Source organism: Salvelinus namaycush, chromosome 15 (genome assembly GCF_016432855.1).
Source record: "Salvelinus namaycush isolate Seneca chromosome 15, SaNama_1.0, whole genome shotgun sequence".
Lineage (NCBI taxonomy): Eukaryota > Metazoa > Chordata > Actinopteri > Salmoniformes > Salmonidae > Salvelinus > Salvelinus namaycush.
The window spans coordinates 28359515-28484116 of NC_052321.1; the positions used below are offsets into that span (position 1 = coordinate 28359515).

At 42.4% G+C, this 124602-nt stretch overlaps 2 protein-coding genes across 2 annotated transcripts; both read left to right on the plus strand.

The window, feature by feature from the left end:
- The first annotated feature begins 18181 nt into the window (after positions 1-18181).
- spred1 (sprouty related EVH1 domain containing 1) lies at positions 18182-94877 on the plus strand. The gene is made up of 6 exons (XM_039009697.1): positions 18182-18813; positions 66413-66626; positions 77935-78103; positions 82132-82175; positions 90263-90427; positions 90642-94877. The coding sequence occupies exons 1-6, from the start codon at positions 18782-18784 to the stop codon at positions 91335-91337; spliced, it is 1320 nt and encodes a 439-aa protein (XP_038865625.1). The 5' UTR covers positions 18182-18781; the 3' UTR covers positions 91338-94877.
- A 10704-nt stretch (positions 94878-105581) lies between these two features.
- On the plus strand, positions 105582-116171 carry fam98b (family with sequence similarity 98 member B). The gene is made up of 8 exons (XM_039008994.1): positions 105582-105789; positions 106098-106246; positions 113730-113858; positions 114024-114190; positions 114375-114455; positions 114576-114692; positions 115074-115241; positions 115401-116171. Exons 1-8 carry the CDS (start codon positions 105752-105754, stop codon positions 115635-115637), a joined length of 1086 nt encoding a protein of 361 aa, XP_038864922.1. The 5' UTR covers positions 105582-105751; the 3' UTR covers positions 115638-116171.
- Positions 116172-124602: the final 8431 nt, after the last annotated feature.

The following is a 124602-nucleotide window of genomic DNA, read 5'->3' on the forward strand; positions in this document are numbered from 1 at the left end:
GCCGCCATCACCTCACCAGCATGATAATGCACGCCCCCATGTCGCAAGGATCTGTACACAATTCCTGGAAGCTGAAAATGTCCCGGTTCTTTCATGGCCTGCATACTCATCAGACATGTCACCCATTGAGCATGTTTGGGATGCTCTGGATCAACGTGTACGACAGCGCGTTCCAGTTCTGGCCAATATCCAGCAACTCCACACAGCCATTGAAGAGCAGAGGGACAACATTCCACAGGCCACAATCAACAGCCTGATCAACTATCTGCGAAGGAGATGTGTCACGCTACATGAGGCAAATGGTGGTCACACCAGATATTGACTGGTTTTCTGATCTACGCCCCTACCTTTTCTTTAAGGTATATGTGACCAACAGTATTCTGTATTCCAAGTCATGTGAAATCCATAGATTAGAGCATTATTTATTTATTTAAATTGACTGGTTTCCTTATATGAACTGTAACTCAGTAAAATCTTTCAAATGTTCCATGTTGCGTTTGTATTTCTATTCAGTGTACAAAGTACTTGTCACGCCCTGATCTTAGAGAGCCTTTTTATGTCTCTATTTGGTTTGGTCAGGGTGTGATTTGGGGTGGGCATTCTATGTTTTGTTTTCTATGTTTCTTTATTTCTATGTTTTGGCCGGGTATGGGTCTCAATCAGGGACAGCTGTCTATCGTTGTCTCTGATTGGGAACCATACTTAGGTAGCCCTTTTCCCTCCTTTCAGTGTGGGTAGTTAACTTTGTTTGTGGCACGAATGCACTGTAAGCTTCACGGTTGTTTCTTTCATTTGTTCTTTTGTTGGCGACATTTTAAATAAAAAGGAAAATGTACGCTCACCACCCTGCACTTTGGTCTTCTTCCAACGACGGCCGTGACAGTACTTGTATTTTGTAATGTATTTTATTAAAATACATCTGCTAAATGACCTAAATGAACATTGGGTATTATTATTGGCCTTGTTACGGGCCAGAGCTCAATTGTTAATTTTTATTTTAACGTTTGCTTGCTAGGTAAACAATGAACCATAATCACAACTCATGATGTTACTAACCTGATGAATTTGTAGCTAACCAACCAGGTTCAATGTTAGCTAGCTAACTTTAGGCTATAGCTAGCCAAGCAAATGGCTCTTTCTGTCAAAATAGAAACATGAAACATGTAATATTTGAAACTGTAGCTAGCTAGACTATCTTACATTATTGAATACATTGAATACATTATTCATGGTTGGACGCGTCTCCTGTCGGATGCCATGGTTGCCCTTAGTTTGAAGATGCAATCCGGAGACTGTTGTTTTCTTCATCTCCTTAGCTATCATACTCGAATTCCACTGATTTCAAAACTCAGTCCTCCAGAAAGTGGAGAGCAACACTTGTGCAGTTTTAATACACAATTTAAAAAAATTAAAGCTGCGTTAGACAGGATTACCCAGACATACTGATCAGTTCAAATAGACAGAAGCGTGCTATATGGCAGACCAATCCAAACTCATCTCTAGTCATGTCCAGCCCACTCATAATCTCAGCCAATCGTGGCTAGCAGGAAGGTTGCTGACTTTTCTTTGGCTAAACCAGCTAGGCTCGTAAAATAACAATTTTATTCATATTTACAGATGGCAAGCAAGTTTGTTAAGGCACATGAAAGTTCACATGTTCCAGAAAGCATTTCTGCCCAAAATGCATTTTGATTTTTGTTTGTTCAAAATGGCTCCCCTGTGAGGTAGTGACCTGCGACATACACCTAGTTTCCTGAAACTGGTCACATTTAAGTTTTAGTCTTATCCAGAGCGATTTAGACAGCGAGGTGAGACCAAAATATCACAATTGTATCAAGTACATTTTCCCATCAATAAAGTATCAACATTTTTACATATACAGTTGAAGTCGGAAGTATAAATACACTTAGGTTGGAGTCATTAAAACTCGTTTTTCAACCACTCCACAAATTTCTTGTAAACAAACAATAGTTTTGGCAAGTCGGTTAGTACATCTACTTTGTGCATGTCACAAGTAATTTTTCCAACAATTGTTTACAATTTTATTTCACTGTATCACAATTCCAGTGGGTCAGAAATTTACATGCACTAAATTGACTGTGCCTTCAAACAGCTTGGAAAATTCCAGAAAATGATGTCATGGCTTTAGAAGCTTCTGATAGGCTAATTGACATCATTTGAGTCAATTGCAGGTGTACCTGTGGATGTACACTGCTCAAAAAAATAAAGGGAACACTTAAACAACACAATGTAACTCCAAGTCAATCACACTTCTGTGAAATCAAACTGTCCACTTAGGAAGCAACACTGATTGACAATAAATTTCACATGCTGTTGTGCAAATGGAATAGACAAAAGGTGGAAATTATAGGCAATTAGCAAGACACCCCCAATAAAGGAGTGATTCTGCAGGTGGTGACCACAGACCACTTCTCAGTTCCTATGCTTCCTGGCTGATGTTTTGGTCACTTTTGAATGCTGGCGGTGCTCTCACTCTAGTGGTAGCATGAGACGGAGTCTACAACCCACACAAGTGGCTCAGGTAGTGCAGCTCATCCAGGATGGCACATCAATGCGAGCTGTGGCAAGAAGGTTTGCTGTGTCTGTCAGCGTAGTGTCCAGAGCATGGAGGCGCTACCAGGAGACAGGCCAGTACATCAGGAGACGTGGAGGATGCCGTAGGAGGGCAACAACCCAGCAGCAGGACCGCTACCTCCGCCTTTGAGCAGGAGGAGGACTGCCAGAGCCCTGCAAAATGACCTCCAGCAGGCCACAAATGTGCATCTATATCCACAGTAAAACAAGTCCTATATCGACATAACCTGAATGAACGCTATGCAAGGAAGAAGCCACTGGTCCAAAACCGCCAAAAAAAAGCCAGACTACAGTTTGCAACTGCACATGGGGACAAAGATCGTACTTTTTGGAGAAATGTCCTCTGGTCTGATGAAACAAAAATAGAACTGTTTGGCCATAAGGACCATCGTTATGTTTGGAGGAAAAATGGGGATGCTTGCAAGCCGAAGAACACCATCCCAACCGTGAAGCACGGGGGTAGCAGCATCATGTTGTGGGGGTGCTTTGCTGCAGGAGGGACTGGTGCTCTTCACAAAATAGATGGCATCATGAGGAATGACAATTATGTGGATATGTTGAAGCAACATCTCAAGACATCAGTCAGGAAGTTAAAGCTTGGTCGCAAATGGGTCTTCCAAATGGACAATGACCCCAAACATACTTCCAAAGTTGTGGCAAAATGGCTTAAGGACAACAAAGTCAGGGTATTGGATTGGCCATCACAAAGCCCTGACCTCAATCCAATAGGAAATTTGTGGGCAGAACTGAAAAAGCGTGAGCGAGCAAGGAGGCCTACAAACCTGATTCAGTTACACCAGCTCTGTCAGGAGGAATGGGCCAAAATTTACCCAACTTATTGTGGGAAGGTTGTGGAAGGCTACCCAAAATGTTTGACCCAAGTTTAAATTGTTTAAGGCAATGCTACCAAATACTAATTGAGTGTATGTAAACTTCTGACCCACTGGGAATGTGGTGAAAGAAATAAAAGCTGAAATAAATCATTCTCTCTACTATCATTCTGACATTTCACATTCATAAAATAAAGTGGTGATCCTAATTGACCTAAGAGAGGGAATATTTACTGTGATTAAATGTCAGGAATTGTGAAAAACTGAGTTTAAATGTATTTGTCTAAGGTGTATGTAAACTTCCGACTTCAACTGTACATTGATATTTAGTTAGTTTAGCAGACGACCTTATTACACCATAGTGCTATCAAACTTCTGATACCAATGCAGGGTGAAAAGGGGTGCCACAAAATGTGAACCACTATATAAAAAAATTAGGTATAGAAAAGTATTTAGAAAATAAAAAAATACAGTACAAAAATACTCAGACATAATTAAAATACGTATTTCAAATACTGCCCATGTCTGCCCGAGTGGAGATGGTAAATTATACGCTCTCTGCCTGAGTGGAGATGGTAAATTATACTCTACCATGGGTATGGTTAAAGTACAACAGGGACTAAAACACACATCCAGGACTTGAATAGATTTTACCATATGGTTGTAATGCTGGAATATGTTTACTAAGGTCATATGCTGTTGTAACGGGTGTCTAGTTCTTCCTCCTCCTCGGACGAGGAGAGGAGAGAAGGATTGGAGGACCAAAATGCAGCGGGTTGTGAATACATAATGAATTTATTGAAAGACGAAGACGAACACGAAAAACACTTGGAAAATTACAAAACAACAAAACGACGTAGACTGACCTAAAACATGAGAACTTACATATAACATGAAGAACGCACGAACAGGTACAGACTACAACTAACGAACGAACAAACAAACCGAAACAGTCCCGTGTGGTGCAACCTATACAGACACGGAAGACAATCACCCACCAACAAACAGTGTGAACAGCCAACCTATATATGGTTCTCAATCAGAGGAAAACGTCAAACACCTGTCCCTGATTGAGAACCATATAAGGCTAATTACAAGTGACCTAAACATAGAAACACAAAACATAGAATGCCCACCCCAACTCACGCCCTGACCAACTAAACACATACAAAAATAACATAAAACAGGTCAGGAACGTGACAGAACCCCCCCCTCAAGGTGCGAACTCCGGACGCACCACCAAAAGTCTAGGGGAGGGTCTGGGTGGGCATCTGTCCAAGGTGGCGGCTCAGGCTCTGGGCGTGGTTCCCATCCCACCATAATAAATCCCCGCTTCTTTATCCCCCTCACAATGACCACCCTCCAAATAACCCCACCTAAATTAAGGGGCATCACCAGGATAAGGAGCAGCACCGGAATGAGGGGCAACACCGGAATGAGGGGCAACACCGGAATGAGGGGCAACACCAGAATGAGGGGCAACACCAGAATGAGGGGCAACACCAGAATGAGGGGCAACACCAGAATGAGGGGCAACACCAGAATGACTGGCGGATCCTGGCTGGCTGGCTCTGGCGGATCCTGGCTGGCTGGCTCTGGCGGATCCTGGCTGGCTGGCTCTGGCGGATCCTGGCTGGCTGGCTCTGGCGGATCCTGGCTGGATGATGGCTTAATGCTGGATGACGGCTCTGGCTGGTCATGGCTGGATGACGGCTCTGGCTGGTCATGGCTGGATGACGGCTCTGGCTGGTCATGGCTGGATGACGGCTCTGGCTGGTCATGGCTGGATGACGGCTCTGGCTGGTCATGGCTGGATGACGGCTCTGGCTGGTCATGGCTCGCTGACGGCTCTGGCTGGTCATGGCCTGCTGACGGCTCTGGCTGGTCATGGCTCGCTGACGGCTCTGGCTGGTCATGGCTCGCTGACGGCTCTGGCTGGTCATGGCTCGCTGACGGCTCTGGCTGATCCTGTCTGGCGGAAGGCTCTGGCTGATCCTGTCTGGCGGAAGACTCTGGCTGATCCTGTCTGGCGGAAGGCTCTGGCTGATCCTGTCTGGCGGAAGGCTTTGGCTGCTCCTGTCTGGCGGAAGGCTCTAGCGGCTCCTGTCTGGCGGAAGGCTCTAGCGGCTCCTGTCTGGCGGACGGCTCTAGCGGCTCCTGTCTGGCGGACGGCTCTGTAGGCTCATGGCAGACGGGCGGCTTTGCAGGCTCAATACAGACGGGCAGTTCATGCGGCGCTTGGCAGACGGACAGTTCAGACGGCGTTGGGCAGACGGACAGTTCAGGCGCCGTTGGGCAGACGGGCAGTTCAGGCGCCGCTGGGCAGACGGCAGACTCTGGCCGGCTGAGACGCACTGTAGGCCTGGTGCGTGGTACCGGAACTGGAGGTACCGGGCTAAAGACACGCACCTTCAGGCTAGTGCGGGGAACAACAACAGGGCACACTGGACTCTCAAGGCGTACTATAGGCCTGGTGCGTGGTACCGGCACTGGTGGTACCGGGCTGAGGGCACGCACATCAGGGCGAGTACGGGGAGAAGGAACAGTGCGTACAGGGCTCTGGAGACGCACAGGAGGCTTGGTGCGTGGTGCCGGGACTGGTGGTACTGGGCTGGAGACACGCACCATAGGGCTAGTGCGTGGAGGAGGAACAGGGCTCTGGAGACGCACTGGAAGCCTGGTGCGTGGTGTAGGCACTGGCCTGGAGCGGGGAGGTGGCGCCGGAAATACCGGACCATGCAGGCGTACTGGCTCCCTTGAGCACTGAGCCTGCCCAACCTTACCTGGTTGTATGCTCCCCGTCGCCCGACCAGTGCGGGGAGGTGGAATAACCCGCACCGGGCTATGTAGGCGAACCGGGGACACCATGCGTAAGGCTGGTGCCATGTAAGCCGTCCCGAGGAGACGCACTGGTGGCCAGATGCGTTGGGCCGGCTTCATGACATCCGGCTCAACGCTCAATCTAGCCCGGCCGATACGTGGAGCTGGAATGTACCGAACCGGGCTATGCACACATACAGGAGACACCATGCGCTCTACTGCGTAACACGGTGTCTGCCCGTACTCTCGCTCTCCACGGTAAGTACAGGGAGTGGGCGCAGGTCTCCTACCTGACTTCGCCACTCTCCCTTTAAGCCCCCCCCCAAGAAATTTTTGGGGTTTACTCACAGGCTTTTCGGGTCTCCAGCCACGTCTCCTTGCTGCCTCCTCAAACCACCGCTCCTGGGCTTTAGCTGCCTCCCTCTCTTCAACAGAGCGGCGATATTCCCCGGTCTGAGCCCAGGGTCCTTTTCCGTCCAATATTTCCTCCCATGTCCACGAGTCCTGGTTACGCAGTTGCGCTCTCCCACGCCGCTTGGTCCTAGGTTGGTGGGTGATTCTGTCACGGGTGTCTAGTTCTTCCTCCTCCTCGGACGAGGAGAGGAGAGAAGGATCGGAGGACCAAAATGCAGCGGGTTGTGAATACATAATGAATTTATTGAAAGACGAAGACGAACACGAAAAACACTTGGAAAATTACAAAACAACAAAACGACGTAGACTGACCTAAAACATGAGAACTTACATATAACATGAAGAACGCACGAACAGGTACAGACTACAACTAACGAACGAACAAACAAACCGAAACAGTCCCGTGTGGTGCAACCTACACAGACACGGAAGACAATCACCCACCAACAAACAGTGTGAACAGCCAACCTATATATGGTTCTCAATCAGAGGAAAACGTCAAACACCTGTCCCTGATTGAGAACCATATAAGGCTAATTACAAGTGACCTAAACATAGAAACACAAAACATAGAATGCCCACCCCAACTCACGCCCTGACCAACTAAACACATACAAAAATAACATAAAACAGGTCAGGAACGTGACAGCTGTAGTACATTCACATATCAGTCACATTGAGTAGCCTATACACTAAGAAAAAAAGGGTTCTACGGCTAAGGGTTCGAAACTCAGCAAAAAAAGAAACTGTCAACTGCGTTTATTTTGAGCAAACTAAACATGTGTAATTATTTGTATGAACATAACGATATTCAACAACTGAGACCTAAACTGAACAGGTTCCACAGACATGTGACTAACAGAAATGGAATAATGTGTCCCTGAACAAAGGGGGGGGTCAAAATAATTAAAAGTAACAGTCAGTATGTGGTGTGGCCACCAGCTGCATTAAGTACTGCTGTGCATCTCCTCCTCATGGACTGCACCAGATTTGCGAGTTCTTGCTGTGAGATGTTACCCCACTCTTCCACCAAGGCACCTGCAAGTTGCCGGACATTTCTGGGGGTGGAATGGCCCTAGCCCTCACCCGCCAATCCAACAGGTCCCAGACATGCTCAATGGGATTGAGATCCGGGCTCTTTGCTGGCCATGGCAGAACAGTGACATTCCTGTCTTGCAGGAAATCACTCACGGAACGAGCAGTATGGCTGGTGGTATTGTCATGCTGGAGGGTCATGTCAGGATGAGCCTGCAGGAAGGGTACCACATGAGGGAGGAGGATGCCTTCCCTATAACACACAGTGTTGAGATTGCCTGCAATGACAACAAGCTCAGCCCGATGATGCTGTGACACATTGCCCCAGACCATGACAAAACCTCCACCTCCAAATTGATCCCACTCCAGAGTACAGGCCTCGGTGTAACGCTCATTCCTTCGACGATAAACGCGAATCCGACCATCACCCCTGGTGAGACAAAACCGTGACTCGTCAGTGAAGAACACTTTTTGCCAGTCCTGTCTGGTCCAGCGACAGTGGGTTTGTGCTCATAGGCGACGTTGTTGCCGGTGATGTCTGCTGAGGACCTGCCTTACAACAGGCCTACAAGCCCTCAGTCCAGCCTCTCTCAGCCTATTGCGGACAGTCTGAACACTGATGGAGGGATTGTGTGTTCCTGGTGTAAACTCAGGCAGTTGTTGTTGCCATCCTGTACTGATCCCGCAGGTGTGATGTTCGGAAGTACCGATCCTGTGCAGGTGTTGTTACACGTGGTCTGCCACTGCGAGGACAATCAGCTGTTCGTCCTGTCTCCCTGTAGCGCTGTCTTAGGCGTCTCACAGTACAAAGTTCGCAAATTATTGCCCTGGCCACATCTGCAGTCCTCATGCCTTCTTGCAACCAATAGGTTTCTAGCTGGAACCAAAAATGGTTCTCATATGGGGACAGCTGAAGAGCCCTTTTTGTGACATGGTAAGGTTGGACCCAGGTGCGGAGAAGAGACCAGACGAGGATTCAGTGGTTAAGGATAAACATAATACTTTACTGAGAAATGGTAGCCTCAGGATCACAGTACACTTGAAAAAACAACAAACACTAAGTCTCGAAAACTCATTCAGGAAACAAACGCACACGGTAAACAATTCAAGCTTCTGCAAAGGACCACAGAAAATACATCTCTTTTAACAGGGACACAATCATGAAATCATAAGACACCAGAGTCCAATAAAAGTCTCTAGGGCGGAGTCTGCCGCCCTCTGGTGCCAGGAGGAACCATGACAGAAAGGCTTGAATCTGGTGCTGACGGTTGTCCCAGTGGAGGGTTGCGGGTAGTAACAGATGGTGACTGGGTAGCTCGGAGGTAACTGCACAGCTCGTCAGGGTCTCCCTCTGTTGTGGCGAGCCCTGGCGTTTCCCGTCAGCTCTGGGTTGGTAGCACAGAGATGTCCGAGATCTCCGCCGTAGAGGCAGCAGCCTTCGTGCATTCGCCTGTCACGCTCCTGTGGGCTCAGACGTGTGCAACCGAGCTGCATGGGATCCTCCATGCTGGGCTTGGTGGGCTTTGGATGCTCAGGAAACCGGAATGCTGGAGTGGTGTCAAAAGGGTGCTTTCTCACCCGTTCCCGGATGCGGTTGTCAATCCTGATTGCCAGCGTTATCAGGGACTCAAGGTCCTCTCCCAGTTCCCGAGCGGCCACTTCATCTTTGATGGAGTTAGACAGACCCTGGTGGAAAGCTGTAACCAGTACCTCCGTATTCCACCCACTCTCGGCGGTGAGGGTGCGGAACTCAATGGCAAAGTCAGCCACTGGTCTGGCCCCTCGGAGGAGGTTGAACAGTCGACTGGCCGCTTCTCGTCCGCCGACTGGGTGGTTGAAGACTCGTCGCAGCGGCTACTATGGATCTGCAAGATGGTGGCTGCTGTTGCCACACCGCCATTGCCCACGCCAGGGCCTTGCCCGAGAGTAGAGATGATAGAGTACTGATTGGTGTGGAACGAGGAGCACTGTAGATCGAACACCAGAGAACACAGAGTGAGGAACCCTTTGCATCCTCCCGGGTGGCCATCATACCGCTCCCTGGAGGAACAACAACGATGTCTGTAGCACTGGGCGATGAGACCTGGGCATTGGCTCCTCCTGGGTTGGGGGTGTGCCGTGGTTGGAGGGACTCGTCAAGTGCCCGAAAGGTCCCGGAGATTTGGGAGAGATGCTACCACATTCCAGATCTGGGTGATCTCTGCTGGGTCCATGTTGTGGCAGAAGCTTGCTGTGACGTGGTAAGGTTGGACCCAGGTGCAGAGAAGAGACCAGACGAGGAATCAGTGGCTAAGGATAAACATAACTTTCCTGAGAAACGGTAGCCGCAGGATCACAGTACACGTGAAAAAACAACAAACACTAAGTTGCAAAAACTAACTCAGGAACCGACAGCACACGGTAAACAATTCAAGCTTCTGCAAAGGACCACAGAAAATACACTTTTTTTAACAGGGACACAATCATGAAATCATAAGACACCTGAGTCCAATAAAAGTCTCTAGGGCGGAGTCTGCCACCCTCTGGTGCCAGGAGGAACCATGACACTTTTAGGTTCTAGAAAGCACCTTTTATTCTAAGAATGTATATTCTGTTACACTTAGTGCGTGCACGCACACAGACACACACACACACAACCACCGGGTCTAGAAAGTAGAGGGTGAGGGTAAGTGGAGTGGGGATTGAGGTTGAAGGACCAGGGAGAGAGATCTGGCAGTTTCTAAGAGAAACTGTAAGCTCACTTTGTTGGTTGGAATTTGCAGCACCATGGAACGATTTAATAACAATGCGTGAAGCAATAAAAATTACACAGCTTCTGCTCCAAAGGAAAAATTCATTGCTCTCAGGTTGCACTCCAGATACATTTGTTCATCCGAGCAAACACACGCACAGGCAGGCACGCAGGCACATTCGATCAGACACACCCAGTTTCTTTCTCTCTCTCACACACACACACACACACACACACACACACACACACACACACACACACACACACACACACACACACACACACACACACACACACACACACACACACACACACACACACACACACACACACACACACACACACACACACACACACACACACACACACACACAGGTGCATGTAGAGCCCTTGGCTGCAGGCTGACCCTGGCCTAAGGACTATGAGATCTGATAGAAGTGAGTGCAACCGTGTTTGTGTGTGTGTGGGTGTGGGTGTGGGTGGGTGTACCTCAACCTGGAGCTCTGTTCAGTGTAGAGAAAGAGAGAGGGCCTTGGCCACATTCCAGCCTAGCCTCCCTGGGTGAGAGACGGGCCAGCAGCATTCCACCGCCTGCCTGTCAGGCCAGGTGCATTCTGCTCTGTGAGGAGGGGGCCAGAACACACACACACACATGCAAACACACATGCATGTATGCACAAGCACGCACTCACACACACACACACACACACACACACACACACACACACAGAATATCCCCCAAACAAACACACACACAGAGACCACCCCACAAACACACATGTTCATATTCATGCTTAATCACACATGAAACATGCACATACATGCTTATTCCCACCCCATGTGCAAACATCTATTGGTGAACATACACATATGACTCCAAATACAAAAACAAATAGTACATCCTTTAAAAATATATATATATATTATTGCACTTGGTCAGTATGACATTAGCCATGATCATTCAACTCTGTATCATACAGATACACACAATATACACACAATATCATGTAAAACACATTTAAGTACATCCATACATACATACATACATACATACATACATACATACATACATACATACATACATACATACATACATACATACATACATACATACATACATACATACATACATACATGATTAGTTGCACCCATACAGTCTGACTCATTCCCATGAATGAGTCATACACATATGGTATGTAGGCAAGGGAGAGACAAACTGCCATTGTCTGTGCAGCGCTCCTTTGAGAGCTGCGTGAAGAAATATATTTAATTAATGTATGGTTCAGTCATTTCGAATGCATGGATTTTTCTGTTCAGAGGAGGCACAGCTATTTAGAGCAGGGTTTGAATACACTGTGAATGTACAGCCAGCTTCACGTTCTCACGGTGCTGCTGCCGTTGCTCTGTGAGTCACACACGGACAGTGCGGATGGGGGTGGAGTGTATGTGTGTGTGTGTGTGTGGCACCATCATCCGGGTCCTTTTTTCATTTGCTCTCTCATCATCAGGTTTGCTCCCTCCATCTCTGAGCTCTGCAGGAATCATAAGGCAAAGGCCTGATATGTACTTCCTCTCCTCCATATTTTCACAAATCCCTCCTTCTTTTCTCACTGGACAAACACAGCCGCACTCTGAAGAGCCCAATGACACTAGCCTCTTCTCAAGGTTGAGGGGGACAGGTAGAAAGGGTGAATGGGAGAGAGGGGGGATGGAGGGAGGGTGTAGGAAGAGACCACGTTTTATTGCTCCTCTCATGCAAAGACAGTTGTATCTGCAGTCTCGGTCGAATGTAAAAAAACGCAACGACCCCGGAACAAAAGCGCCATTCAGCGTTAGCGAGCTGCTTCCCCTCCACACTACTCGACCATCACACACACACACACACACACACACACACACACACACACACACACACACACACACACACACACACACACACACACACACACACACACACACACACACACACACACACAGAGAAAGAAAAGCTGCTGGTTACATGCTATTTGACAGGCACGGGACTCCATGCTTAAAAAGCCCTAATCACACCCATTATTCCCTAGCATAGTGTACTATACCTTTCCCTTCGTGGTTCCGCTTACTTCCCCCTATTCCTGCATCACCCCATACCTTCCCCTCTACTTCCACCCCTCCCCTCCTTCCATCCCTCCATCCCTGTTCACATCTGCTGGTAGAGCGGGCCAACACCCACCAACCTCATCCCCAACCCTCACCTCTCACCCCTGCCTACTACTCATCCATTTCCATACGGCTACTTTTCATCCCTGAAGTGCCGCCCCCACCCAGCATCAAGCCTTTCTGAACGGATGTTGAAGAGAGCAGCCAGGAGGATTCCTTCCTTCGCTCTTCCCGTGCCACCCCTTTGGCTGCCTCGGCACTTGGTACGTTCCGAGCGAAGGGACTAGAAGAAGTTGTGTGAGAGCACATTGTGTGTAATCTTGCATCGCAGGGGTCACTTCCTGAGTCGTGTGTCCGCTCCCCTAGCCCGCCGCCGATCCCCCTGTGTCTCTCCATCCACCCCCACCACCCCCACCCCACCCACCCCTGGGGGCTAAGCAGCCCCGAGAGGCTTTTCTGGACAGGCCCCTGTTCTTCCTCTTTTGTGTAGTAAAAGCTCTGACATCTGAAAACAATCAAATAATCTGGGCACAATGCGCCTCTTTATGGAGGAGGTACTGGTGGTTCCCAGATGAAGCGGGAAGGATTAAGGGGAGGATGGGGGAGGAAGGGGGGTCACACAGCTGAAGTCGGGAGGGAGTGGGGACCATATTGTCACTGGTTGTGTGGGTGGGTGTCTGGGTGAGTGTTGGGGGATGCTCAACGGGAGAAAAAATATTCAAATATTCTTGCAAAGAGTAAGATGGGGAGTCATGTGTGACTCAGAGCTTTCCATCAGTGATTCCTCCTCCGGGTTTGAGGGAGACTGGAAAAGTCTCCGGGCCAGGTTAGGCAATGGGGGACTGAAATTTAAAACAGTTTTCACAGAAACACACCACATTCATAACTCATTTCAGATTCATCGCTGCAGTGTTAGTCAATTCATTTGTCATATTGGCTGTCTGACTGTGTGAAAACCACATACACAGTGAGAGTTGTGAGACAACAATGGGTCAATCCGCTGAGTACATTGTAGGAGTATATACACTGAATATTCACATAGATAATCAATAAGGGGGCCTTTATCAATACAATGAGGGTAACCTTTAAACCTCTATGTGCCTCTCTCTCTCTGTCTGTCTGTCGGTCTCTCTCTCTCTCCTTCTCGTTCTCTGCTCTTTGTAACATCCCCATGAGAATGGTAAACAGTCATCTGTAACTTCCTTTCCAACGTGTTCATTAATCCCTTTTATCCTGTGGGGTCGGATGATTACAGGGAAGCCAATTCAACTGACGCTGCCCAAATACACCACCCCCCCACCCCCACCCCCACCCCCAAGCAACAAAGGCCTGTCTACCTCACCCAAAACACAGTTCCCTGCTTTAACAGGATCAGGTTTAAATAACACTAACATACAACCACAGAAACTAGTCTGAAATTACTAGAAAAGGCCCATTGTAAGTTAAAATGAAAACAAATAGTCCAAGTATCAATTTTAAGCCCACAGTGCAGTATGTTATTGAACTAAACAGGGGCTATTTCAATCTGGTCAAGCACATCCCTCAACTCTCTGAGCATGACACACTTTACCCATCCATTTAGCCAGATTCTCTAACTGGCCAATTTCCTAGATAAGTACACTCTCCTTAGGTGGGTCAACAACAGGTCCAACACATGGACTCATAGTCACATGTCGCTACCTCAAAAGTACTTCAATATTACCATGCAGTGTTGTCTGTCTACTCTAAACCAGTTTTAGTCACGTTCTGGTGAAAAAGTCCCACAGGCAGTCATAGGTCCACATACATATGCAGTAGTCAAATATGCCTGAAGGCCCTAACACTTCCTCTCCTTGGAGCAGCTACACCTTTTCCGCTCGACACCCAGCAATTAGTGTGCCTGACAGCCACGAGCTTCCGAGGCTGGACCCGCACTAATCATAGGTATGCATTGTTGTGTTCAGCTGGCAGCCCTTTAAACAGTACCTCTTGTTCAAAGCCCCACCTCTGTTGAGTTGGGTCCCAGCCCGTAGACTAGGCTAGTACATTGTCTGGTTAGATGGCAAATTGAAGTCAACAGGAACATAAAGGGAAACCAACCCGTTGTGGTTTACACCAAAGAAAGAAGAGAGAGAGGGACACAATGTATATAAAAAAGGCACAGGATCCTTAGATTAGTGTCTTTAAGATTTGTGGTTTATCATCTTCTCTTTACGGGCTCCAGGAGGTCTCCACAGACTGAACGTCTGATGATGTACACACATCCAGTTCTCGCCATAATGTTCATACAAAGAGGGACTTTTGTGACCAGAGGATGTCTGTCTACTCTGCTGCTTATTATAGCGATCACCTGTGATCACCTGAGTTTGAGGTCGGCACCTAATTGTGGTCAAATATGAGAGCTAGAAACTGGTGCTGCTACTGCTTTGAATAGAACGCAGCTTTGGACATGTTTCGCCTTGAGCATCTTCCTTCAGTAGCCACGTTGTGTCCCTAGACTGTGTTTCATTGTGTGTCATAACTCACTTTCCTTGGAATGTTGAATTTTGGTGGGCATTTTTGCAGTGTGAGTGAATTATTTGTCTAACAGAGATCTACTGCATCTATAAAAAATGTGTTGTTACATCTATGAAATGCGTTGCCATGAGTTGTTACTCCCTTAACCCTATCAGCCCTGAGAAACAAGAAAAAATCGGCTTTTAGTTTATCTGATTTTCATTTATCTGCATGTCCAGCCTTTATATTTAGCCTCACAATGAAGTGTTTTACCATTTTCTTATCAGAACAACCAGGGCTACAAGTAGAACACAAAACTATTTGACATAAACAGTTTTATTCATGAGTTTATTGACAAATGTCAATAAGAAAAACAAGGTCCGCCAAAGCAAAAACCGGATAAAAATGTATTTATATGAATGCTGTACAGAAATCGTTTGCTCACTGGGAATTGTCAACTGTGTGGATTTTGACATCAACTACGTGAGCTTATTACAGTATTATAGACACTATGTCCTGGGATTTCCTATGATCTTCTATGTAGAAGAACACCTTACCTTCTAATTACTTGTGTGTAGCTTGTGAGTGTGAGAGTCTTAGCTTTCAATAGTTTGTAGCTCAAACCATTCAGACTCTGCAGACGTTTTTGGAAAAAGACCCGCCCCCTTGGGCACCTTCGGGATCCACCCTTGCCTCACAAACACCACTCTAGCTCAACCCCTGTTAAACATACAGACTAATGGTATCTACGGATGCAGAAGAAATAGACAAATCCAACGGTACAACCCAGAAGTCTGTAGCTCAAACACACAATGTTTAGAAAGACATTTCACTGTGATTGTGCATGTGACATTAAAACTTGAAACTTGTTTAAAAGGGGTTAGAATCCTAAAACGCACCGTTATGGTGGAACTCATTGGGTTAAGACTTGAGAAGCTAACCCTGTTATAGATCTAATCTTCAGGTACTGTAAGTAGGTCAACATCTTATTGATTCATTATGTTATATATCTCCTTCAACAGTTGACCCTTATTGCTCGTTGTGAGGGAAGTAGTGCACTAAGGCTTCTCTCTGTGAGCTAAACATCCTGTTGCCCTTTTGCTCAGTACACTGTGTTGAGTGAACAACACAGGAAATGCAATATAGGCAATTCATATTTGTGAGATGAGAAAACAAGCTGACTTCCTGAACTCTGAACACTCCAAAGGATAGAGGCATGCTAGTGGGAAAATTCAAAGATGGTCATTGGTTTTCTTCTCAAATGACACTTTATTTGGGCATGTGGACGTAAGCCTAAGCATGAGGATGCTTGATTCTATTTATGAACGGAGGGGTGAAAAGTGCACTACTGTAGCCGACTTTTTAAAATGAGTTTATGAATCCATTGCCACCAACATCTGTTTGATAACATCGACATGCGTATGAGACTGTACATAATTGGGCCATCGAGACTGCACCATATTGTTGGAAAATTAACCTGAACAAAAAAACTCAACCTTTGTTCTGAGAATATCAGCAGCTACCCACCAAATCAGACCATTGTGTTACACTGATAAGCTCCACCCCCCACTATCATGACAGATAGGACATATTTTCAAACACCTGAGAGCAGTTCAATATGCGTTAACTATGCATCTCATTAGATAGAGCAATGTACTGTATCTACTGATTGGGGCTGTTTTATACAGCTGCTACATAGGCCGTAGCACAAGCTGTATGGGAGCCAGTGAAATACAAAGAAACTTCTGACACAACATACTGTCACTATGACAACCGGGTAGAATCATTTAGCCTGATCTCTTGCCATTCCACACAGCACAGAAATCCAATAGCATAAAGACTTATATAACCACCCCATTGGTTGCATATCACAAATCTTCAACTAGTCTAGTGAATAAGATGAATTCATACCATATGGATTTGCAGTTAACTTGTCAATTGGTATTGCATTTGTTTTCTAGCTGTCTCTATCTCACAAAATACATGAATGAAATCCAACAAGGAGAGCTCAGAGATATTTCCATATTTCCAATGGTTGTCCGCGGAATGCCAATGTAATAGCACATTATGCTACATTCACACTATCTTTTGGAGAAACACGTAGCTAGAACAATACAATAATTATAATATAGTTAAAGATCTGTAAACATGCTGAGTGGAGTAGGTTTTGTCAAAGGCCTGCACTTGCTGGTTAATGGAATTTCATTCAAGAATCTATTATTTTCTAAAGCTATGGCTGTGAAGGGCTTAAATACCTGGCTAACATTATTACCTGTCTTCAAGTATAATTTAGATTAAAACATAATATTATTGTGTATTATTATGACCTTTTACATACAAGAAAAAAGGTAACAGTTTTGAGAAAATGATATTCTGGTCGCAGTAAATATACTCAGGATAATTTTCCATGAGGTCGCTGCAGATACAATGTTATTTGGGATTTCAACATGATACAATAATTGTATGCAATTCAAAGTCAAACAAATTACACGAATCACCAATCACATATCGGGCCTCAGACCTAAACTTAAGATCAAGCCTACAGCCAATAAATGAGAAGCAGATTGAAGAATACAACTATAGCCTTCCTTCTCTGCTATTTGAAATCATGAAGGGAATCTGATGTAATTCCACGTGCTGCACCATGTATTCGGCTCATACTGTATGTCTAAACTATCTCCTCCATTTTATAGCACTAGTCATCCAGTATGAAAATGTTTTTTTTATGTGATAATAATGCGCGAAATGCAACCCAAGTTAACAGAATCTACACTTGATATTAGCGGTGCTATTACACAGTCACACACACAATCCTTCCTACATATTATTTTCTATTTTGCGTGCTATCACACAGACGCTTCCCTTTTCTGTGTATCAATGCGTGATTGAAAGGAAACTTCGTTCGGGAAGTGCAGGGACTACTTTAGGTCAACTTTGGATATAAATAATCAATGTATATGCCAAATGACACAGGCATATTTGAACATGAAAACGAATTAAATATGTTTCGAGTAGATGTAAGTAATTGTATTAATAGTTGAGATTCCTTTGACATATATGTTTTTTGCGGCCACGCGGAAGGATTTCATTCTCGAGCTGGGTCGACGCTTCCGCCCAGTTTTCCGATGTTCATTGCCCGAGTTGAAAATGGAATTCGATTAAAGCAGATGTCCAACAACTTCTTCGAGAAAATTTTACTCACAGTTTTTGCCTAATGTACTTCAATTTCACCATTGAAATTAGTTTGTAGGCCTGTCTTTTCCCCCCAGTTGTGGAGGTTATAATTCAACGTACACCGACACATTGACGGATCAACGCTGCAGCGCTTTTCAAGTGTTGTCCTGGACCTGAAGTTGGCGAGGGAACGCTCGATAGCTAAACACGAATAACGTGCCAAATGTCGGGTTTATTTTGTAAAAAATGTAGCATCTGAACGCATTGGATTTCGTGTTGGCGATGAGGATGACGAAGCTGTGTATTTTATTCTGGTTGGATTTTACTTCCAGGGAAGATAAAATGAATCATCGGTTGTCATTCCTCCTGGCAATTTAGTTACAGCTAGCTAGGCTACTTGGTTTTCCGAAATAAAGCTCACTTATGCATACACCACTGTAAGACCATTTACTTTTATCCAATATCTGGGTGTTTTATGCAAAAGAAAATGGTGATATTTGCGGTTTATTTCCCCGCCGTCACTGCGTCCTCGATGCTATTGCCAGGATTTGGATCCCCTTGAGAAAAGATGAGCGAAGATTCGACAAATCCAAACAACGAGTGAGTACATTTTACCCCACATTCTAGAATGCAACGATGTCCTTCATGTGTCTAATCTTCACTGCAATGATTTGCAGGATTCTAAATGACTACTCTGTTCCACTAGGATCATTGCTTCTGCACATTGGTTCTACACACTTTCATATTTAAATTCGATTACTATTGAAGTAATACAAAAGACAAACATCTATTTTGTTTGTTGTGATAATATTAAATAAACCAATGTGTTTTGGGACTGGATTTAATAGAAATAGAGGCCTCTTATTATATTATGGCAACGAGAGATGCTAAATGTAATTTTGACAACTGTACAGAAAATGGTATACAGTCCACTTTATAACAATAGCCTCAATTAATGCAATACATGGTAGTTGTTTCATCAATATTGTCTTTGAAGAATACCTTTATGATTTGACTGCAATTGGATAATATCTGTTGCTATTTCAGACTGTAATAAATGACACGATGTAGTCACACATACAGTCACTGTGGCTAGATGATGTGTTTGTACATAGGATTTAAGACCCTATGCTTATCAGCTTTAAAATGATCTTGTCATAAGATTCAATATTATCTACGATAGTGTTTTCTTGGCATTTGATAACAGGTTCACGTTAACTCCTCTACATGAACTAAGAGAGTATCATAAAATAGTAATGTGGTTTAAAAAAATATTCCCTCAATATTATAATTATTCAATGTTAATGTGGCTGTAAACTGGTTGCTGCAATGTCAGAATCCAGAAGTAGAAGACGCCATATTTTTTCTCAATCACACTCATTTGCATATTACAATCTCATTCATATATATATTTTTTTAATGGACGCAATGCGTTCCAAATGTACTGGCCTGAACCCGGAAAGCAGTATTTATGTGATTGTGAACTTGAAATAAGGTCATTTGTGTACATTTAAATTATTTATCGCTGTAAATCCGTATTGTTTTAATGGACTGATCGCGTTCGTGCGCTTGTTGACAGTCAGTGAGAAATATCTGGTCGGGAGGTGGTGCGGTCATGTGACCACTTCCATTCATAAAGTACCTGGGTGCCCATTCACAGTACGATGTGCAGTACAGTGTCTTGCAACGCATTGGCGATTACACAAACATTTTATCTGCATTTGGGATCAACTTAATCCAGATGTAGACATGACATATAGCCATTAATTTAAAAACAAATAGATAATGCAAGGATGCTTCGCTCTTATTCCAGTCTTCCAATGCTCTCAAAAGAATGGCGTCCATATTTCTTATTCTAGACGGTTGAAATGCGTTCATACGCTGACATTTCAACAGTTTTGTGCCCCAAAACGCCGATGTTCTCCATTCAATCTATCTGCCTCGCACACATCGGGTTGATTGATATATTGCAGGGAGGCTTTGTCCTTGAACTTGGCATGTGTTGTTTCATATTCAATATATTACATAAGCAAGGACCATGATGTATGTGGTTCTGTGTGTTTGTTCTTCCTAGTGACAGCAGCAGCACAGAGCATAAGATGGCCAACATATGATCCAATGTATTTGGTAATTATTCATTGAAGGTAAAGGAAGATGGTGGGAACGGAACAGTAAGCCCCGCCTGATCCCTTTTTATATTCATGCTGGCTGGAATTAGCCATCAGTCGAGTCCAACAATGGACTAAAGGAAAGGGATAGGGGGATACCTAGTCAGTTGTACAACTGAATGCATTTAACTGAAATGTGTCTTCTGCATTTAACAAAACCCCTCAGAATCAGAGAGGTGTGTAGGGCTGCCTTAATCAACATCCACGTCTTCGGCGCCCGGCGAACAGTGGGTTAACTGCCTTGCTCAGGGGCAGAACGACAGATTTTTACCTTGTCAGGGATTCGATCCAGCAACCTTTTGGTTACTGGGCCAACGCTCCTACCCGCCAGGAGCCTAATGTTATTCCTTATAGTCCAAGGACCTTCCATGTTCTGTGTAGAGGCGAATTGGCTCTGGCAGCCAAAACGGCCAAATACTCCATTAAACCGTGTATCGATTTTCAATTGTGGTACTACTTTCATATATACAAAATAATAATAAGAAACACAAATGCTAAATCTACACTTACTGTAAACTGTTTAAACTGCTTTTAACACAGTTGCAGCCATCCGACAGTATTTTTCAGTGGCAACACGTTGTGGCGCCTGTCTTTTGTTTCCGCAGAGGTGTTCAGAGACACAGATAGCTAATTAGCATAGGTACACCTCTGTCTAATGTCTGTTTTCCGTGTGGGAACCCTAACCCTATATATTGTTTCCCATTAATGTGATCTGTTATGGATCTGATCAGTGTATTCACACATCTTCCCACAAACTGACAGTCCAATTTTGTTATTTGTCTGCATTTTCATATATTTTACAGTTTGTTTTCTATTAGTGGTGGTTTGTTTGAATTGAGAGGATGAGGAGAATTTTGGATGCAATCGCACCGTGAAAAGGAGTTGCACAACACGACCCTGTTTTTTTGTATCAGGATGGGTGGGTGGATTTTAGGTTATAAGCATGTATACCTTACTGTTTCTCCTCACAGTAGCATTATAGTAAACCATGTCAATGAGTCGGACATGGATCATCAGCTGCATTCAGCCTCGGGACGATACATTTTTTTCTTCTTAAAGGATGGTCAGGGGGCCGGAACATAATTTTCAAATAATTTGAATACTGCAAATTGACAGCAAGAAGCCCAAACAGATATAACATTTGACTGAAACATAGTAATTTCAAACATTGTTTGCATTTGTATACGATCACATATCTCTATTACGTGTGGGAATACTTAGAAATAATAGATTTACAATATGTAAATCACTTGGAGCTGTTTTGCTGGTGTTTTTAGTCTTTTATGTCCAACAACAAAATATATCTATATATTTTTTTTGCTGTGAAAAATTAGGGGGCCAAATAAAATCACTCGCAGGCCATTTTTGGCCCTAGAGCTGCCAGTTGGGGAACTGTGGAGTAGGACATTAAACCACAGATGTATTGTTGTGAGTCATATATGTATAAATACAATGGGATGCTCAATAGGTTACATTGTCATTTTGTTGGAAGTTTCTGGACCCTTCTCTGTTAGCATCATGGGTCAAGTGTGATGAATATGCTTTTATTTCGCATAGCAAATGTTTAAAGTTCCACAGCTTTTTCCTTCATCAAAATAGCACAAAGCTGTCTGACGAAAAACATGTGGTTGAATAGGAATATGTGCGCTGCTCACTGACACCTGCAAAGACTCACTCGTACAGGTTCTTAATCCCTAAAAGTCTAAACCGTTGGGGTTTAAGATGGTTATACCATGGATCCTTTTTTGTTATTTGATTTAGATTTTTTCAGGACCCTTGTAGGTATAAAAAATATATTTAACAAAATGTGGGGATAAAATATTGAGTTTGGCCTTTACTACTGTAGCCCATAGAAACGCATTGAATAACTCATTCAGAAATGGCAGAACAGACCGTCAAAAAATGTATCTTAAGTAATAAGGTTTTGAAGTGTCTGTCGTCTATCTAGAAGATATATAAGAACAGTCAGGAAATATATATACTGAACAAAAATATAAATGCAACAATTTCAAAGATGTTGCTGAGTTACAGTTCATAAAAGGAAATCAATCAATTGAAATAAATTCATTAGGCCCTAATCTATGGATTTCACATGACTGTCCACCCACTGGGGACCTAGGCCCATCCAATCAGAATGAGTTTTTCCCCAGAAAAGGGCTTTATTACAGAGAAATACTCCTCAGCATCAACCCTCCCCCCTCAGAAGATCCCGCAGGTGAAGAAGCTGGACATGGGGCTCCTTGACTGGCGTGGTCTGTGTTTGTGAGGCCGGTTGGACATACTGCCAAATTCTCTAAAACAATGTTGGAAGCTTATGGTAGACAAATTTAATTCTCTGGCAACCGCTCTGGTGTACATTCCGGCAGTCATCATGACAATTGCACGCACCCTCAACTTGTTGTGGCCTTTTATTGATCCCAGCACAAGGTGCGCCTGTGTAATGATCATGCTGTTTACTCAGCTTCTTGATATGTCACATCTGTCAGGTGGATGGATTATCTTGACAAAGGAGAAATGCTCACTAACAGGGAGGTAAACAAAGTTGTGAGAAATAAGCTTTTTGTGCATACAGAACATACAGCTCATGGAACATGGGACCAACACTTTACATGTTACATTTATATTTTTGTTCAGTGTATATATGTTTTAGACACATTTAACCCCCTTTTTTTGGGTACAAAACTACTTCCATACTTCTAAAAAAAAAAAAAGTTAAATGGTACTGGGCTACCTTCAGTCCCGTGGGGTAGTGGGGATCGTAGAGCAACATGAAAAACGCCATTGTGTTCGTGAGAGTCTCATCTTTTACACCAAACCGTTCAGATGCTTTTTGTGAGAAGACTGATTTTTGTGATGTCTCCTTGGTCTGACAAACAGCGCTATAACTGGGGTGCGTCAATCGACTCTTAAGGATTAATAGCTTTTTTTTCTGAGAATGTGAAATACATACCACCGTGTTAAATATCCGGTCTGCATGTTGCACTGAAAAGAGGAAGGACTTGTTATAACGTGTGGTTGAAGAAGGTAGCCTAGTTATCCAAAAACGTAAAATGTAATCAAACAAAGGGAAGGACATGAATCAGGGTGTGTCTAGCTATCTTGGACTTGATTATATTTCTTTGATTTTATTAGGATCCCATTAGCCGATGCAATGGCGACAGCTAGTCTTACTGGAGTCCAAGACATTAGAGACAAGACTTTACAATTTACGTACATTTAAAAACCTTAACATGTAGTGTGTGTTTGCTTTTATCAGTTGCACAGACTTGTCAGTACATACACACTAAAAGTAGGTCACCTGTATGCCGTTGTGTCTCCTATAGAAGTAGACACAACAGCGTTCATTCATATCCTTATGAGGGAGCATCTAGGTCTGTGTACTACTGTGCTGAACATTCATTCACTAAGTTATTTTCCTTTTTTAAACAATTGTAACTCAACAAATAGGCCTACATGCTATACACCTACAAACTGTACATTTACTGTTTAGTTAGCCAAAATATTTTGCTAAGTTTAGCCATTTGATGCTATTTGTTTTATGTCATTGTCATTTGTTTTAAGTCATTGAATGATTAGGGTTAGTCTAATATTTTGATTGTTTAGTGTAGTTGTTTGGCAGTCAAGTGATTCCTCAGTCTTCTTTCTATCAGGGTGATTTATTTGACAGCTCAGCGTTTGTCTGTCAATTTGGGTTGTTGTGATCTTATCACCTGGGGGTCTGTTCTGCCCCTCACTCTATTCCTCTTTCAGACTTTCCAAAACACATTTGACCCAAACAACCACTGATTTGAATGTGAGCATCCTGCCTTGACAACAGCGCATAGCTACTTCAACTGTTTGGCAAGTTGTTTATGGTTGTGTTAATTGCTCTGTGAAATAATGCTTATCTTTTTAAGCTAGTATTTAAGTTGCCGATACAATATGTATTGCGATTATCACAATTCTATATGTATTGCGATTCGATACTGCAATTTTAATGCTATTTGATGTTGCAAACACATTTCTCACTAGAGAGCATGAGAACGAGTTTAGATCAGTCAGGGAAATAAAAGTCCTGAAAATATGTTTTCTCACTATTTAGAAAGAGCATGGAGAATTAAGCTATAGGATGAAAAAAACAGACGTTTTGGCGCAGCCGACTAGTGCCAGCTAACGCTACCTGCAGTAGCAAAAACAATATAATATCGTCACAAAATTATATTGCGATATGTAATGAGATAGCCTACATAACACCACCTTTAGTTCTATAGCCATGGTGTAGCTAGGCCTAATACCCATTGGTGTGTAGTGGTCAGGCTCAGTAGAGGTTCTCAGTGGTTTTGCTTCTGTAATCTTTTGGGGAAGTAGCCTTTAGAATGCTTCTGGCCACTGCCCTGTATTGACTGAATTGGAACTTATCTGTGCAAACAATGTCGAAAGGAAGTTTTGGTCTTGCGTAACGACTTGACTTTGGATTCAGTCAGAGCTAATTGTTCTTTTGTAACTATATCAGCTGGCTGTACTAGTAGATCGTCAAACGATCACTGATACTAGCTAGGGCTGCACAATATGAGCAAAAAAAATCGAATTGTGATTTTTGTACCATATATTGCGTTTTTACTTGTGATTTATAGATCGGAACACTTAGGTAAACTGATGGAATCATAAATAAAATGATCATTCTAATTTTATGGTTAGAATACAGTGGACACTTGGATTGTAGTTTAGTTTGGCGTGACAACGAATGGAAAAGTAAGGGAGGAGATGTTTGTGACAGTATGAATCAAAGTGTTGGTCAGTGTTTCCCATGGGACCCTAATTAGGTTTAAATCAATTATTTAAATACATTTTAAATAGTACGTTCATATTTTCCTCTCTGATTAAGAACAAGCTGTTGCACAAACAGTGCTGATATACTTCCACTGGTACCGGCCTGTATTAAAGCAAAGGTTTGCTAGCAATATTTGCCCTAGCTCAGTGGATTTAGATAGCGTGTTAGCTCCTAATGCTAATTGCTAGCTAACACACTTTTTAGGCACATTTAGAGCTTAAGAGCGACTAACTAGCATTTTGCAGAGAGGAAGTTACACAAACTAATCGTATAATATAGAAAACGTGGATTTGTATTAACAAGCAAAGTGGAAAGCTGCGTCGTTCTGTTGACTGCATGCTGTTTGGTCCATGCATGCGGTCATCCCCCTCTTCAAAGGGGGAGACACTCTAGATCCAAACTGTTAGATTTATAACCATCCTGCCCTGCCTTTCTAAAGTCTTCGAAAGCCAAGTTAACAAACAGATCATCGACCATCTCGAATCCCACCATACCTTCTCCGCTATGCAATCTGGTTTCCCAGCTGGTCATGCGTGCATCGCAGCCACGCTCAAGATCTTAAACGATATCATAACTACTATTGATAAAAAACAGTACTGTGCAGCCGTCTTCATCAACCTGGCCAAGGCTTTCGACTCTGTCAATCACTGTATTCTTATCGGCAGACTCAACAGCCTTGGTTTCTCTAATGACTGCCTCACCTGGTTCACTAACTACTTCTCAGATTTCAGTGTGTCAAATCGGAGGGCCTATTGTCCGGACCTCTGGCAGTCTCTATGGGGGTGCCACAGGGTTCAATTCTTGGGCCAACTCTTTTCTCTGTATATATCAATAATGTCCCTCTTGCTGTGGGTGATTCGTTGATCCACCTCTACGCAGGCGACACCATTCTGTATACATCTGGCCCTTCTTTGGACGCTGTGCTAACAAACCTCCAAACGGGCTTCAACTCCATACAACACTCCTTCCATGGCCTCCAACTGCTCTTAAACGCTAGTTAAACTAAGTGCATTCTCTTCAACCTATCGCTGCCTGCACCCGCCCACCTAGCATCACAACTCTGGACGGTTTTGACTAAGAATATGTGGACAACGATAAATACCTAGGTGTCTGGCTAGACTGTAAACTCTCCTTCCAGACTCACATTAAGCATCCTCCAATCCAAAGTTAAATCTAGAATCGGCTTTCTATTTCGCAACAAAGCCTCCTTCACTCATGCTGCCAAACATACCCTCGTAAAACTGACTATCCTGCCGATCCTTGACTTCGTCGATGTAATTTACAAAATAGCCTCCAACACTCTACTCAGTAAATTGGTTGCAGTCTATCACAGTGCCATCCGTTTTGTCACCAAAGCCCCATATACTACCCACCATTGCGACCTGTATGCGACATATTCGTCGCCAAACCCACTGGCTCCAGATCATCTATAAGTCTTTGCTAGGTAAAGCTCCGCCTTATCTCAGCTCACTGGTCACCATAGCAACGCCCACCCGTAGCACGCGCTCCAGCAGGTATATTTCACTGGTCATCCCCAAAGGCAACACCTGCTTTGGCCTCCTTTCCTTCCAGTTCTCTGCTGCCAATGACTGGAACGAATTGCAATAGTCACTGAAGTTGGAGACTTATATCTCCCTCACTAACTTCAAGCGTCGGCTGTCAGAGCAGCTTACCGATCGCTGCAGTTGTACACAGCCCATCTGTAAATATCCCATCCAACCAACTACCTACCATATCCCTATATAGATTTTTTTCTGCTCTTTTGCTCACCAGTATTTATACCAGTATTTGTACTTACACATCCTCATCTGCACATCTATCACTCCAGTGTTAATTGCTAAAATGTAATTACTTCGCCACTATGGCCTATTTATTGCCTTACCGCCTTACTTCATTTGCACACACTGTATACAGATTTTCTATTGTGTTATTGACTGTACGTTTGTTTATTCCATGTGTAACTCCGTGTTGTTTTTGTCGCACTGCTTTGCTTTATCTTGACCAGGTCGCAGTTGTAAATGATTACTTGTTCTCAACTGGCCTACCTGGTTAAATAAAGGTGAAATAAAATAAAAATGCAAAGAGAATGTTGAGCACTAGGAACTGTCTGCAGGACTGGGAAGCGGACAAAAAGAAGACGGACTGAGAGAGAACTCTGTCAACTCGAGGAATAAATCAATAGTTAAAAACAAACAAAAAATAGGCTTTACAGACGGCCTAGTGGCGTTTGAAAATGTCACTGCCTCTTGCGATATGGATATTGCGCATGTCAATATCGCAATTTAGATACAAATTTGATTAACCGTGCAGCCGTAAAACTAGCTCACACTTACAGTTGAAGTCGGAAGTATACATACACTTAGGTTGGAGTCATTAAAACTCGTTTTTCAACCACTCCACAAATTTCTTGTTAACAAACTATAGTTTTGGCAAGTAGATTAGGACATCTACTGTGCATGACACAAGTAATTTTTCCAACAATTGTTTACGGACAGATTATTTCACTTATAATTCACTGTATCACAATTCCAGTGGGTCAGAAGTGTACATACACTAAGTTAACTGTGCCGTTAAACAGCTTGGAAAATTCCAGAAAATGATGTCAAGGCTTTAGAAGCTTCTGATAGGCTAATTGACATAATTTTAGTCAATTGGAGGTGTACCTGTGGATGTATTCCAAGGCCTACCTTCAAACTCAGTGCCTCTTTGCTTGACATTATGGAGAAACAAAAGAAATCAGCCAAGACGAAGAAGCCACCACTGCTCCAAAACCGCCATAAAATAAACAGACTACGGTTTGTAACTGCACATGGGGACAAAGATTGTGCTTTTTGGAGATATATTCTCTGGTCTGATGAAACGAAAATAGAGCTGTTTGGCAATAATAACCATCATTATGTTTGGGGGAAAAAGGGGGAGGCTTGCAAGCCAAAAAACACCATCCCAACCGTGAAGCACGGGGGTGGCAGCATCATGTTGTGGGGGTGGTGCACTTCACAAAATAGATGGCATCATGAGGAAGGTAATTATTATGTGGATATATTGAAGCAACATCTCAAGACATCAGTCAGGAAGTTAAAGCTTGGTCGCAAATGGGTCTTCCAAGTGGAAATATGCTTGGGGTCATTTTCCAAAGTTGTCAAAATAGCTTAAGGACAACAAAGTCATGTATTGGAGTGGCCATCACTAAGCCCTAACCTCAGTCCTATAGAACATTTGTGGGCAGAACTGAAAAGCGTGTGCGAGCAAGGAGACCTACAAACCTGACTCAGTTACACCAGCTCTGTCAGGAGGAATGGGCCAAAATTTACCCAACTTATTGTGGGAAGGTTGTGGAAGGCTACCCAAAACGTTTGACCCAAGTTAAACAATTTAAAGGCAATGCTACCAAATACTAATTAAGTGTATGTTCACATCTGACCCACTGGGAACGTGATGAAATAAATAAAAGCTGAAATAAATCATTCTCTCTACTATTATTCTGACATTTCACATTCTTAAAATAAAGTGGTTATCCTAGCTGACCGAAGACAGGGAATTTTTACTAGGATTAAATGTCAGGAATTGTGAAAAACTGAGTTTAAATGTATTTGGCTAAAGTGTATGTAAACTTCCGACTTCAACTGTATCTCAAGTTCTCTTTTGTCAAAAGTCGAAATTGTCAGTCTTACCTCCCACAATATCATCCTTCGTTCTTTACCAATTCTTAACATGTTGTAATTAGTTATGGAGGGTGAGCAGTTTCATAATCTGTGAAGTTAACCCATGTACAGGCTATTTATGGTTTGTTCTTTTAGAGGGTGTTGAATTGTTTGCTTGATTAATGGCAATAATCCTCTATAACTCTATCTGGCAAATGTTTGTTACTGACCGTGTGTTACTGTGTAACTGAGCAGGCCCTGTACAGTATAAATGTTGTCTGGTCTGGCTGTTCTCTTCCCACGGCCAGAGCTATAATGCAGTATATTTTAAACCTGAGCCACTTCCCTCTTGTAATTCTCATTTCCTCTTAAAAGTATTTTAGCAGCAGACCTATTACTAAACTTATAAATGTCTTCCAGTGTATTTGGAGGGTTTTTCTTTTCTTAAAGCACAGTATTCTTTCAAATAAAATTGTGCAGTGAAATATGTTTTAGCCTATTTAGTTGAAGGTCACAACATTGAAGACAAATTATAGGTAACACTTATGAAATGCCCATTTTGCCTTTGAAAATGGTACTGATTAGGCTATGTTGTGTTGTAGACTAAAAAATCCTCATTTTTTTTGTTAGGCCTAGATCAAGGCTATTCAACTAGCGGCCTGCTGGCCAGATCTGGGCCGTTATTAATTTAGACTGGCCCTTAAATCAATTCTGAACATTAATAAAATATCTGCAAAAAATCACGCCAAAATCTTATGTTCAGTGCCAAAATGACACTTTCCTGGAATTTGGCATTAGATGATTTGACTTATCATGGTGTTAATATTGAGGCGCTTAGTTTTCAGATTTTTAAGAAGCTTTTAATAGTTAAAATGGTGAATGAGGGTTGCGCCTTTTTCCTTTTCAATTAGCAAATTTTTTGTTTGCGCCTCAACTTTTGTTTGTTGAGTGCCCTCCACTTCTTTCCTAATTGCTTGTAGCAATATTTAAGTGCTTTATTGGTGTATGTGTGAATTGCTTTTTTATTCAGTTATTCCAAAGAATAATCGCATGTGGAAAATGTCCGTCCCCCCTGCCGTTAACCTTTTTTTTTTTTTTTTTTTTTTTTTCATCTGGCCACGTAAGAATATAGTTGAATATCCCTGGCCTACATTGTCTTTTTTCAAGGAGCCCGTCTCTCTCTAATATGCCCTGGCCATATCTCAGTGCTTCTAAGAATTGCTTTGAGCTGTATAATGTCTGAATTGTACATATTGTTTTCAGTTGTACTGCTGCATGCAGGAGCATGAAGGCTAAGCCTTGTTGGATGGTGCTGCAGCTGGGTTACGACGGTTCTTTCCTGCGAGGCCACAGACCTAAATCCCTGTCTTTGAGTTACCAAACTCTTTGAAACAGGAAGGGGTTGGGGCCTGTGTGTGGGTTTGTGTAGGCCTGTGTTCGTGTGTGTGCTCAACTATGTATGTAAGTGTGTTTGTGTCTATAAAAGATAAGTAGGTATAGGTTAGATGAGGGGATTTAAGAAAAACACAACTTCATCTTATAAAAGGAATCTTTTATGAACCGAACTCTTAACAGGGTATGTAGCCTATTAAAGGAAACGTTGACCCAAAATTCAGAAACTCCCAAGTGATTCCATACATTGAAACTAGTTCAGTGGAGTTTGCCCTCTCACCCTCTCTGTAGTGCTGTACTGAAACAGCTGCAAAAACTGGTCACGTGACCGGTGACGTTGCTGGATGCAGTCCTCGCTCTGCTCCATTGCCAGTGAATCCATGATTCAGAAATCTGCGAAGTGTGGACATTGGTTTTTATTGAAAGTATATGGCCGAATTAGCTATTTTGATCAAAGTAGGATCAGTTTTGAGTCAGGAAATGTGTACTCTTCCACCTAAAACATTTGCGATTACAGCAGCGAAGATGGTTAACAACTGCGCATGTGCGCTCTTGGGGGAATCCCTGCTACATAGAAACTGCACGTTATGCCGTTATTCATAGATGCTAGTTTTAACTTTACACATTATTTATTTATAAATGTGCGAAACGCATTTTTCTCCCACTTTGAGGATAACACAGTGCCACCGACGTAAGACAGTTAAGCGTGTTAACCCTTGCAAGGTTGCCGGCCCAGACGGCATCCCTAGCCGTGTCCGCAGAGCATGTGCAGACCAGCTGGACATTCAATCTATCCCTATCCCAGTCTGCTGTCCCAACTTGCTTCAAGATGTCCACCGTTGTTCCTGTACCCAAGAAAGCAAAGGTAACTGAACTAAATTACTATTGCCCAGTAGCACTCACTTCCGTCATCATGAAGTTCTTTGAGAGGCTAGTTAAGGATCACATCATCTCCACCTTACCCGACACCCTAGACCCACTTTAATTTGCTTACCACCCCAATAGATCCACAGACGATGCAATCGCCATCACACTGCCCTATCACATCTGGACAAATGGAATACCTATGTCAGAATGCTGGTCATTGACTACAGCTCAGCCTTTAACACCATAGTACCCTCCATGCTCATCATTAAGCTCGGGGCCCTGGGTCTGAACCCCGCCCTGTGCAACTTGGTCCTGGATTTCCTGACGAGCCGCCCCCAGGTGGTGAAGGTAGGAAACAACACCTCCACTACACTGATCCTCAACACAGGGGCCCCACAAGGGTGTGTGCTCTGCCCCGTCCAGTACTCTCCTTACATCCATGACTCCAACTCAATCATCAAGTTTGCAGACGACAACAGTTTTTGGCCTGATTACCAACAATGGCAAGACAACCTACAGGGAGGAGGTGAGGGCCCTGGCGGAGTGGTGCCAGGAAAATAATCTCTCTCAATGTCAACAAAACGAAGGAGCTGATTGTGGACTTCAGGAGACAGCAGAGGGAGCACGCCCCCATCCACATTGACGTGGCCGCAGTGGAGAAGGTGAAAGCTTTAAGTCCCTCGGCATACATATCACTGACAATCTGAAATGGTCCACCCACACAGACAGTGTGGTGAAGAACGCGCAGCAGCGCCTCTTCAACATCAGGAGGCTGAAAAAATGTGGCTTGCCCCCGGAGACCCTCACAAACTTTTACAGATGCACCATTGAGAGCATCCTGGTATGGCAACTGCACCGACCGCAACCGCAGGGCTCTCCAGAGGGTGGTGCTGTCTGCCCAATGCATCACTGGCGTCACTGCCTGCCCTCCAGGACACTTACACCACCCGATGTCACAGGACGCCCAAAAAGATAATCAAGGACATCAACCACCCGAGCCACGGCCTGTTCACCCGCTATCATCCAGAAGGCGAGGTCAGTACAGGCGCATCAAAGCTGGGACTGAGAGACTGAAAAACAGCTTCTATCTCAAGGCCATTAGATTGTTAAATAGCCATCACTAGCCAGCCTCCACCCAGTACCTCGCTAGCCGGCTACCACTCGGTTACTCAACCCTGCACTTTAGAGGTTGCTGCCCTATGTACATAGACATGGAATCACTGGCCACTTTAATAATATTACATACTGTTTTACTAATATGTACAGTGCATTCGGAAAGTATTCACACCCCATGACTCTTTCCACATTGTATTACTTTACAGCCTTATTCTAAAATGTATTAAATTGTTTTTTCCCCCTCATCAATCTACACACAATAACCCATAATGACAAAGCAAAAACAGGTTTTTAGAATATATATACAGTGGGGCAAAAAAGTATTTAGTCAGCCACCAATTGTGCAAGTTCTCCCACTTAAAAAGATGAGAGGCCTGTAATTTTCATCATAGGTACACTTCAACTATGACAGACAAAATGAGAATTTTTTTCTCTCCAGAAAATCACATTGTAGGATTTTTAATGAATTTATTTGCAAATTATGGTGGAAAATAAGTATTTGGTCAATAACAAAAGTTTCTCAATACTTTGTTATATACCCTTTGTTGGCAATGACAGAGGTCAAACGTTTTCTGTAAGTCTTCACAAGGTTTTCACACACTGTTGCTGGTATTTTGGCCCATTCCTCCATGCAGATCTCCTCTAGAGCAGTGATGTTTTGTTATGATTCCGTCTCTCACAGTTGAAGTGTACCTATCGTAAAAATTACAGACCTCTACATGCTTTGTAAGTAGGAAAACCTGCAAAATCGACAGTGTATCAAATACTTGTTCTCCCCACTGTATATACACTGCTCAAAAAAATAAAGGGAACACTTAAACAACACAATGTAACTCCAAGTCAATCACACTTCTGTGAAATCAAACTGTCCACTTAGGAAGCAACACTGATTGACAATAAATTTCACATGCTGTTGTGCAAATGGAATAGACAAAAGGTGGGAATTATAGGCAATTAGCAAGACACCCCCAATAAAGGAGTGATTCTGCAGGTGGTGACCACAGACCACTTCTCAGTTCCTATGCTTCCTGGCTGATGTTTTGGTCACGTTTGAATGCTGGCGGTGCTCTCACTCTAGTGGTAGCACGAGACGAAGTCTACAACCCACACAAGTGGCTCAGGTAGTGCAGCTCATCCAGGATGGCACATCAATGCGAGCTGTGGCAAGAAGGTTTGCTGTGTCTGTCAGTGTAGTGTCCAGAGCATGGAGGCGCTACCAGGAGACAGGCCAGTACATCAGGAGACGTGGAGGAGGCCGTAGGAGGGCAACAACCCAGCAGCAGGACCGCTACCTCCGCCTTTGAGCAGGAGGAGCACTGCCAGAGCCCTGCAAAATGACCTCCAGCAGGCCACAAATGTGCATGTGTCTGCTCAAACGGTCAGAAACAGACTCCATGAGGGTGGTATGAGGGCCCGACGTCCACAGGTGGGGGTTGTGCTTACAGCCCAACACCGTGCAGGACGTTTGGCATTTGCCAGAGAACACCAATATTGGCAAATTCGCCACTGGCGCCCTGTGCTCTTCACAGATGAAAGCAGGTTCACACTGAGCACATGAGCACATGTGACAGACGTGACAGAGTCTGGAGACGCCGTGGAGAACGTTCTGCTGCCTGCAACATCCTCCAGCATGACCGGTTTGGCGGTGGGTCAGTCATGGTGTGGGGTGGCATTTCTTTGTGGGGCCGCACAGCCCTCCATGTGCTCGCCAGACGTAGCCTGACTGCCATTAGGTACCGAGATGAGATCCTCAGAGCCCTTGTGAGACCATATGCTGACACATGCACATTTGTGGCCTGATGGAGGTCATTTTGCAGGGCTCTGGCAGTGCTCCTCCTGCTCAAAGGCGGAGGTAGCGGTCCTGCTGCTGGGTTGTTGCCCTCCTACGGCCTCCTCCACGTCTCCTGATGTACTGGCCTGTCTCCTGGTAGCGCCTCCATGCTCTGGACACTACGCTGACAGACACAGCAAACCTTCTTGCCACAGCTCGCATTGATGTGCCATCCTGGATGAGCTGCACTACCTGAGCCACTTGTGTGGGTTGTAGACTCTGTCTCATGCTACCACTAGAGTGAAAGCACCGCCAGCATTCAAAAGTGACCAAAACATCAGCCAGGAAGCATAGGAACTGAGAAGTGGTCTGTGGTCACCACCTGCAGAATCACTCCTTTATTGGGGGTGTCTTGCTAATTGCCTATAATTTCCACCTTTTGTCTATTCCATTTGCACAACGGCATGTGAAATGTATTGTCAATCAGTGTTGCTTCCTAAGTGGACAGTTTGATTTCACAGAAGTGTGATTGACTTGGAGTTACATTGTGTTGTTTAAGTGTTCCCTTTATTTTTTTGAGCAGTGTATATACAGTGGGGCAAAAAAGTATTTAGTCAGCCACCAATTGTGCAAGTTCTCCCACTTAAAAAGATGAGAGAGGTCTGTAATTTTCATCATAGGTACACATCATATGTCTTCCATTTCCTAATAATTACTTACATGCTTTGTAAGTAGGAAACACTGCCGATTTTGCAGGTTATCAAATACTTGTTCTCTCCACTGTATATATATATAAAAAAAAAGAGGAAATATCACATTTACAATAGTATTCAGACCCTTTACTCAGTACTTTGTTGAAGCACCTTTAGCAGCGACTACAACCTTGAGTCTTCTTTGGTGTGACACTACAAACGTGGCACACTGGTATTTGGGGAATGGCAGAGCAAAAACCAAGCCATGATGTCGAAGGAATTGTCTGTAAGGCTCCGGGACAGGATTGTGTCGAGGCACAGATCTGGGTAAGGGTACCAAAACGTTTCTGCAGCATTGAAGGTCCTCAAGAACACAGTAGCCTTCATCATTCTAAAATGGAAGAACTTTGGAACCACAAAGACTCTTTCTAGAGCTGGTCGCACGGCCAAACCTAGCAATCGGCGGTGAAGGGCCTTGGTCAGGGAGGTGACCTGACAGAGCTCCAGAGTTCCTCTGTGGAGAGGAGTGAACCTTCCAGAAGGGCGAACATCTTTGCAGCACTCCACCAATCAGGCCTTTATGGTAGAGTGGCCAGACGTAAGCCACTCCTCAGTAAAAGGCACATGACATCCCGCTTGGAGTTTACCAAAAGGCACCTAAAGGACTCTCAGACCATGAGAAACAAGATTCTCTGGTCTGATGAAACCAAGATTGAACTCTTTGGCCTGAATGCGTCACATCTGGAGGAAACCTGGCACCATCCCCACAGTGAAACATGCTGGTGGCAGCATCATGCTGTGGGGATGTTTTTTAATGGCAGGAACTGGGAGACTAGTCAGTATCGAGGGAAAGATGACCGGAGAAAAGTACAGTGCGATCCTTGATGAAAACATGCTCCAGAGCGCTCAGGACCTCGGACTGGGGCGAAGGTTCACCTTCCAACAGGACATCAACCCTAAGCACACAGCCAAAACAATGCAGGTGTGGCTTCAAGAAGAGTCTCAATGTCCTTGAGTGGCCCAGCCAGAGCCTGGATTTGAACCTGATCGAACATCTCTGGAGAGACCTGAAAATTGCTCTGCAGGAATGCTCCTCATCCAACCTGACAGAGCTTGAGAGGATCTGCAGAGAAGAATGGGAGAAACTCCCCAAATGCAGGTGTGCCACGCTTGTAGCGTCATACCCAAGAAAGCTTGAGGCTGTCATCGCTGCCAATGTGTTTCAACAAAGTACTGAGTAAGGGGTCTGAATACTTATGTACATTTCTATAAACATATTTTTTCTTTGTCCATTATGTAGTATTGTGTGTAGATTGAGGAGAAAAAAAGCAATTTAATCAATTTTAGAACAAGGCTGTGACGTAACAAAATGTGGAGAAAGTCCATGGGTCTGAATAGTTTTTGAATGCACTAATGCATTCATACATACATAAGTACTCACATACATACTCACATACTCCGACATTGCTCATCCTAATATTTATATATTTCTTAATTCCATTCTTTTACTTTTAGATTTGTGTGAATTGTTCAATATTATTGCACTAGGAACACAAGCATTTCTCTATACCCGCAATAACATCTAAATATGTGTATGCGACCATTAAAATTGTATTTGATTTTAGACCGATAGTACTTATGACAAAAGAAAGAAAATTCGGCAATACGCTTTCAATAAAACGTTTTTTTTTTTTTTTTTACATCAGCAGATGTCACAAAATGCTATACCGAAACCAAGCCTAAAACCCCAAACAGCCCTGATTTTGAAGAGAGAGTGGTTACATAATTCATTGGACAATACCTAGTCAGCAATACTATACACATTCAAAAGTGAGATACTGTAGATATGTTATACAAATGCAATTCGAGACTAGAAGCATCAGAACCCATAGAAAGGTAGTTCTAACCTTGAATATTTACTCCTGAGGTACTGACCTGTTGCACCCTCGACAACCACTGAGATTATTATTATTTGACACTTCTGGTCATCTTTGAACATCTTGGCCATGTTCTGTTATAATCTCCACCCGGCACAGCCAGAAGAGGACTGGCCACCCCTCATAGCCTGGTTCCTCTCTAGGTTTCTTCCTAGGTTCTGGCCTTTCTAGGGAGTTTTTCCTAGCCACCGTGCTTCTACATCTGCATTGCTTGCTGTTTGGGGTTTTAGGCTGGGTTTCTGTACAGCACTTTGAGGTATCAGCTGATGTAAGAAGGGCTTTATAAATAAATTTGATTTGAATATGACTGGGCAAAGTGCTAAGAATAGGGGCACCATCTATTTTATTGTTCACTAGAACACAGCAAACATGGACCACAACTGTCTAAACATAGCTAAGGGCAATAGAGCAAAAAGTCCACTAGATGACAGCAAATGGACCTCTCGCGACCCTACAGGAAAGGTGAGACATCCATATCTTCATTTAAACCAGGGAATTTAGTGGCCTGTAGTTTGTAAATCTCAAAACTTTCCCTTTGGTTTAGCTGTTTAAGACAGTCCCCTTTTCTAATTGAGGCCGGAACATAATCAATACCCATAGCTTGTAGGGAGGCAGGGTTGCCATGGTGTAAGGACTTGTAGTGCCTTGTTGTAAAGACAATTCCAATAGGAATTCAGGGAACTCGGTGAGGAACGCTGTATACGGCCCAGGAGGCCTGTAAACAGTAGCTATAAAAAGTGATTGAGTAGGCTGCATAGATTTCATGACTAGAAGCTCAAATTGTAAATAAAAATGTGCTGTCATAAATGTTAGCAACACCTCCGCCTTTGCAGGATGCGCGGGGGATATGGTCACTAGTGTAACCAGGAGGAGAGGCCTCATTTAACACAGTAAATTCATCAGGCTTGGGCCATGTTTGTCAGGCCAATCAGATCAAGATTATGATCAGTGGTTAGTTCATTGACTATGACTGCCTTGGAAGTGAAGGATCTAACATCAAGTAGCCCTATTTTATGATGAGATATCACAATCTCTTTCAATAATGACAGGAATGGAGGAGGTCTTTATTCCAGTGAGATTGCTAAGGCGAACACTGCGTTTTGCTCAACCCAGACACGGTCTCAATGGGGAAAGCTGAGCTGACCACGCTGACTGTGCTAGTGGCAGACTCAACTAAGCTGGCAGGCTGGCTAACAGCCTTCTGCCTGGCCTGCACCCTATCGTTGTGGAGCTAGAGGAGTTAGAGCCCTATCTATGTTCATAGATAAGATGAGAGTACCCCTCCAGCTAGGATGGAGTCTGTCACTCCTCAGCAGGCCAGGCTTGGTCCTGTTTGTGGGTGAGTCCCAGAAAGAGGGCCAATTATCTACAACTTCTATATTTTGGGAGGGGCAGAAAACAGTTTTCAACCAGTGATTGAGTTGTGAGACTGCTGTAGAGCTCATCACCCCCTAACTGGGAGGGGGCCAGAGACAATTACTCAATGCCGACACATCTTTCAAGCTGATTTACATGCTGAAGCTATGTTGCGCTTGGTGACCTCTGACTGTTTCATCCTACCATTGTTGGTGCCAACGTGGATAACAATATCCCTATACTCTACACTCGACAGTTTTAGCCTTAGCCAGCACCATCTTCAGATTAGCCTTTACGTCGGTAGCCCTGCCCTCTGGTAAACAGTGTATGATAGCTGGATGATTCTTTTTAAGTCCAATATTGCGGGTAATGGAGTCACCAATGACTAGGATTTTCAATTTGTCCGAGCTAATGGTGGGAGGCTTCGGCTGGTGAGACCCCGTAACGGGAGGAGGAGAGACCCGAGAAGGCTCGGCCTCTGACTCCGACTCGTTGCTTAATGGGGAGAACCGGTTGAAAGTTTCTGTCGGCTGATTGAGCGACACAGATTGAGCATGCTGACAGCATTTCTTTCCCGAAGCCTTGAGGAAAATTGTCCGGCTGCGGGGACTGTGCGGGGGGGATTTAAACTACTACCTGTACTTACAGACGTTGTTTCCTCCTTTCCTAAACCTAAATTGCCCTTGCCTAACGATTGCATCTGAAGCTGTGCTTGCAACACGGCTATCCTCACCATAAAGTGATAGTTCTCCTGTATATTATGAGTAGAGTGACTGCAATTGGATGGCATAGTGTTAATGTTACTACCTAGATTTTTTGGCTGGTGGAGGTTCTGTAGAACCATGTCCAGATAAAGCGTCTGGGGTGAAAAAGTTGAATGAATAAAGTCGAGCGATGAAAAAACTAAGACGTTGGTAAATGTATTAAAAGTAAAATTAGAAAATTTTGTCAGTTAGCCAAGTAGCAACAAACCGCACAACAGCACAGAGACAAGTCCGGAAGTTGAGGGCGGAGCGAATGGCTGGAACAGTCTGGATTACAGGGATAGTTTACAACCTAGATAGTTTAAATGCTACATTTCTGTGATTTTACAGCCATGGTGGATGGTTGATGGCTTCTTTACAGCATGGTGGATTCCTTGTAATGATGGCTTGTCCTGGTACTCCTTCCCAACAGTCCCCAGTCTTGAGTTTCAGACTGTAACTATGACGATTAGAAGCAGGGTCTCCAGAGACTACCTTCACATCAAAGCCGCCCCGGAGACGCCCCAGCAGTCCAAATTTGCGGTTCCTCTTTTTTTGTAATGGTGAGTGCAAGGTTTGAATTTTCCAAATGCTTGCGGTTCGAATTAAGATCCTCTCAATATGTGGGGCTTTGATTGATGTTTGACATAGTTTTGGTACACATGTGGGATTATTTTGATTTATTACGCTACCCTGGCGCTGCGGTACCCAGAACATTGCTATTGGGGTTACAGTCCCAATCCTGCAATGAAAGGTTGGTTAGCGTCGGCGTTACAAAAAACGTTGCCTGTGTAGCTTAACATGACGCTCTAGTTTCTTTTTTAATTCTTTAGCTGTTTTTCTGTGATTAGGGGTAAACAAAGGGTGGCCTTCAACCAGTCTCTCTTTCCTTGTTACTATTCTAGCCTATTTATAGTCGCCTTGATGGGTAGATTTGCTCTTGTGCTGAAGGCACGTTGCATTTTTCTGTGTCTGCTAAGCAGTGTTGTAGTGACGGAGATGAGTCACCCCTAGCACTAGGCGGAGGTAGCTAGCTACCATGTTGAGAGAATATGTGGATAGGACACCTCTTTCATTACCCCTTTTTTTAGGATAGCTAGGCTCATTGCTAACTACCCTGATACTTGCTGTACATAGATGTGTGTAGGCCTATTTGATATTAACGCTAAATAAAACCCTTAGTTTAGAAGGTCATGGTGGAATTCAGTCATTTGTCCAACATCCAAAGGGTTGTGTTGGTCTTTTGTTTTGGGTCTGCATGCCTGTTGTGTAGCCTATTTGTAAACAAAATGTAAACAGTAGGCTAGGTTTGTGTTTTGGAAGCATAAAGATGTGTGATATATATTTGTCCTTTAACGGTTGCTCGGCTTGTGTGGAAGAAGGTAGACGATTCAGCCACAAAAAAGAATGAGTCACTGTTAGTGAAAAGCACAAAAAAAAAAAATCTCAATTTTTTTTTTCTCCTGCTAGCGGTTTGTTTCCCACTCTGCAGAAGGATAATCTATAGAATCCGATTGGGGTAAGTAGCTTGTGTTTATTTTGCAAATTATTATTTTTATTTTACCCAAAGTGGACTGCTGGAGCTTGACGGCCTTCCTCCGGTTTGGGCACAAGGGAGGTAGAAAAGGGGCAATTTGGGGAGGGTCATCTCTCCCCTTTTCTGATGCTAATGAAAAGAGGAACGGTTTTCCGCCTTTAGCTTGCAGAGTGTGTCTCTCCTGCAGCATGCTCCACTGCCTGGACATTGTGAGAGTACAAAACTTCAGGCCCGGGATCCAATAACGTGAAATTTCAGCAGAGAAGCGGCCATTGTGTAGAGAAAGGCAGCCGGGGAGGGTGATGGATAGGGGTGGGAGGGGATGGTGACTTGGCGAGCACCCAGGGCTCAGGCCACATCGTCCCTCTCCTCCTCCCCCACTCTTCCTCCACTCTCCCTCTCCTGTCTTTCTTTCACCCCCCCCCCTCCTCTCCCCTCAGGGGCTGGGAAGCCAGAGGGCTGAGGCAGAAGCAAAGCATGATGGCATGCTGGAGCTCTGTGAGCCACGGGCCGGGGCCACAGACAAACGGACACTTTGTCAGGCCAGGAAATGGCTGTCCCAGGATCCCCCTTCTCCACCACACACTGAAGCAGCCAGGCCCTCTGGGCACAGGCCTGGCCAGCACGTGCTTGCTCTCAAGTACAGCTCTAGCCTACAGACCTTCATGTTGCTGGTGCTGCTGTGTGCTGGCTGTGTGTTTGGATGGCTTGTACTGTGATGGCATATGTATAGCCTAGTTTGGGGAAGTTGTGCTGGTTTAGGTATGAAATCACAGGCAAGCAGTTGTGGTATCAAAATGTATGTGATTGAAAGTATTTTATTCTGTTTATTTCACCAAAACTTATTAGGTAATTTAGACAGTTCTATAATTTAGTTATTTAGAAATATTTTTCTGTTGCTTCTCCAGTAATACTGTGTGTTGTCTACTTGCTTAGTTAGACACAGTCCTTAATTCAGTTTTTAGCCAAAGTGTAGTCCCACCACTTTACTATAAGAATGAGAGATGCTGAAAGCAATGATCCCTCAAATTTCTTTCAGCCCTGAGCAGAATTCAGGTCTGCTGAGCACACTTTTACATTGTGAAAATTCAGTGCAACTTCTGGCACACATTTACTGTGAACACTGGCTGTACCCGCTTTAAGTTACAGTTTTAACAGTGGCCAAGGTGGCTATTTTATCATAATGTAGGCCTTCCTGAGTGGCCCATCACCAAAAACAATGGAGAAAATGCATACCATGACTTTTTAACATGGAAATAGCTATTGAAATGGATGTTCTATGATACAGCCTGCAGTAGCAGCCAATGTGTGGTGTTCAATGTGGGCCTACGTTCCATGAGATTTCTGAAAACATGCAGGTCTTGACATTAACCTGTTTAGCCACTTGTCCTTCAGACAAGGAGGTGACTGAAAATGTTGTTTGATGCAAGAAACCAAAATCAACAATTCCCTGTATGTTATGAGTGCTTGCAAATTTCACCTATCTCTTCACTATTTCCACATAAAACAGGCAAATCAAAGCAAAATTATTGCATAAAACTGACCCATCACCGCAGTACAAAAAGAGGGTTCGCAATTTCTACAAATCAATGCACATTTACCATTATGGTTAAATCAAGCAACACACAAAGAAAAATCCCTCGTCAGTGCATTTACCCCACAAATTTGACAAAATCATTGCATATTCCCATGCAAAATGTCAGATTTGCTAGAGCAAAATCAAGCATTTTTGGCCACAAATATCACAAAAAATCCCTGTGGAATCCTGAAGGGACTGATTATAACAAAGAATCAGACAACTGTATGTTACCCTCAGCCTATTGGCTTCTTACTTTATTCAAGCCCATCTCAAAATGCAACACTGCCTTTTTAAAACAAAAAAAGCTATTTTCCTGATTCGCTTTTCAAAGATGGCTAGACAAAAACAAGTGTTGTGCTCTTGTAGGAGGCAATCATTCCCTGACCAGAAATTATAGGGCTAATGACTCATTAACTAGCAAAGAATATGAAGAATTGAGCACACGCGGCTGCATGTGGCTTTTGCGCTAAGATCTCACCACTGCTCAATTGTGGCTGCCAATGCAAAAAAAGTATTTAAAAAATACTTAACGTTTTCAGTGTAAACTTAAATGAACTTAACTTAAACCAAATATTTAAAAAATAATAATATAGAAATATAATGGAACAGTATATTTTTCCATAAAAACATTTTTGAGGCCTACCGAGTGGCGCAGTGGTGCAAGGCACTGCATCGGTGCTAGAGGTGTCACTACAGACCTGGGGTTCGATCCCAGGCTGTGTCGCAGTCGGTCGCGACCGGGAGACCAATGAGGTGGCGCACAATTGGCACAGCATCGTCTGGGTTAGAGGAGGGTTTGTCCGTCTGGGATGTTCTTGTCCCATCGCACTCTAGCGACTCCTTGTGGTGGGCCGGGCACATGCACTCTGACTTCGGTAGCCAGTTATGCGGTGTTTCCTTCGACACGTTAGTGGAGGGCGCATGGCTCTTGACCTTCGCCTCCCCCGAGTCCGTACGGGATCACAAAATTGGGGAGAAAAAGGGGTAAAAAAATAAGTACTATTTATTTTTATAATAATAAAAAAATCACAAACAAAAACTAGACAGTCAGGGAGAATCTAACATTCCAAAAATGTCATACCATTGATTTTATATTTGGGTCACTCAGATCGCGTAAGAACACAGCATAAGCCATGGCAAAACATGTAGAACTGCAGGAAACTGGTTTTAAAGCAAATGGTCTCTGTGGCTTCTAATACCGCGTCATTGGCTACCACCCCCCCTGCGCTATCTTTGCCACCACTGCTAAAAGAATACTAGTGCAAATACTCCTGACCGCTTGTACCTGCCAATGCAATAGAATAGAGGGAACATTGGCTGAGAGACTCAAGAAATTTAACCACTCAAATTCATAAATTGACCTATGGATTTAAGGCCTTACTGACAGTACATGAGATCAACATATTTTGAAGTTATGCATTTTTTTGTTGACAAATACATAGTTTCCAAACCTTGGAGTAAAATAACCTTATTTTGGGTTTCAAATCTCACATCCAACAAGATTGTTTTGAGAGGGGTGTTTGAGCGAACGTTCTCAATGACCTGACTCCACAAACCTGTTTGGCTAGCCTATATTGAGGAAGATGATATAATCCTGAAATGCACATGTATGCCCTCACATGAGAAGAGGAGACCCATGTCCTAGTTTGGTGATGAACTTGAGGGGTTTTAAATCCGGAGAGAGCTGAAGACTCTCTCCCTATCCACACCCTCTTTCTACCCCGAGCTCGCTCACTCACTCTGTTTTGTTCTTCTCCTTTTTGTCGGAAATGAAGTCAGTCATCCAGCAGAAAATTTGGAATGGGGGGCTCCTCTCTTTCTCTCTCTCCCTCTCTCTCTCTTTCCTTGCGGGCCTGAGCCAGCTGATTTGCTTCCGCTCTCATTGTATGTCCAGTGGACTGTGTGCACCCAGCGAGGAGCACAGAGCCCAACCTTTGTCTCCACAGACCGTCCCGCTCTGGACAGGAGGGGTGTGTGTGTGTGTGTGTGTGTGTGTGTGTGTGTGTGTGTGTGTGTGTGTGTGTGTGTGTGTGTGTGTGTGTGTGTGTGTGTGTGTGTGTGTGTGTGTGTGTGTGTGTGTGTGTGTGTGTGTGTGTGTGGAGCAGTTGGTGTCTAGGCTTAGCACGTGCTTTTTTTTTTTTTTTTTTTTTTTTTTTTCTTTTTTCTGCATCATTTCCAATCCCCCATATTTTTTTGGGTAAATATATATATCCATACACGCATGCATACATATATACATATATACATACACATACCTATATAGACATACATACTTTTTTAAAGAATATACCTTTATTATTATTCCCCGCAACCCTACCACCGCTCCCCCAATTGGAGTAAACTAATAAACACTTCTGCTTTTACCTTCAATTTATACATCTTATACCTATTTTACAGACACAGACTACTTTATAATAGTTCTCTCTTGTTTGTTCTTAGTCCTTCCTCTATTTCTGTTGTCCATCCAATTTTATTTCCACTTGTAACTGTGCTATTTCACAAAAGCTCCGCACCTATACACATTTCACAGATCCCGTATGCCCTACATTGTTTATCTTGTTATTAGTCCCACCCTTCAGTTCCACTCAACCCTTCCCATCTATCTTCCAACATCATCCATTTCGGATTTTTATTTGCCATATATTTTTCAACTGTGCTGTGATGCTTCACAAAAGATTTGAACCTTCCTATTCTCATAGCTTCTACAGATTGTAAATTAAAAATAAACATTTTTGCTAAAATAATTATTATATTATTGATTGATTGACTATGGCTTTTCAAATCCCCCAGTATTGCTATCTGTAGCGTTAGTTCTAGGCAAATGTTGCAATTCTTCAGCCATTCCTGGACCTGTGACCAAAAACGAGCTACATATGGACAATACCAAAATAAATGGTCTAATGACTCTGCCTCCTCACAGCAGAATCTACAGAGCTGGGAAGATTGTATACCCCATATATATAACATTCTATTAGTTGCAAGAATTTTGTACAATAATTTAAATTGAAAAATTCGAAGTTTTGAATCCGGCGTTGTTTTGCGTATCAATTCATAAACCATGTGCCATGGAATGGGTACATCGAACATCTCTTCCCAACTATTTTGCAATTTATATGGCACAGCTGTCAGTTTTTTGGTCCTTAAATGAAATTGGTATATGTTTTTATTTATCACACTTTTCTTTAACCATTTATGTTCTTTAATACAGGGCCGACATACAAGTTCCTTACTTTTTTCCCCTTCTACTTGCCTCTTCCATTTTTGTGGTAATGCTGCAATTAATTGGTTGTAATTTTGGGTAGAGCAGACATTTCCATATGTCTGTGTGAGCTGCATGTGTGACATAACTCCACCAGTCCTATTTATGATATCATTCACAAAAATTATACCTTTTTTAAACATTTCTTCGATAAATACAGTTTTTTTATCAATTACTATATTTGAATTTAACCACAATATTTGTTGTACTATTTGTTCCGTCCTTTCAGGTGGATTAAACTGAAATTGCAACCAACTTTCTAAGGCTTGTTTAAAAAATAAGGATATTTTGGAGATTATTTCCTTTTCAAACAACCGAAAGTGAGCAGGTGTAATCTGAATAAAGGGAAAAAGGCCCTTCTTGAACATAGGATGAGACATTCGTACCAATTTACTAGAGAACCAGTTTGGATTTAAGTATAACTTTTGTATGACTGATGCCTTTAGTGAGAGGTCTAATGCTTTAATATTTAATAATTTCTGCCCTCCGAATTCATATTCGTTATATAAATAGGCCCTTTTAATTTTATCTGGCTTGCCGTTCCAAATAAAATGGAATATTTTTTGTTCATATAATTTAAAAAGCAGGTCACTAGGTGTAGGCAAAACCATAAGCAAATAGGTAAACTGTGATATGACTAAAGAGTTAATCAGGGTGATTTTTCCACAAATAGACAAGTATTTTCCTTTCCATGGTAGCAAGATCTTATCTATTTTTGCTAACTTTCTATAAAAATTTATTGGAGTGAGATCATTTCTTTCTTTTGGGATTTTTATACCGAGTATGTCCACATCTCCGTCAGACCATTTAATTGGTAAACTACATGGCAATATAAAATGTGTATTTTTTAGTGATCCAATACGTAATATGGTACATTTATCATAATTTGGTTTTAATCCAGAGAGGATAGCAAAGGTATCTAGATCCTCTATGAGGCCGTGGAGAGACTCTAGTTGTGGTTTTAAAAGAAAACATGAATCATCAGCGTACAATGACACCTTAGTTTTTAAGCCACGGATTTCTAATCCATTAATATTAATGTTTGATCTAATTTTAACAGCTAACATTTCGATGGCAATAATAAATAGATATGCCGATAGTGGACAACCTTGTTTTACTCCTCTAGATAGTTTAAAACTTTCTGAGATGTAGCCATTATTTACTATTTTACACCTAGGGTTACTATACATAATTTTAACCCATTTTATAAGAGATTCCCCAAAATTGAAATATTCTAGGCATTTATATATAAACTCCAGTCGTACTTTATCAAAAGCCTTTTCAAAATCAGCTATGAAAACCAGACCTGGTGTCCCCGATATTTCATAGTGTTCTATTGTTTCCAGTACTTGCCTTATATTATCTCCAATGTATCGTCCATGTAAAAAACCTGTCTGATTAGGATGAATAATATCTGACAAAACTTTTTTTATTCTATGCGCCAAGCATTTTGCTAGGATTTTTGCATCACAACACTGAAGTGTAAGAGGTCTCCAATTTTTTAATTGGACTGGATCTTTATATATACCACTTGGGTCCTGTTTCAGTAATAACGATATCAGACCTTCTTGTTGCGTGTCTGATAATCTACCATTTATATAGGAGTGGTTAAAACAAGCTAATAATGGTCCTTTGAGTATATCAAAAAAAGTTTTGTATACTTCCACTGGTATGCCATCCAGCCCTGGAGTTTTCCCATCCTTAAAGGCCCCAATTGCATCAAGCAGTTCCTCCTCTGTAATTTGGCCTTCACATGAGTCTTTCTGTACAGATGTTAATTTTACATTATTAATAGGAAAAAAATCCATACAATTAGTTTCAGTTAGTGGAGATGGAGGAGCCTGAAACGAAAACATATTCTTAAAGTACTTTACTTCCTCTTTCAAAATATCATTTGGTGAATCATGCGTGACTCCATCATTTGTAACAAGTTTTAATACATTTTTTTTGGTAGCATTTCTATATTGAAGATTGAAAAAGAATTTGGTGCATTTTTCCCCATATTCCATCCAGTTCGCTTTATTTTTATAATGTATTACACTGGATCTTTCTTGAATAAGTTCCTCCATTTCTTTTTGTTTTTCCTCTAACTTATTCTGTGCCTCTATGGTACTGTTTTTATTGCTATCTAACTGTACTGTTAGTCCTTCAATTTCCTTTGTTAATATGGACTCTTTTGATCTAAATTGCTTTTGTTTTATAGATGAGTACTGAATTGCATGGCCTCTAAAGGCACACTTAAAAGTGTCCCATACAATAAGGGGATCTGCTGTACCTATGTTATGTCTGAAAAAGTCAGTTATAAAATCTTCTGTCCTAGTTCTAAACAATTTATCATCTAGTAGACTTTGATTAAATTTCCAATATCCTCGCCCACGTGGAAATTCTGTAAGAGAAATATATATGCCAATTATGTGATGATCCGACCGCATTCTGTCCCCTATCAACACTTTTTTAACTTTTGGTGCCAGAGAGAATGGTATAAGAAAGTAGTCAAGACGACTAGCTTGATTCAGCCTCCGCCATGTATATCTCACTAAATCAGGGTATTTAAGTCTCCATATATCCACTAATTCCAATATATCCATGACATTCATGATTTCCTTAAGTGCCTGAGGGTGATAGTTTGTAGTGTGATTTCCTTTCCGGTCTATAGAGGTATTTAAGACCGTATTAAAATCTCCCACTATAATAATAGAGTCTAGTGTTGCTTGTAGAGTTGATAAATTCTTATATATATTTTCAAAGAAGCTTGGATCATCATTATTCGGACCGTATAGGTTAACAAGCCATATTTGTTTATTGTCCAAGAACATATTTAAAATAATCCATCTACCTTGAGGATCTGTTTGGACAATTTGCACATTTGGATCAAAATTATTGTTAATTAAAACCATCACCCCTTTTGAATTTCTTTGCCCATGGGAGAAATATATTTTGCCCCCCCAGTTCTTTTTCCACAAAACTTCATCTAAAACTGTTGAATGGGTTTCCTGTAAACAATAGATATTATAATCCTTCTCTTTTAGCCAGGTAAATACTGATCGTCTTTTCTTATTATCTGCTAAGCCATTACAATTGTAACTGGCTATACTTATTTCACCACTTATCATAATGAGACACACCTTTCATTCTTTTAATCAGAATATATTTTTGTAAACGTACTATTAAAAAGTAACATAATGATTGAGTGTCTATATAGTTGTACCATGATATTTGCATTTCTACTAAGTAAACCTCCAATTGGTCCCTACTATTCCACCCGCTAAAAGGCCTCATCTCGAGATGGCTTGTCATCCCAATGCCCGGTAGACCACCCTCGACCCCCTGTATCCCATAGCCCTGAACCGACTGGGATCCATTCTTTGAAAAGAGCATACAGTGCCATTTACCGAATTGAAGAAGATCAATTACCATATGCATTTCCATTGCCCTCACCTCGATTTGTATTATATATATCTGTGGATCATCCTCTATTGTCCCTAACATCTTTTACTTCTTCCTTCGCAACAGTTGTGGGATACACACATACACCCACACACACTCAGCCCTTACCCCCACACAACCATAAGCTCACTTTCTCAACAATTGCACCATCCCAGAGCCCAACTCAAGATGGGTCATGATTTACAAATGCACTTGCAGTTGCAGCTGCATGAGAAGGCCTGCAAGACCGCACAAAAAATTAGCAAAAATTGAGAGATTTATTTACCATTGTCATATCCTAGATAATGGAGGTCAAATGTACACCTTATTCCTGAAACACCCACAATACGGCCACCCGTCATGACCATGTCCCCACGCATCTCCATGCAGTCCGACTTTGATTTTGTGCCGCCAGGGCCACAATAATATACCCCCTCTCTGAATGTCCGAGTGTGACCCCCTCCCCATGGGTTACTGCAGCTAGTGTTGCCAGCACTGCCACTGCCTGGGTGGGGGCACCCCACCGGAATCCCCACCGGCTAGGTACAAGGTCGTCAAGGTTCTCATTAGCAGCTTTGAGAATTTCCTTGTATATTATGCTCTCCCTTATTGGGGCTTTGGCTTTGCAGGACCAACCCTGCCAAGCAGGCTCAGAATCTTGAGGGGGCAGTGCTGCTCTTGGTCTCTGACCTCATTTTAGCTGCATACAGACCGCTTACAGCGGGCACATAAAACAGTTAGGGACTTCTCCTTAGTATCTGGGTCATTCAGGTGGGTGTCTAGGGTATAGTGCCATGGACCGTACCATTAAAATAGGATAATAAATAATTAGATATAATTTATAAAAAAATAAATAAAAAATGTAGTTCTCCATGATAGGACAATAAATAAATAAGACGTATAATTCATTATAAAAGTATATCCATCATCTGAACAACATTGAAAGCCCTCTCATACCCGGCTCACAGCAATACATTGGCTCTGGGATATGCAACCATTTCATTACTCACTCACTCAACTTTCCAAACATAACAAATAAAATAAAAAATAGACACAAACCATACCATCCACACATACTGTGCCTTCTGTTTACTTAGTTTTTATCTTCACTATGTTGAATTAGTGCTTGTGTGTTCAATTAGTTATATGTGAAGATTTATAGAAAAGCTATATTTTTTATTGTATTGTTACAATCAGTAACCGGGCTTGAATTGTGTTTATTTCCCTCGTCTATGAGAACTTTGTAATTTTTAAAATAACCATGGAGTAGTCTTTGTGTCTCTGAACAACTGGTTATCAATATATAGTTTATCAACGACGAGAGCTACTCGTTTCGCTTTTAATCTATTTTCTTTGAAAATTGGATACAGAACTTTACGCCGTTCTGCAATTTCCTTCGGAAACTGATCATTCATGCCAATTTTGGTCCCAGCAAGTCTTTTACCCAGGCTTTTAACCATTATTTTATCTTTAAATGAAGCAAATTTGGCAACGATTGGGCGTTCGTACCTCTGCCCTCTCTGTCCGAAGCGGTGAACGCGTTCAAGTTGGATTTTGTCGATAACTTCGCGTGGAATCTGAAGCGCTGTAAGGAGGAACTCTCTAACTATAGATTCAGGAACTTCTCCTTCTTTTTCTTGGATACCTGTAAGTACCAAATTCTCTCTCATGGATCTAGTTTGTATGTCTAGTAAGGTTTCCTTCAGAACGGTGTTCTCCTTTTTAATTCCATTCATTTCGGTTTCAATCTTATTGACTGTCCCTTTTAGCGCGTGTGTTTGCTTCTCCAATGTCGCAGCTTTTTCATCACTCATCTCTAGGCTTGCCTTCAACTCTTTTATATCCTTACTAACTAATTCAAGTATACCCAGTTTGTCATTTATTGATTTTAACAGATCGGTTTCGACCTTTACCATTCCGGGTGGTGAGAATATTAAATCATCAGTGTCTGTAGAAGAGTCACGTTTTCGTTTTGTAATCGGTTCCCCTGTCTTACTCTCCGTCATGTTTGGTTGTTGCCTGTTTTCGTAATATTTGTCGATAAATGTCTCTAGTTTTAGGATTTGTTTTGTGTTATTGTCCAGATTGAAGGTTATCACTCACCAGATTAAGTAGTGCTAATATTTTAGTCTAATTTAGCAGATATTTCGAATATTATGTTTTATCTTGAGGTGCTCTACATAAATCCCTTCAGTCCGCCATTACCCTTACGTTACCTTTACGTCATACGTCACTAAGACATGGATTTGAGACCTAGCACGTGCTTTTTAGTAGATAGTGGGTTTCTCATTTTAAGGAGGGGTGGAGGAGTTGTTGCATGAGAGGAGAAATATGAATTGAATTGGAATGAAAGGAAGTGAATCAATTTGTAGATCTTTTAATTTCTGGACAGTGCAAGGCCTATTTTTCCAGACAAATGCTGCTCATTGTCATGTTGATGTGGGTTGCTTTAGGGCCGTTCCATTTGATTTCTATCACTTTTTGACCACACCTCTTTTGCTTTAAACAAAACTTTCTATACATATTACCTGAATGCCCAACCATTTAAAGGGGAGAGGTGCTCTAAGTTTACCCATTTTTATATACCCCACCCTACCATCACAGTAAAACAGGGATGGGTGGGACCCACTTTTGCAGGCCCACGGATCAGTCAGTCTCAACTTACTGTTGTAAAATAGTAGAATACAGAAGGTGCAATTTTGAAATGTGGTTGTGTATCAGCAGTTGTTCTCTTATGTCAGTCACTGACATTCACTCAATTAGCCCATGCCAGCAAAAACAAGTTAGTCTAGCAGCCAGCTATTTAAACGTATAGTAATCATGGTCGAGGGGGCCCCCATTGATTTTGTTAGCCAGTCTGACTCAGATCTCATATTAAAAACTGCAAATATTTCTCTCCACCATATGGCAAAATGTGTTCAATTGCAGGAAAGGAGCTATAAAACGGCAAAATCTTTCTCTCAGCTATCAAGAGGGGGTCCGCTAAAATGTTTTGCTCACATGGTATGAGAGGGGGGGCAACACATTTTTGCCTAGGGCCCCCAGAACGCTAGAGCCGGCTCTCACTGCATGTGTGGGTATGGATGTGGGTACGCAGACCCGTGAGCCACTGCGGCCCCTCATGATCATTTCAGATTTTGTGGCCCCCACCCCATAAAAGTTGCCCATCCCTGCTGTAAAAGATAAACAGTTGAGTTTGATATCATCGACAAACAGTGTTGTAAAACTATTAAAAATGTAAAATAAAGGGATTCAAAATAATATCATTTTTTAACCTTTAACATCGATTATCAAGAAAAGCGTTAAATATAGATATTTTTCATTTTCGCATATGTTGTAGCTTAGAGCCTGTTTAACATCATCTGAGGTGTTTGCATTGTGCCGGCCATCAGTTGAGACACCGCATGCTCTTAGATACAGGGTGGGTGTCATGTTTTGGCTGATAAATACAATTTGAAATGTCAACTTTCAAATGGTAGCACAAAGGTGGTTGGAGGTCCACACATCAGAGAATGTTGACTTGGATGAGAATATCAGCCGTTTTAAATTATACTGTCAATCTTCCATAGGAAGCCTATTGAAGTCATAGAAAAATATATAATAGAATAGGCATTCCCCTTTTAAGTTGACATTTGACGGTAGGTGGACTGGCGGCCATCTTTGTGGTAGTAATTGGAAGTAAACATTTCAATTCAATGTACATTTCAATGATGTACCAGCTAAATTGCAGTGGTCTGAAGTAGAGTTGGGCGGTCTCCTGATTTTCATATTATAATACAGTCCTTCTCACATCCTGGGATTTACAGTATTATTAGCTTAGTACACAAGGGGGCACCAAAAAAAAAAGATAAGGCCATTGGCTGTCTATTACCAGAATGCTAACAAAAGTAATAGCACATTTGCATGGACGCTGGTACCTAAATATGCTAACAAGCGCAAACGAAAATAAACAAATTGCAAAGACAGGCAAACCAGCTCATAAAGTTATACATGTATAGGTAGGAGCTACCGAATGCGAATGTCATTTTTGGTGAGTTTGGACATTTACAAGCGAATGTGAACGTGAGACATTGTGCAAATGAAAAAAGTTTTGACGCACGCTAGTCTGAAGGAAGAACAGTACAGGCTCTGAAGCAGCATGTGTACACGCTGTGTCTGTGTGGCGTCTGGAGTTGCTAGGGCAATGGGCCTGCCTGCTCTGCTTGGAGAAGAGGGGGAGGAGCAGACAGGAGAAAAATGCAAGGAAATCAAGCATTGGCAGCTGTACAGATAACTCATCCAAAGGGCTTGGCCTTCTCAACCACGGCAGAAAGCGAACAATATATGATGCCCCGTCACCTTGTTAACCTTTTCATGCATGAGTTCCAAATATCTCTAACGGTCGCCCCAGCACTCGCTGTTCCAAAATATGATTGTTACGCAACAGGAAAGTTAACCTGCGCTGCCCTCAAACCAAGATACGCTACCTGCTAATGATCTATAGGCTATGTTTCAACTTGTTTTTTTCAAAAAGTTTTATTTTCTAACAACAGTTTGAATTGAGGTGTGTTCCGCCTCATTAATTCAAATAGAAGTAGCCCATTTCACTGTTGTGGACAATTTTATGTTTGAGGCTTTACTGAGCCGGACAAACTTATCTCTTCAATCAGAGCCCAAGCACTTCCCCAGTGTTTCCCCAGATCAAGTATGCAGATATTTGCTCAGTCTTGTACAAACTTTTTACACAGGGCACATTTTGTGGCCTGCGCTCGCATTGCCTTCATTGTTGTTTTCCTTACAAATAATAACTTTGGACATATTTGCCAGCTATGTGTGGCGCCATGTTTGTTGACATTATACAATGTATTCGGAGTGTCACGTAAATGTCTGTCAGACCAAATATGTTTATAACAAATTGAGGTTATGCTTTCTGTCAGCCGAGAGTTAGCTAAATATGATCGCTTGTGTTACATCAATCTTTCCTTAATTAGCGCTAGGTCTAATGTAGCCTACATTTTCCGGTTTGGATGATTGTGTTATGCTGTCGCTACTTCTGTGAATGTCTGAACATTGCATCCAAAAATAAACTGTTCACATTCTGGACATAGCGTTGTAAAGACTGTGTTTGTGCAAAATGTTTCTGTGTAAAAACAGGGTGACCAGCTCAAACGCTGACTGTTGCGTCAATCGAAACTGGAAGTTCTGAATAACCATTCTAATCACATCGGTGTGAGCGTACGCTGCAGGGACCATTGTAGAATAACCACACCAATTTGTTGGTACATGTCAAAGGGTTAATACAGGCACTTGCTCAGATGCAGTGCATTCGGAAATTATGCAAACCCCTTGACTTTTTCCACATTTTCTTACAGTACAACTAGAGGTCGATCAATTAATCGGCACGGACGATTTAACTAGGGCCGATTTCAAGTTTTCATAACAATCAGTAATCGCCATTTTTGGTCGCCGATTACATTGCACTCCACAAGGAGACTGCTGTGCAGTAAGGAGCCAAGGTAAGTTGCTAGTTAGCTTTAAACTTATCTTATAAAAAAACAATAAATCTTAACATAATCACTAGTTAACTACACATTGCTGATGTTATTACTAGTTTAACTAGTTTGTCCTGTGTTGCATATAATCAATGTGGTGCCTGTTAATTTATCCTCGAATCACAGCCTACTTCGCCAAACAGGTGATTTAACAAGTGCATTTGCGAAAAAAGCACTGTTGTTGCACCAATGTACCTAACCATAAACGTCAATGCCTTTCTTAAAATCAATACACAAGTATATTGTTTTTAAACCTGCATATTTAGTTAAAAGAAATTCATGTTAGCATGCTATATTAACTAGGGAAGTTGCGTCACTGCTCTTGCGTTCTGTGCAAGCAGAGTCAGGGTATATGCAGCCGTTTGGGCCGCCTGGCTCGTTGCAAACTGTGTGAAGACCATTTCTTCCTAACAAAGGCCGTAATTAATTTGCCCGAATTTTACATAATTATGACATAACATTGAGGGTTGTGCAATGTAACAGCAATATTTAGACTTAGGGATGGCATCCGTTCGATAAAATACGGAACGGTTCTGTATTTCACTGAAAGAATAAACTTTTTGTTTTCGAAATGAAAGTTTCCGGATTTGACCATATTAATGACCTAAGGCTCGTATTTCTCTGTTTATTATAATTAAGTCTATGATTTGATAGAGCAGTCTGACTGAGCGGTGGTAGGCAGCAGCAGGCTCGTAAGCATTCATTCAAACAGCACTTTCCTGCGTTTGCCAGCAGCTCTTCGCAATGCTTGAAGCACAGCGCTGTTTATGACTTCAAGCCTATCTACTCCCGAGATTAGGCTGGCAATACTATAGTGCCTATAAGAACATCCAATAGTCAAAGGTAAATGAAATACAAATGGTATAGACAGAAATATTCCTATAATAACTACAACCTAAAACTTCTTAACTGGGAATATTGAAGACTCATGTAAAAAGGAACCACCAGCTTTCATATGTTCTCATGTTCTGAGCAAGGAACTTAAACGTTAGCTTTATTACATGGCACATATTGCACTTTTACTTCTCCAACACTGTGTGTTTTTGCATTATTTAAACCAAATTGAACATGTTTCATTATTTATTTTAGACTAAATAGATTTTATTTATGAATTATATTAAGTTAAAATAAAAGTTCATTCAGTATTGTTGTAATTGTCATTATTACAAAAATATATTTAAAAATCAGCCATTAATCGGTATCGTTTTTTTTTTTGGTCCTCCAGTAATCGGCATCGGCGTTGAAAAATCATAATCGGTCATCCTCTAATTACAACCTTATTCTAAAATGGATCAAATACATGTTTCCCATCATAAATCTACACACAATACCCCATAATGACAAAGCAAAAACAGGTTTTTATAAAAATATGGCACATTTTCAGGTCTCTCCAGAGATGTTCGAACGGGTTCAAGTCTGGGCTCTGGCTGGGCCACTCAAGGACATTCAAAGAAGCCACTCCTGCATTGTCTTGGTAGGGTTGTTGTCCTGTTTGAAGGTGAACCGTTGCCCCAGTCCGAGATCCTGAGTGCTCTGGAGCAGATTTTTATCAAGGATCTCTCTGTACGTTGCTCTGTTCATCTTTCCCTCAAACCTGACTAGTTTCCCAGTCCCTGCCGCTGAAAAACAACCCCACAGCATGATGCTGCCACCAGCATAATTCACAGTAGGGATGGTGCCAGGTTTCCTCCAGACGTGACGCTTGGCATTTAGGCCAAATGGTTAAGTCTTAGTTTCATCAGACCAGAGAATCTTGTTTCTCATAGTCTGAGAGTCCTTTAGGTGCCTTTTGTCAAACTCCAAACGGGCTGTCATGCCTTTTACTGAGGAGTGACTTCCATCTGGCCATTGGTGGAGTGCTGCTGAGATGGTTGTCCTTCTGGAAGGTTCTCCCATCTCCACAGAGGAACTCTGGAGCTCTGTCAGAGTGACCATCGGGTTCGGCTCCCTGACCAAGGCCCTTTTCTCCCGATTGCTCAGTTTGGCCAGGCGGCCAGCTCTAGGATGCTTCTTGCTGGTTCCAAACTTCTTCCATGTAATAATGATGGAGGCCAATGTGTTCTTGGGGACCTTCAATGCTACAGAAATGTTTTGGTACCCTTCCCCAGATCTGTTCCTCGACACAATCCTGTCTCGGAGCTCTATGGCCTTTCCTTCAACCTCATGACATGGTTTTTGCTCTGACATGCACTGTCAACTGTGGGACCTTTATATAATGTGTGCCTTTCCAAATCATGTCCAATCAATTGAATTTAACACAGATGGACTCCACTCAAGTTGTAAAAACATCTCAAGGATGATCAATGGAAACAAGATGCACCGGAGCTCAATTTGAGTCTCATAGCAAAAGGTCTGAATACTTATGTAAATTAGGTATTTCTGTTTTATTTTTATAAAAATGTGCAAATATGTCTAAAAACCTGTTTTTGCTTTGTCATTATGGGGTATTGGGTGCAGATTAAGGAAACATTTATTTAATAAATTTTAGAATAAGGCTGTAACGTAACAAAATATGGAAAAGGGGAAGTGGTCTGAATACTTTCCGAATGCACTGTATGCCCATTGTATTTAAATGTTTGAAATGACATCCACCTGTATTCAAGAGTATGCTGTGTGTCAACTGATGGCAGGCACAACACAAACACCTCAGATGGCAAATAGGGTCTAACATACAATGTGAAAAACGGAGTTGACGCGTTTTTAGCAAATTGATGTTAAAAGTAAAATTAATTATATTTTCTTTATTTAAAAATTTTTTTTCAAGGAATTGTTAGTGTTTGTAAGCTTTTAAAATATATCCAAATCAATTGTGTATATTTTCCAGTGATGAAGACATGGATGTCTCATGGTAGAGTGGTGTATGCAAAATGGGCAAACTTTAAGCACCTCAATCTTAGGGCTGGGTGGTGTAACGTATTTTACTATATACCGGTATTGATGCACGGACCGGTTTGGGTTTTTACTTGATGTTCTATAACACTATTTGAATGTTTGGTTTATTAAATGTGATATGCGATGTGTGTCGTATATTTTTATAGTTATCCCTCTCCGCACTCTCTCTCCATGCTGCTTTCCAGACCTAGCCCCGCTCCCTGTCACTCAATAAGTGCATTTGTTCTTGCTTGACTACGAGACACTTGCGTTCAGTCTGCATGGTCAATGCAGCCGATGCAACAATGTTGATAACAATGATGCTGTTTCTACTTTGCTTCTTACTAATATAAATCCACAAGCATTCTATAATTACACTTAATTTGTGTTTCTTGCCTCTACAATCTGCTAGTTTGTCTTAGCCAGTTTTAGCTAAATCGTGTTAGCCGCTAATGCTAATCGGTAGTTAGTTGGCAAGCTAGCTAATAAATATACTGAGTCATAGCAAATGTAGCTAGCTAATACAGCCTAATACCTGTGATGGTGTTGGCCTAAATCAGCATGTTTGTGCAACAGTATCTTCAATATTAAATAGGAATATGTTGGCTACATGAAGAAACATTTTCATTCGTTTTCATGTCAAACAACAAGTGTATTCAAAGTGCCCACTATTATTTATATTCTAACTATTTATGGGTTGCATGTTTCGTCACAAATTCCACTATTGTGCCTAATCCTTATTGTGGCTAGCTTCGCAACACATAACCCGGTCCGGTTGAGCCTCACTAGCTGGCTGCATAAAACGTTAGTTTGGGCAACAGGGTTAAGTAGCTGGCTAGCTATTTATTTTCATGAACTGTAGTTCAATTTCAATAGGCAACCTAGCTAGTACTTACTCACACTGATTCAATCAAATCATTGCTAAGTATAATGAAAATGACTGCAGTTTCTACTGGTCATTGTTTTCAGGTTGGTTGTATTGGAGTTAGCTAGGTACCAAGCTAAAGCTAGCTACCCCAGAAGTTGCAGTATAACAAATGATGCTTTATTATCAACGCGGTATTGTAAACACATCGTTCGTGGCCGGTGTTTGCAGACTTTTTTTGTACAGCTTTGACAGTGCTACTGTATCTTTTTTGACACGCATAGACCCAAACGGCGTTCCATAGTATGTATGTCGTGAAGCTAATAGCAGTGACACGATTACTGTGTAACTTACTGTGCAACATCTGAAAAGTAGCGCACTTGGTAGTGTGTACTGTTGCTTGACCAGTCGGCGAAAGCCAACATCACCCACGACAGAACGGTTGTCAAGGGCAATGAATTCCATTATATTGGCTTTAATGGATTTTGCCTTTCAGTCTCTTTCAAATGACTGCTTGACTTGTTGACTGCTCGATCCACACAGCAGACATTGTGGGCTAAGTTAGGAATGCTGTGTAGCGCAAAATTTTACGTTGCGTACCTACGTTATATAGGTATGCACGTCAGCTTTGACATCGGTTTTCCACATCGGCGTTAAACTAGACATCGGGCCAATGCTGGAATTTTTTAGCTAATATCAGCCAATTCCGATATGTTCACCGATATATCGTGCATCCCTAATTGATGCCCAACTGAGCATTTACTCAATGCATTGTCAATGAGCGCTGAAGATTTCATCAAAAGTGCGTTACATTGGTTTGGAAATACAATGCCAGTGTGTAAATGATCTCAAATGAGTGCAGGAAATGCAGAAATTGATATTTTTGTTTTATACTGTTCAATTCAACATGAACCAATCAAAATGGAGAAAGACCCATTGAAATCACTTTGTTTCCACCCTAGGGTCGCGCAGTACTCAAAGCAAATTTATTCCAAAACATAAAATACTGTGATACCGTCAAAAAATTGAAAAATACAGTGCTATATTTTGTCCATATCGTCTAGCCCTACTCAATCTCCTCAAATGTTTTGGCATTCAGGTCCAAACAGTAACTTTCTGACTACTTCTACCAAGGGCAAATATGTAAGGCAAGTTTCGTTCAATCAAAAGGGCTGCGGTCAAAAGTGATTGAAATTAAATGGAACGACACTTTAGTAAGCTGTTGAAGGGCAGAGCGAGTGCATGTGTAGCACCTGATTGTGATACCTCCAGAAATATGGACGTTCTTCGGTTTATGAAACCGTCTGCATTATTCAATGATATTGAGTTACCAGGTTTCTGGCGTAACTCAAAAGGTAATTTGTGAGCAGCAAAAAAACATTGGATAGAAGTAAAGACTCAGAGCTACAAAATGGTATATCATAGACTGCAGTTGAGGAACAATGGGAAAGTAATTCTGCTTTCATAGTTGATTGACTTGTAACCCAACTTTTGAGAAAATGGAACACCTACTGCAGAGCTCTTTGTCTACACCCATTCAGCATCATTCACACCCTCTTAAAACCTGTTGAGGATAGAGGGCGCTATTTACACTTTGGGGGAAAATCGTGCCCAATTTAAACGGCCTCGTACTCTATTCATGCTCGTACAATATGCATATTATTATTACTATTGGATAGAAAACACTCTCTAGTTTCTAAAACCGTTTGAATTTTGTCTGTGAGTAAAACAGAACTCATTTGGCAGCACACTTTCTGACCAGGAAGTGGAAAGTCTGAAAATGATGCTCTGTTCAAGGGCCTGCCTATAAATGGGCATGATACGTATGAGTATACATGCACGTCATACACCTTCCCCTAGATGTCAAGATGAAGTGAGAGAAGAAAGGAAGTGTTTATCTTGGTCTGAGGTAGAATATATCCTCTTGGCACGACGAGTCATCCATTTCCTGTTTTCTGGAAAGCGCGAAGGTGGACCTGGAATTGCCTTCTGAAAAGCCGTCGTTATAGGCGACTACTATCTCCGGCTTTGATTTTATTTGATACATGTCACAATATCATCGTAAAGTATGTTTTTTCAATATAGTTTTATTAGATTTTTGAAATTTATTCGGGACGTTAGGCGTGTTGCATTGTGTGCCTTTGATCAGAAAGGAGAGCTTCGCGCCACTTGGCCAGTGTGCTTGCTAATTCAAGAGGGAAAAACGATGTTCTAAATCCAAACACCGACTGTTCTGGACAAAGGACCCCTTGTTCAACATTCTGATGGAAGTTCACCAAAAGTAGGACCCATTTTGTGATGCTATTTCATATATCTGTCGAACTGTATACTAGTAGTTTTGCGCCCAGGTTTTGGCCACTCTCTCGCTATAACATAAGCCTTATGTCGTAATGAAGATATTTTTTGAATTCTAACACTGCGATTGCATTAAGAACTAGTGTATCTATCATTTCCTATACAACATGTATTTTTTTGTAATGTTTATGAATAGCTATTTGGTCAGAATAGGTGAGAGTCTAATAGAAATATCCGCACATTCTGGGAAAAAGAAGCTACGTTAGCATAATGGATAACCACTGATTTCAGCTCTAAATATGCACATTTTCGAACAAAACATAAGTGTATGTATAACCTGATGTTATAGGACTGTCATCTGAGGAAGGTTTATGAAGGTTAGTGAAAATTAATATATTTTGCTGGTTTATTCGCTAACGCTAACGTGCCTATTGCTATCGCTAACGTGCCTTGATGAATGAATGCGGAAGTGTGGTAGGCTATTGTAGTAAGCTAATATAATGCTATATTGTGTTTTCGCTGTAAAACACTTAAAAAATCTGAAATATTGTCTGGATTCACAAGATGCTTGTCTTTCATTTGCTGTACACGATACATTTTTCAGAAATGTTTTATGATGAGTATTTAGGTATTCCACGTTGGTCTCTATAATTACTCTGGCTGCTTCGGTGCTATTTTTGACGGTAGCTGTGATGGTAGCTGCAATGTAAAACTGATTTATACCTCAAATATGCACATTTTTCGAACAAAACATAGATTTATTGTGTAACATGTTATAAGACTGTCATCTGATGAAGTTGTTTCTTGGTTAGTTTGGTTGGTTCTTGGTTAGTTAGGTTGGCTTTGTGCATGCTACCTGTGCTGTGAAAAATGTCTGTCCTTCTTTGTATTTGGTGGTGAGCTAACATAAATATACGTGCTGTTTTTGCTGTAAAATATTTAAAAAATCGGACATGTTGACTGGATTCATAAGATGTGTATCTTTCATTTGCTGTATTGGACTTGTTAATGTGTGAAAGTTAAATATTTCAAAAAAATATTTTTTGAATTTCGCGCTCTGCCTTTTCAGTGGAATGTGGGAGGAGTTCCGCTAGCGGAACGCCTGGGCCAGACAGGTTAAGCCTTAGTCCCACCCATCTCTTTAAGGGTTCACATGTGAGGCCATGTGCTAAACAGAGTGAAAAGTGTAGTAAACAACCAACGATTAAGACTAAAAGTAGTAGCCTACAAAAAGGAAAAACTCCAGGTAAAAATAAACTATCTAGTACTTGGCCTATATCCTAATCTAACTTTTTTGCTGGTCATGTTGTTGTTCACATTACTGTCTCTTGTATATATAAAAAAAAACACAAATCAAAGTATTTGTCACATGCACAGGATACAGAAAGTGTCAACTGTACAGTTGAATGGTTACTTGCATATGTGCATAGTAGCAATATCAAAAAGTGTCCAGATCAAAATATTTTATAGATATTAGATGATGCTTACCCAGACACACAGATCATACATGTAACATTAGCTAGTGAGCCAGCCAGCTAATATTAGCAAGCTAACAGTACGCTTTAAGTTGGAGTCTTTTGTTTAGACAGCTAGCTAGCTAGCTAAATAATGAACTATAATCCCAATCCATGGAGTACTAGCAATACAAACCGATTTTTATTGCTTTCTGGCGAAATTAGACATTTATATCTGAAAATGTAGCTAGACTCTTACCTGTATACATGGATGAACGCTTCACGGCAGACTGCAACCCTTTTCATTAAATATCACGTACTTTGTCATTTCCGTTTTGTTTGTACAGCTTTCTTGTACAAGTCACTCTGGTTCACACTGACCGTGTGCAATGCCTATGTCATCTGATCTTTCTCTCTCTTTGTCACGGATGCCATGGTTGCTTTTAGTTTGAAGATGTAATCCAGAGAAACACTTTTGCAGTTCTCCATGATATCGTTCAAGAAAGCTGCAGTAGAAAGGATTATCTACATGTACAGAGCAGATCATGTTATAAACAGAAGGTGCTACAAGGCAGACCAATCCGAACTCATCTCTCGGCATGTCCAGTCCATTCATTAGCGGGAAGGTTTCTGTTTTACGAGAATCGTAATTTTACAATTATATTCGTATTTACAGATGGCATACATGTTTGTTATTAAGGCACATGAAAGTTCACATGTTCCAGAAGGCATTTCTGCCCAAAAACGCATTTTGATCAACAGCAAAAAAAAGTTCACGTTCAAATGGCTCTTCTGTGAAGTAGTAACCTGCGACGTCAAATCACATTTTATTTATCACATGCTCCGAATACAACAGGTGTAGACCTTACAGTGAAATGCTTACTTACTAGCCCTCATGCAGTTTTAAGAAAAATACTAACAAAAAAAGAAATAAAAGTAACAAATAATTAAAGAGCAACAGTGAAATAACAATAGCGAGGCTATTTACAGGGGGTACCGGTACAGTCAATGTGTAGGGGCACCGGGTTAGTCGAGGTAATATGTAGGTGGAGTTATTAAAGTGACTATGCATAGATACTAGCAGAGAGTAGCAGCAGCATAAAGGGGGGACACACTACTTGTTTCAATATTTTTATAAAATAATTGCCTGCACGTTTGGTTAGATTTTGGCTTGGCTACTTTGAAGCAAGGTAAGACCTGCATCATAATATGTAGTAAAACATTCAGGTTTTAAACAATTATGTATATGTTTTCAAAATGCATACTGCCTCCAGCTCATTGCAAAGCGGTGTGCGACACGCTGAAGCCTGCCTAGTTGTCTATGCACTTGAATGGCGAATGGGAAGCGTGCTTCAATTACCAGTTTAAAAAAATAAAATAGTACCTCCTTTTAATCGTGGCCATTTTTTTATTTTATTATTATAATTTTTTGTACACGCGCAATTGCCTTTAGAATGGTTTTACTCAATGATTGGGCTTATTAAAGCACATTTTACTCCAGCAGTAACAACCATTGTTGTGAGCTGTATCAGCAGCTCTCGTGCTACATCGACATATTTCAGTCAATGAACAGGCTAAAGTGCCATATATCGCACGCTTTTTGTTCTTCTCCCAGACAATTGGCCGGGGGCAATTTTATTACCAGCTAATGGAAACACTGGTATACAAATATTACTGTATTGTAAAGAAGCAAATCTTGATTCATATCTCACGTCACGTACACTACACCCGTAGGTAGTGTACGACTCTACCCCTAGATTTGAACCCCCTCCGAGCAGTGGAATGTAAAGAGAATTGTCTCTTCAAGCCAAATGCTCACACAGGAAAAATCTTAGCTCACATCTCTCCTGTTTGTGTTTCAAGCCCTAATGTTTGTATGAATCCATCTTCCTAGGAAGGAAGGCTACTTTTGATTAGCATGACCAGGAGTGTGTTACGACATTATGTGCACAAGGGATGTAATGCAGTAGGCCTTCTCCCGCCTCTCATCCCTCCTTCCACCCCCACCGGGACCAGAATTGACTGTGTGGCTTCAAGGCTGCTTAAACCAACTTTCCTATTTTGTTAGATATTTTATTTTGGCGTTATTAACTTTGGTCATCGATCCTGGAAGGAACTTTGGTCAACTATTACCAGGGCTGGCTAGCATTTGTATGTAGGTCTACCTAAGTTTGGATGCGAGGAAAAAATATGTTTAAGCTCGATTGCTAAAATGGATTAATTGATAACTAATAACCTTGGCATAAAGGTTTGCCAAGAGTGTGGCTGCAGAGCAAAGGGCACCAGTTTGAGTTGTTGCTGCAGTGGAGAGAGTTTACACTGGTATGAGTGGAGAAAACGGAACTCTGACAGGAACTGTCTTGTGACGGAGACCAATAGCCTATTTGACATCACTTGAATAGGCAATCTCTTTGTAAACGTTTTGTAAATGTTCAGTCATCAAGCGTCATTTGGCATTTCCTCTCTCATTCCTAGCTCAATGACTACTACAATTGATCACAATTAACAGGAGGGGGTAAATACATGTTCGCAACCAAACCCAGTGGCGCTGGCCTATGGAGGATCAAACCTGCCATAATTATAAATAAATGCACACACAAATAGATAAATACATGGATGAGTAAATGCACACCAATAGATCAATAATTATTTAAAAAATGTGATCCCACTAATTCATTTTATTAATTGATATTATTTATTGCTGTATTTCTTCTTCCAATATGATAATAAGAGGGTGTCAAGAAAACAGACTACATGACCAAAAGTGTGTGGGCACCTGCTCGTCGGCCAGCTCATTTCAAAATCATGGGCATTAACATGGAGTTGGTCTCCCCTTTTGTTGCTAACAGCCTTCACTCTTCTGGGAAGGCTTTCCACTAGATGTTGGAACATTGCTGCAGGGATTTGCTTTCATTCAGCCACAATCTGAAGTCCTCTGGCAACTTCCTTAAAATGGTTAAGAACTAACGCGTTCACTTTTGTGTCTGTTGTAGCAGCTAGCTGACCCAATTTTTTTAAATGAATGCCTCCACACTGAAAAGCAGTTAATCTGGAGAGGCAATGTTTTCAGCAGCGTTAGCCAGCACCGCCAATTCTCTGGCTACCGCTCGTCTGATTGCAGTCATACTACATGCCAGAAGAACTGGGCTACTGTAGCTATCTACTGGTTGGTCTCTCAAGTATGTGTAGTTTTACTTTTTGGACCATCAGAGCCAGGCAAAAGCAATCTAGCAACACGCCGTGACAACCAATGGTGTGTTAGATACCACCCACAGACATTTGACACCCCGTCATTATCATACAGACATGAAAAGTGTAAATAATTAGATAATAGATCAATAATTGAATACATACAGGTATGTAGAGAGAAAGACATTTAATTTTGGTCAGTTTTCGTATTTCCTTGCTCTATTTATGTGTCAATTTTTTCATTATTTGTTTATTTCTAAGTATGGCAGGTTTGGTCCTCCATACTGGCGTCATCATTCGGTTAATAAACTCACCCCTGTGAGGGTGCGCCGTGCCACAGAGAAAGACGTCTCGCGGTCAAACTCCCTCCTTTCTCTCTTCCTCCCAGCCTTTAATATGTTACTAGTAGGATCTGTAAAGTGCTACCCTCAGCACACTTTGACCTTTGTCGTTTCCGGTGGCCCAGTGGAATGTTCTTATCTAATCAGAGAGCCATCAGACTGCAGCCAGAGCAGAGCACAGGGAGAGGGCTGGATACATTTGCTACACTACAGTAGCCGTAACAGTCCCTACAGTAGCTACCTGCCTGGCCTGCTGTAGGGGAAAGGTGAGGCCACAGCATGAGCCTGGTACTGTAGCCTGGCCACGTGGTCACTCACTCACTGTTTGACCTGAAAGAGGTGTGACCCATCATATGCACTGACTGACCACACACAAAATACTGACTTTCTGCCTCTGTCATATGTATGGGGCCTTTTTAATGTGGTGCTAGTTAGTTATAACCATAGTGCGTTTTAGTTTATGGTAATCTGGGATTGAGTTTTCAGTTGGTATCTTTATAGACTCTCTGTAACAGATTTGCATTTTTTGCTTCTCTCCAATACCTATTGATTGTGGTTGGGTATCCTTGGCTATTATCATTTGTTCAACTCTAACTAGTAGGATAAGTCCTGTCAAAATCATCTGTCAGTGAAGCCAATGGGATACGGAGGTTGTAAATGGTTATTCAAGAGTTTAATATCCTGTTGTTTTTGGGGTGTGTTGGGTTCCCAGGCCCTCCTGCCGTTGTCTTTTATCAAGCAAATGTATTTATAAAGCCCTGTCACAAAGTGCTACACAGAAACCCAACCTAAAACCCCAAACAGCAAGCAATGCAGATGTAGAAGCACAGTGGCTAGGAAAAACTCCCTAGAAAGGCATGAACCTAGGATGAAACCTAGAGGTGGAACCAGGTTCTGAGGGGTGGCCAGTCCTCTTCTGGCTGCGCCAGGTCAAGATTATAACAGTACATGGCCAAGATGTTCAAATGTTTGTTTTTATGACTTGTCTGCTCAAATGATTTTGTCTTTCTCTGACACCTCAAACTCTGTCTTCCTCTCGCTGGTTCTCTCTTTCTCTCCCTCTCTTACTTACTGACAGTTGTGAGAGAGTCACATCACGGTCGGTTATAAAGTGTGTGTTCAAGCAGTGGTCATGGAATGTGTTCATTATATAGGGGTGCCATTGCACACAGACAGAACATGGTTAGACATAACCATGGGTTCATGGTTATATCTAACCATGTTCTGTCTGTGTGCAATGGCACCCCTATATTCAGAGGCAACATGGTTGTGTTGTTCAATTTCTCTCTATATGTGGAGGTAGTTGATGCCATGGTCTTGTTGCAGTCCCACCCTAACTATGTCTCTCTCTCTCTGCAGTGACAGTTATGCGCGTGTGAGAGCAGTGGTCATGACTCGGGATGACTCCAGCGGTGGGTGGCTGCCTCTGGGAGGCGGGGGCCTCAGCTGCGTTACCGTCTACAAAGTCAGCCAGACAGCGGGCAGCAACAGCAGCACCACAGACCCAAACACCACCACCACCAACCCCACAGCAGACTTCCTCATCAAGGGGGAGCGGCTGAAAGACAAATCGGTAAAGGTCCAACTGGCTTTGTAAACACACACACCGAGCACAATTCTCCCCATTTTAAGATATATGACATGTAGCCTACGATTCTTATAAAACTATACCAACCTTCCACTCAAGGGGTTACACACTCTTTATACACACCTCACACTCCTCACCTTGCAACTCTCGCTCACTCTGAGGACCTCACCCACACCTAACACTCGCCGCTCACAATGGAGTGCAAGTATGTTCGCTATGTACTATGCACCGACTCAGCCTGTGACGCAACAACCACTGAGGGGGTCGTGGGATGAGATCAACACACACACACACACACACACACACACACACACACACACACACACACACACACACACACACACACACACACACACACACACACACACACAGAGGAAGTGGTCGTCTGTCTTTCTTCCACTGCAAGGCAGGTATCTGTAAATAGGAGCAGGGCTGACTGAGTGTGTGATACATGCTGACATGATCAGAGAGAAGAGAAGGACAGACTGCTCAGGAGAAGAGAATGAGGGATGTAGGAAGTTAAACGATAAACTATATCCGAGGGAAAAGGAAGGGAATGAAGGAAAGAAATGAACGGATGTATAGTCATGCTCTGAGCACTGCTTCAATTCATATATATATATATTCCTATGCTCTTGTCCTAACACTCTGATACCCTTCCTTTCTCTTTTTTCATGTTAAACAAATATATTTCCCTTGACAAGAATTAAGAGATGACTGAATTAATTCAGTGTTGCGCATACGTGGCTCCCTTCCCTTCAAGTGTAACTGTCTATTCTGAGCCTGGGCCACTGTGCAACATGGAGAGTGATTCTGGTGATGTCACCCATCCCAGTGGCTTGTTAAAGCGGGAGGTCCAAACCGCCGTTTTACTAGAGACAATCCTTCCGCCTCAGACTGACACTCATAGTTCCCACACCGTGTGTGTTTACGCGGTGGGACAGGGCGTGCTCTCGGAGTGTTGTACAGTCAGACCTACAGCACGTCTTCAGTTCAGATGTTTGGGTGGCTCATGTAGTAAAACATGGCTTCCCCGGCTACCACAACAAACACCCCACCATATGTAGGCTGTTTGGGGCATGCCACCCAGTGCCAGGGTGTCAGCTGGCATTACCCACTGTGCCACCAGCAGATTGAGGACACCAGAGAGAGAGAGGCACAGAGAAACGCATCGAGGGAAGGAAGAGGGTGGAACATGGGAAGAGTTGGAGACAGAGCCAGAGAACAAGAGAAAGAAGGGAGCAGTGAAAGAGATGGAGAGGAGGGAAAAAAGAGAGAAGGATGAGAGAGCGAAATGGCCAGTCAAATTGCAAGAGGTAGTGGGACAAAACATTTGACGGAAAGAGAGAGGGAGTGGGAAAGAGGGAGAAGAGGTGGTGACTGCAATGTTGGAGGGGGATCTGGCTATCAGTGCAGTGATGCGGTACAGAGTGTACTGATGAGTCAGCTGGCTCCTGATATAGCCACCAATGGGCCTCCTCTCTCTGTTCTCTCTCTGTTCTCTCTCTGTGGTCTCTCTCTCTTTGTGTGTGTGTGTTAAAGAACACAGCTTTAATTGGCTGCTGAATTACCAGGTCTCAGATTATAACAGCTCTCTCTTTTTAACTCTTTACATTCTGAGCCATATACGGGTTGAAAATGGCAGATTTGGCTACTAATAAGTGCCTAAATTGGAACAGAGTGGCTGTAAAGTAACATGATATGCATGGCGTCAGAGCTCTGGCTGTGCGCTTCCCAGCGCTGTATGGGTTCTGAACTTGAGGACCATGTGCGACAAGAAGCTGTCACCTTCCCTCCCTGTAATTGGGCAACTTTTGCCATTTTTTTGTTAAAGTTCGGGGAATACTGTAAATAAGAGGACCATGTGTTTTGAAAGATGAGACGCTGTGGATTATAATAAATACCTTTTTGATGTCATACGAGCAAGCCAAACACCCGTGAGTCCAAATGGGCTCTTCACATTTCCAAATCATAAAACCCATGTCATATACAGTGTCAACGTTTATGATCACTATGTTTGTACAGTTACAAGATGACATGTTGTCAAACCCTGGGTTGTTCTGAACAGAGTGAGCCTATGTTTGTTTGTTGTGAAGACAATTTGGCGCGGCACACGCACCTGAATACACTCATGACCCCTTTCTATATACGCACCAACATTACGGTCTGTTTCTCTGAGCTGCCTTGTGCAAGCCTAGCACTGTCAGATCCTATTTTAGAACTTTGCTAGTCATGTCAAAAAGCTTTGAAATCATGCCCGCCTGACCCAGATTGAGATTTTTACTTGACCATTTTGGGATTGCGTAAACTACAAAAGTAATTCGGTGATGCAGGGATGTGTTTTTAAATGAAACAATTACAAGTGTGCTTGCTCTGCTTCCTCAGCGGCACAGCTAGGAGCGCTCAAAGAAGTACCTTATAGTTGAAGACTTCGTGTGAGTCATAAGTGCAGTGAAATTGCTTAGGAACTGTGCACATTTTGGAGAGGTGCGTGCCACTTGGAGACTCCAGTTAGCCCTCTCACTCAAACCTTTGTATATGTTATGTTATGTTGCACCTACCCCCACATTTTCATTGAATAGTCTTATCATGTTATCCAGAGTATTTTCAGATTTTGTTATCAACAACTGTTGCAAGAAGTACAATAAATAAAATCAACAGAGTAATGTTTTGATTCAAGTGAACTGTTGCGTACTCACCTTTTGGTGTAATAATTTTCCCATTATCTCCAAATTGTTCCCTTTCAATTGCTACAATGGTTATGCATATGCTTGTCATATTTCTTCTGTAAGAAATATTTCAATTTGCACGAATGTAAAGGGTTTTAAGCTGTTTGACTCCTAATACAGCATTTCTTTCTCCACTGCTAGATTTATCCTAACTTCCTATGTCTGTCTATTATTTGTGTAGCCTGCCTAATAGGCTACTTTTGTATTGGAGTGTTTTAAGAAAGATAAAAAGTCAACCTTCCTTAACCAACGTAGTTCTTAAAGCTAGAATACTTAGTTAATACTTAGACTTAGAATTAATATTATTGGGTGTATATTATTGGGTGTTATATTCTCCAAGAATCAATGGGTATGCATATACACCCCTGCCCCCATATGTACACTACCGTTCAAAAGTTTGGGGTCACTTAAAAATGTGCTTTTCTTTCGAAAACAAGGACATTTCTTGGTCCATTTAAAATAACATTAAATTGATCAGAAATACAGTGTAGACATTGCTAATGTTGTAAATGACTATTGTAGCTGGAAACGGCTGATTTTTTTTAAATTAAAAAAAAACATTTTTTTTATGGAATATCTACATAGGCGTACAGAGGCCCATTATCAGCAACCATCACTCACTGCTTTATTATTGTTTCAATTAAGGACTCTAGCTTTAACTGATAAATTAATTAAAATAATAGATCATACGAGCTAAGAGGACTCAGCCCCAGGTACTCTGTGCATCGGAAGTTGTTTTTGGAATGAGTTTTTAGATGGCATTGCTGCTTGGTAGATTACCAAAGGGATAACTAAATGGATGGATGTGGTATCTATCCATCTCTGTGTGGTGTGTGTCTTCTGTTTGGTGTCTGTTAGTCCTCTGCTCTCACACAGAGAAACAGTCCTGTCCTTTGATTAACATCCCAGAGTGGAATCAGTCCCCCTCCTCCTGCCACAAAAGCCAGAGTGCAACTCTAAACTCCCCAAATCTGTTTAGACTATCTTAATTCCATTAATCCTCTCTCTCCTTACCTATCTCTCACTGTCTTTCGTAATCCCGCTCTCTCTCGCTTCCTTTCTCCAAAACATGTTCTCTCTCTCGCTTCACCTCTCTTCCTCTCGCTCTACCTCCCCTGTGTAGAATGCGTTGTCGTCCTTCCTCCTAGTGGAGATACTTCCTCCTCCTCCCGGGCCCACCGCTCACCTTACCCACTCCGGCTCCGCTCAGTCTCGCCTCCCACAATCAGCCCCAGAGGCAGACACCCCTCGCCCCCCTCTTCTCTCTCTCCCTCCCTCTATCCCTCAGCAGGCTCTGTGAACACAAGGGCTTAACCCTTACCCCGGTCTTTCTTACTCCTCTCTTTCTCTGGGAGAGAGACACACACACCTTGTCTGTTACACACCTGCTAGGCCTGTTGTGAATGTGTTCATGCACTCACAAACTCACCAAATATGTTTCCTAGTCTACTCCTGTGACCACAGTCACACACCAGGTATATCACATATCCACATGCCCTCAGATACAGCTGCCACGTATGCACTCTTATCAAACATAGACAAAGGTGCACACGTAGACAGTGATTTATATAGCGACTGTCATGGTGCAATTAGGGCTTGACCTTCTTTGAATGTTGTTTTGTTTTAGGGGTTTCTTTGTATTGTTCTTGCATTGGTAAGAACATTTCATTTTACTTATTTGTTTTATTGATTAATCTCATTTACTAAATAGCATCAACACAGATTACCATGTTATAGACAGCCCCCAAATAAGTGATTCAAACATGCACATCAAACAGAATGCACAAGTTACCAAGTATCGTCCCTCCCTGATCCAACCCCAGGTGCACGCGCCCCGTCTCACTCACTCGGCCCTCTTCGTTGTGCACGCTCACAGACAACCTCAGACTAATGGCCACCTCTCATTTCATTTAATCTGCCTAGGGTAGTAGTCACCAACCTTTTCTCTGTCAAGATCACTTTCCCAGCAAGCCGAGATCTACCGCTCAGATTATGTATTTTGAACAATAATTTAACAAAAATGTAACGTTAACCTAATAAAAACAGTTCTGTAGGAATGAGGTTTGTGCAGTAGGCCTAATACATTATCACAGGATATTGGCTGTATGCCTGGCCTGCCAATATTGTTCTTCTCAGACCATATTATATATAAAAACTCGAGCTTTGATAACAAAATAGATCAGTTGGTGTAGCACTTGCGAAGCACTGTGGAGCATAAATGTAAATAATTAGCGTTCTTATTTTACTGTACTGATGGTACCTGCATCTGATGCCACATGGTGCTTTCAAGACAACTGGGAACTTGGGGGGGACTAGGTCAAATCATGACGTCAGTGATCTTCAGGTCGGAATGTTGGAGCTCTAGAAGATGACTGAGTTTCCTATGTGGAATTCCAAGTTGGATGATTGTTCAAAACTATTTTTTGCAGTCTAATCTCGTTTTTTTACGAGTTCCCAGTTGTCTTGAATGCAGCGTAGTCTGAAGTCAGAGATTTCAGAGTTTCCAGTTGTTTTGAACACTGCATTAGTCTCAACGCAGGGAGGGAGAGAGCAACAGAGGTCTGTCACGGTCCCTGCCCTCTACTTCCTTTCCTCCGGTGAGACTGACCAGAGAGAAGGAACACCGTCTTCCACCTGATGGCGAAACTCAAGTCGCACCGCATCTGCCTCATGCACAAATTCATGTTGTTCCTATGACCAGAGAAAGTGAAATATTCTTTGATATTAAAATAGACACGACGAGCTGCTAATAATAATAATGCAGGGCTATCTACACTTGGCTACTCGTTTTATGTTTTGTAATAGTGTTGAATTAAAACTTAAAGTAACTTGTAAAAACAGCAGCTCTTTTCTGTATTCTTTGTCAGTTTCCCTGTGATCATGGTTTTAAAATTAATTCAATCTTACATAGGCTAGTATCAAACTTTGCTGTGGAAGCTCTGTATGCATGGAGATTTGAGCTATCCGATTTGGCCAGCGCAGTAGGCACACTCATTTTAGCCACAGATATCCCAGTCCGCTGGGTAGGCGGAGTTTGTATATTCAGACAAATTAAATGGTTCAAAATGGGAACACTTTTCTTACCCGGTGCGCAGGACTTCTGAATCAAATGCACCTACCACCAACAGAGCAAGCCTTTATCGTTGGCTTTTCTACAGAAATGTTTGGTGATCGACTAGGAATGCCTTCAAGATCGACCAGTCGATTGGCGACAACTGGCCCAGGGGAAGGGCTGGAGGCCGTCCAGCACGCTTGATTAATAATGGGCTTTTGGAAGCACCCGACTTTCTGCCACACACTTGCAGTGCCTTCGGAAAGTTTTCATACCCCTTGACTTATTCCACATTATGTTGTGTTACAGACTGAATTCTGAATGGATTAAAACAAAAATATTATCTTACCCGATAATGACAGTGAAAACATTTTTTGAAATGTTGTATTGAAAAATTAAATACAGAAATATCTCATTTACACAAGTATTCACACCCCTGAGTCAACACATGCTAGAATCACCTTTGGCAGTGATTCCAGCTGAGTTTTTCTGGGTAAGTCTCTAAGATCTTTGCACACCTGGATTGTACAATATTTGCACATTAGTCTTTTTAAAATTCTTCAAGCTCTGTCAAGTTGGTTGTTGATCATAGCTAGACAGTCATTTTCAAGTCTTGCCATAGATTTTCCAGACGATTTAAGTCAAAACTTTAACTAGGCAACTCAGGAACATTCAATGTTGTCTTGGTACGCAACTCCAGTATATATTTGGCCTTGTGTTTTAGGTTATTGTCAGTGTTGTGTTCGAGACCACCTAAAGCGGGACCGATTCAAGACCAAGACTGGAGCAAATCGAGTCCGAGTCAAGACTAAGACCGGAGGGGGGGCGAGACCAAGTCGAGACCGGGAGGGGGTCAGAGAAAGAGTCAAGACCGAGACTGGAGGGGGGGCGAGACCAAGTCGAGACCGGGAGGGGGTCAGAGAAAGAGTCAAGACAGAGACTGGAGGGGGGGCGAGACCAAGTCGAGACCGGGAGGGGGTCAGAGAAAGAGTCAAGACCGAGACCAGACAAATGCGAGTCCAATTCAAGACCAGGATTGTAATTTTGTCAAATCACCACCATAATAAGAGTTAGAAATGTTCATATTTCAGAACGACAAAAAATGCAGAGAAAATAGAGCCACTCTACAAATTATTACGAACCCAAACACACAATGGGCCTTCTACACCTTCAGATAAGGGCTAAGAATTTATAAAAAATAATAATTATAATACTATAGCAATGATAAATATATTATTTTCAATGATGTTCTGAATTAATCTCTTCAGTTTTTATTGGAAAGGAAATGGTTAACACTGAAAAGGAGAAAAAAAAGATCAGATTTAAAGATTTTTCTTTGCTGGTCTCTGGGGAGATCAATCTAGCTAGCAAAGTCAGCCATTGGCTAGGCCATCAGAAATTAGATTAAGGCATCTGCCATTCAACTGTATCAGGGCAACATTTTGGAGTGACAGTTGAATCAACCAATCACATTTTGACTTAATGGATGGGAACATTTTTACAAAACCTTATGGAAACTTCTGCCTTCTTGAAGGCCAACATAGTCACAGCTCCAAATACAAGCAGTAGTCTTCCCACGGTCTAGCCAATCAGAGCTACAGTAGACCTTTTGTACAACAAGCCATTTGCCTCATGGGCATGCCATCATTCACTTTGAACTGGACTGTGTGTTTACAGGCAGTTGCAACAGCGCGACTTTAGATCACTTGAAACCATTCGCCAAAAGCCACAAAATACATCTGAATGGATTTCTGCAAATATGTAAACACCACCAGAGTCCTCTTACATTTGGGAACTTTACAGTCCTATTGATCAAACAAGCATGAAAAGGTAGGCTCTCTCTCCCTCAGTTATGCAAATAAACAACAACAAGATCAACAACTAATGCTAGCCAGAGCAAGCTAAAATCTAACGAAGGAACATTATATAAACCCTCAAACTTTTTCAGCTAGTTGGCCGTCAAAATTGCACTGATAAACAATGGGGAATTGTAGCCGCCTCATTCTTCTGCAGCATGCCTGCCAATGCATGCTTGTCCCAACCAAGCGAACTGGCTATAGTTGGCTAGCTTGCTAGCTAGCTACTTCCAGACACAAATGAGAGAACACCTCACTGACAATTTTACTCGGCGTAACAGAGCTGGTTAGGCTGTTTACATGTTATCTGGAGCGTTCTTGACTAACTATATATATTTTTTTGTCTACGTTTACTGACACTGGTCATATTCAGCAAGTGTTGCGCGTTTGTAAATGCATCAATTGTTTTCCGCTCTGGCACACTCAGACGAGAGTGCTCTGAAATCGGAGTAGATAGCCAGAGTGAATTTGCGAACGCAAGAGATATGCTAACTGGATAACAGTTGTTCAAGTTCTTGCCAGCTAATCAAATGACACCTGCATCTCTAGCTGTGTATAGGCACCGAAAACTTGAGGGGGAAAAGTCGGTCACTCAACCACTCCTCCAATGGCATGACATCCTCCTAGCAGCTATCTAACTTGTGATCACTGCCCTTGCTAGTTTGATTGTATTGACATTCCCAGACTTAGTTATATTCTTCAGTTTTTGTCCAGAATATTGAGTCACTAAAAACAGTGCATCGCATCCCGAATGGAGGCAGCAAACAATGCCAGCTGTGATTTACAACCTGATAGCAATATTTTTGGGACGATCATGAATTGAACTAGATCCATCTATTCTGCCAACAATGCCTTAATGTCATGGAACTTTGAGTCAAATAGAACCCATTTTTAAAACCTCTTATAAAGTTGGTGTTGTAGTGTAAACTGGGAATTTTATATTTTTTTTACTGATATTATGATTGTCTGTTTGTTTCATATCTGCAAAGTAGTCCAAACTCTGTCAGTTCCACTTTAAACTTTACATCAATGGTTACTTTGTGTGCTAAACATGAAATGTTTTTTGCATTGGGAAGTAAGTTGTAAATTTAGATTAGGAAATGCTTAATGGTTGTGTTTTTGTATTCTTATGATTGGGACCTACTGGCTTATTATGTCTGTGTTTATGGACTGCTTATCCTTTAACATCATGCTGTGTGTGACTGCTGTCTTTCCATCGGCCCTATGCAGTGGTGCCTGGAGAAGTGGGAATACTCACATTTTTCCAAAAGGTTTCCCTAACCGCCCGCCCAGGAAAGGCACCCTGTGTGAAAAATCCTATATTTCCTATGTTTTTTAAAATTAGTTTTCCTATAGATGTTTCAGATTTTTACTCTCAAAAAAAGACAAACATTTGAAGTCCACAACAATGCTTAAACAACATAAATCTGATTGGGTGGGCCTGGCCCCCCAATGGGTGGGCCCCTGTCCATGTCTATGCATCTGATGCAAACAGCACATGATGACAATTGCACATCACAAATAGCCTACTAACCAACACTTCGGACAATTTTTTTTCAGTATCTAGTTTGCATACCCATTATTGCCTTAGTTATCATTTACTGGTAGATAAGTTGAAACGTCTTTCTTACCCTACCGGCTACCGATGTCATTCTTCTGTGAACCGCGCCATGCCAAAACCAGTTGAACTGCACACTTTTGCTGCAAGCAGATGATATTCCACTGAATCCAGGCCATTTGTGCGGCGCTCGTGAATATATTTCACATGCTTTGGGATTGTGTAGGCTACTTTGTGTAAGATTTCTCTATTGTACTACATCATTAATAAGTTGTATACCTCCACTACACTACTTTGATACGCATCAGTAGGAATTAAAAAGTGAAAATACACAATACCCACTGAAAAAAAGTGAGTTTAGGGCCTATACCTGAGTATATAGCCTCCACTACATCACTGGCCCTTTGTGTTTTACAAAAAGTGCATTCTCCTACATGAACCTGTCACACACTGAAGGTCATAGGTACGCCACTGTACTAACCTGTCACACACTGAAGGCCTATAGGTTCACCACTGTGCAAACATGTTTACAATAGATATAAAGGCTGTTAAGAATACATTATTAATGTTTAAAGAAAGGAGTGTATATATTTGGCCTCGTAAAGTGATTTCTTGTGCTTTCTGAATGGAAGCTGATTTTCTTTTAAAAATTAAATTTCTTTTTTAACTCCCTAGGCTTCCGGATGACAAGTATACGCATACCATGCTGCAGCCACCACCATGCTTGAAAATATGAGGAGTGGTACTCAGTGATGTATTGTGCTGGATTTGCCCCCCCAAAAAACATTTTGTATTTCTTTGACACATTTTTGTACTTTAGTGACTTATTGTAAACAGGATGTATGTTTTATTCTGTGCAGGCTTCTTTTCAATCTGTCATTTATTGTGGAATAACTACAATGTTGTTGATCCATCCTCAGTTTCCTCCTATCACAGCCATTCAACTCTTAACTGTTTTAAAGTAACCATTCGCCTCATGGTGAAATCCCTGAGCGGTTTCCTTCCTCTCTGGCAACTGAGTTAGGAAGGATGCCTACATCTTTGTAGTGACTGGGTGTATTGATACACCATCCGAAGTGTAATTAGTAACTTCACCATGCTGAAAGGGATATTCAATGCCTGCTTTTTTATTTTTTACCCATCTACCAATAGGCGCCGCCCTTTGCGAGGCATTGGAAAACCACCCTGATCTTTGCGTTTGAAATTCAATGCTCGACTGAGGGACCTTAGAATGATCTGTATGTGTGGGGTACAGAGATGAGGTAGTCATAAGAAAAATGTTAAACAAAAATGTCAAGATTTGTGAATACTTTCTGAAGGCACTGTAGTTTCTGTGGCTGCCTCCAAAACGTACCGCCCTCTACTGCTTTATCATCATCTGTAATTAAACCCCACTATGTTATGTGTTTTACACATTTATGAGGAGTGGGGAAAATAGCTAAAATGATTGTGTTGGACTTGTTTATATTTTTGCGATGTTTTATATCCAGTGTCGGGACAGGGTTGGGGCTTTTCTTTCTCCACTCGTTTAGTTTTTTGGTGTTGTATTTGAACCAGACAATTAAACATCTTAGGGTGAGGAGTAAGATGGAGGTTAGATGTCTGTTCCTCAAAGGCTCGGACAGGGATAAATAGCGAAGTTTCCACTTAGTGATTTTACACTCCTCTCAAGATGGATTTCTACTTAGAGGTACTGCAAGATTCTGGCAATTCAGAAATGTTTCTCCTAACCTAGAGTCAGGCGAACTTGTGGATACTGTTTTCTTTGCCTATGTGTGCAGTGTGATGGTAGAGGTCGTTTTGCGAGCCAATGCTAATTAGCGTTAGCGCAATGACGAAGTCTACAGGTACCTGTACAGTAGCATAAAACCTTAGAATCCCGCAGTATCCCTTTAACCATGAATGGCTTTGCTTATTGGGTGAATACATTATTTTGGGGTTTTCTTCTGCTTCTGGAGAGAGCTAGACTAGATTGTGATCTGTGTGTTTCTGTATCATATTATTTTGCATTAAAGTAGTGGGACCAAAGTTTTACTATCTGGGAACTTCAAGTCACTAACAGAGATTTTCGTCTCTCGCTCTGTGTCTGTGTGGTCAGGTTGTTCTGGAGTGTATTCTAAAGAAGGACCTGGTCTACAACAAGGTCAACCCCATATTCCACCATTGGAGGATCAACGACAAGAAGTTTGGCCTGACCTTCCAGAGTCCTGCCGATGCCAGGGCCTTTGATAGAGGGATCCGCAGGGCCATCGAGGACATCAACCAAGGTGGGTTAGGAAGAACCCCTGAGCTTTTGTTCACCTCCGTTCAGTACAGTCTCACCTCACGGAACTTGTGTTTTTGTAGACTCCTTTCCTCTGACATTATGCGTGTGTCTGTTTGTATGAATTAGTGTGTGCGCGAGTCTGTGTGCTCAAGCGTACATTTCTGCGTGTGATTGTATGTTGGTTTATATCTGTGGTAATGGTTGGCCTGTTCTCCAGGTGGTTGATGCATAGCATTGATTAGCTGTGACAACTTCACCTGCTCCCTGCTCACTCACCCATGATTGGCCCTCCTATCTTATCTTTGCCAGCTGTGGAGAAGATAAGGGCACCACTTCCTGTACAGACTGGCAGCCTAGACAGTTGAGTTAGAGGATAGGGGCTCAAAATAGGGGCAGTCTGTGTCTGGTGAAATTTGGAGTTTAGGCTTTAAGATAGGTGGAGTTTGGAATAGGCTAGGTGGAGTTTGGAATAGCAGAGTCCCCACTTCCAGAAGTTAGGTTGAAAATACTGTATCCCTAAAAAACAGTAACATCCACTTTCTACCGACTCCGCTGAGAGTGGGGCTTGCATTGTTAGAGATGGGCTGAGGATAGGCTAGGTTACCATGGTTGTTGATGTGCTGAACCTGGGCTAGGCTAGATTAACCTGGTTGTTGGTGGGCAGAAGCTGGGCTAGGCAAACCTGGTTGTTGCTGGGCTAGGCTAACCTGGTTACAGATGGGCTGAGGCTAGTGTAGGCCGGGCTAAGTGTTTGGAGATGGGCAGAGGTTAATACAGCAGCCTGGGGCTCTGATAAGAGTTTCCAGCAAAGGTAGTGCCAGAGGTAGCAAAGGCATCCAATTAGCAGGAGAGGCGCCAGCTCAGCAATGTGCCATCCAGCCTCCTGGCCTGTGTTAATCAAGACTAAAACCTGGCTTGGGCGCTATGGATACCTCCTCCACTTACCGGCCCTGTAGACCTGGGGAGGAAACTGATGGGGTCTAACAACATGAAAAAGGTGCGCTAGCCTATACCAAAATGTGTATGTAACTCTAGCTCGGAATGTCTTAGGTACTGATAAACCAGTAGAAGTAACAGTCAATACTAGCCTATTAGCAGAATTATCATTGCTGTAAATTAGCACACATGCCCATGCCTTTGGTCTTGTCAGGAATGGGCTGTGTAATAAGAGTGCTGCCTGGCTCCCAGTGCCTGTTCTACTCTGCTCCTCTCCTCCCTGTATCCTCTGTTGTGTTCTGTCTTCCTCTGTATTCCTCCAGTGTTGTGTAATGCCTCCCCTCCACACAGGCAGGTTCCTCTGTATTCCTGTTGCATCGCTCTGCTGCCGGACTGCAGTGTGTGTGCTTCGAGGTGTGTGTGTGTGTTCTTAGTGTGTGTTTTAAGTGTGTGTGTGTGTGTGTGTGTCAACCTTGCAGTCCTCTGTTGCCATGGCAACGGTGGGCACATGGTTCAGGCAGCTCCATGGCCCAGCACTGGCAGAGTCGTGCTGCAGAAAGTCTCTGTCTCAACGTGCTACAGACAGACGTTTAGCCAAGCCATCAATGTAAATAAGAATTTGTTCTTAATAGACACGCCTGGAAAAATTAAGGTTAGGGAAAAAATAACATTAACAATGGACAGAGACTGACACACGCACACTGTTGAATGCTCCCGCAGTTTTATTCTGCTACGTTTCCACCCGACAGTCTTCTTCTCTAAACTAGAGACGGAGAGACAGACAGATGCCTGGTTTCTCCTGCTACTTGCCTGGCTTCTCCTGCTGCTTGCCTGGCTTGTTTTAAATGAGGTCTTGGTGATCCTAATTAAGTGAACTGGGAGTCTTAAAAGAGCCTCTTGATGCCGTAGGTACAGACAGTTTCCTCTTCGTCCGTCCCAGTGGAAAGGAGCTAATCTCTGTTTTCTACACTACTGCCAACATTTAACTTTGGACTAATTTTCTTTCCCCCAACATTTCAATCAAAGCTTGTTTTTAGACATGTTGTTGTTAAGAGTTGGGTACAAGTTCAACAGTACTATTACTTACACTGAATAAATATATAAACGCAACATGTAAAGTGTTTCATGAGCTAAAATAAAAGATCCCAGAAATGTTCCATACACACAAAAAGCTTATTTCCCTCAAATGTTGTGCACAAATTTGTTTACATCCCTGTTATTGACCATTTATCTTTTGCCAAGATAATTCATCCACCTGAAAGGTGTGGCATATCAAGAAGCTGATTAAACATATGATCATTACACAGTTGCACCTTTTGCTGGGAACAAAACAGGCCACTCTAAAATGTGCAGTTTTTCACAACACAATACCACAAATGTCTCAAGTTTCGAGTGACTGTGCAATTGACATGCTGACTGCAGGTATGTCCACCAGAGCTGTTGCCTGAGAATTGAATGTCAATTTCTCTACCATAAGCCGCCTCCAACATCACTTTAGAGAATTTGGCAGTACGTCCAACCGGCCTCACAACTGCAGACCACGTATAACCACGCCAGCCCAGGACCTCCACATTCGGCTTCTTCACCTGCGGGATCGTCTGAGACCAGCCACCCGGACAGCTGATGAAACTGTGGGGCTTGCACAACCAAGTAATTTCTGCACAAACTGTCAAACTGTCTCAGGGAAGCTCATCTGCATGCTCAGTGTCCTCACCAGGGTTTTGACCTGACTGCAGTTAGGTGTTGTAACTGACTTCAGTGGACAAATTCTCACCTTCGATGGCCATTGGCACGTTGTAGAAGTGTGCTCTTCACGGATGAATCCCGGTATCATCTGTACCGGGCAGATGGCAGACCACGTGTATGGCGTTGTGTGGGCGAGCGGTTTTCTGATGTCAACGTTGTGAAACAAGTGCGGTGGGGTGGCGGTGGGGTGGCGGTATGGGCAGGCATAAAACAATTGCATCTTATCGATGGCAAGTTGAATGCACATAGCGACTGACGAGATCCGGAGGTCCATTGCTGTGCCATTCATCCGCTGCCATCACGTCATGTTTCAACATGATAATGCACGACCCCATGTCTCAAGAATCTGTACACAATTCCTGGAAGCTGAAAATGTCCCAGTCTTCCGTGGCCTGCATACTCACCAGACATGTCACCCATTGTACATGTTTGGGATGCTCTGGATCGACGCGTACTACATCGCGTTCCAGTTTCCTTCAATATCCAGCATCTTTGCACAGCAAAGAACAACATTCCGCAGGCCACAATCAACAGCCTTATCAACTCTATGTGAAGGAGATGTGTAGCGCTGCATGAGGCAAATGGTGGTCACACCAGACACTGACTGGTTTTCTGATCTACGCCCCTACCTTTTTTTAAGGTATCTGTGACCAACAGATACCGGACAAGACGAATAGTTCCACATGCTCTCTATGATAAAGAACCCCAGACAGATGTTCTTTGGCCTCTCGCCAGGCTGGGTAGTCAACATGGCCGAGAAGAAGATTCTGAAACCGACTGATGATAAACTACTCCAATATTACAGTTCATAAATGATTCAAATGAACATGCTCTGTTGATGTACATACATGTTTTATTTTGTATTCCCAGTCGTGAAATCCATAGATTATTAATTCATTTATTTCAATTGAAATTGTTGCATGTTGCGATTTTATATTTTTGTTTAATGTAGTATTCTTATCATTAGTCTACTTTCTTTAAAATCGTCATGGCTTTTTATCCCCGACCCGAGTTGTACTTATACAAGCAGAGAGCAGATTTCATTAGGCCATGTGCCTTACTAACACAGAGTAGCTTTGATTTCCCCATTTAGCTGTGATGGCGAATGTAAGTCTCGGCCTACCAAACTTCCCTCAATGGCTTCCCTCTTCCCATCTATCACCAGTGGCATGCTTGTGGGGATGTGTGACGTCTGGGGACTTGTAACATTTTAGGGACTTTTGATATAAAGGGACTTGGTGACGTGGGGATGTACAGTATGTTATGTGAACTGTCTGTTGTGTCTATGTAGCTACGTGCTGGAATTCTTATTGAATTTCTGACTTTAATCAATCTTCTCTTTTCCAGGCTGTCCTGCGTTTGGTGACTCGGACTCCCTGGATGGATTACAGGTGAGTCCAGGGACTAGGGTCCTCGTATATTCTCCATGTCTTTATTTGGTAGCACAACGGTTTTCTGTAGGACTGACCTGACTTCCCACCAGTCTAGTGTAATTCAGTTCTGTTTCCTGTGCTTGAATCAAGGACGCAGGGCCGAGGTAAATCTGAGCAGTGGCTGAACACGACACTCTATTCCAGTACTGCTTCAGGCCCTTCGTCTTCTCCTCTGACAGTTGTCTTTAGGATATGGGTCTGTTGTAACAGCCAGGGTCTTGCCTTACCTTTCATTGCTGGGGAGTTGTCGAGTGTGCCCACGGCTTAGGTGTGCATATCTGTCACCCGGTCAAAACTGATACCTGGGAACCAAGTTTCGTTAAAAAAAAGTCAACATGGTACATTTCTCCAATTTGTCTTTGTGGGTTATCTGAAACCACTCGTATTTCCTCATCTATTGATAGATTGAGCTGTGCTCAGGTGTAGTGTGTTGGTAAGTTGATAAAGGAGTTGGCTCTCTTTGTCCTCCTCAGTATGAACTTTTACAAGCTACTGCTCCTGTTCGGCAGTGTAGATAGCAACGTTTTCTCAATCTCATCAACAGGGAGTGAAGGTAAAGACCTGCACAGCCAAGCTGATTTTGCTTTAGATATGGAGTGTGCTGTAGAAACACAACACTGCTCCTTGCTCAAGTTTTGCTTATGAAACACCACAAGTAGACAAACCTATCAGATTTGTGACACGAAGGGCCAATGCGTTGTATTTGTGAAAGTATACATGACAAACTGAACCTCTTTACAAAAGGCATTGTTTCAGATGACCTGCTAAGCTAATGATTTAGTATCCCCTGCTGCTCTTTAATTCCCAGTATCTGGGGGTTTTGTGTCCACCAGTGACCTGGTGGCTGGGCTGCAATCACCTTTGACCCCACAGTATCTGTCCTGATTCACAGAGTGGAGTAGAGAAGGTCAGAGGGCGTGAGAGGAACGAGAGGATCTGTTCCTGTTCCTGTGGAGAGCAGCTTCCTCTTTAAGAAATCAGCCGTACAGGAAGTCCAATGACAGCTGTTGCCAGGCAGCAAAGGAGCCGGCGGGCGGCCGGTGGGTGGGTGGGTGGGAGGAGCAGGGGGGTTCAGTAAGTGAGCAACCGAGGGTGTCGCCATGGTAATTTGGCATCAGAGTGTTGCGGTCTGAGACCTGGGAATGGGCTACATGGGCGAGAAACTGTGAGGCTAGTCACACTCTCACACCAAGCCACACAGCCAAAGAGATGGAGCTAACTAACGCTCGACTCAAATGCCACCACACGCTAGGCAAGTTTCCATTGAACCAGATTTATTTGACAAAAGCAATGTAAAAAAAATACATTTAAAAAAATAATGTTTTTGCAGTATGTGTTATGGAAACGGCAGATACAGGAGAAACGATCTAAAGATCTACAACATTTTCATCCTTGCCGAATCATTTTGAAGGTACGCACGTAATGTCACCGCGTAACTATAAAGCTCCACTCCACATTTAATTCTGTCTACTGCTTGCAAAAAAACATTTTTAGTATAAAAATAATGTTTCTTTGCAGGACAAGGATTGTCCTGACTTTCAATAATGCCTGAATTGCTTCTCCTTGCTTTTCTGGTTGGCTGGAAAGTTTCACCATCCAATTATTTCAGCTCTACAGGAGTGCAAGTTTCACCATGACATCGACTGTGGCGACACATTGGCACATATGTCAAATATTAGTCAATTATGGCATTCTATCCATGCTGGCTTTCGCGGGCTACCTGAGACATGACACTGATAGGTGGGAGGGCATATAGGCTGTTGCCAATTTATTCATGCGCAATTTGCCTAAATAGCTAATGGAAGCACTTCAATCACTGCATTTTTATTTGGCACTAGTTTTGTCATAATTTTCCCCCCGAAAATGTAAATTTTTTTGTAGGTGTGATGTCATTACGTCCAGCTGTTTTCATCGACACAAGATGGTTGAATGGACTTTTTACAAGTTAAAAATAAATCACTGGACAAGTTCATGGAATCATATCTACTGTGTGATGTTAGCCTGCACCTCTTCATAACTGGACACGTTCATGGAATCATATCTACTGTGTGATGTTAGCCTGCACCTCTTCATAACTGGACACGTTCATGGAATCATCTACTGTGTGATGTTAGCCTGCACCTCTTCATAACTGGACACGTTCATGGAATCATATCTACTCTGTGATGTTAGCCTGCACCTCTTCATAACTGGACACGTTCATGGAATCATCTACTGTGTGATGTTAGCCTGCACCTCTTCATAACTGGACACGTTCATGGAATCATCTACTGTGTGATGTTAGCCTGCACCTCTTCATAACTGGACACGTTCATGGAATCATATCTACTCTGTGATGTTAGCCTGCACCTCTTCATAACTGGACACGTTCATGGAATCATCTACTGTGTGATGTTAGCCTGCACCTCTTCATAACTGGACACGTTCATGGAATCATATCTACTGTGTGATGTTAGCCTGCACCTCTTCATAACTGGACACGTTCATGGAATCATCTACTGTGTGATGTTAGCCTGCACCTCTTCATAACTGGACACGTTCATGGAATCATATCTACTGTGTGATGTTAGCCTGCACCTCTTCATAACTGGACATGTTTCAGCCATCACTATGTGCTCCATCCCAGAATTTAACTTGGACGGCGAGAGCTGTGTGTGCGCAGACTAAGAAGGCCATAGAAATATGTTGGGTTTTGTTCAGTTCCATTTCTTCGTCGAAACTCTGACATGAATTGATTTAGCTGAAAGTGACCTTGTGCTGTAGCCCAGCCAAGATCCATGAGACGAGTCACTTTGACACGGGAGGTAGGTCACTTTGACACGGGAGGTAGGTCACTTTGACACGGGAGGTAGGGCGCGTTGACACGGGAGGTAGGGCACGTTGACACGGGAGGTTGGGCGCGTTGACACGGGAGGTTGGGCGCGTTGACACGGGAGGTCGGGCGCGTTGACACGGGAGGTCGGGCGCGTTGACACGGGAGGTCGGGCGCGTTGACACGGGAGGTAGGGCGCGTTGACACGGGAGGTCGGGCGCGTTGACACGGGAGGTCGGGCGCGTTGACACGGGAGGTCGGGCGCGTTGACACGGGAGGTAGGGCGCGTTGACACGGGAGGTAGGGCGCGTTGACACGGGAGGTAGGGCGCGTTGACACGGGAGGTAGGGCGCGTTGACACGGGAGGTAGGGCACTTTGACACGGGAGTTAGGGCGCTTTGACACGGGAGGTAGGGCACTTTGACACGGGAGGTAGGGCGCGTTGACACGGGAGGTAGGGCGCGTTGACACGGGAGGTAGGGCGCGTTGACACGAGACTTAGGGCACTTTGACACGGGAGGTAGGGCACGTTGACACGGGAGGTAGGGCACGTTGACACGGGAGGTAGGGCACGTTGACACGGGAGGTAGGGCACGTTGACACGGGAGGTAGGGCACGTTGACACGGGAGGTAGGGCACGTTGACACGGGAGGTAGGGCACGTTGACACGGGAGGTTGGGCACTTTGGAGGCTTGTTTGGCCTTTTAATGGATTTAGCCTAGTCACTCTCTGTATGAGCTTGACGGGACTTGTAACATGTCTGCCATGTAGAGTGTTTTAGGATGTCTGGTTTTCCCATGATACTCTGAAACTCCGAGCATATGCAGACATCAATGGCCAACCAGGTCTCTAAGTATCTGGAACCTCTTAACCCCCTGTCCAGATGTGTGTGTGTGTGTGTGTGTGTGTGTGTGTGTGTGTGTGTGTGTGTGTGTGTGTGTGTGTGTGTGTGTGTGTGTGTGTGTGTATAAAATGCGCGGCTCTGTATCTTGTGTGTGCCTGTGTGTGGTGTAGGGCCCTCATCAGCCCACATCCTGCCCTCCCTCACCCCGACACCTCACACCCACCGCCAGTCTCTCTCACACACACACATACACAGTCGACACTGTCAACGGCTGACATACTGCAAAAATACCCCCCCCCCCCCCCCCCCCCCCCGCCCACACACACTCTCATAGCCATTCACACACTTCATTGACAAGATGCTGCTGTCCTTGACTTAGCCTTTGCAGAACCTTGTTTAGATGCAACATTTGACAGATTTACGAAAAAGAAAGACCACATCTACTGCATGACCTCAGCTGAGGAGGATGGATGAGCCTTTCCTTATCTCAAATGGATGTAGAAGATAGGACTTGTGGGAGATGTAGTTTGTGTTTGCAGAGATTTTGATGCAGCCAAGTATTTGAGAGGAGGTGGGGTGATATAGTTCAAGAGAGATTAAAGAAGCAAACCCCAGTGGTGGGTGGTCAAACGGTGCATGTTTTAGTCAAGTAAGGTAGTTTGGTTGAGGAGAAAGCTTACTGAAGAGAAGCCCCTGTAGAATCACTATAGAGCAGGGCTGAGCAGCGTTTACGAGGATTCATACTAGGAATGAGTCATCGTCTGTGACACTGAAGAACTCGTCATACACAATCCCACTCTCTCTCCCTCTGCTTCTCTCTCTAACACACATCTGAATGCTTTTTGCTTGGGATGTTTCACAATGAAATACTGTGAACCCGAGGACCCAGATATTTCAGAGGTCGTCATGCAGATGCCTGGACCTGTGACTCCTTATGAGTCGCTGATTCAACACACCCACAACATAGGCTACACACCTGTGCCTTATGGGGTTTCCAGAATGTGGAGCAGCCAAGCCCCTTCCCCCGTGTATGCCTGGGAGGGTGGAAGCGCTTGAAGCTCTGATGTTGGTCCTGCGCCAGGTTGCTCCCCGCCATCTCCCCCTCAACATCTCTGGGGTCAGATCAGAACCAGATTGGCCCCCACGCATGCCTTTGAATGGTGGGGCTCAGCCCAGTGCTTTAAAAGGAAGCCCAAATCTGGTTCCCATTTCACTCCCCTAACACACACACACTCTCTCACACACACACACACACACACACACACACACACACACACACACACACACACACACACACACACACACAGCTGTCATCTGTCTTTTTAAGTTATGGGCTGCATTTCTCCAGCTGGAGCTGGTTTATGACATTCTCTCGGCAGACTTGTTGGCCGTGCTCTCTGTCACACACACACACACACACACACACATACGTATACATATGCTCTCGTACACACACTTATTTTATCCTGTTCTGTTCTTTCTCTTCTTTCCACTCCTCTTCTTAGTCTGTCCTTCCTGCTCAGACGTCTAACACACTGGGTGTGTGTGACACAGTATTTTAGCATTCAGAGAAGCAGAGAGGAAACAAGACGCACACACTTTGTTGAGAGAGAGAGAGAGGCATCTCTTAGCAACCACAGGACAGTAATTACTGTAACAGCAGCTGGGCGCAAACCAGATTTCCGCTGTGCGTTAAAACACTGGCGTGGGCTACTTTACACAGTGCACTGACTAACCAGCAGCCTCCTCCACACGCAGGGAGAGAGAGAGAGAGAGGGAGGGAGGGAGAGATGGACAAGCCTGGATGGAGCCAGGGAGTGTATGCTTATGTGTGTGAGAATATGTATCTTTGTGTGACTGCGTGTAAGGTTGCGTACTATATGTGTGTGAGAATTTGTGTGTGTGTGTGCGTGCATGTACTGGCATGTGCACAGATGGGAGCACCATGCTTGTGTGAGTGCTGAAATGTGCTGGCCATAAGGCCTCTCTCTGTCATGGCTGCCTATCCATCTCCTCTCCTCCATACCTTTCTTCCTCTCCTGCTGGGGTTGGGCTCATACTCCATTGTCACCTAACAGGTGTGTTTCTGAACATGTATGAATGTATTTGGTCTATATATATATGTGTGTGTGTGTGTGTTACATAGTTATTAACAGTATTTGTCATTTTCAGTTGACTAGGAGCTGTCTGTGGATGATGCCGTTAATACCTTCTGAGACCCAAAAAAAAACATTTAAAAAAAAAACTCCTTTGAGGACACATTTAGCCTTAAAGAGGAGGGAATGTTTTACATTTTAATTTAGGAGATGCACTTATCCACAGTGACTTACATATATTTTGGTACTGGTCCCCGGTGGAAGTTGAACCCACAACCCTGGCGTTGCAAGCGCCATGCTCTACCTACTGAGCCACACGGGACTGCGAAACTGGCTACAGGGTTAGAAGTGGCTATGTGTTTATCAGGCCCATGTTTGTAGATCTCACAGCAATAAAAATGCCTGTGGGAACACATGGGAGGCTGATAGGAACTCGGAGTTCTCAACAGACGGGGCTTGAGTCATCTCAGGCAGAAGCACAGGGAGAAATGTGGGCTCTGGCTGCCACCTAGTGGACATATGTGGAATTCATATAGTTAGGATATCAGTGGCATCTGTAGCTAATGTGAGTCAGTGTTATGCTTTGTATTTGGAAGTATAATAAAGACGCCTTGTATAAGTTGGAATGTATGATGTGTTGAATAAGAACTCAGCAAAAAAAGAAACGTCCTCTCACTGTCAACTGTGTTTATTTTCAGCAAACTTAACATGTGTAAATATTTGTATGAACATAAGATTCAACAACTGAGACATAAACTGAACAAGTTCCACAGACATGTGACTAACAGAAATGGAATAATGTGTCCCTGAACAAAGGGGGGGTCAAAATCAAAAGTAACAGTCAGTATCTGGTGTAGCCACCAGCTGCATTAAGTACTGCAGTGCATCTCCTCCTCATGGACTGCACCAGATTTGCCAGTTCTTGCTGTGAGATGTTACCCCACTCTTCCACCAAGGCACCTGCAAGTTCCCGGACATTTCTGGGGGGGAATGGCTTGAGCCCTCACCCTCCGATCCAACAGGTCCCAGACGTGCTCAATGGGATTGAGATCCGGGCTCTTTGCTGGCCATGGCAGAACACTGACATTCCTGTCTTGCAGGAAATCACGCACAGAACGAGCAGTATGGCTGGTGGCATTGTCATGCTGGAGGGTCATGTCAGGATGAGCCTGCAGGAAGGGTACCACATGAGGGAGGAGGATGTCTTCCCTGTAACGCATAGCGTTGGAATTGCCTGTAATGACAACAAGCTCAGTCCCATAATGCTGTGACACACCGCCCCAGACCATGACGGACCCTCCACCTCCAAATCGATCTCGCTCCAGAGTACAGGCCTCGGTGTAACGCTCATTCCTCTGATGATAAACGCGAATCCGACCATCACCCCTGGTGAGACAAAGCTGCGGCTCGTCAGTGAAGAGCACTTTTTGCCAGTCCTGTCTGGGCCAGCGACGGTGGGTTTGTGCCCATACGACCATCACCCCTGGTGAGACAAAACTGCGGCTCGTCAGTGAAGAGCACTTTTTGCCAGTCCTGTCTGGTCCAGCGACGATGGGTTTGTGCCCATAGGCGACGTTGTTGCCGGTGATGTCTGCTGAGGATCTGCCTTACAACAGGCCTACAAGCCCTCAGTCCAGCCTCTCTCAGCCTATTGCGGACAGTCTGAGCACTGATGGAGGGATTGTGCCTTCCTGGTGTAACTCGGGCAGTTGTTGTTGCCATCCTGTACCTGTCCCACAGGTGTGATGTTCAGATGTACCGATGCTGTGGAGGTGTTGTTGCACGTGGTCTGCCACTGCGAGGACGATCCGCTGTCCGTCCTGTCTCCCTGTAGCGCTGTCTTAGGCATCTCACAGTACGGACATTGCAATTTATTGCCCTGGCCATATCTGCAGTCCTCATGCCTCCTTGCAGCATGCCTAAGGCACGTTCACGCAGATGAGCAGGGACCCTGGGCATCTTTCTTTTGGTGTTTTTCAGAGTCAGTAGAAAGGCCTCTTTTAGTGTCCCAAGTTTTCATAACTTTGACCTTAATTGCCTACCATCTGTAAGCTGTTAGGGTCTTAACGACCGTTCCACAGGTGCATGTTCATGCATTGTTTATGGTTCATTGAACAAGCATGGGAAACAGTGTTTCAACCCTTTACAATGAAGATCTGTGAAGTTATTTAGATTTTTACGAATTATCTTTGAAAGACGGGGTCCTGAAAAAGGGCCGTTTCTTTTTTTTGCTGAGTTTAGAAGTTGATAGATGTGGCCGATGTCTGACTGGTTGTGTGTGGTTGTGTTGCAGCCCCTGTGTGAGGAGCCGCCCTCCATCTGTACACCCATGAAGGAGCCCTTCTCCCCCCTGAGTGTCCACAGTGTGGTGTCCACTGAGCCCTGCCGAGGCTGCTATGTCCGCGCTCAGCCTTTTGACGAGTTCCCCTCCAGCAACCGGCGCTACCTGCCTCCTCAGGTCAGTATCAAACGTCTCTAGACCCACACTATATTATTGTATATCATTAGCCCTTTATCACTGTTGGAGATTAAACCTAAACATTGAAGAACAGTAAAGATCAGTCAAGATGCATACTAAAATAAACTTCAATATATGCTGACAACATGCTAAAATGTCTGTTGTGCGCCCTCCTGAACTGAATAAACAATACTATAATAACTGTCTCCACTAGGTCTCCTTCAAGTCGACGCGCCACGTGAGCTTTCACATGGACGAGGAGGAGATCGTTAGGATCAACCCTCGTAAGGACGTTCTGATCCGCGGTTACGAGGACTACCGCCACCCCGTCATGTGGAAGCATGATGTGGAGCGAGAGGACCCTGACTTCCCCGCCTCCTTCCACAAACTGGACACCAAGAAGTGTGAGTACCTCTTCCCCGAGGGGCCGGGCATGGAGTCCCACTCGGGCCCTGGGAGTATGGGTATGGGCACAGGGCTAGGGCTGGGTAAAAACTCCTCCATCAAGACCCAGCCCTCGCCGCTGCTCAAGTCCAAAAAAGGGCGGCGGCGGCGGGAGGATGGTGAGCGTTCACGCTGTATCTACTGCCGGGAAATGTTCAACCATGAGGACAACCGACGGGGGCAGTGCCAGGACGCTCCAGACCCCATCAAGCAGTGCATCTATAAAGTCAGCTGTATGCTGTGTGCCGAGAGCATGCTCTACCACTGCATGTCCGACTCTGAGGGAGACTTCTCGGACCCGTGCTCGTGTGACACGGCCGACGAGCAGTTCTGCCTGCGCTGGCTGGCCCTGGTGGCGCTGTCCTTCATCGCTCCTTGTATGTGCTGCTACCTGCCGCTAAGAGCCTGCCACCACTGTGGGGAGGCCTGCCGATGCTGCGGGGGCAAGCACAAGGCCGCCGGGTGACCTGACTGAACTCTGACCCCCCTCACCCGGGACGACCTACCCACAACACAGCTAGCTAACACAGGAAAGCGGAAGCTTGTTTTTCCATTCACCTCTCAAAGGGGGGTGACATGTTGTTATAGAACCCTGGCTCTGGATGTCTTTTGGAGATGTTTGTGTCCTCCGACGCAGAGAGCAACGGAAGACCAACCTCGTGCTTTACGGGCTCTGAGTGTGAAGTTAAGTTCAGGAGCTGAACGCAAGGAGAAGGCGTTGTGATTAACAGGCATGGTGATATTACTAAACACACACTCACACTCGTACATAATACACACAGGCAGGCCACCATGTCAGACTCTCTCTAGAAGTAATGTGTAACTTTATGAAGGAATATCAAACGACAACAAAAACAAAACAATTGTGCGGAAAGGTAACATACTTATTGTTCCAGTATGCTGAAAGGGATATTTTCTTGCTTTTTTGTGAATTTTTGTTTGGGTGACAGTGGCCTTCCCTTTGACTCGAGCATTGGCCGACAGTGTAATTATTAGACAAAGTGCACTAGAAATGTTTATCCCCCCCTTAAAGGTAGCCTTCACACAATTGTAATGGTACGTTAACCATAACGCCATTGTTAGAGTCATTTAACAGTTCAGAGATGTTGCTGTGGTGGATGTGTACGTGTTTCCTTATTTTTCCTATTCATCGAATGTTGAACAAAAAAAGAACGTAACACCTTTATCTTTTGACGGGTACAGTATGACATAGCTTTTGACGTTCACCATAGATAATGTTAGAACTATTTCCTTGTTTTGGTAAGGCGATTTGGACCACTTATTTGCATTCCAACATAAAGGGATCGATTCCATGAGCAGAAGGGAAAACATGGTAATGTATTTTGCCATCCTCCATCCCCCCCAAAATGATTTTCCCAAGTCAAGAGTTAATGTTAACACTCCTTGAATCACCTTACACAAATGAGACCAATACTTCACAATTCCATGTACTTTACCAGATTTTCAATTTTGACTCAATCAAATGTTTGCTTCATGGTGAAACTGGTGTTTGTCTTTTTTTCTTGCTCATTTTATGTTTTGAATTTATAAAGCTGAAATTTTACTCAACCAGCAAGTTTTTACATGTAATTTTGGTGACTAAAATTAGGCTAGTTTGGGGAAAACGAAATGTTTTTGAATTAGTCGGCAACAAGAAATCACCAATTTAAAACTAAAATTTTGTGTGAGGAAAAACCCACCTTGAAAGCACTGGTCTCCAAGCTTTGGTTACAGCACCATCTCCAAGTTTCAAAAGTACTGTATGTCTGTCCCCTTGTGGTTGAAGCATTTGTAAGAATGAGTCAAATGTACTGCTGTTATTAGGTCATTTTGCAGCTTGTTCACGGTAACTCCAAGAATACATCATTTAACATTGGCCCAGTCGTGAATTAATGGATGCATCGTTTTAAAGGTCACAGAAAGAAAGTACATTTGGCTATAGGTTATTATAGCATACGAGTATGATTGTTGCACAAGCACAGTGATCGTAGAAACTGTTGTCTGTTTTGACTAGTTGTAACAAAACAGACTTTGTTGAAGCCTGATTGGTAGATATGAAGGTCCTTGTTCAAATCCGTATTTCACACAGAAGAACAATAGCCACGATAACAACCAATGAATGACTGTAGACAGACCCCCAGTTGTATTAATTTGATACTGCACCTCAAAAAGACAGTGTTATTGCTAATTCCACACAACAGCATCAACTGTTGATTTTAGACTGTCTGCCTGTGCACCTGAATAATGTTTGAGAACAAAGAGTCTTCTTTGATCATTTAGACCGAACTATCAAACTGATAGAAAATCGCCCTTCCCAATTTGAAAAGCTTGTCATTACCGCCCTGTACCTTGGCCAGTAGATATGAACCCCATCCCTCGGCCCGCCACTCCTCGAGAAAAGGAAGTGGCAATTCGGTCTTGTCTCCAGACTGGACGGGGGCAGTCAACTTCTTCCAAATCCCACCCTTATGCCCCATGCTGGGCACTCTTTACTTTCTATGCAAACTCTTGACCATGGGAAACGTATAGACCTCTCTCCACACTGAGTCAGTGACAGGACACTTTAATAATGCTATATAGATGTTACCCAGGTACCAAAATCCAAATGCCTGTAAATAAGTAACACTATATTTAAATACCTGATAATAATCCCGTTTAGTTTTTTGGAAATGAAGATAGAGCTGTATTGATCACTGCTGTCAGCATATACTGTAGCTTCAATTGACAGCATTATGTACATAGGTCACCTTGTAGTATTATTTCACATTGAAAAGTAGAGGGCGTTGATGATTGAAATGACTATTGCGCGTTGAATAGAGTTTCTTTCTAGTTTTGTACCGAGGAAGGAAGGCTAGAGTGCTAACATGTCAAAGTAGTGGCAGTCCACTTATTTTTAAAAGGTTTATATATAAAGCTGCTAGATACAATCACTAATTTTATTGTGTTGGGAGGGAGAGAGAAAATCTGCTCTGAAAGACTGTTAAAACAATATCTAGTTCTCTGACAGCATATAACCATGACCACGAGTGTGTGTTCTTGTGTGTTAGGTGTATGTGTGTGCGTGTGTTCACCCGTTTCGGTTTGTTTGTCCATTTTCATTTTGTTCTCATCCCATATTGTAATTTGGATTGCCCTGCATATTGCAAGCTGAACCAAGGTTTGATGAACCTGATTTAAAAACTTGCTGGCTGAGAAGCAAAATGTAGGATGTACATTTCTACAAGTTTAGCTGAGAGATACTGAAATAGCCTGTTTCATTCTGCATTAACCAGCACAGTGCAACTCGCTATCACGTACTGTATTATATATGCAACATGTCTGTCTGCTTTAATATATTTTTTTACCTGTCAGTTAACTTTGCATATGTAAGACTTCAGTTTTTAACCACTGCTGCTAGTCTTATTATTCTTTCTTTCAATCTTAAAGTTTGGATATCTTTGGAATGCATACAAATGTACATTCTCGACTTTGTCTAGGTTAAAATGAAATGCCTAAATAAACTTGTATCTTCAGTGTATTGCATAAAAAGGTTACTTTTCACAGCAGTTGAGTGGTTACTTTTACATTTTCCAATGCTTTGGTGCACTGATGTATGTAGGCTTTTTTCTTCTTATGGCGCTTGATGATGTAACATTTCTGTGATTAGTTCTAAATAGTGGAAAACATTTGTGTTTTGAAAATTGCAGTAAAAATGATACTCTAATTCTTCTGTAAACACTGCCTGTTTATTTTCTTTCTCGTGCATCTTTTCTTTCATTTTCTTAGTGCCATTGGCTTCACACCCTGACAACCTCGAAAAAAGTGCCTCACGTCCATCATAGTTTCCATCTAAAACTTAACAGCTCTTGTTCTGGTTATATTGGTTTATATTTGTCTAGGTATTTCTATCATGGTTTGAAAATTCCAAGTATATGATGTAAAATGTATAGTTCAATAACTCATGTCATAGTTGTATTTTCTTCATACAGATGTAGCTTGTTACTTTTCATAAATATATCATGTAAATATGCATACATATGTTTGTAACTGTTTTTGTTACATCATACACTTGTAATTTGACATATCAAATAACATTATCATAATAAAATGGTGAGTTTTAATCTTGTTGTCTTGTGGGATTCTTTTAAAGACTTCTATCATTATCTTGCCACCTCAGGTAATATAATTATATTTCTATGGTGGAGACGCCACCTTGCATATCTACATCCAACTTCTACGTAACGTTGCAAAAACTTTCCAGGAATATTTCTCACGTATTATCTCTAGCTAGTGTTATCTAGTGCTAATGTTATTTTTCATTGAGCAAATATCAAGACGCAAATCAGCAGAATGACTTTATTACAGTACCTTCCATTTGAGCTTCTCCAGGACCAAGTGAAATTCATCCCAGAATGTTTTCCCCATGTGAATGTCACATATACTATAATAGTATTCTGTTGAATCACTTGACATATAATTATGGTTAGACTATATAGAAGATTAACATTATCCGTAGGTCATGGCTGTACACAAATTACACATTTCATTCACATACTTGAATGGTAAAGAATAACATTTCAGAATGGGATGTCATGTAACTATTTTCAAAGAGTGCTTTTTGATGATTTTATGATGCTTTTTCAGTCCACGGAAGATATGAAGATAACCCGGGAGGCAGTGGAGGCTGCTGAGGGGAAGACAGCTCATAATAATGGCTGGAACCGTGCAAATGGAATGGCATCAAACACATGGAAACCATGTGTTTGATGTATTTGATACCATTCCGCTCCAGCCATTACCACTAGCCCGTCCTCCCCAGTTAAGGTGCCACCAACCTCCTGTACCGGGAGGTTATTAGCGGGAACCATATTTAGACATCACATCATTATATATTTTCCATTATGGCGTCTGTGAGGACATGAGCAACGCCATTGAGGCCGTCTCCATTTTGAAGTAGACATTTTCTAAAATGTTCTACTACTAAATTTTGTCAATAACTATGACAAAATACTCATCAACAACCTAGTTTTCCTGACTAAAACTATGATGATAATGTGACTAGAAGCCCTGGGGAAAAAATTACCATTACAATTTACTTTTCATTTTAGTCTATGAAAATGTGAGGCGAGAATTTCACGAGACTAATGGACATTTAATTTGACATGAAGCTTCTTTTCATCAGTTTTTTTTTCCAGTCATAAGAATGAATGCATGCAGAATATTGCATGCAATCCTCTCATTGGAAGAATTGACATATTTCAGTTGCAAGGTCTGATTGAACCATAGTGAATGATAAAGGCCTCTAGTGGCCGAAAGGCAGTTTTAGCATTGGCAGCGCCATTGAGGGCTTCCACCATCCTTCCACCTTTTTAAAGTAGTCAACTGGGTGGGGATTCCTATGGGTTGTAGCCTCAAGGGCGCTGCCCATGCTGTCACACACGCTATAATGGCACAGACAAAAAGATGAGTCCTCTATCTATCTCTATGGATTGATCTGCCTGGCTCTCCCACACAGCTCCCAGGCGGTCACTTCAGTCACTGACAATCTTTTGAACTGATGCTAAGCCAGGCCACTTCACTTGTAAGCCTAAGTAACCTCAACTAGAAATAATAATAATACTCTCTCTCTTACTTTCATGTATAGGCTACTTTTGCTTTGATCACATCAGAAGCTCTATTTTCCCATATGCGCGGTGTTGCTGCTCTCGCACTGCAGTCCGCATATGCGAGTTGCAGTTGCTTTTTTCCTATGTGAAAAGCTTATGCTATTTGTTGCTCATTATGAGTAAAGTAATATTTCTGGCATTTTTTGGAAAGCTCAAATTCTCCCATTTTCAAAGAAACCACTTATTTACCCCCATTGATGGTTATGATCGAGAGAAAATCAGAGCTGTAAATTGTTCAACCTGTGGCCAAGGTTTTATAGCCTGTATGGTTAATTATGGCTGGCATTGGTTACAATCTGCCATAATATCCATGTTGCCAGCTAAGGTATACGAGGGGTTAGTAGGCCTAGTTGGACAAAGCTATCTGAATGTGCACATAATGGAAGTTAGAGGTAGCCTAAATATTAATTATTTAATATTAAAAAATGCACTGACTATTATGTCACTAAAATGTCTGGGATTAAAACTAGACTAAAACTGTCCAGAGTTTTAGTGGACTGATAATTAACTAACTAAGGATGAAATTACTTAAATGTGACTAAGACTAAATTATATTTTAAGACTAAAATTAGCACTAAAACTACATCTAAAATAGCTGCCAAAATGAACAATGGTAGTGTTGTTTGAACAGGTATAAAGCCAAGGTTGGCAATTTACCGCCACCTGTAGTTATGGAATGTTTGCTCACCAGTATAATTCATCTGCTAATCCTTCTTGATAACCCGGATGGAATCATGTGATTCTTCCTTAGGGAGAGAAATGTACACAACTGTAACCCGGAGAGGGTCATGCTTTCTCAATTTCAGGCATGGGGAGAGTAGTATTTTTTTTTTAAATTTAGTCCAGGGGAGGGTCATGTAATTTGTAATTGATTAAATGTCATATTCATCAGGGTTTAAGAATGAGTTGCTTATAATAGTATTTCATGTGTTCCCGATGATACCCCTCATCCCTGATTCTCTGCTGGGCTCGCAGTATAATGTGCCTAGTGTGGTCTCAATAAAATTATCCTGTAGGCTATAGGCCTAGGCTATATGAAGAGCATGCTCAGAGAAGCACAGGGCAAAGTTATATTTCTTAGAAAATGTACTTCCTGCCAGAGTTTTTGCCCTGATGGGATGGTGTATTTAAACTAGGCAAAACTGCATTACACACCGCAATGGATAGGCGTTACCAAGCATGAGCCCCGGCCTGCCCTGCTCTTGCTGATGTAAATATACCCTTTTGTACTGCCTAACCAATGACTGTGCTGTATACGGTGGCACTTCACGAGGCAAGTCGATTTGTTCAAAAATGCTATATCTGTGTGCGTGGACTGGGCCTACTGATGTCTTGTTCAGTTTAAGAAGGAGAGCATGAAGATGGTATTTTATTCCGGATCCCCATTAGTTCTTCCTAGGGTCCTAAGCTTCCTACTGCTATAATTCAGTTGAAGAAAAACAATATGTTTCGTTGCCCATAATGAAGCTATTTGTCAGAATTATTGACCTCACAATAAGCCATACTTGAGTAATTTACATAACTTGCATTACTATGACACAGCAACCATGGAGATGGACAGCGCATGGGTGCTGAAAGTAGGCTAATTCCAGAAGGCCTAATTCATTTAAACAGACATCATTTTAATTTGACTTTAGGCTACTAACAACAAGAGTACTTTGTGTTGGAGCCTATTTCTTCCTATTCAAGAAATAAGAGATAGGCCTATCTGTTTGACAGACAGAACTATAGTCTACTGTCAGCCTTTAATTTCACCCTTTAATTTCCTTGCATTTTACCTGTGGAATGATCTACTTTAAAATAAGAGGAATTGGTGCCTCTAGGACATTTTAGATGGTTGTTAGGGAACCTTTTTACTGAGTAATGTGTCTGTTTTTTTTTATTTATAATTGTGCTTTGCTTTTCGAGCATTGTCGTGTATAATAACGTGTATTTTATTGTGTAGTTTAATGTGTTTATTGTATTTTGATTTATACAACGGATGGGTCTAATCCTGGACGCTGATTGGTTAAAACCGCATTCCAGTCGATGTCTATTCCACAATTTACCACCTGCGAACTCTATGACATTGACATGCCTATTGACTCTGTTCCATCTCACTGCGCAATCCACTGTCTCGTCAACCCAGCCAGACAATTTATAAACTTGATTTCCACTGTAAAAAGCATCTAGACATCTCCCATTTATTTTAGACTAAGAATGAGTTTTCAATTGTGGAGATTTGTATAAACCTTGCTGTCTGTCTCTGACATCTGCAAAATTGTTTCAGTATTGAAATTCGATCTCCAGCTGATCCATAGTAATGCATGTGTAGGGGTTGGAAGTCTGGATAAGAGGACAGCCAGGCAGCTTTTCTCAGCCAGTCGAAATCATGAATCAGCATGATTTTTCTGGATATATACAAAGAAATGTCAATAGAAAACAGGTCAAACGAAACGAAGTGCAGCTAGTTTGGAGTCATTCCAGCTTCAGTTTGAGTGATTGTGTTAGCTGTGTTGTTGGCTAGCTTCTCTGAACAACAGTGTTCTGACAAGAGAGCACATTTTCTATGCCAAGTGAATTTGCGCATCATTAGCTCAATGTTATGGATGTAACCAAATAAATGTCACTAGAAAACAGCTTAAACAAATACAAACGCAAATACTTTGTTGTTATTATGGCTGCACTGTTTGACGTGACTGTAAATTAGCCGTAGTTGGCTAGCTAGTGAGCAAGGAATAAGAACATTGCCAGACAATATTTGGAAAGAACGACTGGGTCGCGTCAATAGATACAGAACAAAAATAATTAACGACTGGGTCGAGTCTCTGGCAACCGAATAATAGAACGACCGACCAGCTGGCTTGGGAAGCAACCCTAGATTTGTGCCAGGACTATATATTGTGGAAGGATGAAATATGAATACATTAATCAAAAAAACCTTTTTTAATGAAAATATGTAAAACATTATTTGAATATGTTGGTAACCCATTGTATAAAATTGATAATGCCCTCAAAGCCGGTGTTTGGAGGATATATTGGCACGGTTTGCAGAGTGGGCCTAACAACACCCGTGCTAATATATCCTCCAAACTGAAGTGTATCGTGGTGCTATACAGGGCTCATCTGGAGAAGAGACAGCAATAACCCCTTATCAAAATAAAGGTTCAATAAAACAATTAAAATAAACGAGCACCATTGTGTGACGTGATAATCTTCTATTTGTTATAATAATAACAACAATCATAATAATAAGTGATGAGTTGGACTAATTAGACATAGGCAACACCTTAACGGTTATTTTGAGTGACGTGAGCGCCCTTCGAATTGTGGTGCTGAAAGGACAGCAGTGGTCACGTATCGTTCTGGGTGGTCCGTGGAGTTTTATGAACATCATGGCAGACACGAGTGCATTTGGAGCCTAGATCTCGTTGGTGTGATGGTAAGGTCAATGCAGTAGATCAGATAGTCTGCATGTACAATAGAGGTGGTACGTTTCTGTAAGCTAAGCACTCGGACAGTAGGGCAAATTCAAGTGCGTCGCACAAGACTGTTTAGAGGACAGCGGTTTTAGCCACCCCTGGTAGAGTTTTCTGTCTGTGGCTATTCTTGTTATGTCGGATTTGGCACACTCAAAGTAGTCACGCCAACGACCGACGCGCCTCTGCACACACGCCTACAGTTAGTTCATCATTCATGCCACCGCCATAGAGAAAGAATAAAGGGAAGAAACCACCATTTAGGCTACCTACCTCTAGGCTGCTATAGACTACATATTCATTTAGTTTGTAATTCTGTCGTTTTCATGGAATTTTATTAGCCCTAAATATAATGTATTTAGAATTTATCAGAATTAATTTTACAGAAATAATTTGACCATTCACAAAAGTCTCGGTTATTCTCGTATTGAAAAAAAGTGCGGGAGCGTCGCAACAGGCTATTAAACAACATACTAAGTCTAGATAAGTCAGGACCAAGCCAGGTAACCTAAGAAGGAAATTATTATTATTATTTCAAGGATATAGTCTGCCATTTAAGAAACCAATTGTGAAGCATTTGTGACACAGTACAGGCTGGCAGGGGCGCTTAGTATTTCAACAACTCATTAACTTCTTATGGCTGCAGGGGCAGTATTGAGTAGCTTGGATGAAAGGTGCACAGAGGTGCCCAGAGTAAACGGCCTACTCCTCAGTCATAGTTGCTAATATTTGCATATTATTATTAGTATTGGATAGAAAACACTCGGAAGTTTCTAAAACTGTTTGAATTATGTCTGTGAGTTTAACAGAACTCATTTGACAGGCAAAAACCTGAGAAGTTCCACTTCCTGTTTAATTTTTTTCTGAGGGTGGCAGATTTTCAACCAAGCTCTCATTGAAATTACAGCGAGATATTGATGAGTTTTCACTTCCTACGGCTTCCACTAGATGTCAACAGTCAATAGAACTTTGTCTGATGACTCTAATGTGAAGGGGGGCCGAAGGAAACAGGAATTAGTCACCACTGCCACGAGCTGACCACGCGCGTTCACGTGATCGGCATCTCCGTTCCATCGCTCAACTGAAGTCAATCTAATTCTCCGGTTGGAACGTTATTCAAGAGGTATGTTAACAACATTCTAAAGATTGATTCAGTACATCGTTTGACATGTTTCTACTGACTGTTATGGAACTTTTGGACATTTCGTCACGTTATAGTGGATGCGCTTTGTGACTTTGGAATTGTTTACCAAACGTGCTAACCAAAGTAGCTAATTGGACATAAATAACGGACATTATCGAACAAATCAAGCATTTATTGTGGACCTGGGATTCCTAGGACTGCATTCTGATGAAGTTCATCAAAGGTAAGGAAACATTTATCATATATTTTCTGGTTTCTGTTGACCCCAACATGGCGGCTAATTTGGCTATTGTTCTGAGCTCCGTCTCAGATTATTGCATGATTTGCTTTTTCCGTAAAGTTTTTTTGAAATCTGATACAGCGGTTGCATTAAGGAGAGGTATATCTATAATTCCATGTGTATAACTTGTATTATCATCTCCATTTATGATGAGTATTTCTGTTGAAACGATGTGGCTATGCAAAATCACTTGATGTTTTTGGAACTAGTGAATGTAACGCGCCAATGTAAACTCAGATTTTTTGTTATAAATATGAACTTTATCAAACAAAACATGCATGTATTGTGTAACATGAAGTCCTATGAGTGTCATCTGATGAAGATAATCAAAGGTTAGTGATTCATTTTATCTCTATTTCTGCTTTTTCTGACTGCTATCTTCTGCTGGAAAAATGGCTGTGCTTATTGTGGTTTGGTGGTGACCTAACATAATCGTTTGTAGTGCTTTCGCTGAAAAGCATATTTGAAATCGGACACTTTGGTGGGATTAACAACAAGATTACCTTTAAAATGATATAAGACACATGTATGTTTGAGGAATTTTAATTATGAGATTTCTGTTGTTTGAATTTGGCGCCCTGCACTTTCACTGGCTGTTGTCATATCGATCCCGGTAGCGGGATGCAGCCATAAGAAGTTTTTAAGAACAGCACTTCAACAACATGCCTATGCATTTAGCATTTAGGCTGTATAACATGAAATAGTTAGAATGACATAATAATGAAATGAAAATGCCTTATTAGGCTATACAGTCATTCACTTTTAGAAACACGAGTGTGGCCATCCTGGTTTGAGTATCATGTGGTGAGCTATGGATGCCTAGTTTGCTAATTTAGCCTAGTCACAGTCAACACAAATCTATTTTGTAACAACAATATAGTGGAATAAAATATAATAGATTAGAAAATGATAGTTTCCCAAAAGTTTTTTTCCCCACAAGTGCATGTAGGCCTATCTGATGATATGTGGCTGCTGTGTTAAACAATGAATGTAATTTTCTTGAATTCATTGATGATCAGATTCCTCAGTTGTAGCTGGTTCTGTTGCCTACATTTTTACAGTTGATAGACAACTTTAGCACTGTTAAGACTATCCTCTTTTTTAACAATAGCCAATGGCCATCCATTTTAATTTCAGAGAGATCCAATTTTCTCCAGGTATCCCTCATTATAAACAATGCACAGTCCCTTAGACTACTAAGTATTTTTTAATCCTCCCGCTTTGGGCTTGATGTGTCAATCAATAGTTCATACATGCATCATCTATGAGCAGAATTACTGTGTTACCTTTAATTAGCCAAGAAATCCCAAGTTTGAAAGCGACTGTTTTTCTGAAAGCTGTTCTGCACGATTTTCCCTACATATTACCCCACTTGGGCCAGCCCCCAATTCGAATTCTAGTCAATGAGCTTCAGCCCCTCGCCATTTGAGTGACAGCTAGCAAGATGCACACACAGCAGAGCGAGAGAGAGAGAGCAATGACGTGGTGCACATATCTGCATATATGTGATGTAGTATGCCATTTTCAGGCACAACTTTTGGCTCGTCAGACTACTTTCAGAACTACTGGCTAAAAAGTTTACAAAAGTATCAGAGAATCTCTTTAACCCATAGGAAGTTCAACCCAGATGAACATGTGTTGTGAACCACATTAGGATGAGCAACAATAGTGGAATCGGCAGTTCGCCTTCAAAATAAAAGCCCCCCCCCCGTTAAAACTGAAGCAAACTGATAAAAAATTGTGAAAACATGCCACAATTGGATTAGATCATGTTCTAAACAAGGTTGGAATGTTGCTATATAAATTCAACAAAAGACAATTAGGCCTATTAGGGACAGAACAAGGGAAGTGCGTTTTTTCTCTGGTTTACATTCGCTCTTCTGCTCATATTTTCCCTATAAACAATTGCTGGACTTACTTTTGATATTACCCTAATAAAGTTTAGAAACGTTTTTGAAGGTTTGGTCTGGTGTGTCTTTTATTAAGCTTTAGCTACTGCATGCCTATGACATGTTAAGTTGACAGTTGAACTTGATGTGTGGAAGTCTGTTTCGGGCATACCAAAGTTACTCCTATAATCTAACAGTGTAATGATTATCTTTATATGAAATGTTCTGATCGAAAATGCCTCCTTCTGTATGTCTACATCTGTATAGCAGATGCAGATGCAGTAGCCATCTGACATAAACAAATGCATGCCGGTATTGTAGCATGCCACAGGCATATCTATATCTCTCTATCTCTATACATTTAGTGCTCAAATCTCTGACAGGTGAACCATGAGGTGGACAATTATTATTTTAGAAAAGTAGCCCCCCCCCAAAAAAGGCAAAGTTTTGCACATGCTACACATCGAAACACAAGGAAAATTGTTTTTGTAGTTTGTTAAAGCTGTTTTTAAGGACATGTATTTGTGCCTCATTAGGGAAAGGGAAAGAGGGATACCTAGTCAGTTGTACAACTGAATGCCTTCAATTGAAAAGGAAATGTGTCTTCCGCATTTAACCCAACATCTGAATCAGAGCGGTGCAGGGGGCTGCCTTGGCCAACATCCATCATTTATTGATGGTGCTGGCTGCGACAGGTCAGATCGGAATGCACATGGATGTCCAGGAAATTTCTCAAATGTCCAGGAAATTAAAATCTTCTCTGTCATGTCGTCCGGTGCCAAATTTTCCTAAAGGAAACTGAAATGGCATATTGTCTTTATGAAGATTTTAGAATATTCGCATGAAAATCTGTCGTCAATTGGATGGAAACCTAGCTATAGACACCCTAAAGACTGGCAAGTGTGCTAATCCAGTGTCACTTTGATTATGCCTGCACATCATGGTTAACCAGCAGCCAGAAACATCTAAAGAATTAGCTACCAGCCAAACAAGCTCGTAAGAATTGTACTTAAACTCACCATTCCCCACTTTTTTCATCTCTATCTCTGTAATGTGTTTGTATATATGTAATTGTAGATGTAATTTATGTTAAAAAAATAGGGACCACAATGGAAATAACTCCACGACTTTATTTTGCAATCCCGGTCACTTACATTTTTTAAAATCACAAATAAAATCAATCAATCAATCCGAACTGTGCAGCAGCCAATTGATGAATGTAGAGACATCTGTTACAAAACACCAACACGTTTAATGACATGAGGAGATTGTCATGCCAAGCCTGCGATACTGAGTAAGCCTACAAGGTATAGAGGGATGTATATTATTATAATAATTTTTTAATATATATAAAAAAAAATTGGGGGGGGGGGGGGGGGGTATTTCTGTTTGTCGAGATTGACATAGTCTATTTATTGTGGCGTTGAAAACGCAAAACATGACATTGGAGTGCCCGAAGTCGGTATGCTTTGTTTATTGGTTGTGTGGTGCATTGGCACAGAAAATTGTTGTTGGAAAATACATTGCATATATTTTATATAATTATAAATATTGCATCAAAATGTTGAAAATCTGATTTCCCCCTAGCTGATCAATGTCTGCAGCTGGCTATGGCGTGAGCTCGTCTGTGGTGGCCGGCAAACCCTCAACCTTCTGGCCTGTATCCCTGTGTAGCATCAACTGTGCCACAAAAGCATGCTGAAGAATTCCACGTTTATAAACACAGGGTTGCTACAGTTATTGCTATTTTTGGTCTTAAATATTATTTTGAGTTAATTATATGAGGGGGGAGGGAGTTCAATTTATGTTACAGTACAAGGGGGAGGGTCCTTTTAAACTACAAGGAGAGTTGGACCAGTAGGCTGATATCCCATTTCATGGGTGCACAATCCATTACGCTATACAATGCATACAAGTAAGCCTCCAATGCAATTCTGAAGTCAAATACATCCACAGTGCGATTTAAACAGATTTTCTTTGGTCAGATGAACTAATAATTGTATTTTCTTTAATTTATATAACAACATTCCAGTCTTGTTTAGCATTATCTTGTCCTATTGTGGCATGTTTCCATTATTTGTATCAGTTTGCGTCAGTTTCAATGGGGGACTTTTATTTTAACGGCGAATCAGCGATTCCACTATTGTTGCTCAAGCTCACACTAATGTTGTTCATAACACACTGGTCCCACTTCACTACTTCAAAACCCTTCCCATGCTAAAGCTGGCTTTTGGGCAGTAGAGTCCTCTATCTATCTATATGAAGGGAACACACTGAGCGGAACAAAAGTAACCAACATGAATGTTCCACTACGGATTTAATTTCCGTTACTCCTGACTCTCGGGATGGTTTTAGCTAGCCGATGAATTAAGCTAATAATGTATGTTTGTGTCTCACAATGTCAACACACTCACGTTTATATCTATAACTTTGAAGGAATCTGCTGATATTGTTGTCTGCCAGAATGGAACGTGATATTTTAGATGTTCTGGAACAAATCGGGTAAGCAAACCACACTCCGCCATTTGATGGCATCACGGATTACGCTGCTCAATCAGCGATTAACCGCTAGCTAGCAAATGTACATGGGTGTTGTCAATATAGTGTAGTCGTCCTAGACAGTGGTATTCAAAGTATATGCTCATTAATTCGCAAATGCATCATGCAAAATCCAAGTGCTATCATGATTCGATGCTAGCTAGCTTTCCCATCCATGCATGTTCGGTATGCTAATACTAGCGCACTACGACGTAAATTACGTATGTATGCCGCCCTGGGTTCTCGAGCTAAATTTGTCTTTTGGTGCGCAGGTATGACGGACCTCTGCAGGGTGAGGAGACGCTTGTCAAAGCATGTGAAGGTGGACTGTCATCGCCTGAGTATGTCAACCTATGCATGTGGTTTAAATCCCGTCTGAAACCGTTATGTGACCTGGAAGAGAGCAGTACATCAGGTTATGGTGAGCCAAAATACCATCAGACATCGTCACCTCACTGTTTTGTTAAATCACATACTACCTAGCTAATGTAACCAAGGGGCCAGGGTTCCGGTCTAGAAGCATGGTTTCGACTGCACATATGGTCTTGCTCAGTACTGCAGTTTAACTGAAGTTCGACCCAGAAAGACCATTTCCATAGACGACCACATAGAGAAGTCAGATTTGAAAATTCCAAATAAGACACTTTAGTCATTACCTTTGTGCACTAAACATCCATAGAATTGAATCTCCCCCCCCCTGTCATTCACAGCCAAAGATATACCATTTTTATATTCATACAATGTCTCCCATGTTTTTGGATGACATGAGGACGTCAGTGCTGCTCCCTGTGCGCACTGAGTGCTTGTGAAGTTGAGCCGTGTTAACCGGATGCAACCCGGATATAGAAGGTCCGTGAATCGGTTTATGCGAACATGAGTAGATTAGGTTGAAAACAACCAACGTCTCCAGTTATTTCATATTTTAGTGATTGCCATGTTAAAGGAACCCCCCCCCCCAGAGGAAGTTGGCACCACTATTTAGATGTAGTTTCTTGTCCTAGAGAGGAAATGCACGTTTAGGTTCCACCTCCGAAGAATGACGAAGACTACTTCACGAATTGGGTGTGGACATTTCCAAGTGTAATTGATAAACACCAACAAATAGGGCGCTGCCAGTGTAGCTAGCATGCTAACCTTATATAGCTAACTATAATGCTAACCTTATCTTGCTAGCTAATGTAGTCAATGAACAGCATTCTTACATAGGAATTCCTTTTGTCCAGATGGGATAGGGTAGTGGACAAGAGGAATACCTATGTAAGAATGCTGTTCATTGCCTACAGCTCAATATTCAACACCATAGTACCCTCAACTCCTCATTAAGCTTGAGACCCTGGGTCTTGACGGGGGTAACACATAACACTCATGTAGAAACCAAAAAAAGTGTTTAAATAATCAAAATAATTTAAATGAGAGATTCTTCAAAGTAGCCACCTTTTGCCTTGATGACAGCTTTGCACACTCCAAGATTTGAAAGACACATGCACATTACCAGGCAACTCCTTTTTTCTATATTTAAAACTTAGGTCAGCTATGCTGGCCTATGGAGTCCCTTGGGGAAACCCAACTACCAAACCATCTAATGATGGAATTTATAACTCTATCTCTATAATATATAAACAACTTTTGAAAAGCTCATATTCTGACCGAAAGTATGGTCCACAGATCTAAGTGAATCTGAACAACCCTTTAACTGGACCAGAATATCAGAAAATATGACCTTGGCATCCCGTAATCCGAACCATCAACTCACAGCTCCCATCTGTTCACTGCATCTACTATGTTACTTAACAATGACAGTTTATTGAATCTCTCACGATTACTGCTGGCAGGCAGCACTGCAGCAAAAAATATATATGGGGGGTTGGACGGAGACATGTTGGGCTTGCGGAAATGTGATGGGGAGTTTATATACCAATTTTATTATTACAAAATCCTGTGTGGTCAATATAATTTCTCTGTATGTACAATACCAGTCAAAGGTTTGTACACACCAACTATTTCAAGGGTTTTTCTTTATTTTGACTATTTTCTACTTTGTAGAATAATAGTGTAGACTTCAAAGCTATGAAATAACACATGGAATCATGTAGTAAACAAAAAAGTGTTAAACAAATCTAAATTGATTTTATGTTTGAGCCACACTTTGCCTTCTCTGAAAAGACCTGAAAATAGCTTGTTTATCGTCTCTGCACAGCTATCTTGTTGGCTTACAGCTGAAGCTATCATCAATTCACTACCCTGGTACTTTGTGCAAACCATAATGCAAAATACACTGATTTCAAAGCTGATTGCCACCAAAACTTTATTAATTCACTTAATCAGTCTCTCTCTGACTTCTCTCCCAAAGATGATCTATTGCCTCTGCAAACTGACTCCGTGCCGCCCCCCCCCCTCTCGCCCCATGAATGACGTCATTGCTGTTTTAAATTTAGCTACTTCTATGTACAGTTGAAGTCAGAAGTTTACATACACCTTAGCCAAATACATTTAAACTCAGTTTTTCACAATTCTTGACATTTAATCCAAGTAAAAATTCCCTGTCTTTGGTCAGTTAAGATCACCACTTTATTTTAAGAATGTGAAATGTCAGAATAATAGTAGAGAGAGTGATTTATTTCAGCTTTTATTTCTTTCATCACATTCCCAGTGGGTCAGAAGTTTACACTCAATTAGTGTTTGGTGGCATGGCCTTTAAATTGTTTAACTTGGGTCAAACGTTTCGGGTAGCCTTCCACAAGCTTCCCGCAATAAATTGGGTCAATTTTGGCCCATTCCTCCTGATAGAGCGGGTGTAACTGAGTCAGGTTTGTAGGCCTCCTTACTTGCATACGCTTTTTCAGTTCTGCCAACAACATTTCTATGGGATTGAGGTCATGGCTTTGTGATGGCAACTCCAATACCTTGACTTTCTTGTCCTTAAGCCATTGCCACAACTGTGGATGTATGCTTGCGGTCATTGTCCATTTGGAAGACCCATTTGTGACCAAGCTTTAACTTCCTGACTGATGTCTTGAGATGTTACTTCAATATATCCACATAATTTTCCAGCCTCATGATGCCATCTATTTGTGAAGTGCACCAGTCCATCCTGCAGCAAGCACCCCCACAACATGATTCTGCCACCCCCGTGCTTCACGGTTGGGATGGTGTTCTTCGGCTTGCGAGTCACCCCCTTTTTCCTCCAAACATAACGATGGTCATTATGGCCAAACAGTTCTATTTTTGTTTCATCAGACCAGAGGACATTTCTCCAAAAAGTACGATCTTTGTCCCCATGTGCAGTTACAAACCGTGGTCTGGCTTTTTTATGGCGGTTTTGGAGCAGTGGCTTCTTCTTTGCCGAGCGGCCTTTCAGGTTATGTCGATATAGGACTTGTTTTACTGTGGATATAGATACTTTTGTACCTGTTTCCTTCAGCATCTTCACAAGGTCCTTTGTTGTTCTGGGATAGATTTGCACTTTTCGCACCAAAGTACGTTCACCTCTAGGAACAGAGGAACAGAACACGTCTCCTTCCTGAGAGGTATGAAGGCTCCGTGGTCTCATGATGTTTATACTTGCGTACTATTGTTTGTACAGATGAACGTGGTACCTTCAAGCGTTTGGAAATTGCTCCCAAGGACGAACCAGACTTGTGGAGGTCTACAATTATTTTTCTGAGGTCTTGGCTGATTTCTTTTGATTTTCCCATGATGTCAAGCAAAGAGGCACTGAGTTTGAAGGTAGGCCTTGAAATACATCCACAGGTACACCTCCAATTGACTCAAATTAGGTCAATTAGCTTATCAGAAGCTTCTAAAGCCATGACATCATTTTCTGGAATTTTCCAAGCTGTTTAAAGGCACAGTCAACTTAGTGTATGTAAACTTCTGACCCACTGGAATTGTGATACAGTGAATTATAAGTGAAATAATCTGTCTGTAAACAAGTGTTGGTAAAATTACTAGTCATGCACAAAGTAGATGTCCTAACCGACTTGCCAAAACTACAGTTTGTTAACAAGAAATTTGTGGAGTGGTTGAAAAACGAGTTTTAATGACTCCAACTTAAGTTTATGTAAACTTCCGACTGTAAATGTTGTTGATCAGTTCAATAAAATAAGTCCCAAATGGATGCAATGCATGCACACACTCCTATTAAATCTGCAGTCATGTGTGAATAGGCCTAGGTTACAACTTGATTTACCCAGTTTATCAATAGAGATCTACCATTCAAATAAATTATTACCATGTTATGTAGTTCGTTTGGTAAAAACTAGGAATACACAATATATCGGAATCGGACAAATTTTAGCTAAACATGCCAACATCGGTATCGCACCCGATGTCTTGTTTAACGGCGATGTTAAAAACCTATGTCAAAGCTACCGTGCATACCTATATAACGTAGGTACATGACGTAATGACGCAACGTAAAATGTTGCGCTGCACATGCAACGCAGCATTTTTAACCTAGCCCACAATGTCTGCTGTGTGGCTCGAGCAGTCAAGAAGTCGAGCAGTCATTTGAAAGAGTAAGACAATTTCAGTGAGACAACTGAAAGGTGAAATCCATTAACGCCAAGATAATGGAATTCATTGCCCTTGACAATCAACCTTTCTCTGTCGTGGGTGATGTTGGCTTTCGCTGACTTGTCGGGCTCCGGTACACACTACCAAGTGCACTATTTTTCAGATGTTGCCCTACTGGAGTTACACAGTAATAGCGTCACTGCTGTTAGCTTCACGACATACATACTATGGAACGCCGTTTGGGTCTATGCGTGTCAAAAAAGATACAGTAGCACTGTCAAAGCTGTACAAAAGTCTGCAAACACCGGCCACGAATGATGTGTTTACAATACCGCTTTGGTAATAAAGCATCATTTGTTTGACCGCAACTTCTAGCTTTAGCTTGGTACCTAGATAGCACCAATACAACCAGCCTGAAAACAATGACCAGTAGAAACTGCAGTCATTTTCATTATTCTTAGCAATGATTTAGGAATTCTTGTAAGTATTACCTAGGTTGCAACTTGTTGTTCGCCTATTGAAATTGAACTACAGTTCATGAAAATAAATAGCTAGCCAGCAACTTAACCCAGTTGCACAAAACTAACGTTATAAGCAGCCAGCTAGTTTCATCTGACTAGTGAGGCTCGACCGGACCGGGTTATGTGTTGTGAAGCTAGCCACAATAGTGGAATTTGCGGTTTGCCTTCAAATAAAAGTATGTCATTGACAGGGATGCAAATGAATACAAATAGTATAATTATTTTTTTGAAGACTAACCACAAAATCCACTTGTGGCTAATCCTTATTGTGGCTAGCTTCACAGATGGGTCTGACCACCATTATCCAAATAAGAACTGTCCTATAAATGAAGGTTATTTTAGATGATGACACCAAGCTATATAAACTATATAAAATTAAGATCCTCTCACTGTCAACTGCGTTTATTTTCAGCAAACTTAACATGTGTAAATATTTGTATGAACATAAGATTCAACAACTGAGATATAAACTGAACAAGTTCCACAGACATGTGACTAACAGAAATGGAATAATGTGTCCCTGAACAAAGGGGGGATCAAAATCAAAAGTAACAGTCACTATCTGGTGTGACCACCAGCTGCATTAAGTGCTGCAGTCCATCTCCTCATGGACTGCACCAGATTTGCCAGTTCTTGCTGTGAGATGTTACCCCACTCTTCCACCAAGGCACCTGCAAGTTCCCTGACATTTCTGGGGGGAATGGCCCTAGCCCTCACCCTCCGATCCAACAGGTCCCAGACATGTTCAATGGGATTGAGATCCGGGCTCTTCGCTGGCCATGGCAGAACACTGACATTCCTGTCTTGCAGGAAATCAGACACAGAACGAGCAGTATGGCTGGTGGCATTGTCATGCTGGAGGGTCATGTCAGGATGAGCCTGCAGGAAGGGTACCACATGAGGGAGGAGGATGTCTTCCCTGTAACTCACAGCGTTGAGATTGCCTGCAATGACAACAAGCTCAGTCCCATGATGCTGTGACACCGCCCCAGACCATGACGGCCCCTCCACCTCCAAATCGATCCCGCTCCAGAGTACAGGCCTCGGTGTAACGCTCATTCCTTCGACGATAAACGCGAATCCGACCTTCACCCCTGGTGAGACACAACCGCGACTCGTCAGTGAAGAGCACTTTTTGCCAGTCCTGTCTGGTCCAGCGACAGTGGGTTTGTGCCCATAGGCGACGTTGTTGGTGGTGATGTTTGGTGAGGACCTGCCTTACAACAGGCCTACAATCCCTCCATCAGTGCTCAGACTGTCTGCAATAGGCTGAGAGTCTGAGCACTGATGGAGGGATTGTGCGTTCCTGGTGTAACTCAGGCAGTTGTTGTTGCCATCCTGTACCTGTCCAGCAGGTGTGATGTTCGGAAGTACCGATCCTGTGCAGGTGTTGTTGCACGTGGTCTACCACTGCGAGGACGTTCAGCTGTACATCCTGTCTCCCTGTAGTGCTGTCTTATCGTCTCACATTACGGACATTGCAATTTATTGCCCTGGCCACATCTGCAGTCCTCAGGCATGCTGCAAGAAGGCATAAGGCACATTCACGCAGATGAGCAGGTACCCTGGGCATCTTTCTTTTGGTGTTTTTCAGAGTCAGTAGAAAGGCCTCTTTAGTGTCCTAAGTTTTCATAACTGTGACCTTAATTGCCTACCCGTCTGTAAGCTGTTCGTGTCTTAATGACCGTTCCACAGGTGCATGTTAATGAATTGTTTATGGTTCATTGAACAAGCATGGGAAACAGTGTTTAAACTCTTTACAATGAATATCTGTGAAGTTATTTGGATTTTTACAAATTATCTTTGAAAGACAGGGTCCTGAAAAAGGGATGTTTCTTTTTTTTCTTTTTGCTGAGTTTAGTTAGCTAACTAACTATAGTTACTGAAACAGATTGTTGTTTTGCTATGTTTTTGGGGAAGAACTACGTTGTTTACATCCATGAGCTAGCTATCTTATTTTTATGACCAGCACTGTCAGTGCGAGAGACAACTTTACCAGCATCATAGCGTACGTATCGCTGAATCGTTGTGACATATGAAATACAAGTGTAGTCAATGTGTAGTAACTACCTAAAAAATGTATTAACGCGTTAAATTATTATTTGACGTGTAGTCATATTCAGGTCCTGATTGGTCAACAAGCTTTTTTGACACGTCAAATAGTGTTATTTGACACTCAAAGACCCAAAATTACAATCATGGTCTTGAATTGGTCTCGGACCCCTCTCGGTCTTGAATTGGTCTCGAACCCCTCTCAGTCTTGAATTGGTCTCGGACCCCTCTCGGTCTTGAATTGGTCTCGGACCCCTCTCGGTCTTGAATTGGTCTCGGACCCCTCTCGGTCTTGAATTGGTCTCGGACCCCTCTCGGTCTTGAATTGGTCTCGGACCCCTCTCGGTCTTGAATCGGTCTCGCTCTCGGCTTCCCCCTCCGTTCTTGGCTCGGACTCGATTTGCTCCGGTCTTGGTCTGGAATCGGTCTCGATTTAGGTGGTCTCCAACACAACACTGCTTATTGGCTCATCTCAGCCGCAAAGAGTTATAACTTTACAGCTGTTTCTGATTATTAAACAATGCCATGCTGGTGGGTGGTAACATTAAAATAAAACCTATCCCTGAAACAAAATGTAGGCTGAAAAGAATTTGTATGTAATATCATAGGAAAAGACACCACATTCACGGATTTCCACGAAGTGGTCAGTTCAGATTTGTCACTTCAAGCTCAAATATATCATACTTTGACTACAACTCGGACTTATTGACTTAAATTGTTGTGCAACATCATGTGTAAGCTCTGGCCATCGTCTTTCAGCTCGAAAAAGTGGATTTCTACTGGTGTGTGCATTTCATGTTGAAACGTTGTGTTTAGGTGATACTGATGGCCTTCAGTTGGAGATGAGTGGTATGCTGAAGGAGTTGGAGTGCCCCTATCAAGGCCTTGTCTCTGGGATTCTACAGGGAGGGCTGCAGAATAAAAAAGACCATCTAAAGATAGTATGTAAGTACTGAAGTGAACATTTGTTCAGAAAACTGGTCTGAGTACCATCATGTTATGATACCCTTTTGGTGTGTTGCTGATCTGCCATGGTTCTGACATATATTTTACAGTTTCCATTTTACATTAATGCGATTTTTGCCTGTGGCTCATATCTTTATTCTGCAGTGTTTTTAGGCTCAGAGGTACAAGCTGCACAGATAGTGAAGAGCCGACTTGTTGAGGACAAACAACACAAAGACCGAAACGATCTCCAGGCAATCTGTGAAACACTGAAGCTCCCACTGCCAAGAAAGCAGGAAGTAGTAGAGCTGTTCTCCAGGATAGAACAAAAGGTGTGTCTAAGTTAGTCTTGCACACCCGATACTTCCTCCCTAGGCTCAGGTCTGGAATACCAAAGCTGCAAAAATGGCCTTAATTAACCCAATAGAAGGTCTGTGAGAAAGTGCCGAATGCATAGCCTTTGATTGTATCATTATCTTTGTATTCAACAAATGCATTGTATATCTGTATTTCCAGATAAACGCAGTGCTTAAAGAGCTTCCAAAGGATCACATTGGAAAGCCAGTGCTGAAGAACACTCTCGACAGTGAACAGTGGGTAAGCAGACTGCATTCAGACTTTCACCCTTTTTCGTGCAGGCAAAATTCATAATTCCTGCAAAGGCATGAGGGGATGTCAAGTGTGTCCATTGACTCTGGGCCTTGTCTGTATCCACAGGAAAGGCTGGAGCAGATCAACACGGTCCTGTCCTCACAGTATGAGTGTCGGCGGAGGCTGCTGATCAAACGTCTGGACGTCACTGTGCAGTCTTTCGGCTGGTCAGACAGAGCCAAGGCAGGTGGAGTCTTTGGGTGCATCTCAATAGTCTAAAGCAGGCATGGGCAACTTTGATTGGGGTGGGGGCCACAAAAAATCGGAAGGCATACCCACACATGCAGTCAGAGCCGGCCCTAGCCTATTGGGGGCCCTAAGCAAAATTGCTGCTACCCCCCCTGCCTTGTGAGCAAAGCATTTTTAACGGCCCCCTCTTCAGGCCAACAAAAGGGGGTGTGACGCCATCTGCACATCCCTGGTCTAAAGTGACACCCTTTCCTCATCAGGGCACAGTGCTACTAGTGATACTGTCCTTAATCGGCAGGCTACACCCTTTCTGCTTTCTATGAAGAATCTCATTGTGCATGTCCTATGCTCAACAAACTACCCATTTTCTGTTAGGAGAGAGTTGACTGTATGGCCAGGGCCTACCAGCCTAAGAGACACTCCCTGGCCCAGATGTCGTCTGTGGGCATGGCTCACCTGCTGGCAGCCAGGGAGGACATCTGCAATGTGGTGAAGACCAGCAGTGGCTCAAGCAGAGAGAATACTGCCTGTGCCGTCAATAAGGTACTGTGGAATGTGACCCAAAGTTCATTGTGTGCAAATGTCTGAGTGTACAAAAGTGTTGAGTCTTTAGGACAAAGCACTATAACTGACCAAATGAGGGTCCATGGTCCCCAGCCATTGTCCTGTCATTGACCTACCATTTGTATTTCACTTCTATAGATCCTGATGGGGAGGGTGCCAGATCGCGGTGGTCGGCCCTCTGAGATAGATGCCCCCCTCCCTGAGATGCCAGCCTGGCAGAAGAGACAAGACGGAGGTTTTGGCGGCCGTGGTGGTGGTGGTCGAGGAGGTGGTGGTAGTTGGGGAGGGGGTAAGGGTGGCTGGCGAGGAGGGGGTGGAGTAGGAGGTGGCGTTGGTTGGGGTCATGGAGGAAAGAGAGGCCGTTATCAATACTAACAACAATGATTTATTTTTGACTGAAAAGCCAAACCGTGTTAACTGAAAACTACTCATGTGTAGCTGCTTTGCTAAGGGCAACACGGAGGCATTGTTTATTTGGAGTGATGTGGACTTGACTGAGATTTACAGAATGCTACTGTAGGAACTCTCCAAAATATTTGTCACCCGTTTTTGTGTTAATTTTCAATGCTGTTATGAACTGTGCTGCTGAGAATCGTTGTAGAAGCAACGAGTCAAACTCACTGACCATTTTTTATAGATTTCTTTTATTATTTTGGTAACACTACTTGACACCCAGTGTTAACACATTATGACACGGTTATAATACTGTCATGATGCATATATTTACACCGGTTGTGACATTGTGTTATTTTATTGCTGGTTATGACACCTACATAAGTGTCAAAACCCACATTTATTCAAATTAGTTTTTTTCCTGCCAAGAAATGTCCTTTCATTTGAAAGTTTCTCTTTAAATCCTTTGTTTTTGTTTAGTCATGTATTTTTTAATAAATGTTTTAATAACTTGAAGAGTATTTTCTATGACAGTAATGAAGATTTGGGACCATCCTGTTTTATTTTACTTGGACTAAGAAAATACACTTTATGACACTGTCAAGAAGCATTATGACCATATTATCACACAAGCCAGATAGGCCTATCACGTACATGCCCTTATATCAGTCAAAAGGAGGGTGTCTTGTCCTGCTCCTGCATTCATCAGCAACCGAGCATGGGGGTAGGTGCATGTCTGACGTCAATGTGTGCACAATTACAATGATCATTTAACATGGTAAATATAAAATATATATACATCATAAACATACTGTTACATACAGTACCAGTCAAAAGTCTGGACATTCCTACTTTTTCAAGGGTTTTTATTTTTTACTATTTTCTACATTGTACAATAATAGTGAAGACATCACAACTATGAAATGACACATGGAATCATGTAGTAATCAATTAAAGTGTATACATTTTAGATTCTTCAAAAAAGCCACCCTTTGCCTTGGACAGCTTTGCACACGCTTGGCATTCTCTCAACCAGCTTCACCTGGAATGCTTTTCCAACGATCTTGAAGTAGTTTCCACATATGCTTAGCACGTGTTGGCTGCTTTTTCTTTACTCTGTGGTCCAACTCATCCCAAACCATCTCAATTGGGTTGAGGTCAAGTGATTGTGGAGGCCAGGTCATCTGATGCAGCACTCCATCACTCTCCTTCTTGGTCAAATAGCCCCTACACAGCCTGGAGGTGTGTTGGGTCATTGTCCTGTTGAAAAACAAATGATAGCCCCACTAAGCTCAAACCACATGTGATGGCGTATTGCTGCAGAATGTTGTGGTAGCCATGCTTGTTAAGTGTGCCTTGAATTCTAAATAAATCACAGACAGTATCACCAGCAAAGCACCTCCATGCTTCAAGGTGGGACCCACACATGCAGAGATCATCCGTTCACCTACTCTGCGTTTCACAAAAGCACAGTGGTTGGAACGAAAATCTCAAATTTGGACACATGAGACCAAAGGACAGATTTCCACCGGTCTAATGTCCATTGCTTGTGTTTCTTTGCCCAAGTAAGTCCCTTCTTATAGATGTCCTTTAGTAGTGGTTTCTTTGCAGCAATTCGACCATGAAGGCCTGATTCACGCTGTGTCCTCTGAACAGTTTATGTTGAGATGTCTGTTACTTGGACTGTGAAGCATTTATTTGGGCAGAAATCGGAGGTGCAGTTAACTAATGAAGCAGAGGTAACTCTTCCTTTTGAGACTGCACTTGAAGAAACTTATTTTTCTGTATTGACTGACATTCATGTCTTAAAGTAATGTTGGACTGTTTCTCTTTGCTTATTTGAGCTGTTCTTGCCATAATATGGACTTGGTCTTTTACCAAATAGGGCTATCTTCTGTATACCTCCCCTACCTTGTCACAACACAACTGATTGGCCCAAACTCATTAAAAGGGAAAGAAATTCCACAAATGAACTTTTTACAAGGCACACCTGAAATGAAATGCAATCCAGGTGACTACCCCTTGAAGCTGGTTGAGAGAATGCCAAGAGTGCAAAGCTATCAAGGCAAAGGGTGGCTATTTTGAAGAATCTCAAATATAAAATATATTTTGATTTGTTTAACCCTTTTTTGGTTACTACATGATTCCATATGTGTTATTTCATAGTTTTGATGTCTTCACTATTATTCTACAATGTAGAAAATAGTAAAAATAAAGAAAACCCCTGGAATGAGTAGGTGTGTCCAAACTTTTGACTGGTACTGTACACGTAGACTATAGTGTAATGGAATGTGCGCAATTACAATGATAATTTAACCTGGTAAATAAAATAAAAATATATACATAAACATACTGTTACATACACATAGGCTATGGTGTAATGCAATGTTTTGCCTCGTGGTAGGTTTTGTGGGTTTTGACACATATGTAGATGTCATAACCAGCCATAAAATAACGCAATATATGTCATGACAGTGTTATGACCAACTAAAACAGGCTATGACAAGTTGTCAGCTGTTGTGACATATTATGACATGGTTATGACCGTGTCATAACGTGTTATGACGCTGGGTGTCAATTAAAGTGTTACCCATATTTTCTATACTGATGGTATGTTGGTAGTTTAAGCAAATTAAAATGGTTGGAAATTTGAATCATGGTAATTATTTTTTTGATTTGAAGACTTGGGGCTCGATTCAATCCATAATCGTAGAAGTTCAGCACTATAGTGTCATTGAAATTGAAAGATCATTTCAAATTGAGCTGACATACAGTAGGCCTATGCAGCGTTTACTGTGAATGCAGTCTCCACGAACACGGGAACATGGCCTTTACATTTTAATCGTGCTATAGCACTGTACTTCCGCAATACGAATTGAATCTAGCCCTTAATCTGATTGATTTGAAAAATAAAATGTTTTTCAGTTTGAAATGTCTAGGTTCCCTGTGTGTGTGGGGGGGACTCTATGGATCTGTCTTTGTACGTTAGTCATACACGATATCTCAGACAGCGCTGGCCCGATTTTGACAAAACGTGGGTGAATGAAGTGTCTTGTCATAGAGATCCGGCATTTACAAAATTACTTTGATTGGCCGAAGGGGGAGGCTGTAGGAATCAACTGACATTCTAAACTTTGAACAAGCATATCTCCTGTCCTGTTTGAGCTACAGTCATGACATTTTGTACATATCACTAATTGGCCCGGGGGGGGGGGGGGGGGGGGGGGGGGCACTGTATCATTCATGGGGGATGACATGTTTAAGGTTACCTTGTTTACTTTGAACCAGAGAATGTACAGTATGAGTAATGATATACTGTACTGACTATTCTCTAGCTCGATAGAGAGGGTTCTCCATCAATTGAGCTGAGTTGCCGAAATCCCCAAGACCAAGTGTGCTAAAGGCGCCTGCAGATTAGGTTCTTACTGCTCCAAGTAGAACTCAAATAGGCGAAAGCGAACGTCTGTGCTGGCATACTCCCTTAAAATACCTTTGATTGAAAAGCTAGAAAAAAGCTCTTTATCCTTCAGAAAGACACCATAGCAACAACATAGCCAGAACACTTCCTCAAAAGAGTCAGAAAAATGTCATTTTGACATTTCTGCCAAGGAGGTCTTAGTCGTGCAATTTTACATCTAAGATGTTTGGTGTATTTCTCAAGTGAAAGAATTTGCATGAAAACAAGTCTTCTCTCATTGAATGACAACAACACTATGGATGGGATTCTGATATTAGAAACAACGTCACAAAATGTCATAATATAGGCCTATGTGCAAACTTTTTAGACTGGGAAGCATACAGTAAGCTTTGGGGAGTTTTGTAGTGAGCCAAGAAAGCCAGAGGGGTATACTACAAAGCAGGAACAATGAGTTAGCCAGCTAACTTTGATAAACAACCAGAAATACCAGTTGATTTTCTGGTTCGTTAAGAAAGCTAAACATAGGTGTGTGTGTTTGGTTGTTAAGTCAATTAGACCATGCTCATTTCAAGCTTATCTTTCTAAAAACTAAAAAGTTATTTCAGAATATTCAGGCAAGTTAGCTGGCTAACCTTGATCTTCCCCTCTGCTCGCTGGGAAACCAAACACATGAAGCCCCGGTGTTAAACTGCATGAGAGCGGTAGGACACCAAGAGCAAAGGGAAGTGTTAGGGACAGTTTAAAATTTACTGAGGGGTGGGCTTTAGCCAACAAACACACAATATTTTTGTCACAAAAACTGCTGCGTTAAATAGCAAATGGGCCTACTATGGTCTTGGCACGCGCGCTCTAGCCAACAGCTCGCAGGTACAGTGGGTAGGCTGTGCTGGTGTAACACAATCTCACACTCAATTCATGCAAATATGTACAAAAAGTATTTCAGCAGATTTTGTCTGTGTGGGTTAATTTGTGTGAAAATACACACATTTTAGTACAACTTAATTCGTAAGAAAATACACACATTTTTGTGCAACTTCATTCATAGGAAAACATTTTTTGGGGGGGCAAACTTCGAAACAATCTTTTGAAAGTTATTGGAGCAATGCATTTTGGGCAACGGTGTTCTACACTGCCTTTTTTGTGTCCCACTTTTATTTATATCAAATAACAAATGTGTTAACATCCCAATATTGTTAATCAAACAGAAGTTAGCAAAGTTTTAACAGTTATGCAACTGTTTGAGGGGCTGAATCAAGATTATGAATGACATGTCATAATCATCACTTTAATCGTCTGAAGTCAATGGCACGCAAATCCCTCAAATTGTCTAATCCATCTCTCCATTGTTACAGCCTGGCTCAACTGAGATCACTGATAACTCAGGGTAAAAACCATGATCTGCACTGGTCTGCTGTACTCTATAAACTGGTGTTAATGCAATGTCACAGTTCTTTACCATCTGGTTTCCATCATGTCATAACGGCGCTCCAACACTGTTGGTGTGAAATAGCCAGACAGTCCTGGTTCCTTTAGGCCTCTGTGTATAGTGGGGGGGGGGGGGGGGGGGGTCAGCATTGGACTGACACCTATGATAATGTGATGTATTGTAGAATAAGTATTGTAACTGTGTATTGCAACAGTGAGTTGTTTTGTGAACAAGAAAACTGCCATATTGAATGAGACAAATTTACTTTTTTTATGTCTAAAGGACATCATACCATTTTCCCCCAATCCGGCATTAATTTATACCTGGCTTAAACTCAGGATCTATGCCTTGCAAACACATGTAACCTGAAGCTTCCAACCCATAGCACCACAGAAAAAGGCATATTTCAATGGCGAGATGGGCGACACTTCAGGCTGAGGAGTATGGGCTTGTATCAATCAGTAGGGCTGAAGATCACCGTTGTAGCGTGATTGACAGAGCAGCTCACAGATCACTGCACCTGTACATAGCTCATCTGTAAATAGCCCATCCAATCTACCTCATCCCCATACTGTATTTATTTATCTTGCTCCTTTGCACCCCAGTATCTCTACTTGCACATTCATCTTCTGCACACCCTACCATTCCAGTGTTTAATTGCTATATTGTAATTACTTCGCCACCATGGCCTATTTATTGCCTTACCTCTCTTATCCTACCTCATTTGCACATGCTGTATACAGATTTTTCTACTGTATTATTGATTGTATGTTTGTTTATTCCATGTGTAACTCTGTGTTGTTGTATTTGTTGAACTGCTTTGCTTTATCTTGGCCAGGTCGCAGTTGCAAATGAGAACTTGTTCTCAACTAGCCTACCTGGTTAAAAAAGGTGAAATATATATATATTTTTTTTAATTGACATTTGAAGGCAATGTTCCTGCGTTAGTGGAGACTGTATTCACGGTAAAAGCTGCTTATGTCAGCTCAATCGAAAATTAGCTTTACATTTAAATTGCGCCATAATGCTGAACTTCAGTGATACAGATTGAATCAAGCCCTACGTTTCACAGATCTGCTACATATGCATAAAATCAATTTTGGACAGTTTGTTGAAGACACACTTATATCAGTGCAGTTGACATGGAAATGTTGAGTATGCTGAAAAGACCAAAAATAATTTATTGTCAACACACATATTCCATTATGTAGAGCACTCAAAGCGTGTCTGTTGCCCAAACTCAGTTTCCTTGTTTCCGTAATGATGCCAGGATGAGTTTGCACTTTCAGGGTACATGTAAAACACTTCATTGTGAGACTAAATATAACGGCTGGACATGAAGACAAATGAAAGTCAGATAAATAAAAAGTAGATTTTTCTGGGGTCTCTGGACTGATATGGTTAACCGTTTGACCCTGGCCAAAAGGCCATGGGATTGTAGTGCTAGGGGTTATACGGTGAAGGTGAATCATGGTTAATAAATCATGTTTGGTGATGTGGAGTGTCCACTATACCTGAATATGTCAAATATTAGAGCTGCGCTTGATTTTGAGTTTCCCCAGTACTCAACTGTCAAGTATTTGACCCAGGTCTGGTGTGCATATGGCACAATGAACACTTTTAGGGTTAGTGCTGTGATTGGTGGAGGCTATAAGATCCAAGTTGATGCAACAAGCCAAGGGTAGACAATGAAGTTACGTTGTTTGTTTTACGTTTTGTGCCTTGAAGGTGACCAAGCCACTTGTTGTCTTTCCTCAGGGCTCAGGACCCATCAATAACACCCACGATGCTTCACTTCTCTTTTTAGGTCAACAGAAAGACTTGTCACAATTTCCATAAAGTGGACTATATTGTCTCAACAAGGAAATACAGATGTCATCTCAGCGAATGTCATGGCATTCAACTTCTGTCTTATGTGACAGGGCCAGTGTCACGCCCTGACCATAGAGAACCATTGTTGTATAGTAAGTCAGGGCGTGACTAGGGGGTGATTTAGTATATGTATGTCTATGTTGTATTCTAGTTTATTATTTCTATGTGGGTATTCTATTTTTCATATTTCTAGGTTGGTGTGCTTGATATGGTTCCCATATCAAGTTGTCTCTAATTGGGGATCATATTTAAGTAGCATTTTTTCCACCTGTGTTTTATGGGATATTGTTTTGAGTTAGTGCACGTAGCAACGCTGTAGTCACGGTTCGTTGTTAGTTTATTGTTTATTTGTTTTTGTCTTTGCTTAGTTTCACTTTCTAATAAATAATGTGGAACTCAACATCCGCTGCGCCTTGGTCCGACATTTATTCAAGCGAACGTGACAGCCAGAAAGGCCCCTATTAACTTTTTGTACCTTGGTTGTTGGTGGAAACACCTACTAGCATATTTCAAGGTGCTTCATGGTCATTCTTTAACTGATCTAGCTAGCGACTGCATATTTGTTTTTATTTTGAATTGGAGCAGAGGAAATGAGGGGTTGGACTGTAAATACTGGCGTGACAGGAATATGGAACAAATAAAGGCCTTCGAAAACTTCTCAGACTGAAATATTGATAGTAAATGGGCAGAGGTAAAATCGCATGTACGGGAGTTATCTTTTCTACAATATCAATTTTGGGTCTGTAACTCCCTACAGCACAACAAAGGAAAGTATGGTAGTGTGTGTGTTAACGCGTCACTTCTGGAGAGGAATAGTGGACTTGAAGATGTTCAGTACTGGCTCACTGCAAATTTGTTAATCTGTATACCTTCCTCATTCACTTCGCTGTTATGTTTAAGGAAAAGGGATGGGTTTTACAGAAACACATTCAGGTTGACTGGATTTGTGTGACACAATATGATGCATCACAATTCAATTCACTCACCTTATTAAATTCCAAGATTCCAAGATGGCGTAGCAGTGTAGACGTGTTTGTTTAGTCCTCTCGTGTACGTTTGTATTTTTCGTATTTCTTGTATATATATATATTTTTTTCTTTCTATCTCTTTTCGATTTTTAATTCGATTATACCTTCCGGTAACCTACCTCACCCAATGTGATACGGAATCGCTATTATTTTTTAACTTTGGAACACATTCAAGAACCCCCAGTAGCTAACCAGCTAATCAGCTACAAGCTATTTAGCCATTTTTAGCCGCTGCTAGCAGCTTTTACCTTCTGCACAGACACAAGCCCTGTTATTAGCCTGGATATTACTCACCAATTTACCAGCATCGGACTGTCTCTCGACAACAACGCCGGATTCCTGCCGTAATCCCTGAGCCACTACTTCTGATCCTCACAGCTAGCTTGCAGCTAGCGCCACGAAGCTAGCACCAGCTAGCGCCACGAAGCTAGCACCAGTTAGCAAACACAATTCTACAATCACAACCTCTCTTTCGCCATCGCCATCCGGCTTGGATTCTCTGTCGACACGACCACGTCTGGTCTGCAGACGAATACCCCATCCGCTGTGCCCTCAACCGGCCTCCGTCTGAGCAGACCCCCTCCGTCTGAGCAGACCACCCCCCGGGCTACTAACTTTAAACGCCGCGTGCTAGCTTAGTGGCGGCTTCCCTGCTCCATCTACGGCTGCCCCCTGGACACTATGATCACTTGGCTACATAGCTGATGCCTGCCGGACTGTCCATTAATTCACGGTACTCCATTCTGTTTATTTGTGTTTTATCTGACGGCTCTGTGTTTTAACTCAGGCTCTGTGTGTAGTTAATCCGACCCTCTCTGCCTAGTCGTCGCCATTTTTACCTGCTGTTGCTGTGTTAGCTGACTAGCTGCTGTTATCTCACCTGTTGTTTTAGCTAGCTCTCCCAATCAAGACCTGCAATCACTTTATGCCTTACTGTATGTCTCTCTCAAATATCAATATGCCTTGTATACTGTTGTTCAGGCTAGTTATCATTGTTTTGGTTTGCAATGGACCCCGTAGTTCCACTCTCCGTACCTCTGATACCTCCTTTGTCCCACCTCCCACACATGCGGTGACCTCACCCATTGAGACCAGCATGTCCAGAGATAAAACCTCTCTTATCATCACCCAGTGCCTGGGCTTGCCTCCGCTGTACCCGTGCCCCACCATACCCCTGTCTGCACATTATGCCCAGAATCTATT

Coding starts and splice junctions, on each gene's coding strand:
- spred1 (XM_039009697.1), top strand. CDS start 18,782: ATGAGCGAAGATTCGACAAATCCAAACAACGA. Junction 82,176..90,262: donor ACTCCCTGGATGGATTACAG/GTGAGTCCAGGG, acceptor GTTGTGTTGCAG/CCCCTGTGTGAGGAGCCGCC. Junction 90,428..90,641: donor GGCGCTACCTGCCTCCTCAG/GTCAGTATCAAA, acceptor TGTCTCCACTAG/GTCTCCTTCAAGTCGACGCG.
- fam98b (XM_039008994.1), top strand. CDS start 105,752: ATGGAACGTGATATTTTAGATGTTCTGGAACAAATCGG. Junction 105,790..106,097: donor GATGTTCTGGAACAAATCGG/GTAAGCAAACCA, acceptor TTTGGTGCGCAG/GTATGACGGACCTCTGCAGG. Junction 114,191..114,374: donor TCTCCAGGATAGAACAAAAG/GTGTGTCTAAGT, acceptor CTGTATTTCCAG/ATAAACGCAGTGCTTAAAGA.